The 144,179-nt window shown below is 40.4% G+C and overlaps 2 protein-coding genes across 3 annotated transcripts in view; both read right to left on the minus strand.

Moving 5' to 3' along the window:
• Positions 1 to 727: 727 nt before the first annotated feature.
• tent4b (terminal nucleotidyltransferase 4B) lies at positions 728 to 61,905 on the minus strand. The gene is made up of 12 exons (XM_073070045.1): positions 61,308 to 61,905; positions 44,058 to 44,181; positions 43,567 to 43,613; positions 32,924 to 33,044; positions 25,857 to 25,964; positions 23,092 to 23,220; positions 18,760 to 18,973; positions 11,493 to 11,619; positions 11,294 to 11,397; positions 7,719 to 7,909; positions 6,929 to 7,096; positions 728 to 4,754 (listed from the first exon to the last, which is right to left on the minus strand). The coding sequence occupies exons 1-12, from the start codon at positions 61,772 to 61,774 to the stop codon at positions 4,575 to 4,577; spliced, it is 1,980 nt and encodes a 659-aa protein (XP_072926146.1). The 5' UTR covers positions 61,775 to 61,905; the 3' UTR covers positions 728 to 4,574.
• Positions 61,906 to 100,493: 38,588 nt separating this feature from the next.
• Positions 100,494 to 144,179, minus strand: part of heatr3 (HEAT repeat containing 3) — a 57,846-nt gene continuing 14,160 nt past the window's right edge. The window contains exons 6-15 of one of the 2 annotated variants that reach the window (XM_073070048.1): positions 132,435 to 132,575; positions 131,430 to 131,722; positions 129,041 to 129,131; positions 123,129 to 123,274; positions 115,586 to 115,668; positions 115,370 to 115,506; positions 103,218 to 103,306; positions 101,579 to 101,725; positions 101,179 to 101,297; positions 100,494 to 101,001 (exon numbers count right to left, since the gene is read on the minus strand). In XM_073070048.1, coding sequence (XP_072926149.1) covers positions 101,226 to 101,297; positions 101,579 to 101,725; positions 103,218 to 103,306; positions 115,370 to 115,506; positions 115,586 to 115,668; positions 123,129 to 123,274; positions 129,041 to 129,131; positions 131,430 to 131,722; positions 132,435 to 132,575 — 1,199 coding nt within the window. In that variant the 3' untranslated portion in view covers positions 100,494 to 101,001; positions 101,179 to 101,225. Of the gene's footprint in view, positions 101,002 to 101,178; positions 101,356 to 101,578; positions 101,726 to 103,217; positions 103,307 to 115,369; positions 115,507 to 115,585; positions 115,669 to 123,128; positions 123,275 to 129,040; positions 129,132 to 131,429; positions 131,723 to 132,434; positions 132,576 to 144,179 lie in introns of both variants that reach the window. The other variant, XM_073070046.1, reaches the window with a different exon arrangement.

Genomic DNA, 144,179 nt, shown 5'->3' on the forward strand with positions numbered 1-144,179 from the left:
ATACAGGTCCAGTCTATCCTTAATAAGATACCTTTATCAAGATCTGATGCAACTCTCCCTCAGTTGTTGAGCCATTCAGATGCATGCCAATGAGTCAGCCTGCATATCATACACTTCAGTAATGGACCAGCAGGAAAATAACATCATACCACTTCTAAAAATTGCTCCTCAGCAGATCAGGGTGTTCAATACATAGTTCTAGCACCTTCAAGCACATTTTAATCACTGTAACATGTAATTTTCTCCAAAATTGCAGTCCAAGACCAAACTTTATGCTATTTTAAGCCTTTCCCAATATCCTTCGAAAAGGTGCTTCTTTAATATTTGACTCAGGCAAAACAAATTTATTTGGCTTTCACTGTTTTGTTTTAAAAAGAAAAACAATATGGCAAAAAATACTTGTAAGTTGTACTTGAAGCCATGAGCAACAAAACGATGTGTTCAATACTCGCAGGTGTACTCTCAATCACATACTGTGTTCAAAATTAATTTTCCAATTTATTCATCCTCTAACTTTAAACAAATAAAACAGATGTGATTGAATCACTAAACACTACTTCTTGTATCAGTTTCCAATTGCACATCTCCACACTTAAGTTGAACCAATGTTTTATTTGTGACAGAGTTTCCATTTGAATTTGTAAGGGTTTGTGTTGATAATTGTGTACTTAAATTGCTTGACAAAGCCCCCAACGGGCTAGTTTAAAAAATGCTTAAAGACAGCATGTCATGGCGATGGGAAGACAATTTATTGTATTAGCAATTACATGTAATCTTCTGAATTAACAGATGGTATCCTAGGAGAATCAATTACAAACTGCAACCCATTGGAAAATAAATCAAACCGAAATGTGCGAAGACAGACATTTATGAATTCAAACCTAAAAATGCAACAAGAATAAAAAAGTTAAATCATCTGTTTCAAAGTTACGATGAGTCAATTTCCAACAGCTGAGACAGGAGGTATTCAATATGCTGGATCCTTCTTATTGTAAGTAATGTGCACTAGCTGTTGGATTGAAATAAAGAATTGAACCAGAAGCAAAAAAAAAAATCAATTAGTAAAAAGATGTCTGAGTGACAGAGACAAGAAGTGACGGGTGGGAAATGTTGAGAAGAGGAAAGAGCATCCAATGCCATGAAGTGAATTTTGGGGGGGGGGGGGGGGGGGAGGGAGAAAACAAAATACATTTTTTTTCTAGAAGTATGCCATAAATGACAATTCCAAAAATATATAATCAAATACTGCCAATACAAAGCTAATTGGTCAACATCTATAAAGTGGAAAGACAAATCAATTCTTTGGTGTACAGCCTTAATCAGAACTTCAGTTCTAATGGAGGATTTACATCAAAAATATTAACTCATCTTTTCTCTTCAGAAATGCTATCAAATTAACCATTAATTTCTTGCATTTACTGCAGAGGCAGCACAGCTCATTTTACAAAAATGATATACATGCTAAATTTACAGTACATATTGTAAGTTTGTTTGCCATCACAACTTATCAGTCTCATATCTAGAAAACAAACTGGAAACTATTGTTTTTTTTTGTGTGAGTGAGTGAGTGAAATGACAAAGCACACCTAATACAGCATACAGATAAGAAACCACAAATTGCCAAGCAGAACAGGTAAACTGTTCTCAAATGTCACTGGTGTTTTAAACTTTCCAAGGTTTTATTCCTTGTATGAATTATTATAAAATAGTTTTAAGGCAAACCATACTTATTATTTCATTTACAAAAATTTGTCTACATTGCTTCAAGGATGTTGTGCTGTCTTAGAAGAGGAGGTTTATTTATCAATTAACAAAACAAGTCATTAAATATAACTAGCAACATTCCTAAAATGGTGGCAAAGATTCTCAATGGAACCAGTATCATTTTAACTATTGCCCCGTTTATTATGGCATTTCACCATATTAATTCTTGTTATTCATTATATAACTATTTTAAGATCCCTTTTATATTTGTCAGGTTATAAGTTATGGATTTACAAACTACTACAGAATATCCTAACAATCAGGCATTAAATCAAATCTTATCTGAAAACTGAAATACATTCACAAATGACAAAAAAATGATAAGTATCTGCAATATAAATCTAACCTTTCATCCATTCCTAAATAGTTTTTGGTTTACCTCCATCTGTGTAATGCAGCATCGATTTGGTTAAGAATGGATTAGCAGCATATACTGAAGCAACACAATTTATTCACTACATACAGTAAACCATTAAGATAATAAAAATGCATTCTTCATCATAAATGTATCTAATCAATAAAATAAAGATTAACTTGGAATATAAATTTGGCATGGAACATCTATCTGACTAGTACTACTGTAATAAAGTTACCAGACAGTAGGTTTCTTATACTGCTATATATTTTCTAACACAAATCATTAATATTTTAAATCTGAAAGTATTTATTACAGCTTTGAGATCAATATCAACTAGCACCATATTAAACAATTTTTTGATCACTGGTAATGATTCAGCATGTGGATTTTACAGTAAAAGTTCTGCATCAATTCATGCCTTCATAGAAAATCTAAAGCAATCATGAACTTTTAAAAATGTAAATAATGAGTTTTTGTGGAAGAATCAATGTTAATTACAATCATCTTTACTTTCCATTGTATATTTTAGAGATTGAATGGCATTCCATTCAATAAATAGAATTATTTTGATTACCTTGATGGTGATAATATGTATTAATGAAGTCAGTTAAAAAAGATACCTACTTGTGCATCAGACTGATTGCAAAATTTGCTGTAAAAAGCCTTATATTGCTCAGCTGGACAAATGCTTCAAAGCATTCCAAAAGGAAAAGTTGTTCTTCAATCAAATACAGTTAACTAAATGTCCGGAACAGCAGCAAGTTCATTGGTGGAACAACTATCATGGACTTCTGAAAGGATCCATGTCCCATTCTAATAACACCCATTGTAGTGAATAAGTATTTCTATCACTCCACATTAAGATTAAAATTCTTAAATGAGTAAGCTACATGAATTTAATTTTCACTGCTCATTTACACTGCAATTATTCATTTTTCTCTAATTATCTTGTGGATATATACCAATTGCAACTTTTTAAAGAAATAAATCAAAGAACATTTGATTTTTCCACTCCACTCCTAATAATTTTATTCAGTTTGCATTTTAAGGACTTTTTTTCTCAACAGCAATTTCAACCAAGTCCATTTTTCCCCCGTAGTTCCCATTTTTACTGAGGGAAGCTTGATGCTTCTGGCAATGATTTTAATAAGTAAGATGTATCCGCAGTTGATAGGAAAATTGTAGTGTGAACTTTTCCAGTAATGTCTGTTTACAAAGTATGTAAACACAAATGTAACTATATAACACAAGTTTGTTAAATGATATTTGGTCATGATTTTATGTACAAGAAAGCAAGTTGGAGATGCACTAGGATTGGAGGGTTCAACAAACAGATACACATACATAAAAAGTTCAAGAAACAAAAGCAGTATCTATTAGAGCAGAATGCTGTGAGGTTACTCTCTACAGAAATTAAATATGGTTTTGCCTGTACTTAAAACTTGTACTAATACAACATAGAAAAGCCAGAAATTGGGACAACACAGACTTATGCTGTCATATCTATAAGGATGTATTTAGAAGGAAATTTGTGATCATTCCATTTGGTAAAATACAATATGAATATTTACTATTACACCTGAGACAAGGAAATATTAAAACTTCCTTTAAAATATTTCAGAGGAACAATTCTGTTCATACAGCATCTTTAACAGTTGTACAAATATCTGCATGCTGCACACAGAATTAAACAGTATTAAAATGTTGTCTCACTTTTCCAGATGTCACGTGCTACTTAAAGCCTTAAACCTAGTGTACTTCAACAACTGCTGGATCAATGATATCTTCTATTTCAGAATCCAAATGAATCTGGAAGTTGCTACATGGATAAGCATTAGTATAACACTTTCAAGCTTACCAAATTGCCTTCTCTCTAATATATAAAGTGTAAGAGAACATCATTGGGATCTGTTAAATTACTAATACTGAAAATTTCAAATTTAAACTGCAATGACATGTAAAACCTGTTACCCCAAAAACACACAAAGATTACCAATGCAAATACTGTACTGATACAATCTTTTCTGTATATACACAATAAAAATGTCAGTATATGCAAAAATAATTTTAAAATCGTGCACAATGTATACATTTGTTGTAACATTTAAATTTTCCTTGCAAAGGAAGCAACAGAAATTTTCTTTTTCAATAATTTTAAGATCCTTTCTTGTTTGATCAACTCCCATAACATCTTAAACCCGGAGAGGGGAATTCTTGTGCAACGATTCCATCTGTGTCAAAGTTCTGCTTCACTGCAGCTTATGGCCCATCTAAATAGGGAAGCAATGTTTGTGACAACCGCTGCAGCCCATGATCATTGAACAGCAATCTGGAAAAAAAAATCAAAATCCAGACTCTTGGAAAAGCTTCAGCAGATCCCATCTAGCACTGCCCATTTCATGTGGCTTATGAGATCGCTGCAGGAATTTTTGTTAACCAAGTCAAAAACAGACTATCGACACAAGTCTGCTGAGGCTGTGTCTCTCTTGGGCTTCTTCTTTTTGCTAGGAAATGATTGTTGATGTGGCTTGTTTACTGAATTCTGCTTGTTCGATACGCTTCCAACTTGGCTGGAGTTCTGTTGTCCTTGGACGCCTTTGATAGATGAACGGAAGAGTCTTGCTGCACTGAGCTAGAACATAATCATATAGTGAGCACAATCTGAAATTGATCATTGGCAATCTTATCAATCTATTATTCAGTGGACAGAAATTTGTAAAAAACGTTGCAAATATGCACATCTCCACTTGGTATTTAATTTTTTGCAAATGGAGGTCTAAGTTTCTAAACTTTTCTTCACTATAATAAAAATGTTCCTGTGCAGCCCGTGTAATTCTGACAGCAACAGACAGCAATTACCAGAAACTGTTTAAACTTTAGCAAAGCTGGTCTACTGCACATTAATGGTACAAATCTAGTCAGTATGTTTTCATAAACTGCAGTGCACACACCCCCAACAACAAAACTGTCAGGCTAACCGCATCTAACAGCTTATTTGAAATTCTTAAAAATCTACAAAACTACCAAAGCACTATTCAAAATTGTACTCCAGTTTTCTACTATATTTGTGTTCAAGGACACTATACAATGTTACAGCAAAATCAAATCTCTAATAAGGATGCAAAATTAAACTGGAAATTGAGCTTCTGGGGTTTGAAGAATGATTGGCCTTCAATAAAAATTTTAAAAATTTAAAAAAAGATCTAGCTTTCATTCTAGTTCTTACTGTATGTGGAGAACTAACTTCACTTCATCCAGTACGAGAGTGCCCTCTATATTGGGTCATTGGGGGAGATTTTGTATAGTTGCCTGCACATTTCTCATCTAAGGAACCGTAATATAGCAATTGAAAACTAGTTCGGGGTACATGATGAAGAACAGTTTGAGAAGCTCCACAACCAGTCTAGCTGATTTTTTTTTAAAGAAAGAGGAAGTGTTAGATTAGGAATGCACGCATAGACTGTAAGACATAGATCACATCATAAAAAAGCAAAATTAGCCCTTTCAGTCCATCAGGTCTGCTCAGCCATTTGATCATGACTGATTTATTATCCCTTTCAAACCCACTCTCCTGCTTTCTCCCCACAATCTTTGATGTCCTTACTAAATCAAGAATCCATTAAACCTACACTTTAAATATACCAATGATGGTCTCCGTAGCCCTCTGGGGTAATGAATTCCATAGATTCACCACATACGGCAAAAGATCTGGTCATGATTCTCATACTAAGATGTATTTGGGGACAGATTTGAAGGCCAACTGTTTTTTTTGCCTTCCATTTTTTCCCCTAAGTACATTAATACCCATTGGCAACAAAGTACAGCATTCCTTAATATTCATTTCACAAGTATGTAAATTGCACTGTACACAATGATTTGCAGATGGGCACCATGGTAAGATATGAAACGTTTATTTCAAGATATAACTGAAGCTTTCCTTCTTAACTTGCGATAGACTAGCGTCCTATCCTGGGGGGGTCTTGTACTCTCAGTTGCTTCACACCACGGAAACCAGCATAAGCACTGGTCTGATGATCCTATAAGGCTCGGGACAGACTAACATTTCCTTCATAACTGATATATTTAAGTGGCCAACATGAAGATAAGTGGTTAAATGGGTCTCGTAATCAGGAGATATATTATACATATGAAGAGTGATGTGACATTAGAACAGAAAATGTGTTTTGAATTTGGTTTCATGGATAGCCAATATAGAGTTTGACTGGGCCAAACTGTCCATTGCATAAAAGTTAAAAGTTATTAAAGCATGACAACTTGCCATGTCAAAAACATTTTTAAATCTTTCAAGCATCTTATCCTAATGGAAATCTATCACTTAAGATTTTTCTATTCACTGAATCAAGAAAACAGTGTGGGATGTCAAAATGCATTAGAGCAAGTAGCAACTTTTAAACAGGGTTATGAGATGCTTCAGATTACTTTACCATGGGAAAATATCCAAGTGTCAAATTACACAGTAATGAGTCGAATCATCAGAGAATACAGGCATAATGTCTTATAAAGGGATGACATCTTATAAAGGGACAACACATTTTCATTTCCCTTGACTCAATTGTGGAATATGACAAATAGCCAAAACATGTTTTTGTAATTAAATTGTTGGTAAAGAAATTTTAGCGATCATTGAACTTGTTAACAGATGGAACAGGGAAGAGGAAGAGGAAAGAGATCAATTTGGGTGTCATAAAAGTTTCATCCAATATTAATTCTGGCAATAAGAATCAAGTCCAAAAATCTCTAGCTATCTAAACCTAAACTTGATAGTAAAACATAAAAACTTCAAACCTGGGCTTTAGTATTGTTACTTGTTGAATTGTTTGATGGGCTATGTTGAGTTTTCAAACTTGGTGACGAAGATGATTCTGCTATTGATCCTTGTGGCACTGATCTGTTAGTATTCAACTGATGACTGCTAGATTGTTTGGAGCTTTTGCAAGATGTTCCATCAGAATCCTAGATGTAAAAAAAAAAGAAAAATACAAAATGCGCTGAAGATGCACAGCATTCCAAAACAATCACAGAATAATCTTACAACTACAGCATTAGTGTATGCAAAAGAATAAATAATCTTGAAACGCTAATAAAACCGGCAGATGAAATAGAAACAGAAAATGCTGGAAACTTTCATCAGATCAGGAAGCAGTTGTGAGAAGAGAAATAAAATTGAAGTGGTAAATTTTCCATCAAACCAGATGTGTGCAAGAGAAATATGGAATCTGGGACCCCGCTGATCAGAGGAAACATGGCCTGGTGAGCTTGATTCCAAACCATTAGGATTTCCAAATAGACTTGACAGCAGATTATCTGAATTTTATTGTTTTAACAACATTTTTTAATTCAAACAGTACTGTAACATCACATTTGAAGTGCCACTGGTTCATTTGTAGATTAAATTCTTACTTTCCCAAGTTATTGTGTGTTAATATGTACTACTGGTCTGGAGTAACGTTGTCTCGTTTGTATGTATGTAAATGGTTAAACATCAATAAACTAAACTTGAAAAAATATTGAGACAGAAGAATATTATTATCCACAAGATACAGTTGTAACTGTGGCTAACAGGTTGGTTACTTACAACATCACTTGAACTGGATAAGGTAGAAGATGCAGAGGATAAGGGACCAGATGAAGAATTTGAAGAATGTTTACTCAGACAAGTCTCAGAGGTTCTACTTCTGGGTTGGCTTATTACTGTGCATTCTTCAGAAACATTGTTGTTGCATTTATCCAGTTGTTGCGGGCCAACTAGCAAAGTTACATCATTTCCTGAGGAAGGAGGGAAAAGTTAGCTTACTGCAGTAACTGTCATTCCCTTAATGATTACTTCCTTGTTATGGAGAGCGGCATAGTTATTCATCAAGCCTGATTCATTGAACACTAGCCACAAATTTACCTAAACAGAATCTAATAAACCATAAGAATGGCTAAGAAAGGAATGTTCTCATGGAGCAAAAAAGGTTGCCCAATGCCATGATAAATTTAGAGAGAACAAACGAGGAAATTTGCACCCATTAGCAAATGATTCAAGGGTCAGGGAGGGCAAATTATGAAAGAATCACAGAGAATACAAGGAAAAATCATAAGTAATTAAGATGACACTGAAAAGATAGTGGAAAGAACTGATAGCTACCTCAAAAAATAATTTGCAGGACAATATTTAAAGGAATGGAAAAATAGGACTAACAGAATTCATCCATTAGGAGATAATACAGATTTAGTAGGCTGAATGGCCTTTCTTGTACCAAGACTATTGTTTGATGTTAACACACACACACAGTGAAAGTGTACTGGCATTACTCACATTAGCCTTAGACATCTCATTTGTTGAAACATACAGTATGCCAAGATTATTTTAGTCACATACTTGAGAAATATGTCTGTATAACAACTGCCAGTACTAACAGAACCTGTTAGGACCATTTCTTAATGTTTATGAGGAAAAACAGGAAACCTGAGTTTCAGTCTGGAAAGAAGGATTCAGAGGTACATGATTTAATTCAGAAACAATAAACATAATTTTTACATTAAATGTCAAAATTAAATTGAAATTTTTCACAGTTCAGTATTTTAGGGACAGATAGTTACACCATTCAAAAATCAAATTACATTCTGAAGATATTTTTGAGAAATCAATTTCTAAATGTAACTTAGCATAATGAATACATTTGAATAGTCTTAACGGTTCCAAATTATTAGAAAATACAAAATGGTACCACATGAAACCCAAATACTGCTATGAAAGGGGCAGAGTACATTATTAAAAATTAAATTCTTTAGTCGATTGACCAAGTAATACCTAGTAGAATAGATTTGAATCAATCAGGAAAAGGGGATATCTAATGAGCAACATCAAGATCGAATTGAACCAGGTAATAATTGTGATGAAAGAGTACAATTTAGTTAAGTCAAGAAACAAAGTAGATTATGAGGAGTAACTAGAAAAATGGTTATTAATGGAGTTTAAATGTCCTAAATATCTTAAATGCTCAAAATCAAGAAAAAAGTGTGGCAGAGCTACCATGGTAGGGGATTCCATGGTAAGGGGAATATGCAGGAGCTTCTGTGACCACAAAGAGCACTCCAAGTTGGTGTTCCTCCCAGGTGCAAGGGTCAGGTATGTTTTAGAATGGCTGCAGGGCAATCTGGAAGGCAAGGGTGAATACCCAGGTGTCCTGGTGCCCCAACAACTTAGGAAAAAAAAGCAGAGGAGATCCTCAAGACAGATTTAGGGAGTTAGATTAAAAAGCAGACTCTCAAAGGGAGTAATCTCTGAATTGCAACCTGTGCCCCAAGCTATTCAGACTAGGAACAGCAACATAGTTAGGATATGTGGCTTAAGCATTGGTGCAGGACGGAGGGTTTCAGAATCCTCGAGCATTGAAACCAGTTCTTGTGAAGGTAGAACCAGTACAAACTGGATAGTCTATACCTGGGCAGGATTGGCAATAACATCCTTGGGATTTTGTTGGAAAAGGTTTAAATTAATATGGCAGTGAGATGGGAATCCAGGCAGAACAACAGATGAAAGCAATACAGAGACCAGACAAGAATATCACAATATAATTAGTCCTCCTGAATAATATGAATGCAAAGGACAGGCTACTGATCTCTCTGAAAATACTTAATACATGTTGATTATGAACAAAATAATTGTATGTTAAGACAAGACACTGGTTATTGGGAACAATTGTATGTGATCAAAGCAAGGAAAATGGAGGGATCTTTCACATCCTCAAAATCTCCCAAACTGCTTCACAACTTTTCACCATAAACACATTTTCCAGTGGGGGTAAATCCAGGTTGATAATTTAGGAGCAAGTGTCTTTTCTTCAGTTTATGCTGGGTTATATGTGCTCAAAAATGCATGATTACATCTGTACACACAACCAGGAGAATTTGCTGCAATATTCAAAATACAAATGCAGCTAACAAGTCAGACTTTCCAAATGATACAATGATAACCTTCCAAGTTACCCAAGCTTGTCAACTGCACACCATCAAGAGGACCATTTCTTCTGGTGTGCTCCTGGAGGCAATCTCCTGATAGCAACCATTGGCAGGGCCCTGTACCACACAGGGAGTGTATTACCACAACAGAGCAATTCTAGCCGTAAATTGTCTCATTTGACAAGGCCCTGGCCCTCACTTCACCAACCATTAATGATGTCAAATGGCTAGCTGTATTACAAAGTACTTTAACAATGTCAGTTTTTTTCTCTTCTTAAACTTTCAGAAGGCCTGTCTCTTTCCAGTTCTGAGTGTTCCAACGTGGCTGTTTCTGCTTGGTTTCTGTTTTTTCCTGATACATTGACTTGAGTGTCTCAATCTTGCTGATCTGGTCAAGATGGTACTAGCATACAATGCTCCCTCAGCCAACATTTTCCTGATAGCCCAGAGAAATGTCTTTACTTCTTTTATGTCTGTTTTCACCGTTAATATGTTTCTGGGACTGTTAGAGCCTGTGATTTAGAGTTTGGAGATCAATTGAGTGTTCCAGCACTTTGCTGTCTCCAAGAAGATTCTGGGAAGTGAGCATGCACTTAGATGGCCTCAATGCGAAAAAAGTTTGAGACAGTTTTTTTTTCAAAAAATGGCAAAAAACTTAATTTCCAGGAAAACCACAATTACACCCACACACCCACACACACAAACAAAATCAGGATGGGAAAATAGTTTACTGCTGGTCTGGGCCCATTCAGACAGAGACCCAGTTCTCTGCACACCATGGAATGAATGAACTCTCACCTATGATGGGTGTAATCTGGGAACCAGGACATCAAGACCTGAGAAGAGTAAAGCATAGCTCTCATTGACAGACATGAATGTGCTGTCAGTGGCATTCTGCTAATTTAAAGGCCAATGATTCTACTGGGACGCTGATCTAAATGAAATTTTTAATGTTAAGACACCTGTATTAAAAATTAGGGAAGGCTGTTCAGAAAACATGCACATTCAGATGCCATTAGGACATTCAACTTAAAAGTTCAGTTAAGTGCCAAACTTTTTCTGCCCTTTCTCACATACAGACACATGAAGAGCTTGTCAACATGATTAAAAAATGAAAAAAGTAAACAGTATTTCATTAAATTTATGATCTTCAAAGGATTTTTTTTTTATATACAAGAATGATTTGCTCAGGAACACACGTACCATTAAATGAAAGATCATCGCTGTTTTGTGATCCCCAGTGCTCCTGTATCCAGGTCCTGTAGTCAGCAACTTCTTGAGTTACTCGGATTATTCGACCCAATATACTGATAAAATACATTTGTATTTAATAGATCATTAAGTCAAGATGAATTGTTATATCTTACAATTGATATTAAATTGCATAACAATAACCTCTTACCTCTCACATTCTTTGTTTGGATAAAACTTTGCAATTGGAGACACAGCGTGACTGAGAACAACATAGGCATAATCAAAGGCTTGCTTTACCTGCATGGCACCATATGAACTCCTACCAACATCATTTCCTTCAGAAAGAAAGAAAAAATACATTACACACTGTACACATACACAATTTCAAGATAACAGATAACTTCCTTTCACCAAATTAAAATACAGGTTGCTTGCTACCACATAAGAATTGAGGTGAGGCAAAATAAAATTTGTGTGAAGCTAGATAAACAAATGAAGAAAGGAATAGAAATTATACTGACAATATAAGGCTGAGTAACCAGGGAGTCTTACTTGTTTATTAGTCACATGTACATTGAAACATACAGTGAAAGATGTAAGCGTTACCAATCAATGTATTTAGAGGTATGCTGGGGGCAGCCAGCAGCTACATGATTATATTGGATAACACTGCAGCGGTGTGCTACACGCAGCGCTGAAATAACGACACGTAGTCGATGAGCTGCAGTTGCAAAAGAGATTTATTCGAACTTCGCGGCCTCGCTTTAAAGCCTTCCTGATCCCGCCTTCCCCGGGTGGGAATGCTGTAGTATTCACAGTCCCGTCCCGCGCGGGGGCTTTTCCCCTTGTTGGCGAAGCAGACTTGGCGCCCTTTTTGGGACTGGCCTCAATGCCGGTGCGCGCCGATTTGTGAGCCGGTTCGAGTGCGCTGGGAAGTGGGTCGCCACATAACCCACCCCCAGAACCGGCGACACACCCTCCAATGTCCACAGTCTGGGTTGGACTCTGTTTGGGAGGTCTGCCTCTGCGCCGGAATCTCGACCGGCTGTGCCACGTCCACATGGGCCGGTTTGAGTCGGTCCACCGTGAAAACCTCCTCTCTCCCCCCAATGTCCAGCACGAATGTGGACCCATTGTTTCTGATCACCGTAAACGGCCCCTCATAGGGCCGCTGTAGCGGTGCCCGATGTCCGCCCCGTCGTACAAAAATGAACTTATAGTTTAGCAGGTCTTTGGGTACGCAGGTCAGGTTCTGCCCATGCTGCGAAGTGGGTATGGGGGCCAAGTTACCGAGCCTCTCGCGTAATCTGCCCAGGACTACTGCAGGTTCTTCCTCTTGCCCCCTTGGGGCTGGTATGAACTCCCCTGGGACGACCAGGGGTGCGCCGTACACCAACTCGGCCGACTAGGTGTGCAGATCTTCTTTGGGCGCCGTGCGGATTCCGAGCAGGACCCAGGGAAGCTCGTCCACCCAGTTAGGCCCTTTGAGGTGGGCCATGAGAGCCGACTTCAGGTGACGGTGGAAACGTTCCACCAGTCCGTTCAACTGTGGCCATAGCTGACCACAGGCTGGAGCCGAACTGTAGCCACACCGTACGGGTGCTGAAGGTCCTTACTGTGCTGCCGTTCGCGGCCCTCAGGGTGGGACCCGGTGCCCTGTTGCGGGTGTCATAACTCGACAGAGGTAAGACGCTGATCTTGGCTCCAGTGTCGACCAAAAAATGGCGTCCCGACCGCTTGTCCCACACATACAGGAGGTTATCCCGATGGCCAGCCGCCGTAGCCATCAGCGGCGGCTGGCCCTGGCGTTTCCTGGGAACTTGCAGGGCGGGCTACAGCGGCGGGCTTCTGCGCCCCACCGCTGGTGGTAGAAGCACTATTGTTCATTGGTCTCCTCACCCCTCCCTCTGGGGTTAGTGGGCTCTGCTGCCAGGCCTGGTCTGGTCTGCTGCTGGGAGCGTGGCCTGGTGATCTGTGCAACAGACGCCCCACTCTCCTTCTTGGCTTTCCACAGCAAGACCGCCCGGGCTGCCACCTTCCGGGGGTCGCTGAAATCCGCATCGGACAGCAGCAGGCGTATGTCCTCGGGCAGCTGCTCCAGGAATGCCTGCTCAAACATGAGGCAGGGCTTGTGTCCTCCGGCCAGGGACAGCATCTCGTTCATCAAAGCCGATGGCGGTCTGTCTCCCAAACCATCCAGGTGCAGCAAGCGGGCAGCTCGCTCGCGCCGTGAGAGTCCGAAAGTCCTTATGAGCAGGGCTTTGAATTCCGTGTATTTGCCGTCCGCTGGGGGAGACTGTATGAACTCCTCAACCTGGGCCGCTGTTTCCAGGTTGAGGGAACTCACCACGTAGTAGTAACGTGTGTCCTCTGAGGTTATCTGCCGAATGTGGAATTGGGCTTCTGCTTGCTGGAACCATAGGTGAGGTCGCAGCGTCCAGAAGCTTAGCAGTTTTAACGAAACTGCATGAACAGATGCGGCGTTGTTCATCTTCGGCCCAAATATCTTTTGGGCCGTTGGGGTCACCAACTGTAGCGGTGTGCTACATGCAGCGCTGAAATAACGACACATAGTCGATGAGCTGCAGTTGCAAAAGAGATTTATTCGAACTTCGCAGCCTCGCTTTAAAGCCTTCCTGATCCCGCCCTCCCCGGGCGGGAATGCTGTAGGGGGCGCGTATTCACAGCCCCGTCCCGCGTGCGGGCTTTTCCCCTTGCTGGTGAAGCAGACTTGGCGCCCTTTTTGGGACTGGCCTCAATGCCGGCGCGCGCCTATTTGTGAGCTGGTTCGAGTGCGCTGGGAAGTGGGTCACCACAACACCACCTTTTCAGCACTCTTCCAATATCAAGTATAATGTCTTTCCACCTTAGTTCTATGGGTTCTGAGATGGTTCAATAGGCCAGTGTTGGCTTTGCAGATTTTGCTACTAATGTTATAGGAGAGTCCTGACTAGGGAGGCTTCTGGGTAGAATGGTGTGCTCTTTCTGCCTTTATCAATGGCCTTCTGTGAGGAAAAGATTTGAAGTTCTCAGTGGCTCCTCTCTATTACGTGATCACAGGCCAGGGATTCTCTCTACACTGCTATTGTGTGGCTAGGCACAGCTCTAATGCCATCTGTAAATTTGCTGATGACACAACTATTGTTGCCCGAATTTCAGATGGTGATGAGAAACTGAAGAAGAGCAAGATATATCAGTTAGTTGAATGGTGTCTCAGCAACAACCTTGCACTCTATGTCAGTAAGACCAAAGAACTGATTGTGGACATCAGAAAAGGCAAGACAAGGAAACACACGCCAGTCATCATCAAGGGATTCAGAAGTGGATAGAATGAGCAATTTCAAGTTCCTAGGTGTCAATATCTCTGAAGATCTATCCTGGGCCCAACATATCAATGCAGCTACGAAGAAGGCACGACAGTGGCTATCGATTGAAGAGATTTGATATGTCACCAAAGACATTTGGGAGGTCAGCAGGAGACGCTCATGGAGTGAGCATTGTTTCAGATTCGCTCCATAACCTTTACTTTTTTTAACCTATGATCACCCTTATTTAACTTACTTTTACCTACACCAAAAGATTCTTGCTACTTTCTTGGACTTATCTTTAAGAGTTTATTGTGAATTTTGAAGAAATGAATACAGAAATGGCTCTGAGATCTAAAGGGCGAGAACCTGGGAAAGATTCTAACGGGAATGGGAAGAAGAAAAAGACCGATCCAAAGCGCACTGAATTGACTTATGAAATATTATTGGAGGTTTTAAATGAAAAATTTGAAGAACGACGACAAATTTTCAAACAAGATACAAAGGCTTTTCAAGATTATATGGATAAGACAGATTCAGTAGTTAACCAGCAGCAAGTTCTAATCGCAACTTTGCAAGAGGACGCTCGGAAGTGAGACTTGATAATTGAAAAACTGGAGCAGAAATTACTTTCGACGATTAAACAGGTGGAAACACTTAAAGCCAAGAGTGTCGACTTTGAGAATCGGTCCAGAAGACAGAACTTACGCATACTTGGTCTCCCGGAAGGTATTGAACAAGGGGACCCCTCGGAAGTACTTTGCTCAACTTTTAAAGGATGCATTCCCTTCTGTATTCCCAGACAGTCCTCCGTTACTTGATCGCGCTCACAGAATTATGCGTCGTTCACCAAGTGCTTCAGCTAAACCACCGGTTGTAATTGTCCGATTTCATTATGTGCATGTTAAAGAGCAACTTATTTGTGTGGCTCGGCGTGTAGGGATGGTCAAATTTCAAGAATTCAATTTTCGAGTAGTGTAAGATTTTAGTCCAGAAGTAATGAAGGCAAGGCTTCTTTTTAAACCTCTGATGTCCGAATGTTATGAGAAAAATCTAAAACCTGCGTTCTTATACCCTGCGAAGCTCAGAATATCGCCTCCCAATGCATCTCGGTGTGTTTTCTTTTCTACATCTGAAGCGAGAAGCTTTTTGAATGAGAACTTCCCTACTGCTACAGATTCTCATCTCTAATAAATGAGTGATTTTGATCGTTGCAAGATGGTTTTTGTTTCCGAAACCAGATTTTGTTTCTGGCTATTGGTGTAGGTTTACTCTATATTTTATACTCCAGTTAAAGTTTTTTTTTGATGTACTAATCTGTTTATTTTACTTACTTCAATCACTGTACTTTAGCTTTGGTCATTTTTATTAATCCTTCAAAGGTGAATTTTTTTTTACTAAGATGGCGGTTTCTTCTCTAAAATATTTTTGGCTTTTTTTTATTTCGCCTTTTTTTCTCTCGTCTTCTTCCTATAATGCATTTCTTATCACAGTTTAAATTTTTTTTTTTGGTTTGTTTGGGTTTTAACCCGATTTATAAGTTACTTTTTAAACACTGTACTTCCTACTTTTCCAAATTTTGTGTCTTCAGGTATTTTGGAGAATTTGTTTGAACTAAATCCTTCTCAGAAAGGGCTAATATCAAAACTTTACAATATAATTATGAAGATACGTTCAGAGCCCTTCTATAAGATTAAAAATGATTGGGAAAGAGAACTTAACCTTTTTATCCCTATTGAGAATTGGAATATAATTCTTCAATTAGTTAATACATCATCTATATGTGCTAAACATTCATTAATACAATTTAAGGTTGTGCATAGGGCTCATATGTCCAAGGATAAATTGGCTCATTTTTATTCCTATATAAATCCTATTTGTGACAGATGTCATTCTGAGATAGCGTCTTTAACTCATATGTTCTGGTCGTGTCCGCTTTTGAAAAAATATTGGAAAGACATTTTTGATATTATTTCTACGGTATTGAACATTGATTTACAACCTCATCCTATTACTGCAATTTTTGGTTTACCAATGATGGACTCACTCCATTTATCCTCTTCTGCTTGTCGAATGATTGCATTTCTTACATTAATGGCTAGAAGATCTATTTTGTTGAATTGGAAAGAAATTAATCTTCCTACTGTATTTCATTGGTTTTCTCAAACTATGTTATGTCTAAATTTAGAAAAAATTAGAAGTGTTGTATTTGATACTTCTATTAAATTTGAAAAGATTTGGAGACCATTTATTCAATATTTTCGTATGATGTAATATGACCCTATTCCAAGCCTATTTGTTTTTTCAGTTTCGATTTTATATATGTTGAGAGGATCGGAGTTGACGACACTGATGATTTTGTATTTTTGAGAGATATTATAAACAGCCCTTTTTTTCCTCCATTTTTTCTTTTTCTCTTTTTTCTTTTTTCGTTTTTTTTCCTTATTAGTTATTAGATTAGATTAGTTTTTGTTGCATAATTTTTTTTTCTTTTTCTTTTTTCTGTCTTTTTAAATATATATTATGATATACCTAGGTTTGCCTTGTTTATTTGTTACTTGTATCGTCCATGATTTGGGAATACTCATTTATACTGCAACTATTGCTTATGTATTCTTTCATGTTCAGTTGTAATGTGTATGTTTGTAATCCCATTATCTATGTATCAATTTTATTTTTTTGATATTAATAATAAAAATATCGAAAAAGAAAGAAAGACATTCGCAAATTTCTACAAATACACCATGGAGAACATTCTAACCGACTGCATCACCATTTGGTATGGGGGGGGGGGAAGAAAAGAAGAGAGGAGAGGCTACTGAACAGGATTGAAAAAAGCTGCAGAGTTGTAAACTTAGTTAGCTACATCATGGGCAATAGATAGATAGATAGAAAGGTGGCATGCATCATTAAGGACATCTATCAACCAGATCATGCCTCATTGTCATTGACACCATCAGGAAGGAGGCACAGAGCCTGAAGGCATACACTCAATGATTCAGGAATAGCCTCTTCCCCTCTGCCATCCAATTTCTAAATGGACACTGAACCCATGAACACTACAGTAATTCCTTTTTTGTTATGTATTGCATTGTACTGTTGCTACAAAGATAATAAATCTCATGACATATGGCAGTCATATTAAAACTGATTCTAATTCCTCGAGTTAATCAGGATATAAAGAAATAACATTTTTAAAAACATCTTTGAATTTTTTTTGTCCTCCTGTAGGAACTTGGGAGCATGTGTTTTAAGGGTCACCTGGATCAGGTGCATGAGTGATGCTGTGTGCCCTTTGGAGTCAGTTCAGTGCAGTACCTCTCCAGAGCTTTGGGGAGCCTGCTGCCAACAGTCAATGCCTCTAAATGGCATGGATTACTTACTTAGTTGACTTAAGAGGTTCTGATCTTGGCATGTTCTTTCTCTGTTGGATAAAGACTATAGAGGTAGATGGTGAATTTGATTATCACTATCTGCAATACTGCAATTGTCAACTAGAAAACAACAAGGCCTTTAGAGAAGATGACATACCTACTAAAGTTCAAAAGCTAGGTGAAAAGCAGCCTTATCCCCAACATCTGGAAAGAGGGGGGCATGCCAAATGTTCTCAAAGATGCTTTAATTATAGCATCATTTCACAAAACTAATGGCACAATAGATATGATTTTCACTGCACCAAAACTCTTGAGTAGTTCAAGGAGCAACATCAATATATGGCGTTCAACTGTGGACAATTTTTTTTAAATTTCATGGTTGTGAGAAATACCAATCAAAGCCTGCCATATGAGAACACATGCCATGATCCCAACCAACAGGTCGGCCTGCACTGTAATTGGTACTGTAGTAACTGCACACTACACCTCTCAGTCCAGATGAAGGTTCTCAACCAGAACATCGACTGTCAATTTTCCTCCAGTGATCTTGCCTGGCATGCCCAGTTCCTCCTAGCAGCTCATTTTTTTTGCTCCAGATTGCAATACCTGCAGACTGGTGTCTGCATGATTTTTGCTTCATTACCATTCAAAAGAGCTACAAATCCATTACTACTTGGTAATCATCTGCATGTAATTTTTGATAAGGATTGGATAACATTCAAGTGCATCGCTGCAAAGCACATGAAGCTAATAACGAGCAAGTTTTAGTTCTTAAAGAATAAAGAATTGAGTGTACCTTGCTGAAGTGGATCCTCAATATACAACATTGATGGCCTGTATCCATCAGTCATATTCTTTTGCACTTCATCTTTAGCAACATAGGAACCACCATCATTTATCCGTATACCAGTCTTCAGGTAATTAAAATGCCTTCCATAGAGTTCAAAAAATTCAATTAGGAGCACTCCAAGATTAGCATCACAGCTGTAGACATCATCTCGAGAATGCAACTACAAGCAAAGAAACAATACGGATTAATTTAGATAATTTTGTAACCAGAGTCTTCTTTCAGTTACTAATTCTAAGAATGTGAGCTACAGCTATAACTACAAATTGCACAAGTATACCAAGATTTATTGAATGGAAAGATTTAAAGTAGGATAGGATTTATTCAACTCTGCAAATCATGCTAAATAAAAGCATCTCATCTGGGATCTTAAATGAGAAAGAACAAATCATAGTCCAAATATGAGTAGTTATGGACAATACAATCTCTGCATTGAAGTGAAGCATAAAGACAAGGCCAGCAGACTGTTATTCAGTGGTTTTATGAATAATAAAATAATGTAACTACTCATTGACACTCAGGATAAACTTTACTCAGGTAAGAAATTTATCCTTGATCATTTGTAGTAAATGGATAATATTAGCAGCATCAGCAGAATCAAACTTTGGAGTTCTAGCATAATGCACAACTGCTATATTGTTGTCACATGAACATATTATAACCCTTGAGAAAATGCAGGCAAAATAGGATTATGTTCAACACAAAAATTCTGTAGATGCTGGAAATCTTGAGCAACACACACAAGATACTGGAGGAACTCAGCAAGTCAGGCAGTATCTATGAACAGGAATAAACAGTCAACATTTCGAGCTGACACCCTTCATCAGGACTAGAAAATTGGGCAAAAACCAGAAAAAGATGGGTAAATTAAGTAAAAAAAAATAAGTAAATGAGACTGAGCGACAGGGAGAGGAAGAGGCAAGAAGCTGGAAGGGGATATATGGAAGAAATAAAGGGATGAATAAGGAATCTGATACGAGTGGACAGTGGACCATGGAAGAAAAGTAAGGAGGAGAGGGAACAGAGGAAGGTGCTGAGCAGGTGAGGAGAACAAAAGAGATGAGATGGTAACCAGCATGGGAAATGGAAAAAGACAGAAATGGGCAAGATGAGTAATTGCCAGAAGTTAGAAAAATCAATGTTCTTGCTCCTCTAATCTGAATTTGGGCTCATCTTAACAGTAGAGGAGACCACGTTCATTTGCTACCCATTTCAATTTGAATTCCCATTCTGACATTTATGTCCTTGGCCTCCTCTACTGTCAAATTGAATACAATTGAATTTTTATGAACAGTTGAGGAAAAGGGCAAAATACATGTGATACGGGGGTGGGGGGGGGGGGGGAGATGGCGAAGAGGGTTGGGAGTAGCTGGGTTAAACAGTCAAAATATAATTGACAACTGGTTGTATTGAATGTAATTTGTTGATACTGCTATAAAAATTAGTTACAAATATTTACATTTTGTTTTCTACAACTTATATATTTACAGCAAAGCAATAATTCTCTACTGTTCAGAAATCCCAGTGGTTCATCATCTGGCTCACTGGTTAGTCCTGAGTATGTGCCAAGGCTGTGCAAGTGACATGTGTAGCCAGAACTGGAATCCTGATTATGGACTGGGTGTGTGACTATGGTCAGGAATGTGGCTAGTTTTCCAACCAGAGCTGAGGTATGGAGTGCTTCAAAATAGAGACTGAAACTCAGAGGAATCTGTTCCTATTCCCTTTAAACACACAAACTCTAGTTACACTCTTTTTATGCTCATTGGATTCACTGAAATATTACAGACATGTAGCATTAAAAAAAAGTGAAAAAGTAGTGTGTTGGGGCCTTCATTGGAGTAGCATGCAATAGTCCAGAAAATCTTTTAGTCCAAAGTCCTGAGGGTGGCGAGGGTATCAGATATTTTCTGTAGTATTATTCAGCAAGGCATAATGAAATCTAGTGCAATTTTTTTAATACATCTTCCAAATAGGTAAAGAAGCATAATGCTGCAGGGGAATCCACTTGAATGACTTTAAGTCTTTGATGTAATGGTGTTTGGAACTAAGATGCAGATTACCCATCATTATAAAAGCATAACTACAGTTATTTCTACCATTTCTAGATCAAGAACAGCCTTGTCAGATCCCAGCTATCTGCTCATGTGAGAAAAGACATCTTCTGTAAATTTATTAATGATTATAACATTTCCAAGTTCACGGAGGTAACAATAGGGAAGTTTTATAACTGTTTGTGTATTTTTGATTTTCTTTTCTTCTTCTACAGTTTGTTCAGCTTATACAAGAATAAGTACAATTAGAGGCATTGGAAAGGTTTGTGGAACATAATAGGAAACAATGAATAATCACTAACAGTTTGTTATGAAAGAGGTCATAAACTCATTTTAGTATGGTTTAGTATTTGTAGATGGTTTCTAAAGATTTTGTCAACACAGTAAGATTCTTAATAAAGAGTTATGTAACCTCACTGATATGTAGGAATATTCAATGTGCATTAAAAAGTTTTCTGTATTCATTAAAAATATTCGTGATACAAGAGAATGTAATAAATAAGTCAGGTTGAGGGACTGAGTAAAAGAATAAGGCTTAAAAAAGCTAAAAGTTGGAAAAGAATGTTTGGAGGTCCTAAATTTTAGAAAAGAGACAATCTACAGATGCTGTCTATATGGACTTCCAAGAATGTCAAAGAAAAAATGGGACCATAATTAATGAAGACACATACTCTTACGACACTGGTTAATATTTGTTCGGGTGATTCATTTTGTAACTAGCAGAATGTGACAAGTGCTGTTCTTAAGGGAACACCAAATTAAACAAATGAATAGACAGCAATATAGAGTTCAACAGAAAATACTAAATTAAGAAGCACAACAAGCTGCATTGATGGATATTCAAAGCTGCAACAACAGGATAATGACAAATTAAATGAGTTGGCAAAATACTGTTAAATGGAACTCAATGCAAGGAATATTCAAGGTTATCCACTGGCAATCCAAAAAAGAAAATACGTTTTTAATTTGGAATTAAAAGCTTGAGAACAAATACCGTAGATTCCGGATTTTAAGCCGCTACTTTTTTCCCACATTTTGAACAGCTTTGAACTCTGCGGCCTTTAATATGGAGCGGCTAATACATGATTTTTTTCATGCCACCAAAAACATTTTGCCTCGTAACAGTAGACCAATAAAATTGATGAGTAGTTCACAGAGGTCCAATGAAATTGTACGATAAATCAAGCGCACTTTCACAATTAAATTATTGTAAATCAGTCATTTGTACTCACCCTCATCAACATGGAAAACACTCGAAGAAAAGCATTGTGCTGCCTTTATGGCAGTTATTTAGTTTATAATATTTTCGCTTAGTAATTCATTTTCTAGTTAAAGTTAGAAGTGTTTTAACTATATTTGTTTTCTGTACTGCATCGCGGGATGCTATGACGTCACACCTGGTTTCGCCGCGTCTTGTGGGATACCAGTTTGCGTTAAACGGGACGGCGGGGGGGAGCACATTACGCGAGCGGCTTTGGATCTGAGCGAACGCTACTTTTAAGTTAAAGGCGATCAATAACTTTTCCTGGTAGGCTGCAGTATATATATTTTTTACCAGTCGTTAGGAGATATTGGAATGTTGTTCAGTAAAAAAGTATACGCAACGTATATTTAAAAGTAGCCGCGTTACAGGCACGGTTCGAAAAAAAGCATTTGCAATATGTATTTGTTTATGTTACCATATGGATTTAATTAAAAGTTAAAAAATCCTCACGTGTAGTATCTTTCTGTGTAAATATCTCATATTACAACGTGGGACACCTGCGGCCTAAAATCCGGTGCGGCCTGTACAAGTAAAAAATTGATTTTCTTTCTAAAATTAGAGCCAGCGGCTTTTAATCAGGTGCGCTCTGTAGTCCGGAATCTACGGTAGATCCAAGTTTCCAGGCACAAAAACAATATAACTTGCATACTGCCTAAACAAATGATTCAAAACTTCCATAGATCCAGCATCTGTAAATGCTCGCTTATCTGTGATTTAACAATCTCATATTCAGCAAGATTACTCAAACATCATTTCCTTCTTGAACCCTTTTTAAACCACATTTAGCAGAAGGAGAATACATACATATGCCAGGTAATATTAGCATTTAATATGGAGTATCCTAATAATGACAGATCACTTGAAGAAACAGGAATGCAGAGAAGGAAAAGGCAGTTAGAGAAGTTGAAAGCTAAGAAAGCAAATGAGAAGATCTACAGCAAGTCAAAAGTGCAGTTTTTTTACCTGTAGAAAACTAACAGCCATTAGGAACAGACTGTAGGAACCAATCCCTCCTGTGAACACCTCATTTAGATCTCTCTGTAGCAAGAATTGCTTCAGCACCAGAACAAGATATGGCAGCACTGGAAACTTCTACAAATAAATCAAGAGGTTTATTCGAATCAACTGGAAAATTTCATCTGATCAAAATGATGATCACCCTTTACAGAGTACTTTAAGAAATCTGAAATAAAACAAAGAATACAGAAAGAAACATTGTCCAGCCTTCTGATGAAATGGTCAATGTCAAAGTTTTGCTCCAAAAGAATCTATTATAATTTTCTTTTCCATTCCTCCAGTACTCATTTAATTTTGCCTTATAATCATTTATCTAATTAAATTACCACAAATAAACAAACAAATAATAAGACCCATATACAAATTAAACCATTCATGAGCCCTGAGTGATGGCAGTAATTTCAGTAGTCTCACAGCCTGGGGAAAGAAGCTCTTTCCCATCCTAAACACTTTTGTCCTAATGTTACAGTACCTCTCCATAAATGGTAGGTGTCAAAGAGATTGTTGGATGGATGGGAGGGATCATAGACAATGCTAAGGGCCCTGCACACGCAGGGATTTGTGGATGCATCTCTAGACTGCATTTTTCCTTTAGTGTACTTCATTTAGATTCTTTCCAATAAATATGCAGCCTGTAATTACTCCAAATGAATTAGATCATTCATATTTTACCAATGTTGAAATTGCTTTCAATTATAAACCCATTTTGCACTTCCCCTGATCTTCCTCAATATTACGTGAAACCCTCAATTTGGAATCATTCACCAAATCCAATACAGTTATAATCCCAACTACCAATCATTTATGCAAGTACAAGAAAGCAATGTCCTCAACACTATGAAAACAACTTCTATGAAAACATTTCCCACCTTTTGATTGAGTAAAGGAGATAATTATAAGGGCTGAATAATTACGACGTGTTACGAGTCTGGGGAAGTAGCAACATGAATAACGATCTATGTACAAAGTACACATAATTTGTTATCCATCCCCAGGCTCATGACTCCACTATATAGTACCGTCTCCTTTTCCCTCTCTCACCTCATCTCTTTGTCTGCCCATCATCTCACTCTGGTGTTCCTCCCACCTTCTCTTTCTTCCATGGCCTTCTGTCCTCTAGCAGATTCCCAGACTCCCCCTTCTCCAGCCCTGTATCCTTTTCACCAATCAATTCACAGCTCTTTACTTCACTTCTCCCCCCCCCCCCCCCCCCCCGGGTTTCACCTATTACCTTGTGTTTCTCCCTCCCCTCCCCAGACCTTTTAACTCTACTCATCTTTTTTTCCTCCAGTCCTGCTGAAGAGTCTCAGCCCAACTGTATTCTTTTCCATAGATGCTGCCTGGTCTGCTGAGTTCCTCCAGCATTTTGTGTGTGCTGCTTGGATTTCCAACATCTGCAAATTTTCTTGTTTGTGGTTCAGTACCTAAAGGCCTTTTCAAACTCCAATGGATTTACTACAGTTCTTGTCTACCTTTGTTTCTTCTTTCAAAAAATTCAATATGGTTTGTCAAATAACTTTTTTTTTGAAATCTAACCTGACCTCAAACTTTACTTAATAGATGCTTTCATAATTCAGATTAAAGTTAGAAATTAAAATTTAATTTCAATAGTACAGATGTCATTTTGTATAACCCTTATTTATGTCTAACAAGAGCAAATCTGCAGATGCTGGAAATCCAAGCAACACACACAAAATGTTGCAGCAACTCAGTAGGCCAGGCAGCATCTACGGGAAAGAGTACAGTCGATGTTTCAGGCCTAGTACTTTTATGGTAAACAGCCAATATGTGCTGAAGGCAGCTACCATCAAAGCATCCAACCCTTTATTTGGATAGGTTTAAAAAGGTGCAATAAGTAATATTTATTGAAACATATCTCGAAAAAAAAGTTGTATAGTCCTGGAACTTTATGCATTAAAACACTGGCTATTCTTCCAAGTTTCTTTTCCTTCTGTTTGCCCTTTAAACCCATCTGCATTTTGCTTCGTGCACATTTTGTGAATAAATATACATTTCAATTTTCTAAAACAAAACCTCCTGCAATTCTCTGGGGATATTTGATCTAATTAGTTGAAGAACATAACTAACATTTTTCCAACTGAAATACACAAATCCCCTAACAAGAACATCACAATATAATACATCAAGTTAGTGGAAACTTCTGACAAGCCCAAAGAAAGCCTGATGAAAGCTGTGCATGATGTAAACAGGGAAGAGAAAATTCAAGCCAATACTTTCAATACAAGTCTGAAGACAAAAATGACACTCAATTTAAATTAATACAAAACTGCTTTAAAATAGTTTACCGCCTTTTTCTTATTGGAAGAAACACAAAAACATAGAAATCCTGAAGCACAATACAGGCCCTTCAGCCCACAAAGTTGTGCCGAATATGCCCCTATCCTAGAAATTACTAGGCTTACCCATAGCTCTCTATTTTTCTAAGCTCATGTACCTATCCAAAAGTCTCTTGAAAGACCCAATATATAAGCAATAAATGATTTGATTCCATCAGCTGGTGGGGACAGATACAAACTGAAATGACGAATTGAGGAATTAATGCTTTAATGTGACAGATTAACAACCTGTTGGCTCACCTCCCCTAGTTTTAGTACAAGATACTATGATCGTTTCAGACACTGGAGGAATCTATTGTTGTACCCTACGATTTGTCTATAAATCTATAGCAAATAAAATGTAGGCTTTCATACCTTGATAAATTCACGGATAAGCTGAGCAGCTTTCACTCCATTTTGTACATTGAAGCTGATGTCCACTTTTACTTCAGTGTAAGAATCCATGAGTTTAATAATAGGCACCTACAAGTTACACCAAAAGTTACAAATTTGTTTACTCAACAAATCTTTAAAATAGTGGATTACATTTCTGAAGAACATAATTTGTTTCTTTCCAAAGGTCCTGTAAGATTGACATGCTGCTCACTCAAATCAAAATACAGAGCACAACATCACAAAGTTGTAACCAAAAAATGCATAATCACTCTCCATCCCCAAATCAGTTAACATTCAAGGTAAGGATATCCAAATTTTAGACATCAGCCACTCCACAAATTCCAGCCAACACTTGAGTGGTCCAAATTGCTCATTAATGCTTACTTATTAGCTTTAGTTAGAATATTGTGATTAATAAAGTTTAGAATAGGGCCTGCATGGGTTAAAATTAGCAGAGTACCTTGCTGTTAATCTTGCACAACAGTGCCAATTTAACCATCACCACTTCAGAATCAGTCATGTATTTCACAAGTAACAAGGAGGAATTCATGAATGACATGTAAAACAAGATCTCATGAAACAAGGATCCACATAATATTGAAAAATATCATACCCACCACGAGGTAAAATCTAGCAGGATTGCTTTTTCAGCTAAAACGATGGACTTGTACAATTAGTTTCTATAAGCTGGCTGGAGTTTGCAACTTTTTAAAATATTGTATATTATTTTATATGATAATTCTTTTTGTTTACTTGCTATTAATAAGGAGTGACATTTTATTGTGGGTGCTGCTGTTGCTTAGGAAGGACAGAAGGATAAAGAGGAGAAGCTGAATCTCAATCATCCAAGGAATGGCAGCATGCAAGTCTCCAAGACAGTATATAATGCAGTACCTTTATGCAAGATGTGATTTGTCCAACAGTGACTATAGGAAGAGCCACATTTTTAAATATATTTGAGGAACAAAGAACAAGGTGGCTTTGAATTCAAATAAGATTACTGCTGACCTCAGCAGCAACAAGGGAGGGATCTTTTGGCCATCTGGCCTAATTTCATCACTGCAGGATGTTATTACGAATAGTATATACAGTGCCTTGTAAAAGTATTCATCCCCCAACCCGTTGTTCACATACCACTTACTGTTGAGGCTAAAAATTTCCACTTTAGTCTCATCTGACCACAAGACCATCTTCCACTTCTTTACAGTATCTTCTAAGTGATGCTTTGCAAAGTCTTTACAGGTAAGAATGTGCTTTTTTTTTTAAGTGGCGTGTGTGGTGTAAATCTAAAACTGTATCAACCACGTAACACCATTCCTACAACAAAGTATGGTAGAATTAGCATCATGCTCTGGAGATGCTTTTCAGCAGCAGGGACTGGAAATCTGGTGAGGATTGATGGGAAAATGGAATGCTGCTAAATACAGAGAGATCGCAGATAAAAACCTGCTAGCCTCTGCCAGAAAGTTTAGACTGGGAAGGAAGTTCCTCTTCCAACTCAAAGCACACCAACAGAGCAACCAGAGTGGCTTCAGATGAAGAAAATTGATATCCTTGAGTAGCCCAGACAGAGTCCTAACCTTAATCCGATCTAACGTCTCAGGCAAGACCTCAAGATTGCGGTCCACAGCGCCTCCCCAACTAACCCGACACAGCTTGAGCAATTTTGCAAGGAGGAATGGCCAAATCCTGCTCTATCACATTGGTCAAAGCTAATAGAAACTTATCAAAAAGACTAGCTGCTGTAATAGCTGCAAGAGGTGGTTCAACTAATTACTGAGCAAAGGGGGATGAATACTTTTGAACTGCTAACATTTCAGTTTTTGCATTTTTTATTTTACATGCTTTATAATTTTCCCTGTTTTTTGGGCTCTATTGTGAAAAAAGGAGCATGTGATTCATAAAAAAAAATTCTCAGATAAATTGATCAAAATCCCTCATTGTAATATTCATTTATGTGAACAAAGGTTTGAGGGCTGAATATATTTACAAGGCACTGTATGGCAAAAGTACAAGATCATGAGAGTTAGGCACGAGGTATTCACTGAAGTAAATCTGTACTTTTATTTTCAGAAGAATGATGACAACAGCCAAAATGAAACTGCCTTCAAATTCACAGCAATGATGGGGTTTCCTTGAATACACAGTGTAATTGATCACATTCATTTGCTAACAGGGATCCTCAGAAACAATCAGGAATATTCAGTAACAACTATTCACTCAATTAATATGCAACACAAATCAGATTAGAATAAAAAGATCATGCATGTCCATGCAAGGCAGTTCTAATGATACATACATTTTATGGCAATCAAACACTTCCCCTGCCTTTCTCACCGGTCAGAAATACTTGAAACATTTGAGAACAAAAATGACTACCGTAGATTCCGGACTACAGAGCGCACCTGATTTTTAGCCGCTGGCACTAATTTTAGAAATAAAATCATTTTTTTAAATGTAAAGGCCGCACCGGATTTTAGGCCGCACCGGATTTTCGGCCGCAGGTGTCCCACGTTGTAATATGAGATATTTACACAGAAAGATATTACACGTGAGGATTTTTTTAACTTTTAATTAAATCCATATGGTAACAAAAACAAATACATATTGCAAATGCTTTTTTTCGAACCGTGCCCGTACGCGGCTACTTTTAAATATACGTTGCGTATACTTCTTTACTGAACAACATTCCAATATCTCCTAACGACTGGTAAAAAATATATATACTGCAGCCTACCAGGAAAAGTTATTGATACCTTTAACTTAAAAGCAGATTTCGCTCGGATCCAAAGCCGCTCGCGGAATCCGCTCCCCCCCTCCTTTCCGTTTATCGCAAACGGCATTTAAAAGCAGATTTCGCTCAGATCCAAAGCCGCTCCGCCGCTCGACCCCCTCCTTTCCGTTTCATCGCAAACGGCATTTTCCCACAAGACGCCGCGAAACCGGGTGTGTCGTCATAGCATCCCGCGATGTAGTACAGAAAACAAATATAGTTTAAACTAAGAGGGTAGGTAGCACAATGCTTCGAGTGTTTTCCATGTTGATGAGGGTGAGTACAAATGACTGATTTACAATAATTTAATTGTGAAAGTGCGCTTGATTTATCGTACAATTTCATTGGACCTCTGTGAACTACTCATCAATTTTATTGGTCTACTGTTACGAGGCAAAATGTTTACGAGGCGGCATGAAAAAAACTTTGCATTAGCCGCTCCGGATTATTGGCCGCAAAGTTCAAAGCTGTTCAAAATGTGGGAAAAAAGTAGCGGCTTAAAATCCGGAATCTACGGTAATTAATACCTGTGATATTCTTTTGCAATTCCACAATACCTGAAGAGTTCTTTACAATATGGTCCTTTGATAGTTTTCTACAGTATAGTGGTTTGTTGCGTTCTGTATATGGCTGATATCCAGTGAAAATGGCAATCGGGAAAAGCACAGGAGCAACACATCAGTTAGATGGAGACAAAGGAAAAGCAGAAAAGTCGGGATACCTTGCAGCCATTCATGCACTGGATAAATTAAATGGTTCAGGTGAACTGTTCAGCTCCCTGCCCCAAACACTGAAACCAACATCTTCTGTACTTAGCAGTCTTTGTAAATTGCATGGTGTATTACAATCTTTAACACCTTAGTTCAATCATTTGCTGACACCCAAACCTTCTGATAAACGTGCCACTGACCAATCTGTCAAAAAGTAATGCTTCAAAACATTAATCAAGGGTCAACTTGCACTATCTTATAGAAAGAAGAATGTCATACTTTCTATTTCCATTAGGTACTCCTCTGGTGGGCCTGCAGTTGAGCTGTTTGTGCTGATGATGTCAATCCCTTAAGCTGCTTGTGGACAAAGAACTCTAGCTTTCAAAGGCTACAGATTGTAGTTCCTAACTGTAGTCTAACCCTTCTCTTCTGAAGCACTATGAAAGTACTGGTTGAGTGGAACTGAGTGAGCTGATGTGCCACAGCCTGAAAGAAACATACTCACCTGCTCTGTAGCATTGTCAGCATTATCCTGGTGCTTCAGGAAGAATGGAATGCACGAAATGAGTGGTACCTGGCAGAGCTTCTACCATCTGGAGCATCAGTATTCCATGGTTAAACAGAATGTGTCCATTGTCTATATGGGAGCCTCCGAAATGTCCACCAAAGCAGCATGATAGAGGCTTTGATGGTCCAGTTACAGTAATCTGGAAAGGCCATATGCTCCAACAGAGATTGCGAAATTGAAGTGTGATACAACAGAACCTGAGACACAATTAATGTAGACTCCACGTTCTGATGAAGCGTTCAAATACACACAATCACTGGTGTCCCATTAGAATTTTTCTTTTACTGACAGGAGTCTGAAGATTTACAATCATGACTCGCTCAGCAACGCTGACTCCCTTACAGGTCCCTCCTATCAGCATCTACTGCCACTGCCTTTTTAAAACCAACTGGTGCAAGTACTCCTAATACTAGCTACCTCACACATGGTACAAATCTTGTGCTGGTGTTTGGCAGGGATGAACATTTCACTACATTTCCCCAGGGAAGTTGGCATTCTCTGGCAAGTCTTCTTCCAAGTGTCCCCTGAGTAGATTTTTACTGCTAGAAAGAACGAGAGTTAAGATGGCACAGAGACTTGACAAAATTTTTTTGACCAAACAGCACTAGCTGATGATGAGATTGATTAAAATATATCATGATACATGTAATTAGCAGTCACTCTGCTCAGACGGAATGCCAGCCATCTTCACTGCTGTTTTATCTTGATACCTCTTGGTCTATGGTACATTCTGCTTCTTGTTTAAGTGGGTGTGAAGTTGTGTGATCTCTCGTTTCACTCTTTAGTATTGGGTAATTCGATTATTGGAATCTTTTAATATTTTAAAATCCTTTGAGTGAAACTCAACCTTAAAAGACTAAATTAATGACACAGAAACAGATAAGCAGATTTGGTTAACAGCCACTGAGGTATGGTTATACGATGGTACACAAAATTGAGAAATGAATATTCCAGAATACTTCACATTTCAACATGACTAAGGTGGTAGAAAAATGTGTAGTCTTGTGGAGAAGCAAAAATGACCAGGATAGCAGTGAGGAATGAGCAGGAAGCAGAACTTAACAAGACCTAAACATGAAAACAAAAGAAACATTGATAAAAGCCTCAGGCAGAGTATTATATAATAAAGAAGAACCAGTAGTAAAGGTACGAAGAATGAGGTAGCCAAAATAGATGGAGGTTGGCTTAAAAGAATGACTAGAAATATGTTTGAAAATTACAATATGTAACTGATGTAATTTTCATTGCGAAATAAAAGCTCTACGAAATAGTACATCATCTGTTTCCTTCCATGCATTAATTTGCCAGATCTGCATATAATAGCAACATGGTAGTTATTTTCAACTGATAAATTTTTCCTGAACAGAGGGATTGATTTTTTTTTTTTAAAAGAGTAACCATATTAATGGATGTGGAGTCGTAAGTAGGCCAAACCAGGTCAGGGCAACAAACTTTTGCTGAATTATGTTAGAGACGAGATTTTTTTAAAATAAGTCATCAAGGTTTAAAAAAAAAGAAAATTTAATTAATTATTTGAATTTAAATTCTGCTTTGCTTTTGTGTAATTTGAAATCTTTACCTGTGATACAGCAGTCTGATAAATAGCCCTATAACTTAAAAGTACAGCTTATAAAGGCTGCTAAAATGAATGGTGAAAAAATTTATTGGAATGAAGTATACTAGTTTCTACAAATTCCTACTTGGCCTATGATTTCAAGAGGTGGCTGTAGAGACGATGCATACTTTAACAAGGATCTTTCAGTCTTCACTGGATTGTGAAATGGCCTAGGTGGACTGAATGTCATCCAATCGAACCTCACTCTTCAATAAAGGACAGAAAGGTGCAAGAGGGAACCGCAAACCCATTTCAAGATAAATGATATGACTCAGTTGAGGGGAAAAAAACTCCTCAAAACATCTTTGGAATTCTTTGCTCTCAGAAGGCAACAGATTTTCATAGTGAAGACAACAATCAATAATTTTTGATCATAAAGGAAATCAAAAGAAAATGGCCAGAAAAATTGAATGAAATTCAAGTACAACAATGATGTTTGTCAACTGTAGAGCATGCTTAAAGGGCTGCAACCACATTTGTCTTCTTTTCACATACATTCTGATGTACTGAAGTCATTGATTTTTAAGTGGGGTAAGTATAAGCAGATAAAAGGAATAATGAAGAGAGTTGCTGATATTGCAAAAGATATGAGATGGGGAATGCACCTGCTTCTGGAAGCAATGAAGGCAGTAAGCAAATGTTGAGTTTCAGCATGAAATTTAGAATTGGGAACAAGAATGAGAAAGGTAATTTATGCCACAGTGATTGGCATTAATGGATGTAGTAAAACACATGACATCTGGACAGACAGACTGGGATCACATGCAATGAAAGAGAAAGGGAGAGCTGGACTCACCATTGCTGCTCTATGTGATCAGAATCGTGTCCTGTTCTACATCAAGTCTTTATTCCTGGATTGACATTCCTGCAACTCTTCATCCGAAACCTTAAAACCTCAGTAAAGCTGCTTGATATCCTCTTGCAACCTTGTTTGAAAAGCACTTGCCAAATGTCCTGACCTCTATCGACAATATAGCTAGACAGACACCTGAAAATTGGATGCAACCTTCCCCCTTATTCTAGTTATGTCCAGTGGCTTGAAGTAGCAAGGTCAGAAACAAAAAATGTGTTTAAATTCAGTGACCCTTATCTCTTTGCATTAAGTCTACCTGCTGTAAAGGCAATACCTCATTATGTGAAAAATGTTGGTAGACGGCTAACTCTTAGCTCAGTTCCACTAGTCTTGTTCTAATGATTTCATTCAGGTGTGTAGCCTGCTTTAAAACTCAGCACATCTGTTAATACCAACATCCCTTTTAATTAATGTACAACTGAACTGGTTCCTAAGCAACAACAAATACCGTGTCTTGTTATTCAACAGCCTTTTTAAACAAGCACAAAAGCAAAAGTTTCAATTTTAAAAATCTTTCAGGCACTTACAGTTGCTTTGTCCAATACTTTCACAGAACTCTCATCAGCTACATGGTGTTTCCTCAGCGCTTCCTCCAAAGTCCACAATGGTAGAGTTTCCCATTTCCCAAATACTACTAAGTCAATATCACTGAGGAGTAAAGAATGATGAATATTAGTAAATCATTAATCCTATTAAATATTTATATCTGTTGGAAAATTGTACACACAATTGTTATGATGTATACATTTGAAGAAAATGCAAAATGAAGGCTTTTCAAGTACAGTGGATTCCGGTTAATTAGGCCATCAGTTATTCGGGGCAGCCACTTATTTGGGACAACTCTTAAAGAACAAAACCTAATTCAGAAAATAGCTGGGATTCCCTGTGTTTATTTGGGACACTATACCACTTAACTGGGAAAGGAGACTGCTGCATAACATTTTCTAACTAGCAGGTTGTATGCATGTTGTATGGCTGTTAAACACTACACCATACTCAGGGTGAACGGTTTTTAAATAGCGTCAGTTGCTTTTCTTTGTTCAAGAAGCAGCGATTTTTGTCACTGATAACTGGCAAGAAATAAACAGCAAAACATTTCAGAACTATTTTGCTCATTGCAATTTCAAGCATTCAGACTTGGAAACGCCACAAACAGCTGGGAGTGAAAATGAAATGATCAGTACTTTAACAAGTTAGGAAGGAAGAATTTGAAAGTAATGACAACCATCTTGATTTTACTTTTGGTCCCCACCGAACACTCAGCCCTCACTATGGCTTCAAGTAGCTGAGTGCATGCAACAGCGGCCACACCCAGGTACACCGCTTTGACAGGTAGGCTAAACCAAGTGAGGGTAACTGACTGTCTCATACCCTAGTGTGATAAGAGACATGCCTGTCTTAGAAGTCAGCTCCAACAGACTAGGCATAGGGGATCTACAGTGAGACACAATGGCCAGGAAAGCGGTTCTGCAACACTACATGGAGAGTGAAGGGCATGACAAGACACTGAAGTTATGGTCACCCATTACAACCAGTGAAGACCCCAACTGTGACATCTATTCATCCCAATGGACCCGGACATCTGAGGCTGAGAGAGTGGAACTGCCCCAGTGCAATGGACTTTCCACTTTAAAAATTCTCCCATATAAGTTTCCAGTCATCGCTGGATATGATGGACAACCACCAGTAGTATTAGTAATGTTCTAATTTGTTCTGTATTTTATTTCAATACATGTGTTACTCAGTTCAATGCTTTGCCTTTTTTTTTTATACCTTTTAAACTATCTCCATGAAACTTCAGCTAATTGGGGAAGCCATTTAATTGGGCTAAAATGTACTGGTTTCAATGTAACCCAATTAACTGAAATTGGTTTAGAAACAAATAGGAAGAAACACTGTTCAATACAGAATTAGCCCAACCATCCTCAAATTAAAATGACACCTGCAAGCATCAAACCTTGTAGAATTGTCTATACAGGAAGTACACACAAATTTCATCATGTAGCAAAAACCAAACAACATTTGTTTGCTATTTCAATCTTAAGATTCACCCAAATCAATACAATTGAATATTTTTATATGAACGTGCAAATGTTGAAAATAATTTTACTTGCTTTTTGAATTTTGCCTGAACGGCAACTTTAAACAGATCAAGAGATACATTATCTGAATTAAAGACTGCAGATGCTTTCAGACTTGCTGAATATTTCCAACATCTTCTGCCTTGCATCCAATTCCAGCATCCACAAAAAAAATAATTGTTATGTGAAATAAGGTGAAGGAACTAGCATAATTTCTTAAAGATTTTCATTAAATAATGATTTCACTTGTCTTTAATTATCACTTGTCTTTAATTTAGGTGCTTTTTTGTTAAATTTTCTTCCTTTGTAGCATATTGTTATTGTATGCTTAACCTTGCTCTGTATTAATGCTCCTCATTGGGATTTGGGGTTTTTAATTTTGTAAAATGTTTTGAAAAACTAATAAAAAAAATTTTAAAAAATGATTTATTGACTTCAAAACCGAACTAGTGTTTTTTTAATACAGGCGGCCCCCGTTTTTCGAATGTTCGCTTTACAACAGCTCGCTGTTACAAAAGACCTACAGTAGTACCTATTTTCGCTAACCGAGGATTTTTGCATTTATGAAAAAAAGACGCCCACTTTATACGTGTGCTTACCCCAAGAAAGACTACAATGACCACAAAGCCTTGTGCGGGCAGTTGTTTGAGCATGCGTGTACGCACGTACCGATTTTTTTTCCTCCAGATCGATTTTGGCTCACTGTCTTCCCGAGTTTGATAAGTGAAACTACACCGTACATACAATATTTCTACTTTATATACAGTGCATATTTATCACATCATTCCTGCTTTTACTATACAGGTTTCCCCCGCAATCCGAAGGTACAGCGTTCTTATGAAACAGTTTATAATCCAAAATGTCATAAAGCGAAGAAGCAATTACCATTAATTTATATGGGAAAAATTTTTCAGCGTTCCCAGACCCAAAAAAAATAACCTACCAAATCAAAGCAAATAACACATAAAGCCTAAATTAACACTAACGTATAGTAAAAGTAGGAATTATATGATAAATTTACACCCTATATAAAGTAGAAATATTTTAGGTACGGTGTAGTTTCACTTATCAAACTCGGGAAGGCAGCGAGCCAAAATCGATTTAGAGAGGGGAAAAAAAAAAATCGGCATGTACACGCATGCGCAAACAACTGCCCGCACAAGGCTTCATGGTCATTGTAGTCTTTCTCGGGGTAAACACACGTATAAAGCGGGCTTCTTTTTTTCATACAAGCGAAAATCCTTTTTGGTTAGCGAAAACAGGTACTAATGCAAGTCTTTCATAACAGCTAGGTGTCGTAAAGCGAATGTTCGAAAAGTGGGGGCCACCTGTATGTTAGTGTTATTTTAGGTTTTATGTGCTATTTGTTTTGATTTGGTAGGTTATTTTTTGGGTCTGGGAACGCTCAAAAATTTTCCCCATATAAATTAATGGTAATTGCTTCTTTGCTTTACGACATTTCAGCTTACAAACGGTTTCATAGGAACACTCTACCTTTGGATAGCGGGGGGAACCTGTATTTTAAAACCCAACTAACTAGTCACTCTCGGGGGGGGGGGGGGGGGGATTTCACTGAAACCTGCTCAATATCAAAAGGCCTAGATAGAGTGGTCATGGAGAGGATGTTTCCAATAGTGGGAGAGTCTAGGACCAGAAGGCACACCCTCAGATTAGAATGATGTTCCTTTATAATGGATATGAGAAAGAATATCTTTACCCAGAGGCTAGTGAATCTCTGGAAGTCATTGGGAATACTTAAAGTAGAGGTTAATAGGTTCTTGATTAATAAGAGTTCCAAAGGTTATAGGGAGAAGACATGAGAACAGGGTTGAGAGGGAAAAATAAATTGGCCATGATGAAGTGGTGAAGCAGACTCGATGGGCTGAATGGCCTAATTTGCTCTCATGGTATACAGTCTTATGCACTGGACTAGACTGTTGTTGATTGGCTCAATATGAGCCTGAAGATTCCTCAGTGCCAAATTAACAGTTGCTCCCTTAGTACACATTCCAGTATCAGCCCAGGAGCTCCCTTAACACCATCCTAATGTCAATGAAAAGGCTATCGCTTTGCTGGCTCTGCTATGCTGATTACAGGACAATGTCAGTTGAAATGACCATTGTCACCATTTTGTCTCCTAAGCTTTCCCTAGTAGCCTGTCTTTGTAATTAATTATATGTAAAGGAATACATAGAAAAGAGGCATGCAACATAGGACTTCCTGTAACAGAAGACTAAGCTGCCCTACGAGTTAAAGAACTCAGCTCTTCAAAAGGATATTGCCATGTCACCTGTCTGTACACAACTTACTGCGATGAAAGCAATTCTTACTTAAAATTCATAACACTTGCCTGTCCTACATAGCCACTGAGAATCTTACATTTCAGCTAAGCACATATTTAGTAATTGGTTGGTTAAATTTGTAGGCCTATATCACCATAAAGGTCAAGCTACTATTTACCTTTATGAATTTCTGATTTTCACATCTGGAGTGCAACAGACTATACATGCCCCTAAAGTCAACACACTCAGCAGTCGCGTTCTTGGCAAAGTGGGAGTATTCATGCATTAGTCAGAGATTCGCAAGTACAAGCCATTCACCAGACAAGTCAGCATAATATCTAGACAATTAACGCATGACTGCAAGCGCTGCAATGTCAGACTGTCTTTCAGACAATGCTCTAAACTGACACTCCAGTATTGTAACACACAACCCAACTGTCACTAATGCCTTAACTCCCTCTGCCCACATTTATAAAAATCGCCAAATGGGTCTATATTTCGTGACAACACAGGGATATAAGCAAGCTATTGTTCGAATTAAAAATAAGCTTAATTTCCTTAAGGTTAATGGTCATTCATTTTACTGACTTGACTGATTCTTCTTGCTGCATACTGAAGACCAAAAGGCTGACTGCTTAAAAAGAAACTTACATGGTGCCTTGCTGACGAACATCAACTCCGATTCCCAAATAATCCTTCAAGCCTCTCCATTCACCCATGTACCACTAATATTTTTATATCAGCCCTGTAGATAATTCAGACAGAAAGGAAGATGCACTGATTTAGTTCTTCCTCCCTGCCATCCATGTCATAAATTTTCCAAGTTTCCCGTCATAGTAAGTACAAAGTATTACAAAATAATCCTGATCTTTGTCTCATGCAGATCGTGGAAAGATATCCAAAATCTTTGGTAAAATATTTAGCTCACAACAACGATCTGCAGAATGTTAATGGTGAAAGATGTGGTTATCCCTAAATGTCAAGGCTAGGTGGTTAGGTGTTCTCTTTCCAGAGATGTACAATACTTCAAAATTTTGTAAGATTTACTTGTCATTTCCTGCCTGAATGATGGAAGATCTTAATTCATGTCGTTGTGGATTGCCTCATTGTATGCAGACATACAAACAAAATTAATCCTTTATAAACCAAACATCTTTTTCTCTAACCTTAAGATTACAGGAAGGTGACTGACAACAAAACAACTAAATATACTTGGATCCATGACACTGCAATGCAAAACTGTTGTTATAATATCTTTAGACTGAGACAATTAACCTCCAACAACCATAATCATATTCCACAGCACTGGATACGATTCCCATTTACTTTTATTAAGCAATCTTGATCATACATTGACAAGGACTATCATTTTGTCCTCAGCTTTGGAATTCAACTCTGAATGTCCAGCATCATGAAGTGCTTTGACAGTCAAACTCATTATCGAAGAACATACATGTTACCATATACTACCTTAGCATTCACTTTCTTGCAAGCATTTATAGGAATATAAAGAAATACAACAGAACTTACGAAAACCTGTACATAAACACAGACTTACACACAACCAATGTGAAAAATAAGAAAAGGTGCAAGAAAATGTGCCTCTAAAAAATAATTTGAAATATGGAGAACATGAGCTGTAGTGTCCTTGAAAGCAGGTCTGCAGGTTGTGGTGAGTTAAGTTACCACGCCATTTCAGGAGCCTGAAGAGTAGAGGATATTAACTGTCCCTGAACGTGGTGGTGGCTGATTATGGCGCACATCAACTCTAGCCCTGCAGATAACCACACCCAACACTGAAAAAGGTCCACAGATGCAGGTCTCTAGCCCTACACTCATCTCTGGAGAATCTGAAAAGTAAAGATAGCTACATTATACTACAGTATATTGGTAAAAGCTCAGCCTTCAAGTTCTATAATTCCAAGCAAATTAATCTCAAAACTCCTAGACCTGGGACTCAACACTTGATTCCCTGACTAACAGGCTGCTCTTAGTAAAGGGTAGACAACAACACCTCCACCATGATTATCCTCAACACTGGTGCTCCACGAGGCTGTGCCTCAGCCAACTCTACTCCTTACGCAGTCATGATTATGTGGACAGATTCTGTACCAATTCCATCTACAATTTGCAGATCACACCAAATCTCAAATAAGGATGATAGCAGGGGCAGGAGATTGAGAGCCTAGTAACATGGTTTCAAGTCAAGTCGTCACTTTTATTGTCATTTCGACCATAACTGCTGGTAAAATACATAGTAAAAATTAGACGTTTTTCAGGACCTGGTGTTGCATGACACAGTACAAAAACTAGACTGAACTACGTAAAAAAAAGAGAAAGCTACACTAGACTACAGACCTACACAGGACAAAAACAGTGCACAAAAACAGTGCAGGCATTACAATAAATAATAAACAGGACAATAGGGCAAGGTGTCAGTCCAGGCTTCGGGTATTGAGGAGTCTGATAGCTTGGGGGAAGAAACTGTTACTTAGTCTGGCCGTTGAGAGCCCAAATGCTTTGGAGCCTTTTCCCAGATGGCAGGAGGGAGAAGAGATTGTATGAGGGGTGCATGGGGTCCTTCATAATGCTGTTTCCATTGCGGATGCAGCGTGTAGTGTAAATGTCCATGATGGCGGAAAGAGAGACCCCGATGATCTTCTCAGCTGACCTCACTACCCACTGCAGGGTCTTGCGATCCGAGATGGTGCAATTTCCGAACCAGGCAGTGATGCAGCTGCTCAGGATGCTCTCAATACAACCCCTGTAGAATGTGATGAGGATGGGGGGGGGGGGGGGTGGGAGATGGACTTTCCTCAGCCTTCGCAGAAAGTAGAGACGCTGCTGGGCTTTCTTTGCTATGGAGCTGGTGTTGAGGGACCAGGTGAGATTCTCCGTCAGGTGAACACCAAGTAATCTGGTGCTCTTTACGATCTCTACAGAGGAGCCGTCGATGTTCAGCGGGGAGTGGTCGCTCTGTGCCCTCCTGAAGTCAACAATCATCTCTTTTGTTTTGTTCACATTAAGAGACAGGTTGTTGGCTCTGCACCAGTCTATTAGCTGCTGCACCTCCTCTCTGTAAGCTGACTCGTCGTTCTTGCTGATGAGACCCACCACGGTCGTGTCATTGGCGAACTTGATGATATAGTTCGAGCTGTGTGTTGCAGCACAGTCATGGATCAGCAGAGTGAACAGCAGTGGACTGAGCACGCAGCTCTGGGGAGCCCCCGTGCTCAGTGTGATGGTGTTGGAGATGCTGCCTCTGATCTGGACTGACTGAGGTCTCCCAGTCAGGAAGTCGAGGATCCAGTTGCAGAGGGAGGTGTTCAGGCCCAGTAGGCTCAGCTTTCCAATCAGTTTCTGAGGGATGATTGTGTTGAATGCTGGACTGAAGTCTATGAACAGGATCCGAATGTATGTGTCTTTTTTGTCCAGGTGGGTTAGGGCCAGGTGAAGGGTGGTGGCAATGGCGTCATCTGTTGAGCAGTTGGAACGGTACGCAAACTGCAGGGGGTCCAGTGAGGGGGGCAGCAGGGTCTTGATATGCCTCATGACGAGCTTCTCGAAACACTTCATGATGATGGATGTAAGTGCAACGGGACGGTAGTCATTTAGGCAGGACACTGAAGACTTCTTCGACACGGGGACGATGGTGGCAGCCTTGAAGTTCGTTGGAACGGTGGCGCTGCTCAGAGAGATGTTGAAGATGTCAGTGAGAACATCTGCTAGCCGGTCTGCACATCCTCTGAGCACTCTATCAGGGATGTTGTCTGGTCCAGCAGCCTTCCGTGGGTTGACCCTGAACAGGGTTCTTCTCACGTCGGACACGGGGAGACACAGCACCTGGTCATTTGTAGGAGGGGTGGACTTCCTCGCCGCCACGTCATTTTCTGCCTCAAACTGGGCGTAGAAGTTGTTCAGCGCGTCTGGGAGGGAAGCATCACCTGCACAGTCAGGTGATGTTGTCCTGTAATTGGTGATGTCCTGAATGCCCTTCCACATGCACCTCATGTCGCCGCTGTCCTGGAAGTGGCTGTGGATTAGCTGGGCTTGTGCACGCTTTGCCCCTCTGATGGCTCGGGACAGTTTGGCCCTTGCTGTTGTTAGGGCTGCCTTGTCGCCTGCTCTGAAGGCGAAGTCATGGGACCTCAGCAGCGCACGCACCTCTGCGGTCATCCATGGCTTCCGGTTAGCACGTATAGTGATGGTCTTGGACAGAGTAACATCATCAATGCACTTGCTGATGTAGCTGGCCACTGATGCTGTGTACTCCTCTAAGTTGGTAGAGTCACCATCGGTTGCAGCCTCCCTGAACATGTGCCAGTCAGTGGGCTCAAAGCAGTCTTGAAGAGCAGAGATGGCTCCTGCTGGCCAGGTTTTCACCTGCTTCTGAACTGGTCTGGAGCACCTGACAAGCGGTCTGTATGCTGGGATTAGCATAACGGAGATGTGATCTGAGTATGGGAGGTGGGGGCGGGGCTCTGCCTGGTACCCGTCGGGAATGTTTCTGTAAACCAGGTCCAATGCGTTCTCCCCCCTCGTTGCAAAGCCCACATACTGATGGAATTTGGGGAGCACTGACTTAAGGTTCGCGTGGTTAAAATCACCGGCAACAATAAACAGTCCATCAGGGTGTGCATTCTGCAGTTCGCTAATAGCCCTGTACAGTTCACGGGGCACCTCCTTAGCATTAGCGCTGGGGGGAATGTAGACACCGAATATAAGGACAGAGGTGAATTCCCGTGGCAAATAAAATGCTCTGCATCTAACAGCCACAAACTCCACTAGCGATGAGCAGTGTCTGCAAACCAGGACAGATTTCTTACACCATTCCGTGCTGGTGTAGACACACAAGCCACCACCGCGAGTTTTACCGGAGAGAGCTGCATCTCTGTCCGCACGAAACAAGGCTAGACAGTCTAGCTGAATGGCAGCGTCCAAAATCCCATCAGTGAGCCATGTCTCTGTGAAGACATACGCGGAGCAAACTCTGTACTCCCTCCGAGTATTACGTTGGAGTCGGATATAGTCCATTTTATTGTCCAGGGAGTGGACATTGGAGAGCAGAATGGACAGGAGAGCCGGCCGGCTAGGGTTTGCTTTTTGCCTGGCACGGACCCCTGCCCGTTTGCCTCGCTTCTGCTTCCTTGCACATCGCTTTCGACGTCTCCATCTCCGGCTACCAGCATCAGGTAAGTCTGAAGAACGTAGGCCCGTTCCCCTCAGCAAGCCGAGGTCGCGTAATTCAGCCAGCAAATCTTTATAGAGGTTTGTTTTTGGGCGATCTCTGAATTGTAGTGGTATCTGGCGATGGTAGATAGCCGCTCTGTTATCCATGTGTCCTAATCAAAAATTGTGTACCAAACTTAAAATAGAAAATTAAATTAAAGTAACACCAGGTCTGAAAGGCTGCTGCCGCGCCGTCTCATGGGATAACATGACAACAACCTTTCCTTCAATGTCAGAAGCGACAAAAGAGCTAACCATTGACTTAGGAAGGGTGGCAGTGCAAATGCTGTTTGCAAAGGTGCTGAAACTGAGAGGATTTAAACTTGAAATTCCAAAGACTGAGCATCACCAATAGCCTGTCTCGGTCCAAACACATAGAGGCCAAGGACATGAAAGCACAAGAGCATCTCTACTTCCTCAGGCAGCTAAAGTGATTGGGCATGTCCTATCTGTCCCTCACCCATTACTTAGCGTTCTATACAGACACATCATAGCTTGGTAGGGGATATGCCCAAGATCACAAGAATCTACAAAAAATTGTGGACAGCTCAGAATGAAAACTAGTCTTCCCTCTGTCGACTGCCAACACTTCTCACTGTCTCAGTAAAAAAATATAGCATTATCAAAGACCACCATCCATCCCAGACTTTCTCTCTTCTCCAACTTCCCATCAGGCAGAAGATACAAAAAACATTGAAAGTATGTACTGCCAGGCTCAAGAACAGCTTCAATCCTACAATTAAAAGACTTCAATGTACAATAAAATAGATTCATCATCTCTCAATCCACCTCGTTGTAGCCTGGTACCTTATTGCCTGTTTTCACTCTTTAATTAAAACACTACTCTACACTGTTTTATCTTTCCCTTGTACTACCTCAATGCAGTCACAATGAAATGACTGTACAATTCTAATATGGCACCACACAACTCAAACTTCGATCTTATTCACTTATATATCTCACCACATAGATCCATGCTTTAAACTGCTGTGTGATGCCGATTACCTGTATAAAGTTGGACAAATGCTGAATTCTCAAGGCATGATGGGGAGATCAAAGAAAGTTAATGGGATAATAATTTCTATAGTGCTTTCTTAACTTTCTAGCCAACAGTAAACAGTGGCAATATCAGATTGGGTTTGGTATTCCATGAACTCACTGCATTCAGGGGCTGATAACTCCTTAGATTTGACAGGTAGTGGTAATTTGGGCTGAATACTGATGGATAGTCCAAACAAGTAGATATAAATTCAGGCAAGTTTAGAAGGCAAAAAGAAGTAAAACAAAGTATACAAGTAGCAAATTTACCCACGATTACATGAATTAAGAAATTACAAGATATTATAGACACAAGAGGACATCATTCTAACATTTGAAAGAAACTCATCAAATTGACGTCAATGCCAACTCAAAAGCATCAAAATAAATTTAATTTAATTAAATTTGATGCTTCCCAAAATCTGAACTATTATTCTTCATGTTATAGTTTACTCAATGATCAAGTATTGGTATTGAATGCAAGTTAAGATTAGCTGCAAATTTACCCAAATATTGTTATTAAGACTTGCTAAATGTTACCTTGTTGGCAAGTATAGGCCTGTGCTAAAGCTTCCAAATATCTGCACCTGAAATACAATGAGTTACAATTAACTCAGATACATTAGAAGCATATTTCCAAAAGTAGGATCACCATACAAGCAGTTGTGACAACAGCTTAACATTTACTGCCCACTAGTGGCTACAAAATAGAATAAAGCAACACAGTAAATCTAAGGCGGCAAGTAATTCAACATCAAACTGTAATTTCGAAGTGGATGCAGGAACTGCATACTGAAGAGCAAAATACAGAGAATATAAACGAGCACAGAAGTGTGAACAAAACATAACCATTCAAGATTTGCCATGAGAAACAAAATATTTTCAGATAAAAAGCAAAGCTGTTAACAATTACTTAGAAATAAATTCCAGATCTTTCTTTGATAGTACATTAAGGGTCCAACAAAATTAATCTTTCTATATACAATTGAATTTAGCAATCCTTAATAGAAGCATCTCTCGCCAGTACTTACATCTGCACTAGGCCATAGCTCTTTGATGACATTTTCTATTCTTTCAACCACCTCCATCCGCATTTTTGCTTCTTCGTGTCTTGGTGACATGTAGTTGTAGAAGTCAATAATCTCTTCATGAAGTCTGAAATATTTTTTTAAAAATTAGAGATGCAGCAATGAATACATTAATAATATAATCTAGTAACCATAAAGTGTGTTTAGCAATACAAGAACAATATTGACTAATCCTGCCTGTTTGGGCAAAGGGGGTGTTGGAGTTGAAGGCACAGGATTACAATAAGAAAGTTGAAATACATTTGGTCTGAAACAGAAAGCCAAACTCCTCCCAGGTTAGATCAAGTCCGAGTCACTAATCTATCCTGTTCCCATATCCTCGTATCTGCTACCTCCCTTACTTCTGGCAGCCAAGTAAATTTCTCTTAAATGTCAAGATTGCCTCTAATCTAACCAACAGTATCAGAATGTCCCATGGCTTTAAAATTCAAAAATATATTTCGTTGCTGCGTCTTTAACATTTTAGTTACACTTTTAAACTTGGACTACAAAACATGCACCAACTTACAAAAACTTTAAACATTCATCATAGTGCAAGACAAATATCAAATCAACGCTGAAGCTTCTCCTTTACAAAAATCAGCCACAATTTCCTATTAGATTTCATCACACCTAATATTAATCTCCAAATCAGTATAATCTCTTTTGCCTCAAATTCTTCATATGGACTAGCAACTAACAATACACAGAAATGATGAGTTATTAAGAGGGTTGCTTTGAAGAATATAAAGTGATAAGATAGTTGTAGAAATGGAACCATGTCATTAGGGTGGGGGGGGGGGAGGGAACAATCAAAACATTAAGATGAAACTTCTAAATCTGACACATTTCTGTACTGGTATCAATACATATATTCCTGTTCATCCATTTAGAAGAATGCCTGGGGATCTCATTGAAACCTACTGAGTGTTGAAAGGACTGGATAAGGTGGATGTGGAGAGGATGTTTCCTCTGGTGGGGGTATCCTGTACTAGAGGGTACAGCCTCAGAATTAAGGAGTGACCTTTTAGAACAGAAGTAAGGAGGAATTTTTTTAGCCAAAGAGTGGTGAATCTGTGGAATACTCTGCCACAGAATGCGACGGAGGCCGTCCGTGGGTATATTCAAAGTGGAAGTTGGTAAATTCCTGATTGGTTGAGGCACCGAGAGATATGGTAAGAGGGCAGGTGGATGGGGTTGAATGGGATCCAGGGTCAACCATAATGAAATGGCAAGCCGGACTCAATAGGTTGAATGGCCTAATTCTGCTTCAATGTCTTATGATCTTAGACTCCCCCCCCCCCCCTTTTTGATTAGGGCACTACACTCGACAACCATTTGCATAGACATAGCATCTTCAAAGCAGCAAACCATGTCAACCTGTTTCATGAGTGTGTAATCATGCAAAATTTAACATCAAGCCACAAGAGATACTGAGAAATGAAACAGAACATTAAGAAGCATCTCTGGCACAAGAGGGGTAATGATGGTATACCTATACATTTAAACACTTCCAAACATGTTCAAGATTCACACCATGCATTTTCTGACACAAATTAGTAAAAGGAGTTTGCTTGTCTGCCATTTAACTAAGGATTTATTATGCCTTCATAATTGGCCAAAAATACCCAGGAGAGCATACAAACTCTAAAATTATAGTTCCCGTTGCTGAAAGTTGAAAAATGTAGCAGGCAGTATCTGTGAAGACACTGTCATTGACCTGAAATATTACAAACAACATAACATCTGCAGATGCTGGAATTCCATGCAACACACACAAAATGCTGGAGGAACTCAGCAGGCCAGGCAGCATCTGTGGAAAAGAGTACTGTCGACATTTCAGACTGAGACCCTTCAGCAGGACTGGAGGGAAAAAAAGTTGGAGTAGATTTAAAAGGTGCGAGGAGGGGAGGGAGAAATGCAAGGAGAAACTGGGAGGAAGGAGAGGTGAAGTAAAGAGCTAGGAAGTTGATTGGTAAAAGAGATACAGGACTGGAGAAGGGGGAAATCTTATAGGAGAGGACAGAAGGCCATGAAAGAAAGAAAAGGAGGAGAAGCACCAGAGGGAGGCAAACGGCAGGCAAGGAGATAAACTGAGGGAAGAAAAGGGGATGGGGCTGGTAAGGGGGGGTGGCATTACCGGAAGTTCAAGAAATCAATGTTCATGCCATCAGGTTGGAGGCTATCCAGACAAAAGTTCAAGGTGTTGTTCCCATTCCCATTCCAACATGCCAGTCCATGGCCTCCTCTACTATCGTGGTATGGCCACACTCAGGGTGGCCTCTCTCCACTTTCTTACTCTGACTCCTCATCTTTTATTCCAGTCCTAATGAAGAATCTCAGCCCGAAGATTTCCAGCATCTGCAGATTTTCTTTTGTGTGTAGTGTTATACTGTTCACTTTTTGACACAATTCAGTCACAAATGCACCTTACAACTGGTTGATTTTAAATCTTTGTAGTTGTTTGATTTCCAGTTCCATGTTAAGTTATCAAGGGATCTAAAACAATGAACAAAACATGGAAAAAGTACCAAATGATAATGGCAAAGAAGTGGATTTGGGTGATTAGCTTGAACTCAGACAAGATACAGAGTGTGGGCTGACTGCTTCATGCCACAAAATTGCCCAGTAAATGAAATCTAAAGCAAAGCTAGGTAGCACATGCATGCAATTCTGTTGTTAACAAGGCCTAATCTACCAATATGACATTTCAATTTTCAGTCACCATCCTTACTAGCTAACATTAAAAATATTCCCCAGTGAAAGGTTTTATTTCTTCACATGTTATTTTAAACTTTTCCTTTCAGTGACATATACAGATTGATAAATTATGAAATTCTGTACATAATAACAATGTGGGAAGTAGGTAAAATAGCAGCTCCTTATTGTCAACCAAAACTACCTGTTTAGATATGTTCATTCATTAGTTATATGTGTAAGCGCTGGGACTGAGCAATGCAGCACAAGCTGTGAACAATTCTTCATTAAAATCCTCAATGTTCAACATGCAGTCAATGTTAATTGATTTGGAACAGAGGTTGTAAGGTCTTCTTTTCAACAAGGAAAACTGTGATAAAATGTACACTGAAATCTTTAGTGAAAGTGTGTAAAGCATAGATAAAACCAGCAAAGATACTACTGGTTCCGAAGTCCACCAGAAACTGCAAACTCTGCAAGTACATCAACAATTAAATCAGCAAATGTGGGAATACTCAGATATTCAGCAGGTCAGGCAGCATCTGTGAAGAGGAAAGAATATTTCAGATCAATGACCTGTTATAACAATTGGGAAAAGATTTAATGTTTTATGTTGCAAAAAACAGGGAGGAATAGCAAAAACAAAGGAAATGCTACAATATGATAATGATAAAGTAAATCACACATATTTGCTTCTGCTGGGGGGGGGGGTGAGGGGCAAGGAGGAAAAAAGGGCATAATAATGACTGCCAATCTGTTTATAAAAGGTAAGTAAAGGGATAAGAATGAAGACAAAAGAAACCGCAATGCTGACTGTAACAGCTATAGAATGTAAGTTATTAGTAATCTGAAAAGGAGTTCTGAACATTCTGAAAAAGCAAATTCTCTGAAATTGCTGAATTCAACAAAACTATCGTTTGCCTAAATGGAAGACAAGATATTGTTTCCTGAGCTACGCTGGAACATTCAGAGGCAAAAGTCAGAAATCAGAGTGAAAGTGGGATCAAGAATTCAAATGAGGCCATTATGCAAAGGCAGAAAAGATGGCACTTCCAGTCCTCAAACCCAAACACTGGAGATGATACGTAGATGACATTTTTGTTATACTTAAGCCAAATGAGAGAGAATACCTTTAACCAAGTTAACAACATAGTCAATGTCATCAAGTTTACAATGGAAAGAGAAAGTACAAGTGACTTGCATTCCTGGATATACATGTCACAAGGAGGACAGACAGTGCATTAGAGACATGTCTACCAGAAGGGTAGTATGAACTCCTACAGCAACCACCCAGCCTGCCACAACAAAAGCTGCATTCGCACCTTACTTGAGAGCACAAACACACTACAGCACCATTAAACTTGGGCCGAGGAAAATGAGCACTTATTCAAAGTTCTACAGAACAATGGTTACCCACAGAATTTCATCAGGAGATGCTTACTAAGCAGAAAAATTCACGTAGACCTTACTCAATGCGCATGGAAACAACCAACTTTGTCCTACATCAAAAATATATCAGAAATGATAGCTCGACTGCTCAAATCTCGTGGCATCACAATTGTTTACAAACCAACTGCGACTTTAAGGAAGCTTGACTCAAGAACCAAGCCAACAGCAAAGACAACCAAAAAAAGCTATGTGGTGTACAGGATCATCTGTGGAGACTGCAACAAGAATGTTGGCCACAAACTCTCCACTTGTTCACGGGAACACAAACTAGCAGTATGGAGAAATGATCCACTATTGCTGATCACAGTACACGAAGAGCAAGAAGGATACCATGGAAGTTCTGGCACATGAAAACATGAAGCAGGAACAAAAATTATTTGAAGCATGGTTCTCTTCTGATAACTCAGTAAACTTAGTGTTGGCGCGTGGCCTAGCGGGCGAGGCATCAGACTAGTAACCTGAAGGTCACTGGTTCGAGCCTCAGCTGAAGCAGCGTGTTTGTGTCCTTGAGCAAGGCACTTAACAACACATTGCTCTGCGACGTCACCGGTGCAAAGCTGCATGGGTCCTAGTGCCTTTCCCTTTGACAACATCGGTGGCGTGGAGAGGGGAAGGCTTGCAGCTTGGCAACTGCCGGTCTCCCATACAACCCTGCCCAGGCCTGCGCCCTGGAAACTCCAGGCGCAGATCCATGGTGTCTCGAGTAACTCCGTAAACAAATGCATCGAAATAGACAACATTTACAAAACCCTATGAGCCAAAGAAATGCAAGTCAACAGAATTCAAAGGTCAAATGAAAGGGTAGCCAATCAGAACTGAGGCAAGCTATATAAACATGAGCACTCCCAGGAAGAAACACCAACAACTGCGCACTGAGGACATCACTTCGACTGGTGATGAAACATCTGCAAGCTAATTGCCAATCTCAAAGCAACATCAAAGAAAAGTGAAATGTTATCATCCTCTTGACACTTCTATTTGAACATGGTGGCAAATGTTCAGGCTTCCTTCGTCACTCATATGCTGGGCTCAACACTTATTCAGGATGGAGATTTTCTCCAAACATCCTATTTTTATTGTCTATCAGGATTTATGACATGGTGTATCAAGACCTCAGTCTTGATCTGATCCAGTGAATAAGAGATGGCTTTGCTGTTTCTTCTGATTAGCAAATAACTAAGTCTTGAACTGCAGCTTCACTAGATATATTTGATGTCACCAGGGAACAACTGGTCATAACAAGGTCAAAATATAACCTCTGACCCCTAATAATCCCATCAACAACTTGAACGTGTTCTTTTGGCATTACCCGAATCATCTTTGATATGAAATTTACTGATTTCCACATACTTTCAAATTCTCTTCAAGCTGCAAATAACAGATTTTTGTCAGGAAAAGCATTTAAACTGCTTTTGCAATTAGAAGGGTGGGATGCGGTAACTGAGCTTCTATACTGCAATAAGCATGTTGGCTCAAATTATTTTAATGCAAATTAGCATAACACATTTTTTAAAAACTCTACTTTCCTTATCCATAAGATCAGACCCAATTCCAAATGGATTTGCCCAAGCTAAAGCTGAGGTCAGATACAAAGCTCATCGGGCCCTTTTGGTCAAAAAGGATCCAGTCTGGAACTCAGTGGTGAGTTAAGATAGGATTATTGTAAAAAATGGGGCGCTCAGAGTTGTGCAAATTTAGTGGGCCAAAGGATCATTTATGTGCTGCCCATGTCTATGACCTGCTCCTTCAATGGAACTGTTTCACCTTGATTACAACTGGTGAAGCAATAGTTTGCAATTAAAATCATTCCGTTTTTGGAAAGATTCTTGCATTTTAATCAACTGACAGAAGCTAAGAATTCCAATAGTGTCAACTTTGCCCTTAAGTACAGAAATAACAAATAGTTACTTCCAGCAGCTTAACAGCAGTAGCTGAAATATTTGGACCAAAGAATGGTAAGAGTAAATAAGTCATCTTGGAGGTTAACAACTGAGAGGCTCATAAGCAGTAAAAGTGCAATCATTTTTAGCATAGTAATTCTACCAAATCTAGAACTCTGTTTATGCCACGGAACAGTATATTTGATATGACCACTGTCTATATCATACTGTCATTTATTTAGGAAATTCTGGAGATGACCTATTTACAAAGAGTAAGAGCACAATATTAAATTCATCCCACCATGAGGAGAGCTAAATGTTGCTACCACCAGAAAATATGAAGCTCACATTGATTTTCAAAATTCATGAGATAGTACTTGCACTGATATTGCTCCAAAGCATGGAAACATTAGCTGTTTTGGTTGTGGATACTGCCTCTAACTGGAACAAAAAAAAAGTCTTATGCAAGTTGGTTCATGGTGTTCGATTACATGTGATAACTGAGAAAGTCTGAGAAGACCAAGGCAGCAACCCCAAGTCAAATACTCTTCAGGAGATGGACATAGTGTTACCAGCAAGCATTCACTGAGATGGCACAATCTCTTTAGGAGATGAGCCTAACTGAGATGACACAAATAGATACTTGATGGCCATCAGGGACAGAATGGGCCAAAGAGACTGTTACTATTCTGTACAATTCCAAGATCATCTTGGACCCAGCCCAACAGTCAGATCTGTTGCCATGGTAGCTACCTGTCCAAGATGCAGAAGACCAAACAAGTTGCTCCTTCATACAGCAGAATCAATAGAAATCAACTTTCTGATGCAATATATGTACATGTGCAGAAGGCATGTGACAAGATGCCATATAAAAAGGTGGTGTTTTAGCATGGAGTGAAGATCAAACAAGACAGATTGAAAATAAATGGGTATTTTTTAAAGCTAGAAAAATACAACTAGTAGAGTGTCATGGATAACTCAATTATTTATTATATCTATCTACAAATGCAGTCAAAAGGAAAGCGGAGACATACATAGGTTATGAAGCTGAGAACAGACATTTAGGAGAGAACTTAAAAAAGATATCAGTGGGTCTGTACTTGTGCTGCAATGTTGTGTGTTTTATATTAATGACTAGAAAGGGTGGTGACTATAGGTAAAGAAGGGATGGCGTGCTAGAATGAAGAGATTAGGACTGCCACTGGATAAACAAGTTGAGAGAGTGAGGAAATACTTGGCAAATGGAGTCTAATGTGCAAAAGTGTGAATTTATGCACTTTATTAAGAAAATTCTAATGGCAGACCATTATCTAAATGAAGAACGATTGCAGACAATGGACCGAGGAATTCTTAAGTACTTAAGAATTGTACTCAATGGTTTTCCTGACACAAGGAAGCCAATAATAAACAACATATGCCATATGTGGTCTCACCAAATACACCAATCTTGCAAAAGTTAGCAGGCAGGTGCAGTAGGAAGTTAGGAAGACAATTGCATATGGCATTTAAAGTAAGACTGGAGTGATTTACTTTAGATTTGTATGACTATAGCTGTACAGGACACTGATGGGGCCACACCTGGTGTGCTCTGCACCAATTTGGTCTCTTTACTTAAGAAAAAAGGCATACTGCAACAGGACTGGAAGCTGTTCAAAAATCACTCACTAAGCTAATTTCTGGAATGAGAGGGTTGACTTATCAAAAGCAGCTTAAAGTATCAGATATATATTATTTACAGTTTATAAGACTGAAGGATGATTCTTCTGAAACAGATGAGATCTTGTGGGGCCATGGCAGGGCAGTCGTCAGGACATCTAAACTCATAGCAGAATTTCAAACAAGAGGATATACCGTAGATTCCGGACTACAGAGCGCACCTGATTAAAAGCCGCAGGCTCTAATTTTAGAAATAAAATCAATTTTTTAATTGTAAAGGCCGCACTGGATTTTAGGCCGCACCGCTACTTTTAAATATACATACGTATCGGTAACACAAATTACGTTGCATATACTTTTTTACTGAACAGCACGAACAACATTCCAATATCTCCTAGCGACTGGTAAAAATATATATACTGCAGCCTACCAGGAAAAGTTATTGCTCGACTTTAACTTAAAAGCAGCGTTTTCGCTCGGGTCTAATCGGGTCTGACGCGCTTGCGCAATGCGATCGGGTCTAATCGGGTCTGACGCGCTTGCGCAATGCGATCGGGTCTAATCGGGTCTGACGCGCTTGCGCAATGCGATCGGGTCTAATCGGGTCTGACGCGCTTGCGCAATACGATCGGGTCTAATCGGGTCTGACGCGCTTGCGCAATACGATCGGGTCTAATCGGGTCTGACGCGCTTGCGCATTGCGATCGGGTCTAATCGGGTCTGACGCGCTTGCGCAATGCGATCGGGTCTAATCGGGTCTGACGCGCTTGCGCAATGCGATCGGGTCTAATCGGGTCTGACGCGCTTGCGCAATACGATCGGGTCTAATCGGGTCTGACGCGCTTGCGCATTGCGATCGGGTCTAATCGGGTCTGACGCGCTTGCGCAATGCGATCGGGTCTAATCGGGTCTGACGCGCTTGCGCAATGCGATCGGGTCTAATCGGGTCTGACGCGCTCGGGTCTTGCTTTTCTTCGAGTATTTTCCATGTTGATGAGGGTGAGTACAAATGACTGATTTACAATAATTTAATTGTGAAAGTGCGCTTGATTTATCGTACAATTTCATTGGACCTCTGTGAACTACTCATCAATTTTATTGGTCTACTGTTACGAGGCAAAATGTTTACGAGGCGGCATGAAAAAAAACCATGTATTAGCCGCTCTGGATTATAGGCCGCAGAGTTCAAAGCTGTTCAAAATGTGGGAAAAAAGTAGCGGCTTATAATCCGGAATCTACGGTAGTTATAAGGTTAGGGGAGGTTATTTTAACCAATCATATATAAACTACAGAGTGACGGCCAAATCATTTGGGGGTACTTAAAACTGGGACTAGGTCATTTTTAAAAAAATATCGGGGAAATGATACGAGGAAATGCTCTCAGGAAGATGAGCCATTTAATAAGATCAAGGATGAACTGACAGTAACTATGCATTTCCACATCATTCTGTTAACATTTTAGCTGTTTGCTTATCAAGAATTCATCTAACTCTGCTTTAAAGATGTTCAAGACTATTTCTATGCCTTTTAAGGATGAAGACTCATGAGCCTCTCAGAAAAAAATTGTTTGCTTCATCAGTCTTAAATGGGCAACTCATTTTCAAACATCAGTACATTCTCCCACAAGAGCAAACAATTTTGGCATATCTACCCAGTCAAGATCGTAAAATGTTTCAATCACACTTTTCTATCTTTAAAACAAAGAAAAGGTTCATGTACCCACTCTTTTCTCATGCAACTTTCCCATTCCAGGTGTCAGTCCAGTAAATCTTTATGAATTGCAACCAACTATATTCCAAGCACAAGGAAGGTGATAATGTATACCAGATGTGGTCTCACCAAAGCCCAATATATCTAAGGAGTAACCTCCATCTTTGCTCTAAAAAAAATTGTTAGCTTTCTAAATTACTTGCATATGAGACTTTTACAAAATATTCACTAGGACACCAAAAGCACTGTACCCAACCCCCAACAAATTTCTTTAAATCACAACAAATTTTCAAAATCTTGCAAACTATCATTGAGATAGTTTCAGACCACCTCTCTCCACCACCACATTCGCACATTAGCCAGCCAGCTCCATCAAGGACACGTGCCTTCCTACCATCAAGGATATAATCAAAAGACAATGCCTCAAGAAGGTGGCATCCATCATTATGGAATCTCACCCTCCAGAACATGCCCTCTTCTCATTGCTATCATCAGGGAAGTGGTACAGGAGTCTGAAAACACATTTTAGGAACAGCTTCTTCCCCTTTGCCATCAGATTTCTGAATAGTCCATGAACATGATCTCATTATTTCTGCTCTCTTTCTGCACTACTTATTTTTGATATTTTTTTATTGCAGTACAGCATTGTACTGCTGCCGCAAAACAACAAATTTCATAACACGTCAGTTACAATGAACTTGATTCTGATAGATCGCACTCCATTTGTCAAAGTGTGGCTCATTCACATAGCTATATCCCTTTGTCACCTGTTGACAAATTATCTTCCTACTTTTTAATCATTAAAACACTTTTCAGATAGATTTAATCAAAAAATTTTAAATAAGCTCATAGTAAAACTGGAATACAAGACAACTTTTTGGGTATTATTTCTAAGAGACTGAAAACAAGGTAAATTAAGCAACTTGTACACAAAAATACTCATCTGAGAAGTTAAAAAAACAAATGATGGAATTTAAGTCACTATTTTTCAATATCTGAAGTTTGTGCATATTTGGTATATTTTATTCTTAAAACTGAGATCTCCTCAAGGAGAGGATGGGGAGGAGCCAAGTGTAACAAATAATTTGGAATAACTTTAAACGCATGAAAATTAAAAGAGCTTCATACTTTCTTGCACTTACCTCCCCACATCCAGTTTTGACAACCATATTTCCTTGTCAAAATGCCGAGCAGCTAGATGCAAAAGTACATCCAGACTCGTTCTAAGAACACCAATGCTCTGCCACTGAGCACAGGGACAAGTCCAACAGTGGGAGGTAGAATGGCCACATCTAAAGACCAGCTTGTGACCTTGGGCCTCCAATTTATACCATGAATGTATAGAAATCCAAAACGAACTGAAAAACCAGCAGCTGATTATCAGTTCAAATCAACCTAATGTGTATTTTGCAAACTGAACTTTGACTTCAATTGCTGGCAATTGAGTCACATTGCTATACATGTACTTCAACCACAGTTGTTTCAGACTTGTGCAGGAAAGGTGCAAGTTCCTGAAGCAAAATAAAAATAATTTTAAATAATTTTGGATTAAAGCGGCTTGAAAAAAAATTTGAGTTATATGCCCAAGTTAAGTCAATGCGCAGGCGAAAAAAAATTTATACAGAATTCTAGAACATATAACACTGGAGTACAGTCTAAACTTCTCAGTACACCAACTGATGGATTGAGCAAAGTTTTTTTTAAATTAACACTCAATAGACTTGCAGCTAATTTTGATTTCATGTCATCCTCCAGAGATTTTCATCCTCAGTCATCCATTTTTGAGTTAGAATAGTTTGAATCAAGGGCATAGTATAAAGCAAATGCTCTTCACATTGTGCAAAATTCAGGAAAATGTTTGTACAGCATAAAGCGAATTTGTTTTTAACCTAACCCTGAAATGGAGTTATACACACAAATATTGTTTCCATTCAGCAAAACAACTGAGAAACAGAAAAAAAAAATCAAAATGCCTTTTTCCCCCCAAGTTTTCAAAATACATTAAGTATACAAGTTACCTTGGACATGCACCACGAACTGGGCGCTTAGATCCTTTGCTACTAAGCCACAGCCAAGTTAAAAATTGACTTACAAGATAAGCAATATTTTACAAATAGTTACGTTCAAGATATCACCAACAACTGATCATAGTTTCAGGGTGAACATAATCATTAGCCACCAACCACTCAAATTCAGTTAAAATATTTGATTCTCAAACTCTTCTGCAGCAAGCAGCAAATCACATGGACAGGCTGGCAGAGTACAACACATAACCAAAAAAGAAAGATTTGGATGTTAACCACCTTCAGAATAAGCTGTAAAGCTTAAATCAATTTATAAACTTGCACTTGAATTTTTTAAGATAAGATTAGCTTTATTTGTCACACGTACATCAAAACATACAGGGAAATGCATCATTTGCATCAAATCAAATCAGTGAGGATTGTGTTGGGCAGCTTGCAAGCATTGCCACACTTCTGGTGCCAACATAACATGTCCACAACTCATTCATTCTAACCGTACATTTTTGGAATGTGGGAGGAAACATGAGCATGTGCATGTACTTTAATGCGACTTAATTACACACACGTCTTTGCCTTTTCCTTTTATACAAAGTTGTAATTAAAATGTTGGTCAGACCCAAGACAAACTCCATTTTTTAAAAAAATCACAGATTCTTGCACATCATGACTTGAACCTTTTTGAACATCTTGCCACCATACACCAAATGTTTGTGGTGGCAAGATTGAAAATGGACTGTGTTTAATTGTACCATTAGAACTGGGAGATAGAGATACAGTTCGATGTGCAAGCAGAAACATGGACCAGAGATGGAGCTCAGCGTGCTTGCAAGTTCAGGAGCTTGCAGGTGATAGGAGTGCAGTCATGACTATAGGCAAGAAGGCAGTGGGAAAGAACAACTGAGCCAGAGCTTGCAAATCTCACAAGATTGCTTCATGTGAGCCAATCTTTATGAGTGTTAATTAGCAAAGCATAGTTTCCAGACATTTTGGACTCTATTGCCACTGGATTGACATTGCTCTTAATGTGAAGCTGACATGATTGACGGCGAAACACTCATTCCATGCTAAAAGAAAATGTGGGCAGGTAACATCCACTCCACGGTCCAAAGTTGAGGACCATAGTGAACAATCCTAACAATGGAGCTAAATGTCACTCTACTTTTATAGCACTAGAATAAACACTAACATCAATATTGCTAAACTGAATTTTACAGGATGGACAGGTCCAGCATCTCTGCACCTCACATTGTAGGGGTGATGAATCCTTGGAATACCCTTCAGCTGATCCAACATGGACACAACATATTATCTTCCCTACAGACACAATTCTTGAAGCTTTTGAAAAGAGAGCATTTCTATTCCACTCTTGGGGAGAAAAAAAAACACCTTTCATTGTGTTCTGAAGTGATTATGAAGATGAATGCCAGTGTGATTGGAAAGGATGCAATGGGGAAGGCCAACTCCAATGGGGTCTTTCGCTTGAAAAAAGCTTGGAGCATGAACAAGCACAATCTTTAACAAACCAGTCAACTTCCACCCAAAAAGAACCACAATACTTCAAATTTACTTATCATTCAAGCATACGTGAATATAGCTAAACAAAACAACATTCCTCCAGGGACAATGTGCAAAACATATTACTAACAGCACATTGCACATAGGACAAACAACCAATATGGTTATGATCTCAGAAATACATAGTCACAAAGAGAGAAAAAAATATATAGCAGCAGCTACAGAGTTGTCCTAGTCCAGCTTGTTCTTCCACCAAATGAGCACTGGAGGGCAGCAGCAGTGGGAGGGGCCAGTCCCCAACTCTACAAAACCTGTGGCACAATGCCAGCTTTGCCATCTCCTTCGCCAATAATTGGCGACTTCGAGGCACGAAGGCCTTGACAACTGAAGCAATGCAGCTCCCTCGCCGCCAGTCTCACCAATGATTCAGTGAACTGGATTTGTATTATTCTACATTAGCAATGCCCCTACAGAGTCTTGCCATCACAATAAAAACATCTAAGACAATCACTTCCACCCATTTCTTCGGACCATGCATACCGTCTCAGCGCAACAGTATGCAAGTTCAGCTCCATCGCCATCAAGTAACTTGCTGATGGAATAGTCCTGTGGTACGTTATGTTCTTAGTACAAAGCAGTGGCTTGATATCATAAGAGAGACGTACAGGATGAACAATTACACATTTGATTGGACCCAGAATAATCGCTGTGTCAGAGCACCCAACCATCTTAACATGCCCACAGTTTATGGCTACCCTGTGTCCATTATTATAGACACAAAGGAGACTCTAGCTTCTTAGCCAAGTACAACAGGACTGATTAGATGGAAACAACAAGATGATTGAACAGCTAATTAACCACAAAAAAAGGGTGCAATGAAGAGCATTACAGGAGCAAGATCAGCTGGTTGTGTGGTGACACAATAACCTTGCACACAAGGTCAGTATGATCAAGGAACTGATTGCAGACTTCAGGAAGGGGAAGTCAGGAGAACACACACCAATCCTCATTGAAGGACTGCAGTGAAAAGGTTAAGCAGCTTCAAGTTCCTATCATCATCTCTTGAGAACATATCCTGGATACTGATGCAACCAAGAAGGAGACACACCAGTGGCTAAACTTCATGAGGAGTTTGAGGAAATTTGGTGTGTCACCAAAGAGTTTTGCAAATTTCTACAGAAGTACTGTGAAGAGCATTCTGACTGGTTGCATCAGTGTCTGCTATGGAGGCTCCAATACATAGGGTCAAAAAAGGCTGCAGAGGGTTGAAGACTCAGCCAGCTCCATCACAGGCCACCATACAGGACAACTTCAAAAGGTGCCTCAAGGAAGCAGCATCTGGGACATGCCCTCTTTTCATTAATACCATCACAGAAAAGGTACAAGAGCTTGAAAACCCATACTCAACATTTAAGGAACAGCTTCTTACCCCCGTCTTCAGATTTATGAACGGTCCATGAACACTACCTCACTATTCCTCTTTTGCTCTATTTTTATTGTAATTTGTAGTAATTTTTGTTGTACTTTAATGCTGTACAAAACAAATTTCATGACATACTTCAGTGATAATAAGCCTGATTCTGAATGCAGTACACCTATTCATGGCCTCTTTGGACCTTACATTTCTTCATTTTTAATCGGTCAGAAGGGACTATGGAATACCTTCAAATTCATTTACTCACATAAACTAATATCTAACTTATGCTTGCTCTATGATGGCATACATGCTGTATTAATCTGCCAGTCTAGAACAGAATCATTCTCTTTTAAGGATGGTGTCAAACTACATTGCATCATTGCTCAAATCTTTGCTGTTACAATCTTGAACATCTAAGAAACTTTGAGGGATTAAAACAGATTTTCAGAAATGACAGAGAAACATTCAACATCTAGCAATTATATTCCAGAATCAAGTTTATCTAAACCTCAACATAGAGCAGACAAGGCTTTCAAAGAAACATACTCAACATCTTCAAGTCAAAGGTCCTCTACAAGCTTACTGCTCATGCAACATACTGATCTCAAGACAATAAAAGACCCCTTAAAAGTAGACCACTTCTCACATTTCAGGCGCTAACTCTCAGCAAAGACAGACATCAGTGATGGAATTCACTACCTCCTTATGAACTGCACAGCTTTTGGTCAATTGAGGAAAAGGCCTCATCACCACTACAACCAGGGACTGACCCCGATCTCCAGTGTTGTTTGCATGGAGTTTACATCTTCTCTACATACAATTAGATAAGTTTCACCCATATGCTATTTCTTCCCACATCCAAAAGACAGGGTGGTTGGTAATTTAAGTGACAATTGTAACTTAATGGGGGGGGGGGGGGGAGAGAGGAGTTGATAGGCCTACGAGAGAGAAATAAGTGGGGGGAAAAATGGGATTGCTCTAAGAATCAGCATGAACTCAATGGGCCAAATGATCTCAAAAGAAAATGTCATCAGAGACAAAAAAAAACATCAGTATCATTAGCATTGTTGTATATACATCAAGAACAACCACTAGACAAGACTCTTAAAAAATGAATACTCAAGTATCATAATTATTCAGTTTTGCCAAGAAACAAAGTCACATTCTCCATCACCCACTTAATCTTTATAACTGCTTCATTCACAAGACCTTTCCCTTCTGCACGTTAAATGCTCAATGTAATTTTAGCTTAAATACAAACTAATGAACTGAATCATGAAAATGATAGTGAAAATTTAGAAAGCATATTTAACCACGATGATCCACAGTACTGTAGCACTTTGCACCACACTATTACAGCTCAGGGTGTTCTGGAGTTTGGAGTTCGGAGTTCAATTCCGGCGCCATTCTGTAAGGAGTCAGTATGTCCTCCCCTGGAGTGGGTGAGTCTTCCCCAGGTGCTCCAGTTTCCTCCCACAGTCCAAAGAGATACCAGTTAGTAGGTTAACTGGTCATTGTAAATTGCCCCGTGATTAGAATAGAGTTAATTGGGTTTGTCAGGGTTGCTGGGGCAGTGCAGTTCCAATAGCCAGCTCCACACTGAATCACTGAATAATAGATAAATGAACAGATTTTTCCATATTTTATGAAAGAATAACTCCACTCAAGTAATGTTCTTTCAAGGCCCTTTCAAATGTTCTTTTCACTCCTAGTCTACATGTGGAAAAACTGCATTCGTTCAAAGACGTTAGACTTTCTCATTTTTACATAAACTGATAGCTGCTGCTACCACGTGGGTTGAGTGAAGTTCAGAAGTAAGCTGACTTTCAAGGTGAAGGGAAAATTTCCTTAAATAATGCGCCATACTTTACTTTCAAAATCAACACCATTACTATGATAGTTTCAAAAATTAGATGTTTTCAAACGTACTTATACAAATAAATAATTGAATAGTTTTTCAGTGAAAACTATAAAATTCTTAAATAAATCTTATATAATTTTACAAGTGTCATTAGGACTAAAATACATAAACCATATCTGTGTAAAATCTGAAGAAAAATAGTAATCAGTACATGCATTTTGCAATATTACCCATTCCAGCTATCAAGTAAAATTGGCAGAGTTTAATAAGTACAGCACACGTACTACACTCTCACTTTAGGGATTAAACAAGCAGGCCTCTTCATAGTAGTTAACATTTTACAGTTGATAATTCCTCATCCTTAAATAGTATTCCTCAGAGAATTAATTTATATTGCAGTTCTTCAAAAACGAGTTTATATGCTACCATTACAGACCTGCGATTTTTTAAACTTTGAAAATGAAAAAAATTGCTCGTAGACAGCTTTAACTGGTCACATTTCTTTCATTTACATTCAATTATTAATTCTTGCTCAAGCAACATGAGCAGAAACCATACTAAGATTTGATCAATGATTACCAACATGTTAAAAACAAAATGTGTACCTGTAAAAACTGACAAGAGCTTTGAGAGCTTTATTTCCATTAATTTTAAATGCTGACTATCTTGAGACTTCTCCGATTTGCTTCTATGTCGCATATCGAGAAATGACAAATTACATAATATTTCTATTGTGCCATTAAGGAACAGCGCTAAATCCTTTCCCATTATATGAAAAGAGTCCCAGTCGCTCTTTGACAGTGACACTTTAAATCGTGGGCAGTCCTGACATGTACAGTTTGGCCACGTTTTAAATATGGCATCAGCAGAGCTATCCTTAAACAGGATTTATGAAGTCCTCTGCAACATTACCAACACCCAAATTAGCTTTCACTGGGCATCCAAAAGAGGTGCTCTAAAGCCCGAGGCTGCGATTGAGAAAAAAAATGAGAAATGCAGCCTTACCCTACGACTCCCTCACTGTAGTTCCGGTTTTTCCAAGGAGTTCCGTTGTAATGGCCACTACCAGACAGGAGGCTGTAGTTTAATCCAAACGTGCTGGCCTTGTTGTCCCGTTTCCTCTTGTTTCCCGGGACGCTGTTCCTGTTGCTGTTGTCGGCGTAGTTCTTCCTCCAGCCACCTTCTCCCGGGCCGGCTTGGAAGTTGCTGTTGTTGGTGTTAGTGGCGCTGGGCTCCAGGGGGAGGAAGTCTCTCTGGACACCGAAGTCCCCTCCTCCTTGGCTGCCCCTCTCTCTCAACATGCCGTCGCTACCTACACTCGCTGCCGGTGTCGTGGTCGCCGCCGCCGCCGCCGCACAGTTATTATTAAAGAACAGATTCCTCAGCCCTTGCGTAGTTTCCCAAATTTGCATCCACAGAATGTTGGCAGGTCCGAGCTGTTCTGGCTGAAACCAGGCTATCCTCGGATCCATCAAACGGAGACGGATTTCTACGGCGAAATCAGACGATCGGTGCGCTTTCTCCGACCCCCCCCAGCCTTCCACCCTCTACCCGAGCCGTCCGCCTGTCACTGGGCCGTAACGAGGAGCCCAACAGCAATGGCGACGGGCGCTCCACTGCGCATGCGCCGTGCGCACTCCGAGTGCCGTGCGCCGCGGGGCATGGAAGCTGCAAACTTCACGCGCAACAATTGGCCGCCTCTTACGTCACTTCTGCGCGAGTATCACACGCAAAGTTGGCCGGAGACGGTCTTTCCTTTCCAGTTTCCTTTCGAGCCGCTTAGTCGCGTTTCAGCAGAAGCGAAACTGGGATGCTGGAGCACGGCGGGCGGAGCCAGGGCTGCACGCTGGCTGAGCTCTCCAGTACAGCCCAGTCTGTGATGCGTAAATCGGGGAATTCATTTCCATTTACAAACGCAATTGGTAACTGTTTTCATTTCTAATGGTTTTAACACTTGGCGCTTTTAGCTCTCAGTCTGTAGCTCAACTTGTCTCAAACATTGCGGAGCAGTTGTATTTTAGTTTGAGAAGGTCTGGAGGCGATAGCACTGTCCAGATTATAGTTCTGCTAAGTGGCGTGTCTTCAGCCTATGAAAGCTATCCCGTGGTATTTACTCACGAACTTTTAAAAATACACCTGAGAGGCTCCTCACCCCGCCCCGGGAAAGCCTGCGTATTTGTAATCCCAATTTTCATGGTATGCACATTGCAGCTTTGCCTTTCTTTCGAACGACTAGTTTCAGAAGCTTGGTGAGCATCCCGCAGTCACAACTCGCATTTGCAATGATGCTCCTTTCATCAATTACTTTACTCTGGCATAAGAGTTGTTTGACCATTAAGAAAACAAATGGTTTTGCTATTGGATTTTTGATAGATAGATAGATACTTTATTCATCCCCATGGGGAAATTAAACTTTTTTCCAATGTCCCATACACTTGTTGTAGCAAAACTAATTACATACAATACTTAACTCAGTAAAAAAAAATATGATATGCATCTAAATCACTATCTCAAAAAGCATTAATAATAGCTTTTAAAAAGTTCTTAAGTCCTGGCGGTTGAATTGTAAAGCCTAATGGCATTGGGGAGTATTGACCTCTTCATCCTGTCTGAGGAGCATTGCATCGATAGTAACCTGTCGCTGAAACTGATGGGATTATAAAAATATAGTTTTCAAATAATGCAGCATCCATCCTCCTTCAGTTGAACAATGAAGCAGGTGGCAGTTCTGAGAAAGTCGCAGAAGTATCCTAATCCTCAAGACATACTGTATTGATTCAGAGGGAAACTGGGTTTCGTTACAGCTGCACCAACCAAGAATAGTGTAGAAATATAGCAATATAAAACCATAAATAATTAAATAATAATAGGTAAATTATGCCAAGTGGAAATAAGTCCAGGACCAGCCTATTGGCTCAGGGTGCCTGACACTCCAAGGGAGGAGTTGTAAAGTTTGATGACCACAGGCAGGAATGACTTCCTATGATGCTCAGTGTTGCATCTCAGTGGAATGAGTCTCTGGCTGAACGTACTCCTGTGCCTAACCAGTACATTATGGAGTGGATGGGAGACATTGTCCAAGATGGCATGCAATTTGGACAGCATCCTCTTTTCAGACACCACCGTCAGAGGGTCCAGTTCCACCCCCACAACATCACTGGCCTTATGAATGAGTTTGTTGATTCTGTTGGTGTCTGCTACCCTCAGCTTGCTGCCCCAGCACACAACAGCAAACATGATAGCACTGACCACCACAGACTCGTAGAACATCCTCAGCATCGTCCAGCAGATGTTAAAGGACCTCCGTGTCCTCAGGAAATAGAGACAGCTTTGACCCTTCTTGTAGGCAGCCTCAGTGTTCTTTGACCAGTCCAGTTTATTGTCAATTCGTATCCCCAGGTATTTGTAATCCTCCACCATGTCCACACTTGTTTCTATTTTGGGGCAAATTGCGCTTTTTTTGTAGCCTTCACATCAATCGAGGTAACTCAATGTTGACAACAAAAATGAGACGGCTAATTATAGAGTAGCTTGACAATGTTATGCATTGTTGTTGACTACTGCTTAACAGGCTCTGACCCTGGGGAAAGAAAAGAAATTTGACGTGAGGATTGTAAACCTCAAAATAAATACTAAAAACAAACTCTTGTTTGGGAGAAATTAGTTTGAATATTTCAACTTCCAACTTAACCATTTGTTTATATTTCAAGTTTACACATTCTCTCAAACTTTTAAAAAGCTACAACAAAATGAGCATTTTCCTTACAAGTTTGATGCCTATGAAAACTCTTCAGTGTGAATGATTGTTTAGCCTCTTTATAATTTCATGGTTGCAGCATACCTCGAAAAATGATACTTGAAAGCACAATGAAATCCAGAACTAGGCTAATGATCAGAAAGGAGTCCAACTCAAATCCCACCACAACAGCAATTTTAAATTCCAGTTCCAGTTTTTCAGATAAGGGAGTAGAAGCGAATGTACAATTACTCTGATAGACTTCAGAGCTAGTTCCAGTTATGTTCCCCTCATTACAGGAAGGATGTGGAAGCTTTGGAGAGGTTGCTGTCTGGATTAGAGTTTATCTAATAAGTTGTGTGGGTTAGGCCTTTTCTCTTTGAACCAGAGTAGAATGAGAAGTGGTTTGATAGAGGTATAGAAGATGGTAAGAGGCATAGGCCTAGTGGACAGCCAGAGACATTTTCCAAGATCAGAATGGCTAATACAAGGAACCATAATTTTAAGATGATTGGAGGAAAATATGTGAGTGTTGTCAGAGGAAGGTTTTCTACACAGTCCTAGGCGTGTTTAATGTGCTGCCATGGATGGTGGTAGAGGTGGATACATTAGGGACGTTAAAAGACTTAGAAGGTCACATGGTTGAATGAAAAATGGGGGGCTATGTCAGAAGGAAGTTAGATTTATCTTAGAGTAGGTTAAAAGCTTGACACAACATCTTCTATATTCAATGTTCCTGATGGATTCTTCTCCTGTCTATCCCAACAATCTATTGGGATTGTGGAAGGATGTCATCAGTTACATTTGTGGGAACATTCTTTTCCTCAGGTAATTCATAAATGGATGCATTATGACAGTAACCAGTAAAGCTGGCACAGTCTAGTGTTATTTTCCTAAGATTGATGGAGTCAATTTTAATACATCGTTTTTTTACATTTGAATATAATTATATTTTTGCTTTCTGATACTCTGCCAACCACAAGAGACCTGTTGATTATGCCACCAGCACAAGGAATCCAGTTACTAAGGTAGATCCCAGAGGTTCACTGCCTGTCAGTTGGCATTTATATCAAAAGTCTGCTCTAGCAGTCATGATATAGATTTCAGCTGGGTGCAGGTTTGCAGAGCAAACTGGAAGATCCTTTTGCAGCTTACAGGGAACCTGTGACAAAAGTATTGTGCTGATACCAAGGTCAACTGCAAAGCTTTATGTCTTGGTGCAGTGAGAAAGAAATTCAATTTCAGTGGATGGCATTGGTCATGCCGTCTGTTGAAAGTAACTCATATATAATTTGGGTATGTCCATCTGCAGGCAGCCTCATGGCCTGTGACCGGTCTGTTCAGCAGGTGGCTTCTGCAAATAGCTAATGTTTCTCCTGCACCAGGTGTTGCCTGACAAGCTTAATAATATTCTCAATAATTAGATTTTCAGCTTGCTTAGAATCTTGATTCTGAGTGTTAACATGGATATCGATCATGCAAAAAGAAAAAACGTAAGTTCGGTATTGTCCCAGAAGAGCTTTGCTGAAAGTGGGACAATGAGCAAAAGTACCTCTTTAGATTTGGCTTCAGAGTCACCTGCTAAGTTTGTGTATTTGCAGTTCCTTAAATCAGAGAAAGATAAATTACTTCAGTTGTCTGTGCAGTTCAAACATTACTGTTTCCCAAATGGTCTTAGTCTTCTGAAGCTGGAGGTCCTGCATTCAGATGTTTTTAAAAAAAGGTAGCATTCTGGTCATCCTATGTTAAGGAATGTCCTTTTCCCCTTGCATCACTCATTGTGATTAGGGTTCATAGCCATGATCTTCAAGGTCAAAGTCTTTTTTAGGTTATTATGAAAAGTGAATAAGTTGAAGCTTTACTGTTTGGAACTCAACAATCCTCAGGCCTTCTGACCACCTGTCCACGTAGCAGCCGGAAGATAATCAGGAAACAAAGAGAGCAAGGTTATATCTGTTTCTTTATTTGCAATACTCTTCATTAGATCTTCCAATTCAATGCCCTTTTAATGGGTTAGGTGTGAACCGGCCATGTGAAGCACAAAGCTGGACTGGTGTCTGTGTAATAATGCAGCTGTGGGAATTAAACACTGAGGAAAAATAAAGAACCTGTGCATCAGAAGCATGAAAGCAACACTCTGTTATTGGTTCATTCCTGTGGCATTCCCAAGAGTAGTGGGATTTCCAACATCTGCAGACTTTCTCATGTTTGGGTTTCCCAAGAGTAGTCCTGTTTACTAATGAATCATCCTCAAAGAGCACAACTGCATACAAATAGGCCCGTCAGCATGCCTAGTTCTTGCCAATTTGTTTTTCTGCCAAGTCTTGTCCATGTACCTCTCCAAACTTCTCTTAAATGTTGCAGTCAAACTCTCATCCACCACTTCCATTGGTAGCTGGTTCCACATGCGCATCACCCTCTGAGTGAATATGCTCTCCCTCATGTTCACATTTCACCTTTAATCTATAACCTCTAGGTCTAGTCTCACCCTACGTCAGTTAAAAAGGCCCACATGCATTTACCTCATCATTTTATATACCTTTACCAAATCTCCCTCATTCTCTCATGCTCCAGCAAATGAAGTCCTTACACCATTCAACCTTTTCCTTATAACTCTGGTCCTCAAGTCTGGGAACATCCTTGTAAATTTTATCTGTGCTCTTTCAATATATTGATATCCTTCCTGTAGATAGGTTACCAGAACTGCACACAGTACTCCAAATTTGGCTTCACCAAGTTCTTATACAACTTCAACATAACATCCCAGCTCTTTATATCACCCCATCTACCTGTGATACCACTTTCAATGAATTATGAACCTGTATTCCCAGATCCCTTTGTTCTACTGCATTCCTCACTGGCTGACCATTCATTGTTTAAAACCTACCCTGGTTTCTGGTTTGTCCTCCCAAAGTGCAACACCTTATGCTTGTCTGTATTAACTTCCATCTGCCATTTTTCATCCCATGTTTCCAGCTGCTCTAGAAACCGCTACAAGCTTTGATAGCCTTTCTTGTTGTCCACTACGCTCCAATCTTAATGTTATGCACAAATTTGCTCAGCCAGTTTACCACATTATCATTCAAATCATTAATATAGATGACAAACAACAATGAACCCCACACAGATCCATGCAGCACAAAGGCCTCCATTCAGAACCATCTACCATCACTCTCTAGGTTCTCCCACTAAGCCAATGTTGAATCTAATTTATTACGCAATCCTGAATGCCAACCAACTGAAACTTCTGCACTAGCCTCCCATGTGGGTTTTGTCAAAGACTTGCTAAAGTCCACGTGGACAACAGCCACTGCATTTCCTTCATCAACTTTCCTGGTAATCTTCTTGGAAAACTCAGTAAGATTGGTAAAACAAGCTATCATGCACAAAGCCATGTTGGCTGTCCCTAATCTGGCCCTGAATATCTAAATATTTATATCTCTCTCTCTTAGAATACCTTTACAATAATTTACATCAGATTCACCAGCCTATAATTTTCCAGCATATTCTTAAGAGCCTTTCTAGAACAACATCAGCTATCCTTTAATCCTCTGGCACCTCACCTGTGGTTAAGACCTTTTTAAATACCTCCGCCTAGGCCCCTGCAATTTCTGCATTAGCCTCCTACAAGGTCTTTTCAAGCTCTGGGGACTTATCCACCCTAATTTGTCTCAAGATTTCAAGCATTTTCTTTTCTGTAATCAGGATATGTTCCATGACCTTACTACTGTTGGTCACCTCAGTTCTATAGCGCCTGTGTTCATCTTTTGAATAAATACAGTTGCAAAAAAAAATCAATTTAAGATCATAGATTGGAGAAGAATTAGGCCATTTGGCCCATCGAGTCTACTCCACTATTTTATCATGGCTGAACCATTTCCCTCTCAGTCCCAAACCCTTGCCTTCTCCCCATATTCCTTCATGCCCTGATTAATCAAGGATCTAAAATTTTCCTCATCTGTTTTAGCTCCATGCATAGATGACCACACTGATCTTTGAGTGGACCAATTTTGTCACTTGCTTTCTTTTTGCTTCTACTATATCTGTAGAAGTCCTTAGGATGTTCCTTCACCTCATCTGCTAGAGCAGCCTGGGGCTTCATCTTGGCCCTCCTGATTTCCTCATTTTCTCTTGTATTTTTTATACTCAAGCACAGCATTTATTTCTTCCTGCCTCTACCTGCTATGCACATCCTTCTTCTCAGCCAGGGCTTAATATTTCCTGAAAACTAAGGTTTTCTAACTCTGTTATCCTTGCTTCCTGTTCTGATGGCTACATACTGTACTATCTGTATTCCCAAAATTTCACTTTTGAAGGCCTCCCTCTTAGCAAGCATTCCTTTGCCAGAAAACAATTTATCCTCATTCACACTTGCCAGATCCTTTCTGATGCCATCAAAGTTCAAAGTAAATTTACTGTCAAAGCACAAAACTGTCACCATAACAGTGAGATTCATTCTCTTGCAAGCATACTCAATAAATTCAAAGTAGAACAATAATCACGAAAGACCGCTTCAACTGGGTGTTCAACCAGTGTGTAAAAGGCAACAAACTGTGCAAATACAAAAAGGAAGAAATAATAATAATAATAATAATAATAATAATAATAAATAAGCAATGAATATCGAGAACATGAAATGAAGTTCCCATAGTTTGTGGGAATATATCAGGGATGGGGCAAGTGAAGTTCTGACTTTTGCTTCAAGACCTGATGGCTGAGGGGTAATAACTGTTCATGAACCGAGTAGTGTGAGTTCTGTGGCTCCTGTACCTTCCTGATGACAGCAACAAAAAGAGAGCATGACCTGGGTGATAGATGCTGCTTTCCTGCGATGATATACTACGTAGAAACAAAAAATCTACAACACAGTACAGGCCCTTCAGTCCACAATGCTGTGCCAAACATGTCCTTACTTTAGAAATTACCTAGGGTTACCCATAGCCCTCTATTTTTCTAAATCCAAGTACCTATCCAGGAATCTCTTAAAAAACCCTATCAAATCTGCCTCCACCACTGTCACCGGCAGCCTATTCCACGCACTCACCACTCTCTGCATAAAAAAAACTTACCCCTGACATCTCCTCTGTACCTACTTCCAAGCACCTTAAATCTGTGCCCTCTTGTGTTAGCCATTTCAGTCCTGGGAAAAAGCCTCTGACTATCCACATGATCAATTCCTCTCATCATCTTATACACGTCTATCAGGTCACCTCTCATCCTCCGTTGCTCCAAGGAGAAAATGCCAAGTTCACTCAACCTATTCGCATAAGGCATGCTTCCCAATCCAGGCAACATCCTTGTAAATCTCCTCTGCACCCTTTCTATAGTTTCCACATCCTTGCTGTAGTGAGGTGACCGGAACTGAGCACAGTACTCCAAGTGGGGTCTGACCAGGGTTCTATATAGCTGTAATATTACCTCGGCTCTGAACTCAATCCCGCAGTTGATGAAGGCCAATACACAGTATGCCATCTTAAACTGTGCAGCAGCTTTGAGTGTACTATGGACCCCAAGATCCCTCTGATCCTCCACACTGCTAAGTCTTACCATTAATACTATATTCTGCCATCATATTTGACCTACTAAAATGAACCGCCTCACACTTATTTGGGTTGAACTCCATCTGCCACTTCTCAGCCCAGTTTTGCATCCTATCGATGTCCTGCTGTAACCTCTGACAGCCCTCCTCACACAATCCATAACAAGCCCAACCTTTGTGTCATCAGCAAATTTACTAACCCATCCCTCCACTTCCTCATCCAGGTCATTTATAAAAATTCATGAAGAGAAGGGGTCCCAGAACAGATCCCTGAGATACACACCACTGGTCACTGACCTCCATGCAGAATATGACCCATCTACAACCACTCTTTGCCTTCTGTGGGCAAGCCAATTCTGGATCACAAAGGAAGATCCCCTTGGATCCCATGCCTCCTTACATTCTCAATAAGCCTTGCATGATGTACCCTATCAAATGCTGACATCCATATACACTACATTTACGGCTCTACCTTCATCAAAAAATTCTCAAAAAACATTCTCAAAGAATTCAATCAGGCTCATAAGGCAGCATCTGCCTTTGACAAAGCCATGCTGACTCTTCCTAATCATATTATGCCTCTCTGAATGTTCATGAATTCTGCCTCTCAGAATCTTCTCCATCAACTTACCAACCACTGAAATAAGACTCACTGCTCTATAATTTTCTGGGTTATCTCTATTCCCTTTCTTGAATAAGGGAACAACATCTGCAACCCTCCAATCCTCTTGAATCTCTCCCATCCCCACTGATGATGCAAAGATCATTGCCAGAGGCTCAGCAATCTCCTCTCTCACCATCCACAGTAGCCTGGGGTATATCTCGTCTAGTCCCAGTGACCTATCCAATTTCATGCTTTCCAAAAGCTCCAGCACATCCTCTTTCTTAATGTCTATATGCTCAAGTTTTTCAGTCTGCTGTAAGTCATCCCTACAATCACCAAGATCCTTTTCCATAGTGAATACTGAAGCAAAGTATTCATTAAGTACATCTGCTATCTCCTCCGGTTCCATACGCACTTTTCCACTGTCACACTTGATTGGTCCTTTTCTCTCATGTCTTATCCTCTTGCTCTTCACATACCTGTCAGAATGCCTTGGGGTTTTCCTTAATCCTGTTCGCCAAGGCCTTCTCATGACCCCTTCTGGCTCTCTTAATTTCATTCCCAAGCTCATTCCTGCTAGCCTTATAATTTTCTAGATCTCTGTTATTACCTAATTTCTTGAACCTTTTGTAAGCCTTTCTTCTTGACTAGATTTTCTACAGCCTTTGTACACCATGGTTCCTGTACTTTACCATCCTTTCCCTGTCTCATTGGAACGTACTCCACGCAAATATCCCCTGAATATTTGCCACATTTCTGCCGTACACTTCCCTGAGAACATCTGCTTCCAATTTATGCTTCCAAGTTCCTGCTTGATAGCCTTATATTTCCCCTTAGCCCAATTAAATGCTTCCCTAACTTGTTTGTTCCTATCTCTCTCCAGTGCTATGGTAAGAAGATAAAATTGTGATCACTATCTCCAAAATGCTCTCCCACTGAGAGATCTGACACCTGACCAGGTTCATTTCCCAATACCAGATCATGTACAGCCTCTCCTCTTGTAGGCTTATCTACATATTGTGTCAGAAAACCTTCCTGAACACAGCTACCAAACTCCACCCCATCTAAATCCCTCGCTCTAGAAACATGGAAACATAGAAAATAGGTGCAGGAGTAGGCCATTTGGCCCTTCGAGCCTGCACCACCATTCAGTATGATCATGGCTGATCATCCAACTCAGAACCCTGTACCTGTTTTCTCTCCATACCCCCGATCCCTTTAGCCACAAGGGCCATATCTAACTTCCTCTTAAATATAGCCAATGAACCAGCCTCAACTGTTTCCTGTGGCAGAGAATTCCACAGATTCACCACTCTCTGTGTGAAGAAGTTTTTCCTCATCTCGGTCCTAAAAGGATTCCCCTTTATCCTTAAACTGTGACCCCTCGTTCTGGACTTCCCCAACATCGGAAACAATCTTCCTGCATCTAGCCTGTCCAATCCCTTTAGAATTTTATACGTTTCAATAAGATCCCCCCTCAATCTTCTAAATTCCAGTGAGTATAAGCCTAGTCGATCCAGTCTTTCTTCATATGAACGTCCTGCCATCCCAGGAATCAATCTGGTGAACCTTCTCTGTACTCCCTCTATGGCAAGAATGTCTTTCCTCAGATTAGGGGACCAAAACTGCACACAATATTCTAGGTGCGGTCTCACCAAGGCCTTGTACAACTGCAGTAGAACCTCCTTGCTCCTGTACTCAAATCCTTTTGCTATGAATGCCAACATACCATTTGCCTTTTTCACTGCCTGCTGTACCTGCATGCCCACCTTCAATGACTGGTGTACAATGACACCCAGGTCTCGTTGCATGTCCCCTTTTCCTAATCGGCCACCGTTCAGATAATAATCTGTTTTCCTGTTCTTGCAACCAAAGTGGATAACCTTACATTTATCCACATTAAATTGCATCTACCATGAATTTGCCCACTCACCTAACCTATCCAAGTCACCCTGTATCCTCTTAGGATCCTCCTCACAGCTAACACCGCCGCCCAGCTTCGTGTCATCCGCAAACTTGGAGATGCTGCATTTAATTCCCTCGTCTAAATCATTAATATATATTGTAAACAACTGGGGTCGCAGCACTGAGCCTTGCGGTACCCCACTAGTCACTGCCTGCCATTCTGAAAAGGTCCCGTTTACTCCCACTCTTTGCTTCCTGTCTGCCAACCAATTCTCTATCCACATCAATACCATACCCCCAATACCGTGTGCTTTAAGTTTGCACACTAATCTCCTCTGTGGGACCTTGTCAAAAGCCTTTTGAAAATCTAAATATACCACATCCACTGGCTCTCCCCATCCACTCTACTAGTTACATCTTCAAAAAATTCTGTAAGATTCGTCAGACATGATTTTCCTTTCACAAATCCATGCTGACTTTGTCCGATGATTTCATCTCTTTCCAAATGTGCTGTTATCACATCTTTGATAACCGACTCTAGCATTTTCCCCACCACTGATGTCAGACTAACCAGTCTATAATTCCCCGGTTTCTCTCTCCCTCCTTTTTTAAAAAAGTGGGGTTACATTAGCCACCCTCCAATCCTCAGGAACTAATCCAGAATCTAAGGAGTTTTGAAAAATTATCACTAATGCATCCACTATTTCTTGGGCAACTTCCTTAAGCACTCTGGGATGCAGACCATCTGACCCTGGGGATTTATCTGCCTTTAATCCCTTCAATTTACTTAACACCACTTCCCTACTAACATGTATTTCCCTCAGTTCCTCCATCCCACTAGACCCTCGGTCCCTTACTATTTCCAGAAGATTATTTATGTCCTCCTTAGTGAAGACAGAACCAAAGTAGTTATTCAATTGGTCTGCCATGTCTTTGTTCCCTATGATCAATTCACCTGTTTCTGACTGTAAAGGACCTACATTTGTCTTGACCAATCTTTTTCTTTTTACGTATCTATAAAAGCTTTTACAGTCAGTTTTTATGTTCCCTGCCAGCTTTCTCTCAATCTTTTTTCCTTTTCCTAATTAAGCCCTTTGTCCTCCTCTGCTGGTCTCTGAATTTCTCCCAGTCCTCAGGTGTGCCGCTTTTTTTTGCTAATTTATATGTTTCTTCTTTGGACTTGATACTATCCCTAATTTCCCTTGTCAGTCACGGGTGCACTACCTTCCCTGGTTTATTCTTTTGCCAAACTGGGATGAACAATTGTTGTAGTTCATCCATGCAATCTTTAAATGCTTGCCATTGCATATCCACCGTCAACCCTTTAAGTATCATTTGCCAGTCTATCTTAGCTAATTCACGTCTCATACCTTCAAAGTTACCCTTCTTTAAGTTCAGAACCTTTGTTTCTGAATTAACTATGTCACTCTCCATCTTAATGAAGAATTCCACCATATTATGATCACTCTTACCCAAGGGGCCTCGCACGACAAGATTGCTAACTAACCCTTCCTCATTGCTCAATACCCAATCTAGAATGGCCTGCTCTCTAGTTGGTTCCTCGACATGTTGGTTCAGAAAACCATCCCGCATACATTCCAAGAAATCCTCTTCCTCAGCACCCTTACCAATTTGGTTCACCCAATCTATATGTAGATTGAAGTCACCCATTATAACTACTGTTCCTTTATTGCTCGCATTTCTAATTTCCTGTTTAATGCCATCCCCAACCTCACTACTACTGTTAGGTGGCCTGTACACTACTCCCACCAGCGTTTTCTGCCCCTTAGTGTTATGCAGCTCTACCCATATCAATTCCACATCCTCCAGGCTAATGTCCTTCCTTTCTATTGCGTTAATCTCCTCTCTAACCAGCAATGCTACCCCACCTCCTTTTCTTTCCTGTCTATCCCTCCTAAATATTGAATATCCCTGGATGTTGAGCTCCCATCCTTGGTCACCCTGAAGCCATGTCTCTGTGATCCCAACTATATCATATTCATTAATAACTATCTGCACATTCAATTCATCCACCTTGTTATGAATGCTCCTCGCATTGACACACAAAGCCTTCAAGCTTGTTTTTACAACACTCTTAGCCCTTATACAATTATGTTGAAAAGTGGCTCTTTTTGCTTTTGCCCTGGATTTGCCTGCCTGCCACGTTTACTTTTCACCTTACTACTTTTTGCTTCTACCCTCATTTTACACCCCTCTGTCTCTCTGCACTTGTTCCCATCCCCCTGCCACATTAGTTGAAAGCCTCCTGAACAGCAGCAGCAAACACTCCCCCTAGGACATTGGTTCCAGTCCAGCCCAGATAGATAGATAGATACTTTATTCATCCCCATGGGGAAATTCAACTTTTTTCCAATGTCCCATACACTTGTTGTAGCAAAAGATATCCTGTTTATACTGGTCCCACCTACCCCAGAACTGGTTCCAATGCCCCAGAAATTTGAATCCCTCCCCCTTGCACCATTTTTCAAGCCACGTATTCATCTGAAATATCCTCCTATTTCTACTCTGACTAGCACGTGGCACTGGTAGTAATCCAGAGATTATTACCTTTGTGGTCCTACTTTTTAGTTTATCTCCTAACACCCTAAATTCACCTTGTAGGACCTCATCCCATTTTTTACCTATATCATTGGTACCTATGTGCACCACAACCACTGGCTGTTCACCCTCCTACTCCAGAATGTCCTGCAGCCACTCAGAGACATCCTTGACCCTTGCACCAGGGAGGCAACATACCATCCTGGAGTCTCGTTTGCGGTCGCAGAAACGCCTATCTATTCCCCTTACAATCGAATCCCCTATCACTATAGCTCTCCCACTCCTTTTCCTACCCTCCTGTGCCACAGAGCCACCCATGGTGCAATGAACTTGGCTGCTGCTGCCTTCCCCTGATGAGACATCTCCCCCAACAGTATCCAAAACAGTATATCTGTTTAGGAGGGAGATGACCCCAGGGGACTCCTGCATTACCTGCCTACTGCTACGCTGTCTAGTGGCCACCCCTTCCCTTTCTGCCTGTGTAGCCTTTACCTGCGGTGTGGTCAACTCACTGAACATGCTATTCACGACTTTCTCAGCATCGCGGATGCTCCAGTATGAATCCAATCGCAGCTCCAGACGCTCAATGCGGTCTGCCAGAAGCTGCAATTGGACACACTTCCTGCACACATAGTCGTCAGGGACACTGGAAGTATCCCTGATTTCCCACATGCTGCAGGATGAACAAACCACGGGGCCGATCTCAGCTGCCATGACCTACCCAATACTTGCCTCAACTTTTGAAACTTTCTCCTTTGAAATGAACTTACCCGGCCTTACCTCACTTGGAGTGAAGCTTGTCCTTAGCCTCTTCTCGTCGAAGCCTCAAATCTCCACTCCTTCACTGGCCCACTCACTCACTGGCCACTTTCCACAGGCTGCTCCGCTTGAGGTAACCCTCTATTTATTTGTTTGAGCTTTTCAAACTGCTTGGTCACCTGACCTCGATTGCCCAATCAGCTGCTTTCTGCTGAGTCTGAGCTATTCAAATCTTGATTGTCTAATCAACGGCTTTCTGCTGAGCTATTCAAATCTTGATTGACTTGATTGCACAGTCCAACTGCCAAAACTGCCAGAATCTCTCGAGTCAAAGCCTCAAATCTCCACTCCTTCACTGGCCGCTTTCCAAGCTCTAGGGACATGCAAAACAATAATCTCCCATCATGACAACCCTGTTATTATTGCACTGTCCCTGAATCTGTCTCCCTATCTGCTCCTCGATGTCCCTGTTACTATGGGTGATTATGAAAAACACCCATTAGAGTTATTGACCCCTTCCTGTATCTAACTTCCACCCACAGAAACTCAGTAGACAATCCCTCCATGACTTCCTCCTTTTCTGCAACCATGATACTACCTCTGATCAGCAGTTCCATGCCCCCACCTCTTTTGCCCCTCCCCCCCCACCATCCTTTCCGAAACATCTAGAGCCTGGCATTCTAAGTAACCATTCCTACCCCTGAGCCATCCAAGTCTCTGTAATGGCCACAACATCATAGCTCCAAGTACTGATCCACGCTCTAAGCTCATCTGCTTTGTTCATAATACTCCTCGCATTAAAATAGACACATCTCAATCCATCAGTCTGAGCGCGTCCCTTCTCTATGATCTGCCTATCCTCCCTCTCACACTGCCTACAAGCGTTCTCTATTTGTGAGCCAACCACCCCTTCCTCCATCTCTTCAATTCGGTTCCCAATCCCCAGTAATTCTAGTTTAAACTCTGCCCAATAGCCTTAGCAAACCTCCCTATCAGGATATTGGTCCCCCTCGGATTCAAATGCAACCCACCCTTATTGTACAGGTCACGCCTGCCCCAGAAGAGGTCCCAATGATCCAAAAATCTGAGCCCCTGACCCCTGCTCCAATCCCTCAGCCACACATTTATCCTGCACCTCATTTATTCCTATACTCATAGTCACGTGGCACAAGCAGTAATCCTGAGATTACTACCTCTGAGGTCCTGCTTCTCAGCTACTTTCCTAACTCCCTGTCGTCTCCTCCCTTTTCCTACCTATGTCATTGGTACCAATATGTACCACAACCTCTGGCTGTTCTCCTTCCCACTTGAGGATATTGTGGACGCGATCAGAAACATCCTGACCCCTGTCACCTGCGAGGCAATCTACCATCTGAATTTCTTTCCTGTGTCCACAGAATCACCTATCTGACCCCCTAACTATAGAGTCCCCTATCATTGCTGCCATCCTCTTCCTTTCCCTACCCTTCTGAGCCACAGGGCCAAAATCTATGCAAGAGGCGCAGCCACTGTTGCTTCCCCCAGGTAGGTCATCACCTCAAACAGGAGTACTTATTGTTATGGGGAACAGCCACAGGGGTACTTTCTACTATCTGACTCTTGCCCTTCCCTCTCCTGACTGTTACCCACTTATCTGTCTCCCAAGGCCCCGGTGTGACTACTTGCCTATAGCTCTCTATCACCTCCTCACTTTCCCTGACCAGACGAAGGTCGTCGAGCTGCATCTCCAGTTCCCTAACCTAGTCCCTAAAGAGCTGCAGCTCAATGCACCTTGCACAGAGGTGACTGTCCAGGAGGCTGGGAGTATCCCGGACATCCCACATCAAACACCCAGTACAGAACACAGGCCTCACAGACATACTTCCTATTCCTATTCTTCACAAGTAACTTACCTTGCCTTGACACGTTATCGCCAGTGCCCTGTTGAGCCAAAATCCTCCTACTCTGACTCTCTCTACTCCGATGCCCACTCCTCTGATGCCCACTCTATAAAGCTGTCTTGTTAAAAAAATTCTTCCCGCTGGTCTAACTCGACGTCCCCGCGCCTCCACAGTCGTGCCTCGATCAAACCGCTGAAGAAAAATCTCTTCTTTTAAATCCTTCCCACCAGTCTAACTCACTGACGTCCATGCACCTCCGTAGTTGTGCCTCGATCAAACCACTGAAGAAAAAATGATCTTTTAAATTCTTCCCACCAGTCTAACTTGCTGATGGCCATGCGGCTGTGCAGTCATGCCTCGATTAAACCGCTGAAGAAAAAAATGATCTCCTTTTAAACTCTTCCCACCAGTCTAACTTGCTGCTGTCCACACACCTCCACAGTCGTGCCTCGTGCAGTTGCGCTCAGTGGTGGGGACAGCTTTACACATGATGGGACTGGGCTATATCCACTATTTTTTGTACTATCAGTCTCCATTTACTGTCAGTTGTATTAAAACTTGCATCAGTTCCTGTTTGGAAAATAATATTACACAATTCTATCACCCTGCATATTTAAGTACTTACTAAAATCAGTCACAGAAAAGTCTGCTCCAACTTTTCTTTCAAACAGTGTTCTCTGATGCTAGACATAGTGATTTTCATATCTTTAAAGCTTCAAACAAATTACCAATCATTCCAAATTCCAATGAATGCAATCCCAGTGTACACAATCCACATAAGCTAATTGTTGAAGTCTAACTATTGTCCTAATACATCTATATCAAACTCCTCCCATGTCAGACAGCTCCTTCCTAAGTTGTGGGCCTCATGGTGCTATCTAACCAAGCATTTGTTCAGCTGTAATACAATTTCTTAAGTGCCTGGTTGCCGTATACTTGATGATGGTTTTGTTGTTATAGATTCCTAGAAACCCATTTATCTCAACTTTATCCAAATATTTAATCTAGTGGAGTATCTTTGTTACTCTGTGCTTGTTATGGAATCATGGGCAAACCTACTTTACCTAGTTGGAAATTCAGTAAAAATCATTGTTACTTATAATATGTATAAATCTTTTAAAATCATTAGAAATGTGAGTATCCTCAACATTTTCACTCTATTAGCATTATAATTCTGGAGGTGTGATTTCTCTAACCCCCAAAAAATCGCTTGATTGTCTTTCTTTGCTATTCCCTTGCCTGATCTTGATAAATTATATTAATGGATATATTATTATGAGGTAATGAGTTTCCTGTGTACACACTAGATTATGATAAATTGCTTAAACAAAGGTGTAATAAGCATCTTCCTGCTTGAAATGATAGATGCAAGAAGATTTTGAATTTTAAAATTCAAGAGATTTTTAATAGAAATTTCTTTATCTGGGATATGCTCTTTACAGCAATCTGCATTTTTTTCCAATTTTGCCTTCAAAAGTTGGTTCTTGTGCCTGACAGAAACACTCCAATGATTATACTTCAGAATCCATCAATTTATATCAAGGCAGCAGTTGATCACATGTTAAACTGAAGATCATTAACAAAAATTAAATCATTAGGAATTGGGGATAAAGACTTAATTGTCCAGAATCTTAAGAACAATCATAGCATGAAAGAAGGAGGTTGTGATTTTTATTCCTATAAAAAAAGGCAGGTTTGTTGCAGTTATCTCAGTGAAAAAGCACTTTCCAGAGCAGTGTTCTTGTCCTAAGCATCATCAGCTGCTCCTTTGTTGATTCCATGCTTTGAGTCAGAAGTTGGGATGTTGATAGATGATTAAACAATGTTCCACTCAGTTTTTTTTCAAATAATGAAACAATCTCTATCTGTTCGTAGCAAGATGCGGACAACTAGAAGGATCAGAATAGCAAAGCTAATAAATTTCATTTCACATCAATAACAGGTAATGGACATTTCCTTCAGTGGACTGAGTACCTTCACAGAACTGTTTGCAGTATGACATTAAACCCTTGATATCCTGAATAACGGTGCTAAGGGTACAGGAAGTCATTATAGTGTGGTGGATAATTCACCTGGTTCTCAAAAGAGCTGCAAGGCATAAGTGTCTGAATGCCCCCAATTAGGAACTTGAGTGTCTCCCTTTGTGTTTTCCACAGCCGATTTTATATGGTGGCTGAAATTAAATAACTGGGAACAAAACAGAAAGCTTTATGCTCTGCACCAGTCCACATTCACAGCTGGCAGCAATTTACTAATAACATTTATATTTTTTCATAACTGAAATTTCACTAAAGGAAAAAAGAATTCTGTACTTTTAGCTATCATATAGCAACACTAAAAAGTGATTCTGAAATTCACTATAATTAATAAAAGATAAAATCATGCATCTCTTTGTTAGATACATTTCAAGTTTATGGCTAATGTCTCAAAATTATAAACTCGTTTATAAGAACAATGGCTTAAGAATTAATTTGCTGCTTAGTAAGAGCATTAACATCACGCTGACTTGTTCATCTATGCCGATACACATTGGATCATTTGGGTTATGGTTTTTAATAACAGTCCTAATGCAGCAGTGCAGAGACATTTTCATTAGGCTATAATTCCTAATAAGGGAAACAGTATGGGTGATGATACTTTGTCATTGAATTTTTTGCAGCTGCCGGCACTTTACTGTGTAGCTAATACGTCAGAACTCCAGCATTTAAAGGGATCCTCTACACAAATCATTGCAAATGGTCTGCTTATGCAATTATGGAAAGAAATTCTGAAGAGGGAATGGAATGTTTCCACTGCGTCAGCCTTCCACCATACACTGCCCTTATGTGAGGGGGGGTGCTCCATGGAAGGAGTTGGGAGGCTTTCGGCTGGCATGAAGTAGCAACAGAACACTCTTCCACCAGTGCTTCTTCCAGTAAGATGGTGCAATACACAAAGAGTACCATGACCTGACTGAAAGTGTCAAGGTGAGTACCCAAACATTTCAAGCTGCACGTCAAATGTCCTTTGAGCTTTCAACTGCAAAACTCAGCCCCGCCCCACCACCCCCATACACACATACTGCTATATTTAGACAAACACATACTTTCCTGCGACGAGGTAGACAAACACATTTGCAGGCGGTCATTGAGATAGAGGTATATACACTCAGTAGTCATTTTATTAAATACACCTGCTCACTAATACAATTACCTAATCAGCCAATCATGTGCCAGCAACTCAATGTATAAAAGCTTGCAGATATGGTCGAGAGGTTCTGAAGTTTTGTCCAGACCGAACATCAGAATGGGGAAGAAATGTCATCTAACTGACTTAACTGTGGAATGATTGTTGGTGCCAGACAGGGTGATTTGAGTATCTCAGAAACTCCTGATCTCCTGGGATTTTCAAGCACCACGGTCTCTAGAGTTTTCAGAGAATCATGTGAAAAAACAAAAACAAAACATCCAGGGAACAGCAGTTCTGTGGGCAAAAGTGTCTTATTATTGAGAGAGGTCAGAAGAGAATGGCCTGACGGGTTTAAGCTGACAGGAGGGTGACAGTAACTCAAATAATCACGTGTTACAACAATGATGTGCAGAAGAGCATCTCTGAGCACACAACATGTCAAACCTTACAGTGGATGGGCTACAGCAGCAGAAGACCCACGAATCCACATTCAGTGGCCACTTTATTAGGTACAGGAGCTATATAATATAGAAAACCTTGCCATTGATGCACAAATTTAAAAAAGCCTCCTCCATGTCTCTCAGTCTTTCCCCATTCACCAGCTGACAAAGAGGCGAAGAGCATTGAAGAATAGTGTTATTCCCAAGCTCACAATCTGATTTGAATGGAAGATGAGTGCTCCTCCTCATGGATATTGAGCAGCCAAATTGCATGACCCACATACTGGAAAGGAGCTGCTGAATTTACCTAACATGCACATATCTTATGGATTTTCATGATCACTACTTAATTTACATAACTGTGTGTGTCTATGCATGTAGATCAGAGGTTCCCAACCTCTTTTAGGCCACGGAGCCTTACCGTTAACTGAGGGGTCCGTGGACCCCAGGGTGGGAAGCCCTGCTTTAGATTGTCATTGACAGGTTTGCTAGTAAAGTCTATCATCACCACCACAGAACCAACATAAAGGCAGGGGAACATCATTGAGCCCACTTCTGTTAAACTTTAAATTCAAATACATTCATGATTCTCCAATTTACCCTATCGTGTCTGTTGCACTTTGTCTTCCTCGACTGCACCTTCTCTATAATTACAACACAAATCTCTGCATTGTCTTCTTTTTACTACTTTAGTATCACATGATCTGTCTGGGTAGCATACAGAACAAAAGCTTTTGACTGTATCTTGGTGTGTGACGATAATAAACCAAAAGTAACCAAAACCAATACCAAAGGTTGTGAAGTTTTTTTAGAATTCACTACCTAGGAGAACTGTGAATGCTGAATAATGAGAAAGCTCCATTTTTTGGGCTGTAAGAAACCCAAGGGTTATGGGATTGAGAAGGCAAATTGAGCTGAAGCCAGTGATCAGATCTAATATAATAATGGATCTGATTTAAGGCTCTGTATGACCTACTGCTTCTCAATCTCACATTCGAAACTCCTCAAGGCTCATGTCCACCCTTTCACTTTGCTGCTGAATGCTTCTCTGAATACTGGAATGAAGAAGCTCCCATATCTAAAATCCATTAATGTATGGCCTTTACTTTATGACTTAATATCATAAATCTTGGTCAAATTAAGTTAATTGCCTCTAGCTGTATTCCTGATTCATTATACCCACAGATGAATGAGCTGAGAACCTGTGGCCTGTATTCTTCACGAGAATATGTGGATCATTAAATGGTTCCTGACTGAAGATCCTGTTAGGACCTGTCTTCTACATTGCTGTAGCACCTGCTCTTCCCATTGATGCTCTTTCTGTAGCTGCTTTCTTTCATTTTCTTCACCTTCATTTCCTTCTACTCGTTTTCTTTATGATGTTGGATAAGAGATCTGTTCTTAGCACGATTGTGAAGGATGGCGTAGATGGAGAGTTGGGCAATCTTCCCCCAGAGAGCTACATTTTAAGGAGATCTGTGCCTTTTTCTACTAGATCATGTCGTTTTCATTCTGGTGGGATTGAGCTGCTGTGGCTGAAGAATTGTCAGGAACAAAGGGATGATCTAGAAACCCTTAAGATCAAATATTCAGTGCTGTGGAGCACTTTAAGTACAATAGATCAAATAGACTGCCAAAATGAATGATTGTAAGATCCCTAATTACCCAGAATTAATCATTAGGTCTGACATTAAACCACAATTGAATATTGAGTGAATGATTGTCCTTATGATGAACAAATAGCATTGTGAATAGGGAAGCCTCAAGCACAATATGACTGCAATCTATCAACACTTTAACCCACAGGAAACCCACAATGCTGGAATGTTTGTGAACCTATGCAGGCTTATGTTATCTGATAAAGTGAAGATAGAAGAATTCCCTTTTCCTTAAGTTTGAAGTGCCTGTGTTTTTCACAATTCTCTGGTGAGCAGATAAATGAGATACAGGTCAGCCAACATGGCTTGGAAAGATCTGGTGAAATGGAAGTTGAAGAAGAAAATGAACTTAACTTTGATTGAGAGAACAGACCAGGCAAAGGAATAAGCTTTGCACCCCTTCAAGAGGCATGACTCCTAATGATTACAAATATTCATGAAGCATGAAGCAATTTGGAGGATTCCTTATATTAAAAATATATATAAATGTTTGAAGAGTATTTCTCAAGTGAACAGCAAATTAACTTCTACAAAGACATCGATCTCCCTAACTGGTTTTACTCATGATTGATCTCCCTAATTGGTTTTGATCATGATGCTCTATTAATTTTATTTAATAAAACATTTTGAATGGCTACAGATGAGTTATGGCACATATCCACATGCACAAGAATAAATATAGAATATCACAAATGCACTCACACAATATAATTAAATGCACTTTAATGACATATTTCAACATTTACTTAAGAAAAACCAGGTTCAATAATTAAGGGGAAAAAAGTCAGAACTATCAAAAAACTCCTCCCCTGCTTTTTGTCTAACCATATAATTGGTTCCTTAAGGTTGTAATAACCAGGGGTAGTAGTGGGTATAAGCTCCCACTATCTATTAAATGCTCCTGCAGATTTTCACAAATAAAACAAAATGAGGCATTTTTTAATGAAACCCTTAACACATTTTATTGAACTCCAAAAAGTAAAACCCTAACTGAATGTCGGTGGTTGTGAATTATCTATCTATATTTCTCTCAATTACATTATCCTACACAGACCCCCCACCATCCCAGATCACTAAAACCAGCATAGTGAGCCTGTTTGGATTTTGGATGAGCCGCCCGGCTTGGGTCCTATTTTCAATGGATGGAGGAACAGCAGGTGCTTCTGGCTTGTCCAGAGGTGCATTGAAATGCTTATAGTCATGTTGTGATAGCAGGGGATAGCAGCAGAATACCCCAAACCTTGGTGGACCTGTTTAAGGCAATCTACCAAAATACATTCAGGTTTGCCACTCTTACCTCTGAGAAAAGTCTTTTCTCACCATTCCAAGATGTGGAACAGGGGACCTAAGAGAATGTTAGTGTGCATCATGGTGTCACGGTCCGGTCCGTTGACTCTCTGTTTCAGTTAATTTCCTTTTCCCCTTGTTCCACTGGGCTCCTTGATTAGGGCACCTGGTCCTTATTCGAACAGGTCAGCGTAGAAGCGCCAGCTTACGTCTTCTCGCGGCTGGTTCATCACCTCAGCAGAGCGGCTATGCTCGCTCAGGGCTGCCGAGAATGAGTCGAGTCGAGAGCCTGTCACCGGCTGTTCCTGCTTCGAGTCAAGAGGTTGGTTAGTCACCATAGCCAGGGCGGTGATGAATCTTCTGAGCCACCGAGATTAAGGGACCGTCTTCATGAACTTCTCCGTGTCAAAAGACGTTTTGTCTGTTGTTTGTTTTTGTCATCTCGTGTTCTGCTGAGTGGGTCCGGCTGTTTTGCCGCTGCTGCGAGCTGGGATATGAGTGGTCTGTCGTTGTTTGTCTTTTGTCTCCTCGTTTCCTGCTGAGTGGGTCTGGCTGTTTTGCAGTTGCTCCGAGCTGGGATTCGAGTGGTCTGTCCTTTTGTTTTGTAGGCTCCGAGTCCCAGTCCAAGTCCTGGCTCCGAGTCCAAGTCAAGTCCTAGTCCATCTCCATGCCTGTGTCCCGCACTTGTGTCCGCTTCCTCAGCCGCCCATCGCAGCACATGGTGGACAAAAACAAATTAGGCAGAATGGAGATCAACAAGAACCCAAGAGTGCTGTACATCATGATGGGAGGTAGGAATAGGTGCAAAGGAATTGAATTTACTGATGAGGGTGGAACACTGTTGAGAGGCCAACCAGGTGGTTGTGGCATCATGAATAAAATCACCTGGCACTCGTAACGTTTGTCTGTAGACCAACTCAGCTGTGGACAGTTGCAGGTCCTCTTTTGGAGCTATTCTGAGCCCCAGCAGGACTCACGGGAATAGATCATGCCAACACTTATTAGTCAGGGAAGTCCTTGGAGCAGTCTTTAAGGAATGGTGAAACCACTGCCATAGGCCATTGGACGGTCAGTAATACGCCGTGGTGTGATGTAGCCTAATACTGAGGTTCTGGCCATTACAGCTCAAAGGTCTGAAATGAATTGGTGATCGCGGTCAGAGGAAATATCGGATGGGGTGCCAAACCAAGCAACCAAGGTCTGCGGCTACCGTTGATGCTGGAGGGATGACCTTTGGCCACCTGGTGGTATGATTCACTGTGGTAAGAAGGTGCATTAAACCATGGGAGGGGTGAAGAGAACCAACAAGGTCCACATTGACATGTCAAACTTTCGCTCAGGGACCTCAAAAGGTACCAGTGGTGCCTGAACATAACAGTTAATTTTTGCCCACTGGCACTCCACACAGGCAGGCCGTGCCAAAGAAACCTTGGTGCAACCAGTTTCCATCTGGATGTGGAAGGCCACATATGAAAAAATCTGTCTCCAGTTTGCGGGCACGATGGGGCAAGGGCCACCAGTTGAGATACACACAGATGAGTAACCCCAGCTTTCCTGAACTCAATCACAGGCCCATGACTGCTGATCGGTAAGCTCGGACCTCTGGGTCAGTAGCTTGGTCAGCCGTAATGCCAGCATAGTCAACCCCTATCTGTATGGCCTCAGCGACTGGCTACGAGAGGCAATCAGTCACGGCATTATTTGCCCCTTGATATGTTGTGTATTAGTTGTGAACTCAGATATGTAGGCTATTTGGCATTGTGCTGTGCAAACCAAGGGTCTGATATTTTGGCCATTGCATGCACAAAGGTTTTGTGGTCAATGAACACTGTGAAATGGTGACCCTCTAGAAGAAAACAAAAATGGCTCACAGTGTGTTGTACTTCCTTTTGGGGGCACAGAGCTGCTGGCTGAAGGCGGCGACTGGCTCCGACCAGCTTTTCACTCACAGCAACCACAGCATAGTCTGAAGCATCAGTAGTAATGGCTATGGGTGTGTTGGGAATGAGTGTGACAGTAGGGTCCCATTAGAAAGAGCTCATTTGGTATTATCAAATGCCCTGGTCATATCCACTGACCAGTTATGTGATTAGGGGTATTGCCTTTAAGTGCACTATTTAGGGGAAGCATAAGTTTAGCAGCTTGCTGAGTGAAGTCGTGATAGAAATTCACCATGCCTAAAAACTCCCATCATTTTTCAGTAGTGCAGGGCGGTGGGAAATCCATAAACACGGCTACTTTTGATGGGAGGGGTTTTGCACCTTCTGCGGAGATGTGATGGCCAATAAAGTCAATGGTCAACAACCCAAACAGGCATTCAGTAAAGTTAATAATCAACACATGTTGGCTTAAGTGCTCAAAGTGTGTGGAGATGAGGTATGTGTTTAGATTTGGATGTACTGTCAACAAGTATGTCATCCAGGTAAACAAAATAAAAATCTATGTCTTTTAATAGAGTCCATCAGCTGTTTTAGAGTCTGTGCTGCATTTTTCAGTCCAAACAACATGCACAGAAACTCAAAAAGGCCAAACAGTGTTTTGGGAATGTCCTCCAAGCACACAGGCACTTGATGGTAGTCTAGATCGACTTCGGAAAAAAATTAACATTCCGGCTGTACATGCTAAAAAGTCTTGGTATCGGCAACCACTGTCGGACTTAAGGACCACATGGAGTGGTGTAACCCAGGGTCTATTTCACCGGCATCCAGTGCCAAGCTTTCCATGTTGGCAAACTCAGCCTTTGCAGTTGCCAGCTGATCTGGGTCCAGCCAGTGTGCACGGGTATGGACTGGTGGGCCAGTTGTGGGAATGTGGTGCTTGACCCCGTGATTTGCGACTGTAGCGGAGAGTGTGGGCTTGGTGAGGTTTGGTGATTTGCCCAGCAGTCGAGTAAACTCACATGTGGTGGTGTATGCACTTGACAGAGTCATTGGGGGGGCTTGCTGGGGGAGCAGGATAATGACTCAAAGTCCTTGACATCCACAAGCTGGCAGTGGCTAAAATCAACTAACAGGGTCTAGCCAATTTAGCCAGGACAAAGTTCCATGAGTAACATCACCCACTGAAGCCAAGCATCATCTGACATGTCCCGCAAGTCTAGACACTGCTGCCGTTAGTGGCCTCTAGTGACGTTTCCTCACCTTTCACTTTTTGTTCAATAAGCGATGCTGGCAGCACACTCACTTGAACACCCATGTCCCGCAGGAAGCATTGCTCTGAAAGGGTATCTGTAGATGACCACAGCAGGTGGAACCCATGTCTGTTCACAGACCTCTCATGTCGTGATGTGCTGGCACTGTCGAAGCTGCAAGACGGTCTGTACTTCCTAGTGTTCCTACCAAAGCGAGCATGTTAAAAACACAGGTCTGGCGTCATCTGTTTCTTAGTCGTGGGTGTCTGTATGTTGGGTGCCTTGCTGACCAGGCTTATTGAGGTAGAGAAAGGAGGAGGAAGGATGCATTGCTGCCCAGCTGAGTGTAGACTATCAGCTGCTTTAACAAACTCCCTATGGTCCAATAGCGAGGGCTATATGAACTTCAGCAGGTATTTGCAGCATTTAGAGTTCTTTAAAAATAAAACAAGCATGGTGATTTCCCAGGAGAGACAGCACTTGCTCCATTAGCTTCAAAGACTTCCCATCACCGAGACCAGGCGAGGAGAGCCACTGTTTGGCGCACTCAGACTCTGATAGTCCAAAAGTCTATAAAAGGTGAGTTTTCAGTGACCGGTATTAATCACGTTCAGGTGGGTGTTCCAGCAGACCCACCACTCTCAGAGCCATGAATTTTCCAGCAACATTACCACATAGAATTTGGGGTTGTCGGTGATGATTTCTCACTGAGCGAACGGAGCCTCAGCTTGTACAAACTAACTGACAGCATTTTGCTCCCCAAACTCTAGTAGTTTCAAAGCGACTGTATTGGGGGACCTGTGCAATAACTCTGGAATCATCCTAGAGCATCGGTGTCACCAGGGTAGGTTTTCACAAATAAAACAAAGTAAGGCATTTCATGTTTAATGAAACCCATAACATGTTTTGTTGAACTAGAAAACCTAAACTCAAAAGCATGCTAGAAATCTTATATAATAACATGATCATGTCAGACCAGCCTCTAAAGCGAAACTATGTCAGTGGTTGTGAATTATGTACATTTCTCCCAATTACTATACATTCCCAATGAAGTGTGACTCAAATGGCCTCTGACAACCGTGTCCAGCTCCTGGCCTTCCATGTGTGGCTTCGCTAATAAGCCTGGCGGAACTGTTTCTACTGACTGGAGAAGGGGCGAAGCTAGGTTACTGGTACTTTAAATATAGTTGCTTCAGGAGTATAGAGCTTGTCAGCTGTCATTTAGGAGAAGGAAAACTCTGAGTTCAAACCTCTGCTGCCTTGCAGCTATATCCACTCATGGGGAAGGCTTCGGGGGTAAATCCCGAGAGAAAAAATCTGTGGAGATCACTTAGGGACAGTTTACGTGGGATCTGAATAGGTTTGCCCCACTGAGACAGGGAATTGACAGTAGGGTGAAGGAACCATGATTATGAAGCGAGGTGGAACATTTAATCAAGAGGGAAAATGAATCATACTTGAGGTTTAAAAAGTAAAAATCGGAGAACTCTTGAGAATTATAAGGCAGTTGGGAAGGAGGTTAAGAAGGGATTTAGGAGAGCAAGAAGGGGGCTTTAGAAGGCTTTGATGAACAGGATTAAGGAAGACCGCGAAGAATTCTACATGTATTTGAGGAACTGGAGGATGACTACTCGATATAAAGGAGGCAGAGGAGGCTCTTAATAAACACTTTGCTTCAGTGTTTACCAGGGAGAGGGACTTTGAGGAATGTGAAGTTAGGGTACAGGAGGCTAATGTGCAGTAGTATGTCAAGGTTCAGAAAGAGGCAACGCTGGAGCTTCTGAAAAAACATTAGGATAGATGTCCCCAGGCCTGATGGGATATGTCCCAGGTTACTACAGGAAGTGAAGGAGGAGATTGCTGAGGTGTTGACAATGATCTTTGTGTCTTTCCTGGCCACCAGAGTAGCACCAGGGGATTAGAGAATGACAAACGTTGTTCAAGAAAGGTAATAGGGATAATCATGGGAATTACAGACCAGTGAGTCTTACATCAGTTGTGAGCAAACTAATGGACAGGACTTACAAAGATTTGAAGCAGCATAGTCTGATTAGGGATAGTCAGTGTGGATTTGTGAGGGGCAGGTTGTGACTCAAAGGCCTGATTGACTTGTTTGAGGAAGTGACAAAGCAAATTGATGAAGGTGGAGTAGTGAATGTGATGTATATGGATTTTAGTAAAGCATTTGACAAAGCTCCTCATGGTAGATACATCTAAAATGTCATGAGGCATGGGATCTATGGAGACTTGGTTGCATGGATTCAAAACAGGCTTGTTTACAGAAGGCAGAGGGTGGTAGTAGATGGAATGCATTCTTCCTGGAGGTTGGTGACCAGTGGTGTTCTGCAGGGATCTATTGGTTGACCCCTACTCTTCATGATTTTTGTAAATACCTTGGATAAGGAAGTGAATAAGGAAGCCGATGACATGACCATGGTGGGTTTCATCAGCAAGAACGCCGAGTCAGCTTACAGAGAGGAGGTGCAATGGCTAATGGACTGGTGCAGAGCCAACAACCTGTCTCTGAATGTGAACAAAACAAAAGAGATGGTTGTTGACTTCAGGAGGGCACGGAGCAACCACTCCCCACTGAACATCGACAGCTCCTCGGTAGAGATCATTAACAGCACCATATTTCTTGGTGTTCACCTGGTGGAGAATCTCACCTGGTCCCTCAACACCAGCTCCATAGCAAAGAAAGCCCAGCAGGGTCTCTACTTTCTGCGAAGGCTGATGAAAGTCCATCTCCCACCCCCCATCCTCATCACATTCTACAGGGGTTGTATTGAGAGCATCCTGAACAGCTGCATCACTGCCTGGTTCGGAAATTGCACCATCTCGGATCGCAAGACACTGCAGCGGGTAGTGAGGTCAGCTGAGAAGATCATCGGGGTCTCTCTTCCTGCCATCACGGACATTTACACTACACACTGCATCAGCAAAGCAAACAGCATTATGAAGGGCCCCACGCACCCCTCATACAAACTCTTCTCCCTCCTGCCTTCTGGGAAAAGACACTGAAGCATTCGGGCTCTCATGGCCAGACTATGTAACTTTCTTCCCCCAAACTATCGGACTCCTCAATACCCAAAGCCTGGACTGACACCTTACTGCCCTATTGTCTTGTTTATTATTTATTGTAATGCCTGCACTGTTTTGTGCACTTTATGCAGTCCTGGGTAGGTCTGTAGTCTAGTGTAGTTTTTCTCTGTGTTGTTTTTTTACGTAGTTCAGTCTAGTTTTTGTACTGTGTCATGTAACACCATGGTCCTGAAAAACATTGTCTCATTTTTACTATGTACTGTACCAGCAGTTATGGTCAAAATGACAATAAAAGTGACTTGACTTGTCTTGACTTGGAATGATGGGTTAGTAAGTTTGGAGCTGACACGAACTTTAGTGACGTTGTGGATAGTGTCATATGTTACAACAGGGTATAAACAGGATACAGAGTTGGATGGAGAAGTGACAGATTGACTGTAGTCCTGAAAAATGTGAGATGATATACTTTGGAAAATCGAACTTGAAGATGGAGTACAATATTAATGACAGAATTCTTAACACTCTGTAGATGAACAGAGGTTCCAAGTCCACAGATCCCTCAAAGTTCCTATGCAAGTTGATAGAATGGTTAAGAAGGCCTATGATGTGTTAGCTGCCATTAGTGGGGGGAAATGTGTTGAAGAGCCACAAGTAATGTTGCAGTTCTAAAACACCCTGGTTTGACCACAGTTGGAATATTGTGCTCAGTTCTGGTCACCTCATTATGGGAAGAATGTGGAAACCTGTGAGAGGGTGTGGAGGAGATTTACCAGGATGCTGCCTGGGTTAGCAAATATGCCTTAAGAGGAAATGTTGAGCATGCTAGGGTTTTTCCCTTTGGAGTGAAGGAAGATAAGAGATGACTTAATAGAGGTGTATAAGATTATGAGAGTTGGAGCTAAGACCGTAAGACATAGGAGTAGAATGAGCCCATTTGGCCCATCGAGTCTGCTCCGCCATTCAATCATGGCTAATCCTTTCTTTTCCCTCCTCAGCCCCACTCCCGGCCTTCTCCCCGTAACCTTCGATGCCGTGCCCAAACGTTTGAAAGGTTCCAATGAGATCCCCCTTCATCCTTCAAAATTCCAGCGAGTACAGATCCAGAGCTATCAAATGTTTCTCATATGATAACCCTTTATGATAATCATCTTTACGAATCTCCTCTGAACTCTCTCCAATGTCGGCACATCTTTTCTTAAATGAGGAGCCCAAAGCTGTTCACAATATTCAAAGCGAGGCCTCACCAGTGCCTTATAAAGCCTCAGCATCACACCTCTGCTCTTGTATTCTAGACCTCTTGAAATAAATGCTAACATTGTATTTGCCTTCCTCACCACTGACTACCTGCAAGTTGTAGGATGTTCTGCACAAGAACTCCCAAGTCCCTTTGCATCTCAGGTTTTTGGATTTTCTCCCTATTTAGAAAATAGTCCGCACATTTATTTCTTCTATCAAAGTGCATGACCATACATTTTCCAACTTGTATTTGCCACTTTCTTACCCATTCTCCTAATCTGTCTAAGTTCTTCTGCAGCCTACCTGTTCATCAACAGTACCTGCCCCTCCACCAATCTTCGTATTATCTGCAAACTTGGTAATGCCATCATCTAAATCATTGTTTTTCAGCATAAAAAGCTGTCCCAACACCAACCCCTACAGAGCACTAGATGTAGAGGACATCCAGCATCTTTCTCTCAGGGCAGTGACAGCCAATAATAGAAGGCATCAATTTAAGATGTGTGGAGAAAAGTTTAAGAGAGATGTAAGAGGCAGGTTTTTTTAAAGTATACAGACTGTGGTAGGTGGCTGGGCCGCACTGCTGGAGGTGGTAGTGAAGGCTGATAGGGACACTTAACAGACTCTTAGAAAGGCACAAGGATGTGGGAAAACGGAAGGCTATGGACTACGTAGGAGGAAAGGGTTAGAGATTGATCACAGTGTATGTTTATGTAGGTCGACATGACATCCCACGGACCTCCGTACTGTACTGTTCAATGTTCCATCTGTAATTTGCTGCCTATTTGCTAGGCTTACACATCTTTTATTTGTAATCCTTTTCTCAAAACACCATGTTTTCCCAGACATTTTAGAGTTAACTTCAAATTTTAAAGTTCAAGGTCTAATCCACTTATAAACAGGGTTAATAAATATAATGGATAGAAGGATTCTCAGAATGGACACCCAATGGACCTTGCTGCTCAATTCAACCAATGATAATGACAATTCCTGATCATGTCAGTATGATTATTATCCAACAATCTCCTTTTTGCTGATGTTTTGCTGAGAAGCAGCTGGAACCCACAGTGTTCACAGATCTCTGATGTCCTAAGCACTGGCACTGTCGAAGCTGCAAGGCAGTTGGCTCTTCCTAGCACTCGTAGCAAAGTGAGCGTGATAAAAACACCAGACCTGCCATTGTCTGTTTAGCGGTCACGGGCGTGGATGTGTTGAAGGCCTTGCTGACTGGACTATTGAGGCAGGGAAAAGAGGAGGAATGATGTACCTCTGTCTGGCTGAGTTCAGACTATCAGCCATTGTAGCAAGCTCCCTATATTCCTTCATGGGTGTATTAGCGAGGGCTATGTGAACTTGATCAGGCATTTGCTGCTTGAAGAGTTCTTTAAAAACAAAGCAACAATGGTGATTTCCCAGGAGAAATAGCATGAGATCCATTAGCTCCATAGGCCTAGCATCACTGAGGCTGGACAAGGAGACCAACTGTTTTGCACACTCAGCCTCTGATAGTCCAAAAGTCTGTAATAGGTGAGTCTTCAGCATGCCATATTTATCATGTTCAGGTGGGTGTTCAAGTAGACTCCCTACTTTTGCTGCCATGGAACTCCTGAGTCATGCTACTACATAGTAATATCTAGTGTCGTCCATGCAGATTTCTCGCAGCACAAATTGGGCTTTGGCTTATACAAAACAAGCAATGGCATTTTGCTCCCTAAACTCTGGCAGTTTCAAAGTGACCGCATTGGCAAACATGTTGAAAAACTCCAGAATCATCCTAGAGCTTCGTGATCACCAGTGTAGGTTTTCGTAAATAAAAAGACGGGCATTTTAAGTTTAAGGGAAACCGTAGCAACAAACTTTATTGTCAAAGCATAAGGCTCGTTAGACCTTCCTGACATTACATCATCATGTCAGCCACAGCCTCCTCGAGTGAACCCCAACTCAATGTTGGAGGTTGTGAATTATGCTCCTGTTTCTTCCTATTCCAATACTCTACAGTCCCATGTAAGGAGCATCGCAGCCCCTTCCACCTGCTTCTGTTTAGCCGATGGTGTCCCGGTGCTGGTAGGCTTTAAACCTAGCGTGCAATAACCATTGCTGAAGAAGTATGCCCTGATTATGTACTTCTGTGATTTGTTCTCGGTCTTTGACAGCAATGAAAATGGGCATTTCAAATTGTAGGCCAGACATTCTTCTTGAGGCTGGACGGTCCAGGCTTGTGTATACATTTCTCATGGGTCTCTCCCCATGTTTGGATTGAAGGAAATGAGATGACAGATATTTCAGCCAAGCAATCATTTAAAATTAAGGTTATATATGGAGTGGTGGCTTTGCATAAAGAGGAGATGGAAGCCATAATTTAAAAGTTTATTTCACCACTGTGACAAACAAAGTTGGGATAAGGAAAAGGAAAGGGCATCGTTTATATAAAATTCAGAGGACGGTGGGAACTCAACTGGGAGATGGGTATAAAACAAAGGAAGAAGTTATGCTTACATGTTTACGTATTGAACATACTAGACTTTTTGATCTTATTTGGGTTCTTTTTGGTGGGATGGGGAGGAATTTAGTAGGGTATACCCTGTCTCTTTGCACCTCATTCCAACTCAGTAGGCACTTTATGTTGGTCTGCCAACTGCCAGTAAACTTAACAAGAACATGAGTTCTTTTTTCCTCTTTGATCACCATGGAGACTGGGGTGCTGCAGAAATGGTAAACCGTGGAGGTGTGCTGCAGTGTAGAGGGCCTGGGCACACGCTTTGAATAAGTACATGCCACTGTGTGCATGTTTAGCATCTGCTTTGCCCTGTTACTTTGGGCGCTCAGTTCAGGTAAGTATCTGTAACTGAGCTTAGCTTGAAGGTGTAACTGAATGTTTTATGTCTGTCTTGTCTTGTAAGTAAATAGCTAACCTACTTACCGTCAGCGAGTGTTTTCTGTCATCAGTCACCAAACCCTTCAACTTTATTTTCTACAACAGCATGCTAAGATTGAAAAGACAGGGTAAACTTCTCAGCATTGCCCTCGTCCCAAAGTACCCACAAACTGCAGGTGTACTGTTTTTAACTCCATTCACGGCCTCTCGCATCCGGCCTGGAAGGCCTCACAGAAACTGATTGTACAAAAATTGTGTGGCACGGCTTTAGAAAGGATGTGCGTGATTGGAGTGAAACCATTGACACCTTTTGGGATCCCTGGGCAATGGCTTGACCATGACAATAAAGCCAACCAGGTAGTACTGCAGATGGAAGACTCCTAGTTTATAATTTGAATCAAATGTTTCTGTGTTGGGCACGTTTTTGCCCAGTAGAAATTTTGAGCAAAGCTGATGCCAGGGAGTGCAGCTGTTGCTTCATCACCAGGGAACGAAAGGATCAATTCTGTTGCTGTTGAGCAATGAATCTTGAACTTTGCCTTTGGGTTTTCAATAGGATATGATAGGAAAGGTAAAGTTAGATATACAAAAGAAAAAGAGCTATACAGAGGGAAAATGTTTGGGAAAAGAAAAATAGAAAACTTGTGGTAATGGACCCAGAGAAAGGATACAGAATTCCACTTTTGTGGTGAAAGTGCCTAATGTGTGTGTGAGCTGTGAGAGGTGTGTGTTGCATAAATAATGAGTGTTTCAAGGCTGGAACTGGCATCCAGTACTTGAGAGTTTCAGCAAATAAATGAGGTTATGTAATGCTCTCTTCCATTAGCCTCAGGTTCACCGCAACCCCTGGCTCTCTCTGGCAGGGATCTCCCAGTACTGTTTCAGGTCAGGCTTTGTGCAAGAAGCACAACTGAAAATTATCTTTCAACTGGACTGCAGGAAATAAATCTGAGTTCCCATTGCAGTACCACTTCAGTGCTTCAAAGTTAGGGCAGAAGAATTGTTTGTCCTGTTTTTTTTCCCATTTGAGTTTCAAGTAAAAACAATCAAAATGCTATTTTCTGTCTGTTACTATTAAAACAAATGGCCACATTATGCTATTACATGCATAATTTCCTTTACATTGTGGTACAGATGGGTTACAATAAATTTGGCATCAGACAGCTATCCTGCCATTATAGAAGGCAGTTAGAAATGCAGTGATAAAACACTGTTGATTTTTCCTCTGTGACCCAAAATGTTCATTTTACAAGGTCTTTGATTTTTTTAATAAAGCACCAGAAAATGCTGGGTCATTCCTCAGAGACTAGACTTGTGTTGACATAGGCTGAGATTCATCATAGATATGCAAGAACAGATGCAAGAAGAAACTCCCTTCTTTAAGTACCTGATAAACATTAAGTACTGAAGCATTCGGCTCACAGTTACCCAGACTGTGTAAGTTTCTTCCCCCAAGCCATTATATTTCTCAATTCCCAGAGTCTAGTCTGACACCAACCTACAAACACACACTCAACTGAACACTACTCCACTCCCTTTGCAATTTTTGCTCATTTCTTTCTCAATTTCTGCTAAAACATTGTTTACATTTACATCATTTTTTTATTTGTAATTTGCCCTTTACTGTGCCTATTGTCTTGTTTATTAATTATTGTACTGTCTTGCACTGTTTTGTGCACTTGATGTGGTCCTGTGTAGGTCTGTAGTCTAATGTAGTTTTGTGTTGTTTCACGTAGCACCAGGGTCCTGAAGGAACGTTGTTTCGTTTTTACTGTGTACTGTACCAGCAGTTATGGTTGAAATAACAATAAAAAGCGACCTGACTTAACAGTTTGCTATGCTCTGAGTGGAGCATGTTGTTTTGGTCTACATCTGGATTCCTGGCAACCTCAGATAGGCCCAGGGACAGTCTAATAACATCCAGCAATGTCCTTCCTTCCACCACCTCCAAATTCAGTAGCTAGAAGCCCTGCGGCTATGTTCAGATTTCTCTTCTCTTATGTTGGCACAAGACTGCCCTGTAGTGTGGTGTACAATGCCTCCTGGCACAGTCCTCAATCTGGGAAAACAGTACTATATAACTCCAGCCCCACTACTCCATTTAGTGCTAAGGTAGAAGGGGTGCCAGCAAAATCAGTCCCGTACATTTTGATTTAGCTGAAAAATAAGGAAATGTACTAAGATATCTATGAAAACTATGCCAATGAACAGGAATTATTTGTATTCAAGGCAATAACAATCACAAAAAAAAATCTCTTTGGAGAAGATTGTGGTTGAGCCCATTAGGGGAAAGGCAATTCTGGATTGGGTGTTGTGTTCTAAGCCAGATTTAATAAGGGAGCTTGAGGTAGAGGAACCCTTAGGAGGGAGTGATCATAATATGATATAATTCATCCTGCAGTATGAGGGGCAGGGGCTAAAATCAGATGTATTGCTATTACAGATGAATAAAAGTCACTTAAAAGGCATGAGCTGGCCAAAGTTGATTGGAAGAGGATACCTGCATGGATGACAGTAGAGCAGCAATAGCTGAAGATTCTGGAAGCAATTTGGAAGCCACAGCATCAATTCAACCCAAAGCTGCAGTATTCTAAAAGGAGGATGAGGCAACCACGGCTGAACAAGGGAAACCAAAAACAGCATACAATAGGAAGAGAAGGCATACAATATAGCAAAAATTTGTGGGATGCTGCAGGATTAGGAAGCTTTTAAAAACCAATGATGGTAATTTGAAAAAGCAAGGAGAAAAAAGGTGAAATATAAAGGTAAGCTAGTCAACAGTTTAAAAGGGGATACCGAAGTTATTTCAGGTATATAGAGAGTAAAAGAGATGCAAGAGTGTAGACCAGACTACTGGGAAATGATGTTGTTGTAGTAGTGGTAGTAATGGGGAATAATGAAAGGGTGGGTAAATTTTGTATCAATCTTCATTGTGGAAGATGCTAGCAGCGTGCCAGAAATTCAAACGTTAGGGGGCAGAAGTGAGTGTAGTCACTATTGCTAAGGATAACATGCCTGGGAAGTTGAAAGATCTGAAAGTAGACCTGATAGACTACACCCCAGGGTTCTGAAAGAGGTAGCTGAAGAGATTAGTAACATTAATGGTCTTTCAAGAATCACTAGATTCTGGAATGGTTCCAGAGGACTGGGAAATTGCAAATGTCACCCCACTCTTTAAGAAGGGAGGGAGACAAATGACTAAATTACGAGCCATTTAGCATGACTTCAGTGGCGGGCAAGATATTGTGAGTCTATTATTAAGGTGCACACAATAGGCCAAAGACAGTATGGTTTCTTTAAGGGGAAATCATGTCTGACAAATCTGTTGGAATTCTTTAAAGAAATAGCAGACAGAATAGACAGGTGATCTCATTGAAATCCATCAAATATTGAAAGGCCTAGATAGAGTGAACAGCAGAAGTAGTATTCTATTGTGGGAGTATCTGGGATCAGAGTGCACAGCTTCTGAAAGATGTCATAATAGAATAGAGATGAAGAGAATTTTCTTTAACCAGAGGGTGGTGAATCTGTGGAATTCACTGCCAGAAACAGCTGTGAAGGTCAATCCAGTCGGTATATTTAGAGATAGGTTCTTGATTAGTTAAAGTATCAATGTTTACAGGGAGAAGGCAAGAGAATGGGGTTCTGTCGCCTTCCCCTTTCCTTTCCAGTCCTGAAGAAGGGTCTTGGCCTGAAATGTCGACTGTTTATTAGATGTTCCTTAGACTGTCCCTTAGATGCTGCCTGTCCTGCTGAGGTTCTCCAGCATTTTGTGTGTGTTGAATGGGGTTGTGTATGGTAGGATAAAACTTGAAGCCAACTTGATGACATCCTGAGCAGCTGCTGCAGTAACTCCCCTGACCCCCTGAACTTTGCCAGGGCACAGTGATATTGGCAACCTGTGGAAGGAGAATCTGCTTGTGCAAGAGATGAGGTATCATTTCCCTGTAGAAGTATAATTGAGGGCAAACACAACCACCTCGCAACTTACAGAGGGGCTTCACCACCAGACCCATGTTGAAAGTGATGGTGGGGACAGAATGAAGAATTAAGGCACTCAGTAGTAGACTTGGATCCCTGGGCATTGTTTTTTTTAAGATAAGTGTTGCTTATATTTTCTCAAATACTGAATAAATAGGTCATAGAACACTACATAACAGAAACAGGCCCTTTGGCCTATCTAGTCTCTTCCAAACTAGACAGTTCCATTGACCTGCACCTGGCCTACAGCCCTCCATACAAACCCACATCCCCCCAATCCATGTATCTATACAAGTTCGTCTTAAATGTTGAAATCAACCCCACATCCACCACTTGTGCTGGCAGCTCACTTCACACTCTCACCGCCCTCTGAATGAAGTTCATCCTGATGTTCCCCTTAAACATTTCACATTTCACCTTTCACCCTTAACCCATGACCTCTGGTTTTAGTCTCACCAACATCAGTGGAAGAAGTCTGCTTGCATTTACACAATCTATATACCTCAATCTCCTATGCTCCAGGGAAAAAAAGTCCTAACCTATTGAATCTTTCTCTACAACTCAAGTCCTCAGGTCTCAGCAACATCTATATAAATTGTCGCTGCACTCTTTCAATCTGATTTACATCTTTCCAATACTCCAAATTAGGCCTCAACAACACCTTATACAATTTAAACATAACATCCCAACTCCTGTACTCAGTACATTGATTTATGAAGAATTGTGTGCCAAAATCTTTCATTACAACCCTAAATTGATTAGTGCTTTGAAGTTACCATTCATTCCCTTATTTCTTTCATCTCCAGTTCCTAAAATTGTGTGTAACAGGTTAGGAGAGAAAATAAATTAGCTATGATCGAATGGCAGAGAAGACTTGGTGGACTGAATAGCTTAATTCTGCTCCTATGTCTTATCAGCACGGCATCCCTAGGGATTGTGAAGCAAAAAATGTAGAAGCCACAATCTTTCTTTTCAACAAAGCATCCTACTACAGTTATGATAAAAAATATTTTAAGGGAAATTGTTATTTGGAATTTGAAGCATAAACAAGTTTAAATTGCAGCTCTTCCTCCAAGTTAGGTTAGCCCCATTATTAAACTGATCTGCAAGATCCTTTCCCCTGTATCTGAATATTCTACAGATGGCAAATGGGCTACTACTCAGTTCCATTTTATATTACTCAGAAGCACATTTCCAACTATCTTATGTTTCTAATCATATTCAGTGCCTATTTATACCAAACAAGCTGGACCTTGTTTAATCCATCAAGTACCACTGGAAACTGCTTTCATGAACCCATCTAATTCAATATAATCTGTTGACATGAATACTTGTACTTTAATAAAGAGGATCTTTGAATGCTCAAATATATGTATCATGACTACAAATATCCACAGAAGAATGGAGGCAAGATGTAATAGCTGCCACTTCTCATCACTTCAAAATGGAAGCTTGTGAAAATTCTACCAAGCTGACATGAAAATAACTTCTTAAGGTGAACACACAAAGATAGACAGAAATAGGAATAGGTCACTCTGCTCAACTTTGAATAAGATAGTGGCTGAAAGGCATAACAGCTCATCACTATTTTGCTATATTCATGATTTGCCCTCTTCATTCAAAACACTCCTACCAACCAAAGCTCTTGAGCAGATGGATGGAAGTAACAACTGTGATTTGTTTCTGCAAAGCATCCAACATCTATTCAATATAAGTAATTATGAGAACTTTGCCTCAAAGTCTGGTTGATGACATTTCCTAATCTAGTCGTGCACCTGACTGGAGACCATCAACTACTTTGACAAGCTGGCAAACAGCCATCTGGATTAGATCCCAGGATCCAAATACAGCTAGGATTCCAGGATATTGATGCATCTAATGTGTATTAAGGGCTTGGAATAATACTTCATCTTTGCTGAGGATACAAAGTATAGTTCTCTTCTACAAACCAGTTTGTATTCTGTGGAGCAAAATTATTACCAGCTTCAAAGGACTGCAAGTTTTCAGCGATGAATCACTTCAGGCACAAAAATGCAGCATATATAAAAGATTACAAAACTCCTTCCATTACAGCAAGTGACAGAAGTGGACGAAAGCCAGATAATTTGATGTGTAAACACTTTTCAGACTTGTGCACCGTATAAGGGTTGATTCCTGGTACAGTTTAAGCTTTATTCTTCTCTCCATGCCTTTGGGATTCTGATGTCATTGACGAGAAAGATGCCAAGCTGTTCAGAAAAGCTGAAGTACTCTACACCCTCGAGTGTCAGAAGGGCACTCCAATTCATAATGGGTGAGTGTAGTTGCAACTTAACTATTCAAGATGTGCAGTTCCCTGACAATTTTCCCACCTAGAATATTTGCCAACCTGAGATAGAGTTGAAGATAAATGTTTATACATAAAATTTAAACTTTATTAAAATCAATCTTCTTCCAGGTGTTTCCTTTGATTGACGGTAGTTGTTTGCACTATATGCAATACTTGTCATGTTACAAAACCACTTGTGATTAATTTATGTACTGAAAAAGAGCTTTCAAACTTGACCAATGTAAGAGAATTTAAAACATTTGTTTTTCTATGTAATCATGGATTGAACTATTCTGACCAATTTAAAAAGTCTTTAAAAACTATTCTGAATATTTAATAAAAATATTTTATGCCTAAAGCTTGTTTTTATAAACTGATCACCAGATATAACCATTTTACATGTGAATGCTGGAACAAGTTCTCAAGTGAAAAATATGAATAGTGGCTCAACTTCAAACCAGCTTTCGTGAATCTCTGCTTATTTTTTTGTTAAAGCTTCACGGTAGGCAATAAATCGCCGTAGATTGAGCTTCACGTTGTCAAGGACCAATCGTTGATCTGGGGTGAGGTTACCTTTCACTTCCTTTTGGATCTAAGACAAAAGTTTACAATTAGAGAAATATGATCATGTAAAGTAATTTTTATATTTATGAAAATTTGTTGAACTGTCACTTTACAAAGCAGGATCAAAGTCTCACTGAAAAACACAAGACCTTCGATACTATGTGTATATAATTACAGCTAATGCAATGTGTTTTACAACAATTACCCTCAATTTGAAAACTGGCTGGAAAGACTTCAGAATATGGACCAGCTTCATCTCATCTGCTGCTTTATCTGCCTCTTTTCCATCAGCAAAGACATCAATGATGGCATCCAGGGCTTCACCTACGACGACGAGTGAAGAATCCTTGGTGACTACTTGGAGCAAAAAATTACCCATCATCTGCAATTTACAAACACATGGTATGAAACAAGATAAAATATCTACCAATGATGTTGGCAACTGACATGTTTCACTTGGCTACACAGTGGGTGCATGGCTTCTACAACAGAGATCTACATGTTTGTATGTTTATATAATTAACTAAGTCAATATAATTTGGTTTAAAATCAGGCACAGAATTACGTAAACAGGATATTTTATATAGTATATTATTTTCTGATACCTTGAGAGTTTCAGCTGTGTTATCCACCTTGGAAAGTACATTACCACTAATTCCCATCATGGCAACCACGTTGACTCGAGTACTGATGTTTTCGCATTGGGCTCCTGCTTCACATATCATCATCAGCTGCTCTGCACTCATACATTGCTTTATGATGGAAAAGAAAGGGTTAAAATGAGATGGGTTGTTGAGAAGTAGTCGGGCAAAATATTAACTGGGATATCAATGTTTCTGAATTATCAGTTGTGCGCAACCTGAAAAGCCAAATCTACAACTATAATGTTACTGGCCAAGATGAGACAAGCTCAAGAACTACCGTAGATTCCGGATTTTAAGCCGCTACTTTTTTCCCACATTTTGAACAGCTTTGAACTCTGCGGCCTTTAATATGGAGCGGCTAGTGCATTATTTTTTTTCATGCCGCCAAAAACATTTTGCCTCGTAACAGTAGACCAATAAAATTGATGAGTAGTTCACAGAGGTCCAATGAAATTGTACGATAAATCAAGCACACTTTCACAATTAAATTATTGTAAATCAGTCATTTGTACTCACCCTCATCAACATGGAAAACACTCGAAGAAAAGCATTGTGCTGCCTTTATGGCAGTTATTTAGTTTATAATATTTTCGCTTAGTAATTCATTTGTTAGTTAAAGTTAGAACTGTTTTAACTATATTTGTTTTCTGTACTACATCGCGGGATGCTATGACGTCACACCTGGTTTCGCCGCGTCTTGTGGGATACCGGTTTGCGATAAACGGGAAGGAGGGGGGCGAGCGGCGGAGCGAAAACGCTGCTTTTCAGTTAAAGGCGATCAATAACTTTTCCTGGTAGGCTGCAGTATATATATTTTTTACCAGTCGTTAGGAGATATTGGAATGTTGTTCAGTAAAGAAGTATACGCAACGTATATTTAAAAGTAGCCGCGTTACAGGCACGGTTCGAAAAAAAGCATTTGCAATATGTATTTGTTTATGTTACCATATGGATTTAATTAAAAGTTAAAAAATCCTCACGTGTAATATCTTTCTGTGTAAATATCTCATATTACAACGTGGGACACCTGCGGCCGAAAATCCAGTGCGGCCTAAAATCCAGTGCGGCCTGTACAAGTAAAAAATTGATTTTATTTCTAAAATTAGAGCCAGCGGCTTTTAATCAGGTGCGCTCTGTAGTCCGGAATCTACGGTACATCACAATATACTATATCTTTCCACCTTAACTTAGTGCATTTCTTTATTATAGTAAACTTTGGTACTTCATCATTATAGATTTGGATAACATTGTGTGCGTTGGTCAAATTCCAGTGGACAGGATTTTTACCTCAGAACCAGGATTTTCTTTTATTTTCCAACTACAACATAGAATCATTTTTGTCTCCATTTGAACACACCTAGACAAATTTTAGGAATGTTTGAATACAGGAAAACTGAGTCCATACTCATTTGGACAAACCCCACTTTGGACTGACCTTAGACATGAAAAATTCAACAGTTTAAAATTATAAAGAGTGTTTAGAACCCACACATCAATTACATATTTATGGTAACTGCAACCTCTTGCAGATTCTTTTGAAACAAACGTTTAAAGACTGCCTTTAAAATGTCAAATATTGCTCAAAAATCTACTGTCTTACTTGAGGAAGATTATGGGACGACATTATCTGCATCGATGATCTAATAGCACTTGTCACGGCCTCTAAGAATTCTGAGTCTTTTGTTATCTCTGCAAATAAAATTAAACAAACAAAATCAAAACCAGTACTACATGACACAAACAAATATAATTACATTAAACAGATGAATTTGAGCTATTCAAATTCACTACAGCATGGATCGCATGCTATACAGTAGATACATTAGGGCCAAGAATTTCTGTTTGCTTCCCAGGCAGGTTGATAACAGGAGAGTGCTGTCTTGGCTCTCGAAGAACAGTAAGTGGATAAGTTCCCAGAGTCTGATAGAATCTATCCCAGGTTATTGAGAGAGGCAAGAGAGGAGACAGCTGCGGTTTTGACAAGTATCTATGTACCATTTGTTATCAAAGGCAAGGACCCAGAGAGCTGGAAAATAGACAACAATGTTCCTAAGTTTAAGAAAAGTAGGGACAAACAAGGAAATAGAAGTCTGTGAGCCTTGTATTAATGGAAAGGAAACTACTGGAGACATGCCTTTGAGGTGGGATCTAGGGATAGTCAGTGTGGATGTGTGCTGAGGTGTTTTGAGGAGGTGACAAAAATGATCGATGGAAGGTGAGGCAGTGGATATATATGTACTTCACCGGAGTTTCCAACAAGGTCCCTCATGCTAGGTTGGTCCAAAAAATTAAAGCTCATTGGATCCATGGAATCTTCGTAGAATGGATTTTAAAATTGGCTTGGGCACAGAGGAGAAGGTATTGGCGGAGGATGTTGTTCTGACTAGAGGTGCATGAACAGTGATGTAACAACGCTGTGACCAGGGTCCTGACAAATTGCATAACTAGGGCTGTGGATAGGGCTTTAAAATAAAAAGTAGAGGATTGAGTTCAAGCACCATTCACAAAACGCTGGAGGAACTCAGCAGGCCAGGCAGCAACTATGGAAAAAAGTACAGCCGACACCTTGACCTGAAACGTCAACTGTAATTTTTTTTCCATAGCTGCTGCCTGGCCTGCTGAATTCCTCCAACATTTTGTGTGTGTTGCTTGGATTTCCAGCAACTGCAGATTTCTCTTATTTGTGAAAGGGTTGAGTTCAACAGCTTGGAAAATTATGGATAATGTGAAAAGAGAGCACAAAAGAGGTTACTGAAATCTCCAGAATAAAGAATAAGACTAGAAGTTTAGAAAGGAATTAAAATTTAACTTCAGGCAACATGGAGGCAAAAATTGAAAAGAAGGATGGTGAATACAGAAGAGAAGGTGTTATATTTGCATGCACACAGTATATGTAGTAAGTTAGATGATCTTGTAGTGCAGTTAGAAATTGGTAGGTATGGCATGGGCATCACAGAGAGATGGTTGAAAGAAGATCATAGCTGAGAGTTTGACATCCAAGTATACTCTAAGTATTGAAAGGCAGATAGGCAGAGAAGGGTGAGTAGCTTTGTTAGTAAATACAATTAAATCAAATCCTTTGAAAGAACTGACACAGGATTAGAAATTGTAAAATCCTTGTGAGAAGAGTTAGGAAACTGCCAGTGTATAAAGATTCTGATGAGAGTTAGATACAGACTTTCCAGTACCAGCCAGGATGTTGGGTATAAATTACAACAGGAGGTAGAGAAGACATGTAAAAACAGCAAAGTTGCAATGATCATGGGGGATGTTCAAAATGCAGTTCGGTGCTGGATCCCAAGAGAAGGAATTAGTTAAATCCCTAAACATGGCTCTTTTGTGCAGCTTGTGGTTGAGCCCACTAGGAAAAAGGCAATTCTGGATTGGGTGTTGTGTAATGAACCAGATTTGATTAGGGAGCTTAAGGTAAAAGAATATGATAGAATTCACCATTCAGTTTGAAAGGGAGAAGCTAAAAACCAAATGTGGAGTAAATGGAACTACTGAGGCACGAGAAAGGAGCTGGCCAAAGTTGATTGGAAGCGGACACTAGCTGGGATATGTCCATACCCTTCCATTTTCCTCTCATGCATATACCTAACTAAACACCTTTTCCCTCACCTGTGGCTAGAGAGGCTATGAAAATATCAGTCAAGGACCCAACAATCTCTTCTTTTGCCTTTCTTAATGATCTAGGCTCTGAGGGCTTAAACACCTTAATATTCTTGAAGAGACCCAACGCAAACTCCCCTTTTACCTTGAAATGCCCTAGCATATCAATATACTTGGCACTGATTTCCCGATCCTCCACGTCCTTCTCCATGGTAAATATTGATGTAGTCGTTAAGGGTAACACCACTCAACTAGCTTATACATCTCGCTCCTGTACACCCTTCCATCACCATCTGAAATTCTGCCAACAATAGCTGTGTCGTCAGCAAATTTATAGATGGCATTTGAGCTCTGCATAGCCACCCAGCCACAGGTGCGCCAGTGTTGACTGTCGGCAAGGTGGAGATATTGTTTCCAATCTGCAAAGATTGTGGCCTTCTGGTTAAGGAAGTCGAGGATCCAATTGCAGAGAGAAGCCCAGGTTCTGGAGCTTTTCAATGAGAACTATAGGAATGATTGCGTTAAACATTGAACTGTAGACAATAGAAAGCATCTAGACGTAGGCATTTGACCCAAAGCTGCATGAAGGGCCAATGAGATTGCATGACTATAGACATTATTATGGCGATAAGCAAACTGCAGTGGGCCCAAGTCCTTGCTGAAACAGGAGTTAATTCTAGGTATAATCAACTCTTAAAGCACTTCAACACAGATGTGAGTGCTACTGGACGATAGTCTTTAAGGCAGCTCACCCTGCTCTTCTTATACACAGGTATAATTGTTGCCCCTTTGAAGCAGGTGGGAATTTCCTACTGGAGTAATGGAAAATTGAAAAAGTCTTTGAACACCCCAGCCAGTTGGCTGGCACAGGTTTTCAGGGCCCTACGAGGTACTCCTTTGGGGCCTATCTCCTTGTAAGGGTTCACCCTCTTGAAAGACAGCCTGGCATTGGTCTCTGAGACAGAGGCCACAGGGTCACCAGGTGCTGCATGGATCCTCATAGCTGTCGTTTTATTCCCCCTTTCAAAGTGTGCATAAAAAGCATTGAGTTCATCTGGTAGTGAAGCATCACTGCCGTTCATGATGCTAAGCTTTACTTCCTTCAAAGTGATGGCCTGCAAACCCTGCCAGAGATGACGTGCATTTGATTCTGCCTCTAACCTCATTCAGAATTGTTCCTTTGCTCTTGTCATACTTGGTTTCCTTGGACAGACTTGGGTCACCAGACTTGAACGCCACAGATCTCCTGGTTCATCCACAGCTTTTGATTTGGGTATGTACAATATGTTCTCATAGGCACACACTCATCCACACAGGCTTTAAATTAAGTCAGTGACAGCAGTGGTGTACTCATTCAGACCTGAAGATGAATCCCTGAATACTGTCCAGTCCACCAATTCAACACAATCCTGTACCTCCCTTGTCCATACCTTCTTAGTCCTCACTACTGGTGCTGCAGTCTACAGTCTCTCAGAGAGTAGAAGTACAGAAGATCAGACTTTCCAAAGTAAGGGTATGCTCTCTTGATGGTGGGGCAACAGTGGTCCAGTGTGTTGGTTCCTCTGGTACTACAAGTGATTTGTTGTTAATAATTATTTAGGGACTTGACCTAGTTAAAATCCCTCAAATGATAGGAAAGGCATCAGGAAGCACTGTTTCATGCCTGTTTATTACATGGCTCAGTTCGTCCAGAGCCTGTTTGACACTGGCCTGAGCTGGGATGTACACCAAGATAGATAGATAGATAGATAGATAGATACTTTATTCATCCCCATGGGGAAATTCAACTTTTTTCCAATGTCCCATACACTTGTTGTAGCAAAACTAATAACATACAATACTTAACTCAGTAAAAAAAATATGATATGCATCTAAATTACTATCTCAAAAAGCATTAATAATAGCTTTTAAAAAGTTCTTAAGTCCTGGCGGTTGAATTGTAAAGCCTAATGGCATTGGGGAGTATTGACCTCTTCATCCTGTCTGAGGAGCATTGCATCGATAGTAACCTGTCGCTGAAACTGCTTCTCTGTCTCTGGATGGTGCTATGTAGAGGATGTTCAGAGTTTTCCATAATTGACCGTAGCCTACTCAGCGCCCTTCGCTCAGCTACCGATGTTAAACTCTCCAGTACTTTGCCCACGACAGAGCCCGCCTTCCTTACCAGCTTATTAAGACGTGAGGCGTCCCTCTTCTTAATGCTTCCTCCCCAACACGCCACCACAAAGAAGAGGGCGCTCTCCACAACTGACCTATAGAACATCTTCAGCATCTCACTACAGACATTGAATGACGCCAACCTTCTAAGGAAGTACAGTCGACTCTGTGCCTTCCTGCACAAGGCATCTGTGTTGGCAGTCCAGTCTAGCTTCTCGTCTAACTGTACTCCCAGATACTTGTAGGTCTTAACCTGCTCCACACATTCTCCATTAATGATCACTGGCTCCATATGAGGCCTAGATCTCCTAAAGTCCACCACCATCTCCTTGGTCTTGGTGATATTGAGACGCAGGTAGTTTGAGTTGCACCATATCACAGTCCTGTATCAGTTTCCTATACTCCTCCTCCTGTCCATTCCTGACACACCCCACTATGGCCGTGTCATCAGCGAACTTCTGCACATGGCAGGACTCCGAGTTATATTGGAAGTCTGATGTGTACAGGGTGAACAGGACCAGATCGCTGGAATCTCCCGCGGCACGATGACACTTGAGATGTACAACCTGAGATGTTCCAGGTTGGGTGAGCAGGATTAGGACAGCACTGCAATGTTTGTACACCACAAGGAGTTGATCATAAAACATACTCCGCCCTCTTCTGCCTTTGAAAGGCTCAGCAGTCCTATCTTGGTGGTGTATTGTGAACCCATCAAGCTGTATTGCTGCGTCCAGAATTTTCACTTGCAGACCCTAGTAAATTCGGATTAACAACATCTCCTCCACAATCTCCATCAACACAGGTGCACCACAGGGCTGTGTGTTTAGTCCCCTGCTCTACTCACTTTACACTTAAGAATGTGACTAAGCACAGATCCAATGCCATTTTTGTTTGATAGTGACAACACTGTTGTAGGCCAAATTAAAGTTGGTGATGAATCAGCATATAGGACAGAGATTAAAAATCTGGCTGAGTGGCGCCACAATAACAACCTCTTACTGGATGTCAGGAAGACCAACAAGTTGATTATTGACCAAAAGTTGGAAACCAGAGGACCATGAGCCAGTCCTCACCTGAGGATTAGAGGTGGAGAGGGTCAGCAACTTTGGATTCCTCAGTGTTATCATTTCGGAGGACTTGTCATAGGCCCAGTACATAAGTACAACTATGAAGAAAGCATGACAGCACCTCTACTTCCTCAGGAGCCTGTGAAGAGTCAAAATGACATCTAAAATTTTGACAAACTTCTATAGCTGTGTGGTGGAGAGACTCGCTGCATCATAGACTGGTATGGAAACTCCAATGCCCTTGAACGGATAATCCTACAAAAAGTAGTGATACTGCCCAGTCCACACAGGTAAAGCCCTCCCCACCGTTGAGCACATCTACACAAAGCATTGTCGCAGGAAAGCAGGATGCATCATCAGGGAACCCTGTCGCCCAGGCCATGCTCTCTAATCGCTGCTGCTAAAGGGAAAAAGGTAGAGGAGCCTCAGGACTCAGGTTCAGGAACAGCTACAAACCCTTCAACCATCAAGCTCTTAAACCAAAAGGGATAACTTCACAACTGCATTTTGCCCATCACTGAAATGTTCCCACAACCCAAGGACTCACTTTCAAGGACGCTTCATCTCATGTTCTTGATATTTATTTATTATTTCTTCTTTTTGTATTTGCACAGTTTGCATCTTTTGTATACTGCTTAAACACCCAAATTAGTCCAGTCTTTCATTGATTTTATTATGGTCATTATTCTATTATGGATTTATTGAGTATGCTCACAAGAAAATGAACCTCAGGGTATTATATGGTGACATATGTGTACTTTGACAATAAATTTACTCTGAACTTTGAAGTTATCCTGCTTCAGTTTTATACTTTCCCACAAGGTCCATATTTATCCACATTTATAGCTTCCTTAAAACTTAAGGAGCTGTGGTCACAGTTCCCCAACTGCTCACCCACTGAAAGGTCAGTCACCTAGCCAGGCTCATTAGCCAACACCAGATCCAGTAAAACCCCTCCTCTTCTTGGACTATCTACATATTGATTATAAAAAAGGAACTTGGATGCACCCATCTGAACTTCTTGCACCAAGGTCCTACCTTATATCAGGGAAGTTGAAGTTCCCTAAAGCAACAACGCTTTTGTTTTTACACATTTCCTTAATCTGCCTGCATATCTGTTCCTTAATGTCCCGGTTGCTATTGGGGGCAGGGGTAGTCTGTAGTACAATCCTATCAGAGTGATTGTATCCTTCCCTTTTTTGATTCTACTCATACAGAGACAGTGGACGAACCTTCCATTATGTCTTATTTGCATACAGCTGGGATATTGTCCCTAATTTCTAGAGCAACAACCCCACATCTTTTACCTTCCTCTCTATTTTTCTAATACATTGAAATCCTGGGACATTAAGCACCCACTCCTGTTCCTCTCTCAAGCACATCTCTGTAATGGCCACAACAATATAGTTCCATGTACTGACCCATGCTCCAAGTTCATCATCTTTACCCATTAACACTCCATGAATTAAAATGTATGCACTTCAAACGATCTGTTCCGACTTATATATGATTTTTTCTGCCTGTTTTTTTACTGACCCTGACATTGACCTTCCTTCCACAATCTGACCTGGTGCTATGGTTCCCATCCCCCCCACCCCCGCCAAACTAGCTCAAACCCTCCTGAGTAGCAGTAGCGAACCTCCTGGCCTGAATATTGGTTCTCCTCCAGCTTTGGTAACTTTGCAAAGGTCACCCCTGCTCCAGAAGAGGTTCCAAGGATCCAAGAACCTTTTGTGGGGGGGGGAGAACAGCTTACCTGGGGGAAGAGACAGTGATCGTGCCTCTGGCACAGAGTCTGGCCCCCTGTGGCTCAGGAAGGTAGGGAAAGGAAGAGGAAGGTAGTAATGATAGGGGACTCTAAAGTTAGGGGGTCAGACAGGTGATTCTGTGGACACAGGAAAGAAACTCAGATGGTAGTTTGCCTCCCAGGTGCTAGGGTCTGGGATGTTTCAGATCGCATCCAAGATATCCTGCCAGAGGTCGTGGTACATATTGGTACCAATGACATAGGTAGGAAAAGGGAAGAGGTCCTGAAAAAAGACTACAGGGAGTTAGGAAGGAAGTTGAGAAGCAGGACAGCAAAGGTATTAATCTCGGGATTACTGCCTGTGCCACGCGACAGTGAGAATCAGAATAGGATGAGATGGAGGATAAATACATGGCTGAGGGATTGGAGCAGGGGGCAGAGATTCAGATTTCTGGATCATTGGAACCTCTTTTGGAGCAGGTGTGACCTGTACAAAAAGGACAGGTTGCACTTGAATCCCAGGGGGACCAATATGCTGGCGGGGAGGTTTGCTAAGGCTACTGGGGAGAGTTTAAACTAGATTCATTGGGGGTTGGAACCGAACTGAAGAGGAGGTTAGCTCACAAATAGAGAAAGCTTGTTGACAGTGCGAGAGGGAGGATAGGCAGGTGATAGAGAAGGGATGCGCTCAGACTGAAGGTTTAAGATGTGTCTATTTTAATGCAAGGAGTATTGTGAATAAAGCGGATAAGTTTAGAGCGTGGATCAGTACTTGGAGCTATGATGTGGTGACCATTACAGAGACTTGGATGGCTCAGGGACAAGATTGGTTACTTCAAGTGCCGGGTTTTAGATGTTTCAGAAAGGACAGGGAGGGAGGCAAAAGAGGTGGGGGCATGGCACTGCTGATCAGAGATAGTGTCATGGCTCCATGGACGCCATGGAGGAATTGTATACTGAGTCTCTGTGGGTGGAGGTTAGGAACAGGAAGGGGTCAATAACTCTACTGGGTGTTTTTTATAGGCCACCCAAAATAGACACAATATTGAGGAGCAGATAGGGAAACAGATCCTGGAAAGGTGTAATAGTAACAGAGTTGTCGTGATGGGAGATTTTAATTTCCCAAATATCGATTGGCATCTCCCTAGAGCAAGGGGTTTAGATGGGGTGGAGTTTGTTAGGTGTGTTCAGGAAGGTTTCTTGACACAGTATGTAGAAAAGCTTACAAGAGGAGAGGCTGTACTTGATTTGGTATTGGGAAATGAACCTGGTCAGGTGTCAAATCTCTTAGTGGGAGAGCACTTTGGAGATAGTGATCATAATTCTATCTCCTTTACAATAGCATTGGAGAGAGATAGGAACAGACAAGTTAGAAAAGCGTTTAATTGGAGTAAGGGGAATTATGAGGCTATCAGGCAGGAAATTGGAAGCTTAAATTTGAAACAGACGTTCTCAGGGAAAAGTACGGAAGAAATGTGGCAAATGTTCAGGGGATATTAGTGTGGAGTTCTGAAGAGGTACATTCCAATGAGACAGAGAAGCTATAGTAGGGTACATGAACCATGGTGTACAAAGGCTGTAATACATTTAGTCAAGAAGAAAATCTGACAAAAGGCTGAGAGAGCTAGGTAATGTTAGAGATCTATAAGTTTATAAAGCTACTAGGAAGGAGCTTAAGAAGGAAATTAGGAGAGCCAGAAGGGGCCATGAGAAAGCCTTGGCGGGCAGGATTAAGGAAAACCCCAAGGCATTCTACAAGTACGTGAAGAGCAAGAGGAAAAGACGTGAAAGAATAGGACCTATCATTTGTGACAGTGGGGAAGTGTGCATGGAACCTGAGGAAATAGCAGAGGTGCTTAATGAATACTTTACTTCAGTATTTACTATGGAAAAGGATCCAGGTGATTGTAGTGATGACTTGCAGCGGACTGAAAAGCTTGAGCATGTAGATATTAAGAAAGAGGATGTGCTAGAGCTTTTGGAAAGCATCAAGTTGGATAAGTTGCTAGGACTGGACAAGATGTACCCCAGGTTACTGTGAGAGGAAAGGGAGGAGATTGCTGAGCCTCTGGTGATGATCTTTGCATCATCAATGGGGATGGGAGAGGTTCCGAAGGATTGGAGGGTTGCGGATGTTGTTCATTTATTCAAGAAAGGGAGTAGAGATAGCCTAGGAAATTATAGACCAGTGAGTCTTACCTCAGTGGTTGGTAAGTTGATGGAGAAGATACTGAGAGGCAGGATTTATGAACATTTGGAGAGGTATAATATGATTAGGAGTAGTCAGCATGGCTTTGTCAAGGGCAGGTCGTGCCTTACAAGCTTGATTGAATTTTTTTGAGGATGTGACTAAACACATTGATGAAGGAAGAGCAGTAGATGTAGTGTATATGGATTTCAGCAAGGCATTTGATAAGGTAACCCATGCAAGGCTTATTGAGAAAGTAAGGAGGCAGGGGATCCAAGGGGACATTGCTTTGTGGATCCAGAACTGGCTTGCCCACAGAAGGCAAAGTGTGGTTATAGACGGGTCATATTCTGCATGGAGGTCGGTGACCAGTGGAGTGCCTCGGGGATCTGTTCTGGGACCCTTACTCTTTGTGATTTTTAAAAATGACCTGGATGAGGAAGTGGAGGGATGGGTTAGTAAGTGTGCTGATGACACAAAGGTTGGTTGGAGGTTTTGTGGATAGTGTGGATGGCTGTCAGAGGTTACAGCAGGACATTGATAGGATGCAAAACTGGGCTGAGAAGTGGCAGATGGAGTTTAACCCTGACAAGTATGAAGTGGTTCATTTCGGTAGTCAAATATGATGGCAGAATATAGTATTAATGGTAAGACTCTTGGCAGTGTGGAGGATCAGAGGAATCTTGGGGTCCGAGTCCATAAGACACTCAAGGCAGCTGCGCAGGTTGACTCTGTGGTTAAGAAGGCATATGGTGTATTGGCCTTCATCAATCGTGGAATTGAATTTAGGAGCCGAGAGGTAATGTTGCAGCTATATAGGACCCTGGTCAGACCCCACTTGGAGTACTGTGCTCAGTTCTGGTCGCCTCACTACAGGAAGGATGTGGAAGCCATAGAAAGGGTGCAGAGGAGATTTACAAGGATGTTGCCTGGATTGAGGAGCATGCCTTATGAGAATAGGTTGAGTGAACTCGGCCTTTTCTCCTTGGAGTGACAGAGGATGAGAGGTGACCTGATAGAGGTATATAAGATGATGAGGGGCATTGATCATTCTTAGGGCTGAAGTGGCTAACACAAGAGGGCTTAACTTTAAGGTGCTTGGAAACAGGGACCAAGGGGATATCAGGAGTAAGTTTTTCCACACAGAGAGTGGTAAGTGCATAAAATGCACTGCTGGCGGTGGTGGTGGAAGCAGATACAATAGACAATAGACAATAGGTGCAGAATTAGACCATTTGGCCCTTCGAGCCTGCACCACCATCTTGAGATCATGGCTGATCATCTACTATCAATACCCGGTTCCTGCCTTGTTCCCATATCCCTTGATTCCCCTATCCATAAGATACCTATCTAGATACAATAGGGTCTTTTAAGAGCTTCTTAGATAGGTACATGGAGCTTAGAAAAATAGAGGGCTATGCGCTAGGGAAATTCTAGGCAGTTTCTACAGTAGGTTACCTGGTCGGCACAACATTGTGGGCCAAAGGGCCTGTAATGTGCTGTAAATTTCTATGTTCTATCCATGCTAGTATCTTTCCTGTAATACTATGGGCTCGTTAAGCAGCCTCATGCATGGCTCCTTGTCAAAGTAAACACTGAATATTCTGCAACTGTTCTGAGACATCCTGGACTTTAGCACTGGGGAGGCAACGTACCATCCTGGCTTCTCTTTCACAGCCATAGAATCTCTGCTTGTCCCCTTAACCATCAAGTCTCCTATTGCTCTGCCTAACTTTACTCTCCCTGCTGAGCCTCAGATTCAGCCCTACTGCCACTGGCCTGGCTGCAGCTGCAGCCCGATATCTTATCCTTCCCAGCGATATGCCTGTTGCTGAGGGGAATGGCCACAGAGGAACCCTGCACTGACTGCTTACTTCCCTTACTTCTCCTGGTGGTCACCCATCTACGATCTGAAGCCTGCTCTCTGGCAGTTTCCACGTGTCTGTTTAATCCATGAGGATTTCAGGCTCCCAGATGATCCTCAGTACACCCAGCTCCAGTTCCTTGACCTTGTCAGTCAGGAGATGAAATTGGGTGCACTTCCTGCAGATGTCATTATCAGGGAGACCACTAGCTACCATCTTGCCAACACTTGTTACACATTTGGTTCTAAATTCTCAAGCTTAAGTTGTACAATCAAATAAACGACTTCAAAAGTCCCAGCACCCTTGGCCTTTGCCTGTTCTCACTGAAGCCTGTTGAGCCACAGCCTGACCACTAACACTGGCCCACTCACACAAAGGCCGCTTCGCTTGTGTGTTGCTTCTTTTTATTAGCCCTTGCTAAGTTACTAATTACCCAAGCAATCTCCCACTCCACATGCCCCACTCGCTTTAAAAAACCTGTGTGTAAACTCCACAAGGAACTGTCTCCAACACTCTCTGTGATCTCCCATTTCACAGACAAGTCCCGACAGGCACCTCTTTTCAAACAGTCGCGTAAACACAGCAGAGAACAATCTCCAGCACTCTGTGATCTCCCGCTCCGCAGCCATAAGAGGCAAGGATGAAAAAAGCTGAACAAATATTTTGCACCAACCTTCCCTGTGGAAGAGACCAGCAGCATGCCAGAAATTTGAGTGCGGCAGGGAGCAGAAGTCAGAGTAGTAGCTCTAACTAAGGAGATGAAAGATTTGAAGGTAGATAAGTCACCTGGACCAAATAGACTACGCACCAGCATTCTGAAAGAGGTAGCTGAAGAGAGGGTGGAAGCATTAATAGTGATCTTTCGAGAATCACTGGATTCTGTAATGATTCCAGAGGACTAGTTAATTGCAAATGTCATCCACTCTTTACGAAGGGACCAGAGGCAGAAGACAGAAAATTATAATAGATATAGTTAGCCTGACTTCAGTGGTTAATAATGGACTCCAACATATTACTAAGGATGAGGTCTCGGGGTTCTTGGATCACACAATAAACTAGAGAACAGGAAAGATGAAAATTCAACTATTTATAACTATTATAACCCAATTAACTTACCTGATTGACAGAAAACAAGTTTTCCAAGATGCTGTGAAAGAGAATGAAGTGCAGATGGTCCGCCAAACCCCTCCACATCCAATACCGATAAAAGATTATGCAGGCAGGTCAGGGCTCTACATTGTATTCGCTGTAATCTACAAAAATAATGCAGTGTTCAAGTTTCTAACTAAATACAGTTGTATGCATTAACCCAAGTGCAAGGTTTCTACTTACTTTTTAATCAAATGTCGCCAAGACGGACTTTCCATACATGCATCTACTGTAACTTTGTCAGTGAATTTTGTCTTCTCCAAAACCTATGGATTTATCAATTAAAACAAACATTATCCAAAAGCAGAGGAAACTGTCAGTGCCCAGAGTGCTGTCAAACCCCAAGAAACGAACAATGGCAACTAAAGAACAGTCCAATCTTTGCACAGCACTCTTAGTTTACTCTGCAGAATCTCAGATGAGGACAAGGAGGTGCACAGGGATGAGATAGATCAGCTGATTGAATGGTGTTGGAACAACAACCTTGCACTCAACATCACTAAAACCAAGGAATTGATTGTGGACTTCAGGAAGGGGAAGTCAAAGGAACACACACCAGTCCTCATCAAGAGATCAGCAGTGGAAAGGGTGAGCAGTTTCAAATTCCTGAGAGTCAACATCTCTGAATATCCTGGGCTCAATAAGTTGATGCAATCACAAAGAAAACATGTCAATGAGATTTAGTATGTCACCAAAGATGTGAGCAAATTTCTACAGATGTACCGTCAAGAGCATTCTAACTGGTTCCGTCACCATCTGATATGGAAGGGACATTGCACAGGATGAAAAAGCTGCAGAGGGTTGCAAATTCAGCCAGCTCCATCAGGGGCACGAGCCTCCCCTGCCTCAAAAAGGTGACATCCATCATTAACGACCCCCATCACCCAGGACATGCCCTCGGCTCATCGCTACTCTCAGGGAAGAGGGACACACACATACATATACACACTGTATTTTTTTTATTATGTACTGCTGCTGCAATAAACCTCATGACATATGGCAGTGATATTCAAACTGATCCTTTTCTCTATAAATGAGATGCTGGGAGATTTAATCAGTTATAATTTTTGTGGAAAACTCTGGGCTTCTCCCTCCAGAAACTTTCTTCCTCTGACATTCCAGAAACTCTCCAAACCAATCCAGTCATTTAGTTTCAACTGGCTGGATGCATTGATAAACACAACGGGTAGTTTATGGACCCTTTTAAACAGACCAGGCCATTTCCCAGGTGTTTTACCTGGCTGTTCTGCATCATAGCTAATCAAAGAATGAAATTCTCCATTGGTTTTAATCAAATAGATTTTTCTTGAAGGGCAGAGCTCCAGACCTTGGTTCATTATTATATCAGATATGTAACTCATATGCACAATATACTTACACATTCTGCGAAATCTGAAAGTAGAAAGTTTTGCTTCATCAACTCTACAACTTCTCCATGTGAATATTTTGAAGATTCACACTTGAATAGTAAGTGAGAAACACTAACAAGGTAACAGTTTGATTTTTGTACTGCTAGAATATACACCCCAGGGAAGAAAAACACATCAGCCCATGCCAACTACATAGTTATGCACAATAACTAATGTGGGGTTACATCACAGGGTAAGGTTTAACAACTCAGGGCAATGTTTGGGGCACCAAAGAGGATGCATTAAAAGGCTTCAGCATCAACTTTATCCTTATTTAAATTTTTCCTGAATCAATCAGCAAACAATGGAGGGACTAAAGCTGACAGATGGTGCTGCCAAACTAATGAATGTTCCTTGTTAATAGCTTCATTATTGTCAGTTAGTCTGACTTCCTGACATACAGCAGTTACACGCAGAGATCTTGTGCAATTCTCCTAATCTTCCAATTTCTGAGTTTTGATTTTCAGAAATACTACAATACTGTGCAAAATGTCTTATGCACCTATATATATTAAGGATATCCAAGACTTTTGTACAGTACTGGAGTAATTTTATGTATTGCACTGTACTCCTGCCTCAAAAAAAATCAAAGTTCATGACCTATGTGAGTTATGATAAGCCTAATTCTGATATGGGTCTCTACTATGAACTGAGAGTGAGAAGAAAGGGGCAGGGAGAGGAGAAATCATAATCAAAAGGGAGTGGGAAGCACCAGAGAGATATTCTGTAATGATCAATAAACCAATTGTTTGGAAACAAATTACCTTGCCTGGTGTCCCAGGGCTGAGTTTATCTGCAACCCACAAACCCCACCCCAGCAATCCTTCTCTGCCATATGTCTCACACCCCTCCCACGGGGCTCCACCCTCACCATTCTCAACATCCATTACTCTCGTCAGATTTATAAATTTGCTCTCTGCTCCACATTGACAAAAACGGTACTGTGCAAGTCTAAGGCATCCAAGCTATATTTATATGCCTTAGACTTCTGAACAGTACTGTATTATTGCCAGCTCAACTACATCTTACATTTGTACATATCTCAGCAAGAGTCTTTGTTTGCTAAGAACCACATTTTAAATACATCTCCAGTGAATCTATCCAATGTAAGATATATATTGTTATGATACCAGCCCCCTCCTTTGCGAGAATCGCAAGAGCCCTAGTGAAGGGGGGGGGTCAATGACCCAAGAGGGAGAGAGACATGCTGAACAGCCACAGGAAATGGGAGAGAGAGGGAGACGTGCTGAAGACCACGTTCCACCGGGAAGCAGAATAAAGCGACCCTGGCTATTGTCTCATGAAGACCACGTGTAAAGCCCTCGGGCAAAGTGGGCTGGTTGAGAGAGAGATTGACACCTGCGATCTCGTGAGGAAGTATAAAGGAGGGTCTGGGGGAGACGACCCCTTCAGACGCACCAGAAGACACGCTAGAAATCCTGCGACAGCGTTTTGATAGCGACAGCCGGTGGTGGGGTTCGTGTGCGTCTTTTCCTTGCCTGGGATTGGCGACCTCACCACGGAAGAACGGCTTAGCTACAGGGGAGGCCACAAATGAGCGTCCATTTCCCAACGAGACTTTGACGAACCGAACTCCTAAAGGTTGGAAAACCTGTCGGGTAACTGTTTCATTCAATCTCTATCTCTCTCTCTCTTGCTAACAAAAGTGCACCAACGCGACACCACAACAGACGGCAGCTGGTGGAACTGCAGTGACCACAAGAGACTTTCAGTTATACAGCGGACAATATATACATTACCCCTAGACAACGATAGAGTTTATTTCTTATTGGTTATTACTATACCTGCGCTTTAGATTGAGTATTGACGACTTATGGTATCTGAATGTTTGTATTACCCTTACTTTTGTGCCCCTTTATAAATAAAAACGTTTGAAAATGGTACCATCAGACTTCAGCGGACCTCTCTATCTTTGCTGGTAAGTGATCCAGTTACGGGATACGTAACAATATATTACTTTTAAATGTGGTTAATTGGCATTGATTAAATATCATGTTTCAACAGCTCTGTGTAAAATTTAGTAAAATAGCAAAATGTATTTTCACAACTGTTTTACAAACTGCCATGTAGATCTCTTAAATTTCTGACGCTATAAAACATAAACATGCCGCGTGTAACCTAATATTCTCTCAAGATGTTATTTCTTTGAAAAGGTAAAAAATCTTTGTAATACTAAACATTTAAAACACTTAGCAGTATAGACAACTAATAATAAAGTACAGAATAATATACACAATAATAATTTACCAATTTGCAATAACGTGCAATAATAATGTATGAAATAATAAAACAATGACTACTGTACTATGTTGTGTGTTCTCCTGTTGCATATGCTTATTAGGTTTAGTAGCGAAGATTTTCTGTAGTGATCCTTATGATAGCGGAACAGAACGAGTCCATGCGAAAGGGTGCTCTGTTGCTTATTCAGTAGGTCACGGAGAGGATGTGCCTGATTGTTCATAATGGAAAATTACTAAATCTTTTTTTTAAGTTTAAATTGCTAAATGTTTTCCTCATGTTGACTTGTCAATGCCAAAAACTTTGCAGGAACTGCAAGACTAAATATTGAAAGGATTGCATAAGAACATGCAGCCAGTGACAAGACACCCATGTTCATTAGTCCCTATCCTAAATGGCAAGATTGTAAAAGCAAATTTAAATGCCAAATCCTGCCCAAGAAAGCAGCAGAAAAACACTGACGACCAGCTAAATTCAATTGCTGGATCAATCCAGTTAACTATTTCAAATGGCGCTGATATTCACAACATTCAAAATCTATTAAATATTGGTGAAACAATTCAACAATTGAAGTTTTAATAGCTAAAACGCCAAGCAAAGGCATTTAAGTACAGTCACGTAATTCATGAAGGTTTAAACTGTCCTTTGCAGCTATCCTTCTAAATAAAGGGATGAGCCAATAGAGTCCCATTAGTGCAGAATTGCGGTCTTTGACCTCCAGCATGGACTGCTTGAAGAGTCCAGTAACAGAACACAACTCTTCACAAACATGCCCAGCCAGCACACAACCTCCTGCTGTTCACAAGGGACGCAGCTGCCAACATTCCCCAGCAACTTCTGGATTTGAAACAGACAGGGTAGTTTTCTGCGCCCACACCAAAAGGAAAGTCTGATAAGTAGCTATGGCAGATTGTACTGCTTTAAAAAAAAGGAAAGGGAACAATTTACTGCTCTGAAGTCAGCTATCTATCAAAGGCAGTTTTATACTTTCAAATCAATTCATAAACCGCTGGATGAAACTATTTCAGTTCCACTTGAAGATCAAGAAATTTGTAACAGTTTTTCATAGCTATAAATACAAATATGATCCAATACAATTCAGAAAGGTCACTTCCAGGAGCAATATTGGTACCAAAAATATTTCAAGTATGCATTACATACATTAATTTAGCTCACCAGATGTAAGTAAAATCTGACTCCATGGCTCTACCAATATTTTTAATAGTCAAACATGAAGGAAGGTTTCAATCTCTTATGTTGTGTAGTGAACCAGTTTTGATAAAGGAGCTAAGGTAAAGGAAACCTTAGGAGCCAATGATCAAATTACACTGCAATTTGAGAAGGAGAAGTTAAAGTCAAATGTATCAGTATTACAGTGGAGCAAAGGGAATTACAGAGGAGAGGAAGTTGATTGGAAGGGGACACTGGCAGGGATGATGGCAGAACAGCAATGACTGGAAGCAATACATAAGGCATAGGATAGGTAAATCCCAAAGTAGTACTATTCTAAAGGCAGAATGATGCAACTGTGACCAGCAATGGAAGAGAAAGACAGTATAAAACCAAAGGAGGGGGCATATAATAGAGCAAAAATTAGTGGAAAGTCAGAGGATTGGGAAGTTTAAAAACCAACAGAAGGCAACTAAAAAAAGCCATAAGAAGGGATAAGATGCAATATGAAGGTAAGCAAGCCAAAAAGAAAATCAAAGCAGATACCAAAAGATGTTTCAGATATATTAAAAGAGAAGCAAGAGGAGATATAGGACCGCTGGAAAATGATGCTGAAGTGGTTTGAGTATTTTGCACTAGTCTTCACTTTGAAAGACACTTGCACTGTGCTAAAAGTTCAGAGGTGTCAGGGGGCAGAAGTGAGTGCAGTTGCTATTATAAGGGAGAAGGTGCTTGGGAAGTTTAAAAGTCTGAAGGTAGGCAAGTTAACTGGACCAGATTGTGTGTACCCCAGGGTTCCGAAAGAGGTGGCTAGAGAGACTGGGGAGGCAGTAGTAATGAATTTTCAAGTTCACTAGATTGTGGAATAGTTCTAGAGGACTGGAAAATTGCAAATGTTACTCCACTCTTCAAGGGAGGGAGGCTGAAGAAAGGAATTTATAGGCCAGTTAGCTTGATCTCAGTGGTTGGGAAGATGTTGGAGTTGATCGTTAAGGATGTTGTTTCGGTGCAACTGGAGGCACATGATAAAACAGGCCAAAATAGGCATGGCTTCCTTAAGGATAAATCTTGCCTGAGAAAGCTGTTGGAATTTTTTAAGGAAGTAACAAGCAGGACTGACAAAGGAGAATTGGTGGATGATGTACTTCAGAAGGCTTTTGACAAGGTGCCTCACATGAGGCTGCTTAGCAAGATAGCAGCCCATGGTATTACAGGAAGGACACTAGCATGGATAATGCAGTGGCTGATTGGCAGGAGGGAAAGAGTTGGAATAAAGGGAGCTTTTTCTAACTGGCTGCTGGTGACTAGTGGTGTTCCGCAGGGGTCAGTGTGGCAGGTAGTGTTGAGGAAGCTGGGAGGATGCAGGAGGACTTAGACAGATTGGGAGATTGGGTAAAGAAGTGCCAAATGGAATAGTGCCGGGAAGTGCAAGGTCATGCATTTTGGTAGAAGGAATAAAAGCATTTTCTAAACGAGGAAAACATTTTAAAAATCTGAGGTACAAAGGGAATTATTGGAAGTCCTCATGCAGGATTCCCTAAAGGTTAACTTGCAGGCTGAGTTGGTGGGTGAAAAAGGCAAATGCGATGTTAGCATTCATTTCAAGAGGACTAGAATATAAAAACAAGAATGTAATGCTGGGGCCTCATTTGGAGTATTGTGAGCAGTTATCTAAGGAAGGGTGTGCTGACACTGGAGAAGGGTCAAAGAAGGTTCACGAAAATGACTTCAGCAATGAAAGGCTTATAAGAGGAGCATTTGATGGTTCTGGGCCTCTACTCATTGTAATTTAGAAGAATGGGTGGGGGGGAGCTCATTGACCCCTATCAACTGTTGAAAGGCTTAGAGAGGATGAGGAGAGGATATTTTCTACACTGGGGAAGTCTGCGACCAGACGGCCCAGCCTCAAAATAGAGGAATGTCTTTTTAGAATGGAAATGAGGAGGAATTTATTTAGCCAGAGGGTGGTGAATCTGTGGAATTCATTGCCACAGATGTCTGTGGAGATCAGTTCACTGGAGGTTGACAGATTCTTGATAAGGCAGAGGTTGACAGATTCTTGATAAGTCAGGGCGTGAAAGGTTACAGTGAGAAGGTAGCACATTCCTTAGAAGGTTGGTGTCATTCAATGTCTGTAGTGAGATGCTGAAGATGTTCTATAGGTCAGTTGTGGAGAGCGCCCTCTTCTTTGTGGTGGCGTGTTGGGGAGGAAGCATTAAGAAGAGGGACGCCTCACGTCTTAATAAGCTGGTAAGGAAGGCGGGCTCTGTCGTGGGCAAAGTACTGGAGAGTTTAACATCGGTAGCTGAGCGAAGGGCGCTGAGTAGGCTACGGTCAATTATGGAAAACTCTGAACATCCTCTACATAGCACCATCCAGAGACAGAGAAGCAGTTTCAGCGACAGGTTACTATCGATGCAATGCTCCTCAGACAGGATGAAGAGGTCAATACTCCCCAATGCCATTAGGCTTTACAATTCTACCGCCAGGACTTAAGAACTTTTTAAAAGCTATTATTAATGCTTTTTGAGATAGTGATTTAGATGCATATCATATTTTCTTACTGAGTTAAGTATTGTATGTAATTAGTTTTGCTACAACAAGTGTATGGGACATAGGAAAAAAGTTGAATTTCCCCATGGGGATGAATAAAGTATCTATCTATCTATCTATTAGGGTTGAGAGGGAAATGGATCAGCCATGATCAAATGACGGAGCAGACTCGATGGGCCGAAAGTCAGCACCATGTATTATGGTCTTGAAATGGTCAGAAATCAACTGTGCAGTGTTCAGGTATACAAAGCATCAACAATGAAAAGATTCTATTTTAACTTACAGCTGAAACTACCCCAAGAACTAAAATCATGACAAAGAGATTTGATCATTACCTTGTTTGGAATAAGGTAGTTAATGAGTGCAGAGTTAACCTCTGCAGACAGGCAGAGAGGAGAGAAAAGTGTTTCAGACCCTTCGACCATACAATTATCACTTTCATCGCTGCTTGATATCTCCTCCCACTCATCATCAGAAGGATCTGAGGACAAACAGAAAAAGAGGGGCTTTGGTGATTCTGATGGAAGTCAGAAATAACAGAATAAGTTAACACTCGAATCAAAATATTTTGTCCACCATTTTGGTAATGGTCATCTACAGATTTCCTATATTTATGGTTTAATTAAATTCACTTGAACGCTATCAATTTAAATGTATTTTTTTTTACCCACAACACAATATTTGGGAAAATTTCTGAGATTTTAAGCATTAGATAATTTCATGAAACTTAAGTAATGCCCTGGCTAAGATTTTTACGGCTATGTTGTAGGTATTCCATTTTAGCAGTTCTGTAAGAGCAGTCTGATGTGCTTTTAGCATGTTTGGGTTTGAGCTAAATTCCAAGACAATGTTGTGTCAGGCAATCAGGACGGTGGAATTGGGAGAAGGTTCTAGAGAATGCTGAGCAGAGATGTTCTTGTGGCATACACTGGTGTGGGTCGAGGTCTTTTTTGGCGGGAACTGGGAGAGGACAGGAGGGAAGATGGCTGAGGATGCCGTCCCTGTTGCACAAAGTACTTTGTGCAGATGAATGGCTTCAAGGAGGAAGGATCAATACTCCTGTGGGGAGCCCGTTGGTTCAAGATGGTTGGTTGGTTTAAGTGACTTTCGGAAGATGGTATGTGCTTTCACACAGACCGAGAGTCCAGCAAGCGAGTTAAACACAACTTCAAGGTGAGCTCCAAATTATGTGCACATTTGAACTGGGTTAACTGTAATGGGCCTTCTAATTTATTTCTTCTTTTCTTTTTCTTACTAACAGTTCGATAAAGCTGAAATTTGTAAATATACTTTCTTTATAATTGTATGCAGTGTACAATCCATTATTTCTTGCCGACGGTTAATTGCACGGGGGTGGTATTTACATAGTATTCGCACAGATCAGGGCTCTGGTGGTTGAGACATCCCAACTTCCCAGTTTTGGTGGGCGCAAAGTCATACCGACCCCAGATGTACAGAGCTTTGGAAAGGTGGTTTTCTCATCGCTGAGTCTAGAGGCTGTTAGCGACACCTGGTAAAAGGGGGCTTCACTTTCAATAGACTTTCAATGGTTGCATCCATGCATTTAGGAATCAATGATCAGCTTTATTCACCATGTACATTTACGTGTTATGAATTTGCTGTGATGTGTTGGTGCAACATGCAACAAAAACATTATTCAACAATTATAAAGAAAAAGGAATTGCATTAAAAAAATAAAGTTAAAGTACGGACGTGGAATAAAATGTGCATATATACATAAATACTAGCGTGTATTTACAATATACAGGCAGTCCCCGGGTTACGTACGAGTTACGTTCCTGAGTCCGTCTTTAAGTCGGATTTGTATGTAAGTTGGAACGAGTACATCGGTATTATTTAGCGTCAGTCAGTCAAATGTTTGTCTTAGTATACAGTATATATTTTACCTATCTATGCATATAAAACACTTAAGAAACATATGTATTCCAATAATTAAACCACTGCGTTGCTTAGTAATAATTGTAGCTTTCATCGGGGCAGGGCCTTTCACATGCTCCATTGTTCTCACTTTATCCGTTATCCTTTAAAATTGTTCTGATTGTTGACCGACTGTAGCCTAACACTTTTCCAATGACTGATGGCGCTTCTCCTCTTTCCAAATCCTTTATTATTTCCACTTTATTTTCAATCGCGATCGCTTCCCGTCAATGGAACAGAAACACTGTGGGCAGCAGGTCCCGAGCTCCGCTGGCTCCCGGGGTCCGCTGGGTCCTAAGGACCACCGCACTGAGACAGGTTAAATGGGACAAGTGGGGGCTGTGCTGGGTTTGGGTATTTGATCCTCCACCATATTCCGCGTGGGAATTTAAACTGGAGGTGGCAGTGTTTTTTTTACGAGGTCGAGTTGTGCGCTCGACATCAACCCGGCACGGATGGTACGGGAGTCACTGGATCGACATCAACTCGGCATGGGAGCGGTCCATCACTGGATCGAACTCAGGAACCCTGGCGCTGATCTCACTGTGCCACCAGCCGACCGGAATGGGGGGGGGGGGGGGGGAGAGGAGGTCAGGGTGAATCTTACTAAGAAAAGTTTAAGCCAAATACAAAGTTAAACACTTAAAATGGTGGATGACATTGCGATCTGACTTAAAATGACGGACGGAGTTCTCCTTCCTCGGTTCATAAGTACAAGTTGTCTGTAGGTCGAACATTCGTAACTCGGGGGACTACCTGTGAACAGCATTATAAAGAAGTGGCTCGAAGTGTTACAGTACAATGACTCAGGTAATCAATGGATGGGGTGGGGGTGGCTGACTAGGACGATTGATCAGATTAATTGTCTTGGGAAGAAATTTTTCAAGATGTAGTGAAGAAATCCTCTGGCATTTCACATTCACTTTTAAGATTCAATAATGTGTTTGGTCATTGGTGGGATAACCTTACTATCTACTATTCAAGATTCAAAAACTTTATTGTCATTCTAACCGTACATCAGCTCTGCAGGGCAGAATGAGACAGCGTTTCCCAGGAGCAGTGCAATCATAACATAACAAACGCAACATTAAATAATAAACATAACAATAAGTAGTAGAACACAACAGCCACATGTCAGTTAAAATCAAGTTATAAGTGTCCAGTGCAAGTTAAAAGTGTCCAAAGCAGAGTCAGGTAGAGCAGCTATTTAGCAGTCTGACTGCCTGTGGCCAACATGCTGAAATTAATTAGATCAACTATTATCTAATGGCAAGATGCTGAAGTATACATATTGCTCTTTAAAGAGTTTGCTATCTTAAGCTATCTCAAATAGCTGTACAACCAGGAAATTATTTTTTCCCAATGGCAGGAATTGTGGACTCTCAATGGGAAACATGCTCAGAGTCCAACTTTGACAGGCGCTTGGAATGAAGTCAGGATGGATACAGACACATTAAGTAGGGAAAAGCAGGTGTTCTATTATCGGAGAGGATTATAGGGATTAGAAGTTCACTTGGAGGGTTAAATAGAATGCAAAGGTTGTATACAGCCTGGCTCAGCTAAATGTGTAGCTGGCAGGAATGGAACTGCAGTTAAAGAATGGAGCTTACGGCAGAGGCTAGCATGAACCTTGGGTATAAAATCTCAGCATAGTAACTTAGCCTCATGCACAACCAGATTTTCTCATCCCACCATTGGCAGCCATACCTTCTGCATCCAGGATACCAACACCTTGAACAGCATTCAGGATACCTTCTGCATTCAGGATACCAACACCTTGGCTTCCAGAGCCCCACCCAATTTTCCTCCTCTCCTTCGGGGCACTCCTTAAATTCACTGCCTGAGTTGTTGTTGGTCACTGATATAGACATACAACAGTAGAGTACAGGAACAGGCATTTGGCCCATGACGTTGTACAAAACTAACCTCTTCTCCCAGTACTTTCCGTTCTCTGTGCCTGTCTAAGAGCCCCGTAATCTTCTTCATTGTATGTGTCTCCACCACTAACCCGGTCAGCACATTCCAGGCACCCACTACTCACAGTGTAAAAAAAACTAGCCCAGCACCTCTTCAAACAATCTTCCTTTACCTTAACTGCACGCCCTCAAGTATTAGACATTTCTACCCTGAAAAAAGATTCTGGCCATCTACTCTAACCCTCTCATAATTTTGAGCTTTTGTCTCCTCTCAGCCTCCACCGCTCCAGAGAAAACAAGCCTAGTTTGTCCAAACCTCTTCCCAGAGCACATGCCCTCTAATCCAAGCAGCGTCCTGGTAAGCCTCTCCAAGCTTCCATATCCTTCTTATTGTAGTGTGAGCAGAAATGAATGCTGTTCTCCAGGTGAGGCCCAACCAGTTCCATAAATTGCAAATTAACTTTCTGACTCTAAGTTAAGTGCTATAAACTAAGTGCTATACAAATCCAAACTGTTGTTATAAGGATGCAAAAATATACAGCTTATCCAAGACTGATCTGCCAAGACAACTTGTACAACAATAGCTGTATTAGGCTCCTAACTCTGGAATTTCAACAGAACTGGTTTAATGTTAATTAGCCAGTTGGAAAGCAATCAACTAAACTCCTAGGTGGGCAAAAGTTCAAGCTTTGTGATACCCTAAGCTGGATTTGCACTACTGATATCAAACAGACGCTGAGGTTATCATCAACAAAACAATCTCAGATTTTGGTTTCATGTTGAAAAGTTACAAATAAAAACAATCTTATTGCATTTCAATTGTAAGAATAGACTGCCAAAGGCATCTTTAAAGCAAAGAAATAAAGTTAGTGTCTGTAAAAAATTATCCTTCACCATTGAGACCAAAGAAATAGGGGCATAATAAAGCATTCAAATTCTCCATTTAAGGTTTACACCAGTTATCAAAAATGAAACATCAGACACTGGAAAAATGGAATCAAATCAGGAAAGGCTAGAAGTATTCTAACAGGTCAAACAGTATCTGCATAAAAGGAAGCTGTCAACTCTTCAGGCTGGTATCTCTTATCAGAACAGACACCAACAATGGCTCCACATTCCTTTCAATATTGAGAAGAGATAAATACAATGAAGGGTCATGGACGTGACAGGTTAGCTGTTTTTCTCTCCACAATGATTTAACAAGTCAAGAGGATGATGAGAAAAAAGCAATACACCAAATACCTGGGGAGGATAAGGAGTTTGGCAAGCCTGAAAGGTCGAGTCTATGAGTTTAAAATCAGCACAGGAGACAGAGGCCCAATTAGCTTAAAAAGAAAGGCAGAGAAGACAGCGGCCTCCAGAGTTTTGTGAGCTTGGCAAATGAGGGGGCAATTTTATTTCCATTTTAAATATGCAATTTAGTTTTGCATTTAAATTCCCTAGAGCTCGTAGTTTTAAATCAAAAGTAACAGGTGGCTTCAGTGTTCCAGAAAATAGAGTAAGCAACAAGAACTGGTGAATCGAAGTCAGGCTACACAAAGTTATGAGAGACAGGAAGTAAATGTATGGCCCAATTACAAGCACAGCATCTTGTGAATGCAAGATCCACAGAGTGCAGACTTTGGTGAGATAGATGAAAACCACTTGGACCCGTGCAGTAAATGTCCGCAGCTCACAAACTTCAACTCTGAGTTAATGTATCACAAACACAAAAAAAATCTGCAGAGGCTGGAAATCCAAAGCACACACACAAAATGCTGCAGCTAGCAAGCTGGAATCCAAAATTCAGATACTGTGCTGCATCAGGAAAGAAGAAAGTATATTTTATATATATATATAAAATGTTGTTAAAAGGGCAAGCCAGAGGATATGCCCACAGGAAAATGAATATTAGTGTTGAATCTGGTGATGTATATGTACTTTGAACTTTGTACGGCAGTGCAGGCACAAGAGACCTACATTTTTACTGTTTACTGTTCGAATCTTCCTATGTATAAGAGAACAATTACTTTGTAACTTGATAACAGGTCATTAAGAAACAACAAAGTGGGGATGCAATAAACAATCTGGCCATTGGGGTGCAGCATCATTTCAGAGGAAAACAGCAGCAGGTTTTGACCAAAGCAAACTACGACAGGATCGGTGTCTGAAGTTAGCCACCTGGAGTCAGAAGAAAATTTAACTAGTGAATTCAGGTAAAATGACTAATAACTTTTTGATGTATATTTTTGTATGTAAGTCCCTCATTCAAACAGACAAGGTAGTTGTTCTTGTTACTTCACCTACAAGGTATCAAGGATCTTCCTTCAACTGGAGGAACGCAACACGCGGTATATCAGAGAGCCATTCCCAAACATTAGCAGATGAAAACTACTTTGGAAGTAATTTCATACCTTCAGAACAACACATGTTTACAATGATCTCCAAGGCAGTCTGTTGAGCTTCAAGCAGAGCAGTGGCGTGCCTCAACTCCTTGCACTGGGTCTATGTAAAAATGTTAAAGAAAATCAATTCAAAGATTTCTAGCACTGAAAACCTAGATATCAAAAACTTTCTCAAGTAAATAAACAAGATCATTTGAATCAATACTATTTGTATTCTTTGCAGGCACTTTGTTTTTCCACTGATGTCATTAGGAAGCACAGCTATTTAGTTCAAAGTGAAAAATCATCAGGCAAAAACTATCCTCAAAGTAGTAATGTAAAACTATCTGAAGTGTAATTGTGCAAGTCTGCAAAAAAAATAATTTGCACCTACATGAATGTCAAGAGAAATAAGCTTGGATTTTCCTTTGCGATTTTGATGTGCCTAATCCTGTCCCAGATACATCTGCATTTACAACCAAAGATACACTTCCCCCCAAATAGCACCTCAAAAATCCTGAGTAAGAAATTTATACAGACTATGAATGAAATTGAGTACCACGTCTAATGTATCACATTGAGGAACACAAACCAATCCTTATAGAAAGATCAGAAATGGAGAGAGGGAGCAATTTCAAGTTCCTGGTGTCTAACCTGGTCTCAACATATTGAGGTAGCTATAAAGGCAGCAAGACAGCAGCTATATCCCCTTAGGAGTTAGTGAAGATTCGATTTATAACCTAAAACATTCAAGCTTCTACAGATGTACCACGGAGAGCATTCTGACTGGCTGCACCACCATCAGGTATGGTGAGGGGCTACGGCACAGGATCGAAGTAAACGGCAGACAGTAGTGAAATTAGTCAGCTTCATCATGGGTACAAGCTTCCGTAGTATCAAAGCCATCTTCAAGAGGCAGTGCCTCAGAAAGGTGGCATCCATCACCCAGGTCATGCCCTCTTCTCATTGATACCATCAGGAAGTAGGTACAAGAAGGCGCAAACACAGTGATTCAGGAACAGCTTCTTCCCCTCTGCCATCCAATTTCTAAATGGATGTTGAACCCATGAACACTATCTTACCTTTTTTTTGTTATTTTGCACTACTTACTTTAACTTAACTACTTTATAGACATATATACTTTCTATAATTCAGTTTTTTTCTCGTGTATTGATTGTTGCTGCAAGGTTAACAAATTTCACGACATACGTCAGTGACATTAAACCTGATTCCATGCAGATATTTTATACAATTGAAGTAAAACCTCACAACTATTTACAAAGAAAAGTTAAAGTTTTTGAACAGCTTTAAAGTATAGCATAATCAATTGTCTTCATAATGACCCAAAAGAGCACATTCGATTGAAAAGAATCAGGTTACATTCTTGATCAAATTTTGGTAATTTGATAGCATCTGTCTAGTTACAGTATAAAACTACTCGAACGGTAAGTCAATCTATTATTAATTATAACAGCAGCTATTAGCATTTTATTAAACATTCAGTGCTGAAGGTCATAATTAGTGTTAATGAGTTAAACGTAGGGCAGTGTTTTAGCTTGCTATAGCGGAAAGAACACAAGGAGGAAAGCAAAGGAAAACATTCTGCCTTCCGTGGACAGAAAAGATCAATATACATGTTAAACCCTTCCATTCCCTTCCTCAAAGAGTTGGTGCTTAGGCAGACAGCCAAAGTGAGATACTGCTATATACAATAAACCACTTTAATTTTAAACTAACTAGTAGGATGATCAAATTCTACTTTGATAAACACACTTAAGGGAATTTAAATTAACCAATAACTCCACAACATGTTTAGCACTGCAAGCTGCAAAAGATTCATGTGTACACAACAGGAAAAGAATAACCCTTTAAGATGTATCTATTTGAATTTTGTAGTCTGGAAGTTCATCCGCTGTTGCTTGCACCAAATGATTCAAAATCATTTAACCAAAAAACCTTGCACAATATCTTTGTGCCCATCTTCCAACAAATGATCTTTTTAAAAAAGGAAATCAAGAATCTTAAAGGGTTGAGACTACAATTATGTTAAATAAAAGCAAATACATTTCAGTCGTTTTTAAAACTTTCATCCATGAAATGAACAAAAAGAAATATGGGTTTCTGCTCATAAAAAAGAGAATGGAAAGCATACTGCATTTGGTGCTCAGGTTAGAAACTAAACAACGTGGGTGCCCATTTATTCCAAAAGGGGACTCTGAGATTCTAGTTACCCATTGCTTTATTTCTCCATTTGACTCTGACTTCCATTCCTCTCTCCACAGCAGCCACTGGACATGCTGAGTATTTCCAGAATTTACTGATTTGATTACTGATCACAGGAAAGTACCCGGGATATATTTGAAGGGAGATATGCACAGTAGGTGTATTAAACAAATGTACGTCTTCACAATTCACTTACTGGTAGAAAATCTGAAATGTCTTCACTTGCAATATTTTCTGCTTCACTCTGATCAGCTATTTTTTGTGTAGCATCTTCCAGTTTAGGAGCAACATTCTCATCTGTATCATTCATTTCCTCTTCCATTTCAACCTCTGCCTCAGCCTTTGGGACTGTACACACAGCCTGTCTGAGTGTAAGAATGATCTGGTCTGCATTCTTGTCCAAGGCTTCTGCAAGAATCCTTATAACAGCATTTATTGTGTCTGCTTGACTGCTGGAAGGGACAATATTCTTCACATTCCATACTGTACCTAAAGGGAAATGTTAGTTACAATCGTTAGACGTGTGAAATAAACCAAGATGCTTCAGTGACTCAAACCACCAGGCACCATTGTCCCTCATCACTCAGGATTACACTGCCTGGAGCAATGTACTGCATCAAATTACACTTTTTGTTTAATAACAATTCATAATGCATAGACTAGGGGAATTAAGAAATACTGCAGCAAAACATGCAAATGCCATGAATAGTATATTTTTTTCTCCATTTCACAATATTTAGCACTATAAATGTAATTTTCTAGAATCTATTTTCCCAAATATAACACCTTTCAGAAATTGAATCAACAGCTCACCACTGTAAAATCCATAAATCAAGCATATAAAAATTAAACATCCTTTTAATCTACAACCAAACTCTTACTTTTCTCCTCACAAACAGGTTTTAGTAAAAGCAGTTATTAACTGATAATCTTTGTAATAAAAGACTCCTAACAAAATTTATGTTTACTTTGACACAACGTAATTTTCGCTGATTAGTTATTCAATGAGGCACTTCTGAAATGTTGTCCTGATTTATTTTGGCTTGTGATAATTAAGAAATGTATTACAAGCTTTTTTAGTCAGATTTGTACTTCCAAAATATATCTAGATTGTATATTGTAGCTGATAGACAAATGGAGTATTTTCTTTGCTTGAACAAATGACTAAGATTTCAAATCGCTTTTCAGTTACTCTTCTTACCTGCTACGAGGGTCCTCAGAAGCAGATGTTCTGTGGTATCTTCTGAGGATAGCAGCACCATTTCCAATACTTGGAGGGTCGGGGGAATTAAGGATGCCAAAAGCTCAGTATTGTCTTCGGTAACAGTCTGTAAACAATAAGCTGGGGAAGGAAGCAATAAATCCAATTCATTTCCATTCCACCTGGCATACAAGTTACCATATAAACAGAAAGGAAAGTGCTGCGACAACAAATCATACTGATCTGTATCATTTGCAAGGATTGGAACCCTGTACTGAAGCTACCACATTCTGGGCTGGGATTCACACACACGTACTTTCCTAACAGTATTAAAGCAGAATGCAACCCTTAGCCAAGCAAATGCATTCAGTGAGGATGTGAGCTACGCATTCCAGGTACACGCTTTCACCCTGAATTACAAACACACTCGTTACTACCATCAGGTAGGAGGCTACAGAGTCTTAGGTCCCTCACTGTAAGGTTCAGGAACAGTTACTGCCCTATAACAAGAAGCTTGCTGAGTGAGCGTGGACAGCTTTATTCACCTCTACTCTGAAATGACTCACTTCCAAGGACACTTTACAACCCATGTTTTCAGTATTATTTACATTTACGTAGTTTATCTTCTTTTACATATTGGTGCTTGTCAGTCTTTATTGGTTTATGTATAACTTTTAATAAAATTCTCTTTCTTTTTCCTGCAAATGCCTGCAAAAAATAAATCTTAAGGTAATACATGGTAACATATATGTACTTTGATAATACCTTTACTTTTAACTTTGGATATGTTGATTTTGCCCGTAAGCCGCAAGATAGGCCAATGCATACACAAAACTGAAGATTGAACTGTAGCTGTTTCCATTTCTTTGTAGTATTCAGGACTTGGGTTGAGATCCCTACAAATTTTCATTCTTCTAACAGCCACTTCTACAGTTTCATAAGGTCCTCATCACTTAGCTGTTCAGCACGGGATTCAAGAAAATCAGTGGTAGATTCTCATCAACTCAAGTTGGTTGCAATGAACCACCAATTTCCCCTCTATATCTTCTATCAGAAAAATGGTGGAAAACACGATTCAAGTTTGGACAAAATTTCTTCCATACACTATTAATAGTTGTTTGGACACAGAAAAGGATGGAGGAACTAAGCAGGTCAGACAGCATCCATGAAGAGGAATAAACAGTTGAAGTTTCAGAACAAGACCCTTCATCAGAACTGAAGTGCTTCAGCCCAAAATGTTGACTGTTAATTCCTCCATAGCTGCTGCCTGACCTGCTAAGTTCCTCAAGCATGTTGTATGCGTTGCTCTGGATTTTCTGCAAAATTTAATGTTTCAATTTGTTTGTAGCCCAAACCCTCTACAATATCTTCCAAAATTCTCTTTAAAAAACTTGCCTTTTGTTGCTTTGGTTATTTCAATAGGTTGAAAAAAGATGTTTTAAAAGCTGCAAATATACCTTGATCCATTGGCTGGAGAACTGCTGTTGTGCTCAGTGGCAGGTACACAACCAAAAATGCAGTCACAAGAAAATACAGACGTTTGAATGCAGGGCAAAATAGAAAAAAGACTGGAGGAACTCAAGTGTATTGAGTAGCACCCATAGGGATTTTTGCAATATAATAGTTGATATTTTGGGTTGATACCATGCATAACGACTCAAATGTTATTAACAATAATATCTTGAATAGTAATTCTTGGAAGCACAGAATCCCTCTACCTCAGGAATACTTCATAAACTACTCTTCAAAAGTGGCCAGCTTCATCCTAGCTGTCTTGCTGATCTTCCAGATGCTTCCCAATTCTTCTCAGAACCTGAGGGTTCTCAAATGGATCAACAAAGGCTCAAATGAGCAACATCCTGCTGAATTTCCACTAAGTAGCAAGGTCGCTTACTCTTTTCAAACCTCTTCAATGCTTTGTAATGACAGCAGACTGCATCAGGGCCAGTCTTTTTTATGATGGTGCTACAGAAGGCATGCAACAGCTTACTGATAGTTCAAAGCAAGGAAATTCAACTAAAAACATGACTAACAACAATTCTTTTTAAAGTAAATTGTGGTAAACCATCACTGTAAACAATGAAGAGGTGAGCAAAGGCTAAGCGAATCCGGGAGACGAGGAGTGCTGGTGCACTGCAAAATTGACACAGATATAGTTGGAGTGAACGTTTCTGAGAGGAGAAGTTCAGGCAAAGGACTTTCAATGCCTGTCCAACTATCCCAGGTGTGAGGTTGGATCACTCCAAGCAATTTGGAGAAGTTGAGAACGGCTTTGTCGGCAGTAAAATCTCGGTCCAAAGTGAATCACTGGGTGGCGTGTTCCAGGCCTGGAGTCCGGGTCTAATCCAAGATATGATCTGCTATTTGGACAATTTCAACAACAGACTGGAAAGGCAGGATGGCTGATTTTGCTCACTGTCACTCTTCTCTCTGCGACGCTGAGGCTGAGAGACTGCCCCGGGCTGCTGAGCTTCATGTCCGTGAACTTTGTGGCGATTTGCTACACTAACATGATGAACTGAAACTGAGGGTTTGGGCCTGCTCCGGGGATTTGGATGCAAGGACCCAACTTCGCTTAGAATGTGGTTGTTGTTGCTTGCTTCTATTGTTTGCAAGACTTGTGTTTTGTTTGCTCTTCCCAGGTGCATTATGGGTTGACCTTCATTTTTTTCAGTTGGGTTCTTGCTTTATGGCTGCCTGTAAGCAGACAAATCTCAAGGTTGTATAACTTATACATTCTTTGATAATAAATGTACTTGGAATCTTGAAGCTTTGAGTGTCCATTTTATTCTTTATATTTGAACGACTGAGATATGATGCTTTACTAATTTCTGATGGTGCTCCTCTCTTTAGATCATTTAACCTCATCCATTTTGACCCATTATAATGCTTTTCTTTTTCTTAGATGCACTACCATGAGTTACAACTTTATGCCTATCCAAATTTTCAGACTGCTGGATGAAAAGGTTTCCATTGTTCCCTTAACTTTTCAAACAGGGACCCTTGATTCATGGTTACAAATTTGACCAGGTCATATCTTCAATTTCTTACATACCATTTAATAACCCCAAATTTAAACAAAATTAGTTGCATTCACGAAGAAACAAACAACAGGATCTATGGATTTTTACTTATTTTATAATGGAACAGAAAACTCTGCTCCTGCGATCAGTAATCAATTTACAAATGAACTGAAACAAGTAGGTTGATTTTAGCATGTGGTCGTGTCTAAAAGGAAGGGGATTATAAAAATTCCTCACTAGATATTCAAACATCAGAGGCAAAATGATCTGCTACTCCGCTTGCTTAAAACAGAGAAAGACACAAGACCACAAAGGATAACAGAAGTTCACTGACATAATGGACAAAATGGCTTCCAGCAAACAGTTAAGCAGTAGAACTCCTTTCCATTGAGGAGCCAGACTAACCTCACTGAACCAGTGACTTCCCCAACATGTCCTGAAGCAGCAGCAACAACCTCATGGAATTAATTCAAAGAAGTCTCATTGGAAAAACCTGTTCGGACTAGTATGCGGAGTCCTGATCCACCCTTTACAACACAGGGAATAGTTGTAAGGGATGAACTGAAGGAAATTTTATATTTTAAATAGATTTTTTTTTACAGTTGGTACACTTAAAGTTTCAATAATCTGATTTTAATAGTTGATTAATTTTTCATGGACTTGAAATGGCTAGAATGTCCGAGGATTTCATCATATTGAACACTAACGGAGGGCCCACTTGAGGGTCAAAAGAGGAAAGTTCGTCCTTCTCTGCTGGACTTGGAGCCAGGAAAGTGCAGAAAGCTTTCAATGGGGGGTACAAAAAAAAGGGCATCATGTTTTTCCCTGCATAAGAGGTTTCCATATTAAATTATGGCTCAAAGGTAAACAATCAAATTAAAAATGTAAATTGTGTTATCTTTTCATCCCATTTTTGTACCTTATACATGACCTTTTGGAGTAAATTCATTAGTCTGGTCTTGACGGCAGACAGCACAGTGGCACATCGCCACAGAGCCAGGTTGGACTCTGACTTCCAGTGCTGCCTATGGAGTGTGCATTTTCCACATTCCAAAGTGGTACAGATGGGCAGCTTACTTGACCTCGATAAATTCCCCTTACTGTATAGTTGAGTTGAAGGGATGTGGAAAGAATAAAGTGGGATTAGTGCAAGATTGATGCTTGATTGTCAGTGGACCTGCTTTTCAGCTGTATGATTCAACAGATTAAATATTCAGAAATACTCTGAAGTAGAAAGAGAAAAAAATTCCTTGTTAATTCTTCCTAAACAATAGAACAACAACTCCGAAGGATCTCTCTTCAATCTAATAATAGAGCATTGAAAAAACAGCATCAAAGTAAACTATTGAGCATATATTATATATAAACATACACATATATACATACATAACATATACACAAATATACAAAATTTCCAAAGATTGATCTATAATACTTCACAGACATTTTTAAAAAATATTAATCAAGCATCAGTTGTTGGATATGGGAACATTGAATGCTTTCCATGTAACTTCCAGCCAACAGGCAGAATATCATAAATTACAAAATATTTTAAGTTTTGAAAGGTAATACATTGGACTCTGGTTAATTGGGCCATTGGTCAATTGGGGCAGCCGCTTATTTGCAACAAATTTGAATGAACAAAAAAACAATTAAGAAAATAACCGGGATTCAATTTATTTGGGATATTGCCGCTTAATTGGAACAGGACACTGTTGCCGAACAGTTTCTAACTAGTGTCAGTCACATGCACTTGTGTGGCCATTAGATACTAAACTGTGCCTAGAGCTAACTAGTGTTAAAATAATGTCAGTTTCATGTGCTTGTGTTCAAATAGGAGTAATTTTTGTCCCTGATAGGTGCCGATAAAACATTAGCTTTATTTGTAAACACGTACATTAAAACAATGAAATGAGTCTTATTTGCGTCAATGACCATCACAGCCCTAGGATTGTGCTGGGGATAGCCATGCAGCAAGTTTCACTACACCTGTACCGCCAACAGAGCACACGCACAATTCACTAAACCTAAATGCACACTTGTGTAACGTGGGAAGAAACTGGAGCACCCAGAGGAAACCCAGTAATCACGGAGAGAACATAGAAACTCCTTACAAACAGCAGCAGGAATCAAGTTCCAATTGCACTGTAAAGCGATTGCGCTAACCACAACACTACCATGCTCTGCTTGATTCAAATATACAGTATAATTTAGAATGTTTTTTAAAAATCTCAAACAAGCAATATATTTTAAACTCCAACCTCTGTGCCTCAGTTCATTCTTCATAGTTGTAGGGGTATAACTTCTCTTGTCATAAAAATTTGAGGCAATTACAATACAGATTTATCCACCTTCAGTGGACAGGCCAAACAGGTTATTTTTGATTTTCAAGAATCACATGCACTCTGGACAAGTTTCATGTAAACTCTTTTGAGTTATTTTGAAAACTTAAATGAGCATTCTACCCAATTTTCCACTTTGCTCATGTTTCTGAGAGCATCAGCATGCGACACAACCTGATATACAAGTAGAAGTTTGTACCCACCAGCGAAAATCATACATTTGCAAAGTTACTTTGGAAAGTGAAACCAAGTTTAATACTCTTTAGGCAACAACCAACTGAGTTCACTTTAAGAATTTACAAGTGGTGAACGTTATTTGGATTCACACAAGGAGTATTTGAACATGGCCTTAAAAGTGCATGGATGGTTAGCAGTCAACATCAAATATTCTCCAGGATCATATTACTATGCAGAAAAGTCATGGAACATCTGCTAGCAACTTGATCCATTTGACCGGAATTAACATCCTAAATTCAAAAATGATCTGACTTACCACAGGCTTATCATTGGCTTAGCAATAAGCCATTCAAATATGTATCTGAAAGTGCAAACAGTAGATTCCAGTTAATTGGGCCGTTGGCTAATCAGGACAGCCAATTATTTGGGACAACTGCTAAAGAACAAAAACTAATTGGGAAAATAGCCGTGATTCCCTTCGTTTATTTGGGATGCATAATTGTGACAGGAGACTGTTGCTGAACAGTTTCTAACAACTATCAGCACACTACACCGTTCCGAGTGAACAGTTTTTAAATAGCATCTGTTCAAAGCGCAGTGATTCTTGACAGGGAGGGAGAGGGAGAGGGGGAGAGAGAGGGAGGGGAGAGAGGGGGAGAGAGAGGGGAGGGGAGAGAAGGGAGAGAGAGTGGGGAGAGAGAGGGGGAGAGAGAGGAGGGGGAGAGAGAAGGGGGAGAGAGATCAATGCCTCTCATTATCTTGTACACCTCAATCAGGTCACCTCTCATCGTCCGTCACTCCAAGGAGAAAAGACCGAGTTCACTCAACCTGTTCTCACAAGGCACGCTCCCCAATCCAGGCAACATCCTTGTAAATCTCCTCTGCACCCTTTCTATGGTCTCCACATCCTTCCTGTAGTGAGGTGATCAGAATTGAGCACAGTACTCCAAGTGGGGTCTGACCAGGGTCCTATATAGCTGTAACATTACCCCTCAGCACTTAAACTCAATCCCACAGTTGATGAAGGTCAATGCACCATACGCTTTCTTAACCACAGAGTAAAGCTGCGTAGCAGCTTTGAGTGTCCTATGGGCTCAGACCCCAAGATCCCTCTGATCCTCCACACTGCCAAGAGTCTTACCATTAATGCTATATTCTGCCATCATATTTGACCTACCAAAATGAATCACCTTGCACTTAACTGGGTTGAACTCCATCTGCCATCATTCAGCCTAGTTTTGCATCCTATTAATGTCCTGCTGTAACCTCTGACAGTCCTCCACACTATCCACAACACCCTGAACCTCTGGGATACCTTGCATGAACAGCTCTCTTCAGGTTATGCCACAACATCTCAATTGGGTTAAGGTCTGGATTCAGCCTTGGTCATTCCAAAGGATGAATTTTCTTTTTAAAATATTCTATTGATTCAGTCTTGCATTTCAGATTATTGTCTTGTTGCATCATCCAACTTCTATTAGACTTCAGGTGATGGACCAATACCCTGACATTCTCCTGTAAAACAACTTGATACAATTTTGAATTCATTGTTCCCTCAACAACTGCAAGCTGTCCAGTTTCTGAGGCAGCAAAGCAGCCCCAAACCCTGATGCTCCTTCCACCATGCTTCAGTTGGGATGAGGTTTTGGTGTTGGTGTGCAGTGCCCTTTTTCCTCCAAACATAGCAATGTGCATTTCTGCCAAAAAGTTCAACTTTTATATCATCTGTCCAAAGAACATTGTCCCAGAAGTGCTGTGGAACATCGAGCTGGTCTTTTGCAGAGTTGAGATGGGCAATAATTTTTGTTTTTGGAGAGTAGTGGTTTTCTTCCATGAATACCATGTTTTTCTTATAGTGGACATATGAACTGAGACTTCAGCAAGTTCTAGAGATTTTTGCAAGTCTTTTGCTGTTACCCTTGGGTTCCTTTTTACCTTCTTCACCATTATTGTGCTCTTGCTGTGATCTTTGTAGGATTCCCACTGCTAGGGAGAGTAGTACAGTACTGAATTCCCTCCATTTGTAGACAATTCCTCTTACTGAAGACTTTGTTGCCTTTTCCAACTTCATGCATCTCTACAATTCTTCTTCTAAGGTCCTCTGAAAGTTGCTTTAATCAAGGCATGGTGCACGTAAACAGATCTTTCTTGAGAAAAGCAGGTTCTGTCAGTAACCTGACTTTGTGTGTCTTTTTTTTTTTAAATGGGACAGGGCACCTCTACAACCCACACCTCCAATCTCATTTCATTGAGTCACCTGACTCCAACTAGCTTTTGTAGAAGGCATTACCCAAGAGATTCACATACTTTTTTTGAGCCTAGACAGTGATTGTTTAAATGGTGTACTCAGTGTTGATGAGAAGCACAAAAGTTTGTGTTTTATTAGTTTCGGCAGATTGTGTTTGTCTATTATTGTGACTTAAATGAAGAACAGACCACATTTTATGAGTGATTAATGCAGAAAACTAGGTAATTGTAAAGGTTTCATGAACTTTTACTTGCAACTATATAATTTTATTATACATTATGTACACTGCATATATTGGAAACATCAGTCTATAGTGCGCACATAATCGTTGGAGAGCATTGTTGCTTAATCAAACCAGTTCGCCTCACTTCAGTTACTCACAATATTGAAAGTTTTGCGTTGATGAACCCATCCCAGGAAAAAGTACTAACACAACATCCAAGGAAAAAGTGTTAAACTTTCTCAAAGTCATATGCTAACTAGCTAACTAAAATGTATCTGCGCATTTTCCGTGAGACCATTGTCTACATAATATATAACGGACCCTTTTCTTTATTTTATATTATTTTGTTTGTTGTAGTTTAAAATATTTTGTCAGTACAATTTTGATCAAAGTTTATACTGGTGAGAGTTAAATTATTGCCTTCTGGCAAACAGTAAATTTGCATGGATGTGTCAGTATTTACAGAAGTAACAGTACTGCTTTCCCTTGAAGAAACTTTCAAACTTATGTTGTGTGACCAGAATCATATTTACCCTAGACATGTTTACCAATTGGAAATGGCCTTTTCATCATTATTCCCATGCACTGTTGAATCATGTTGCTGTTAGTTTTGTATTCATAGTAATTGCCTAACTCATTACGAGCCTATGGTGAGAGGGTTACACAAGTACATAATTTGTTACTCATTTAAATGGTAGTGTTTTTTTTATACTTTAACTTTTTCCTTGTAACTTCAGGTAATTAGGCAGCCGCTTAATTGGGCCAGAATGTACTGGTCCTGATATGTCCCAAATAACCAGAATCCACTGATCTTTAGAAACGCCTTCACATGCTAGGAGCAACTCATTTTGAAAAGAAGCTGGTTAATTTCTGTTCCAATTTGTTTAGTTGTTTCTTACTGAAGCAACTAACTGTCATCAATGAACAGAAACCTCATGATACAAGTATTCATGGCAATAAATTACTTGGGAAATTGATCCAGTAGAATTTGAAATAGTTTACAGGTAATTCAAATATTGACGATATTTAAAATACAAAACACACTTCATGCCTGTCCATTTTATTTATTTACAGAAGGATGTGGACATCACTGACAAGACTACATTTATTGTCGAGTTCAAACTACCCTTGAACTGAAGAAATTCCTTGGTTGTTCCAAATTATGGGCCTCAAATCATGTAGAGGCCAGTAGTGTGGCACATTTCATTTTCTGAAGGGAAACCAGACCGGTTTTACGACAAATGTATTGTTTCGTGCACAGTAATACCAAATTCAGGTTTAATTTCTGCCGACAATCTATTACTATTTGCAGAATTTATTTAATAACTGGATTTTAAAATTTATATTTCAAGGTTCTCCTTTGATGTCTGGATGCTCCCAGCAATTCTGTTCATTTATATCTTTACTCATTAAAAAAAAGATCTAATCCCACTCTTCAAAGATAGAGAAGCACTAGGAGCAAAATGGAAGAATTATCTGGTGCCATGTTTTGCAGTGCACTTTCTTCAAGCTAACATGCAACACTGTGCTCACAAAGTCAAGTTCTGCCTTTTTGAGAATTACATATATACCAGCCTTAGGGTACTCAAGAGGAAGAATATGGGAGATTAATTTTTTAAAAACTAACCTTGGAGAGTCTTTAAACATAGAATACTAATATCTGTCCTTAATTTTTTAACAATTTCAAAAATAATGTTTTATAATACTTCCTGTAATCTGGAAAAACGATTAAAATGTGCAGTCTAATTAACTGACTGGATCATGCAAAAAAACTTCTCCAAATCAAATCAAAATTAGCAGTACAAGGCACTAAAGTTTACATCTGAAAGCATACAAAGTGTCAAAACTGCAATGCAACAACCTACCAGTGTGTAAACACTGATATTCCATCTAAGGTGGTTATTACATTTTCCTTTCAGAAGTAATAAAGTATTACATCAAAGATCAATTAAATATCTTTAATGTGAAGTCAGCCTTGTGATATAGAAAAGACATTGTTTAATTACTGTATATAAGCTCCCCGACACACAAATGAAAAAAATGACCAAACACTGAACGAATGTATGAACGGTACTTACAGCAACAATAAAATTCATGGCTTAGACTTTGCAGAAATAATGATAAAACATCTGGTGTTTACAACATTACATTGGAGAGTGACATCAACTATCGCTGTGATGTGACGCTCAGCATGCAAATCCCAAAATTGCTATTTTGATCCAGGGATTTCACAAGCTGCACCTTTATTCCAATTGCCGCCACAAAAGTTACGTCAAATTAATTGATCTGAGGCGCACTTAAGCTTTTTACAAACAAGTCACACTGTTAAAATGTTCTCAACTCCCACCAAGTTGTAACACAAGGTCTGTAGATTTTTCATGAGATGCCAAACAAAAGTTATTGCTCAGCGAATAACTGGCGCATGAAACTACATCTAATGCAAACTGTAATTAAGAAGCATGAATAATGAATACTTTAGAAAACTTTATTCTTTGTTTTTGGATTTTTCCTTAATTATCTCTGCATGCTCCAATCTTATTTCACATGTTCTAATCTTGTTGTGGATGGTCTAATCATATTTCATATGTTCTAATCTCATTTCTGTAAGGAATTATTGATGTGATGCGCAGCCAGCTTAATGACACTAAAGCTACTGGCTGCCTGATATTCCCCCCATTGAGGTCTAACAGTAGAGGTAGAAAGGTTGGCATGGAATCTGTACCAAAGAAAATCAAGGGATCTTTGAGAATTTTTCTTCATGCTTTACCACTGACTGACTTCACCACTGAGAAAAATACAAAATGAGTATCAGTGGCAACATGTGATTTATATTTATATAATCTACCTCGGACATAAAAACTTCTCAGAAATAACTGAAAATTATTTTCTAAACTGTCAGAACAACCCACAACAATCTATGATCCTTTGAAGGGCAAATATTTTTGTTCTTTCCAGAGGCAAGTTGTTTTCATTATGCTGGACGATGGATAAATTCTGGCAACATAAACCAGAGTTTTTGCCTCACTCAGCATCTCAATCCTGCACTTTAAGTGTCAGCCTGATTAAATGATTCAAGATTCTGGTATCAGACTCAAATCCACATGAACCGGAGTGCTATTTCTGTGCCAAGATTCAGTCAATCAGTTCATAAACAAACATACATCTCATTTTACTTTGCTAGTGGACAATAAAGTAAACATTAGTTCCACTAAATATAGTCTGCTTTCTCGGTAATTTTTTTACATCTCAAGCCAGTTCCTTGCCCTGCTTTAACAAATGGAAGTGACAGAGAATTGTATTATCATTTTTTAAACCAACCATCTCATTTTTCACAAGACAGGATGTGGAAGATGTATTACTGCTGTCATCGGGCACTGACAATTCAAATGAAGGCATTTGGCACAGTTTGGCAAGCAATCAGACAGACTTAGGAAAAAATCCCAAGGGCAGTTTCACAATGGAACCCACCAAACCTCTTCCCCATTTTGCCACTCCCACTTTATAAATCAGCCAGGATTAATTCAGTCACTCACTCAAACTTTTAATACCTGCATATTATTTATAATAAGTCAACTGATTCCACAGATGGCACTCGTACCCAAATCGCAGTTGGATATTTTAGTGCAGTGTTGCAGGCAAGCTGTTTTGAGATGAAGTGGTGGTCCTTGTCTATTTGTGTAAGTGGTTCATATTGACAAACAGATGATAGGCAATATTTCTGCCTCAACTAAA

The sequence above is a fragment of the Hemitrygon akajei genome, chromosome 17 (assembly GCF_048418815.1).
Source record: "Hemitrygon akajei chromosome 17, sHemAka1.3, whole genome shotgun sequence".
Taxonomy (NCBI): Eukaryota; Metazoa; Chordata; class Chondrichthyes; order Myliobatiformes; family Dasyatidae; genus Hemitrygon; species Hemitrygon akajei.

Coding starts and splice junctions, on each gene's coding strand:
- tent4b (XM_073070045.1), bottom strand. CDS start 61,774: ATGGATCCGAGGATAGCCTGGTTTCAGCCAGAACAGCTCGGACCTGCC. Junction 44,182..61,307: donor TACAGTGAGGGAGTCGTAGG/GTAAGGCTGCAT, acceptor AAAATATTTCAG/ACTTCATGAAGAGATTATTG. Junction 43,614..44,057: donor AGCTATGGCCTAGTGCAGAT/GTAAGTACTGGC, acceptor ATTGTATTTCAG/GTGCAGATATTTGGAAGCTT.